Source organism: Hyla sarda, chromosome 2, assembly GCF_029499605.1.
Source record: "Hyla sarda isolate aHylSar1 chromosome 2, aHylSar1.hap1, whole genome shotgun sequence".
Taxonomy (NCBI): domain Eukaryota; kingdom Metazoa; phylum Chordata; class Amphibia; order Anura; family Hylidae; genus Hyla; species Hyla sarda.
In genome coordinates this window covers 198,858,979-199,003,157 of record NC_079190.1, presented here as the reverse complement: position 1 = coordinate 199,003,157, position 144,179 = coordinate 198,858,979, and the positions used below count along the sequence as shown (strand labels likewise).

At 43.6% G+C, this 144,179-nt stretch overlaps 1 long non-coding RNA gene across 1 annotated transcript; it reads right to left on the bottom strand.

Moving 5' to 3' along the window:
• Positions 1–46,145: 46,145 nt before the first annotated feature.
• Positions 46,146–106,792, bottom strand: LOC130355677 (uncharacterized). The gene is made up of 3 exons (XR_008888625.1): positions 106,664–106,792; positions 97,044–97,152; positions 46,146–46,365 (listed from the first exon to the last, which is right to left on the bottom strand). It is a non-coding gene; the product is annotated as an uncharacterized LOC130355677 (long non-coding RNA).
• Positions 106,793–144,179: the final 37,387 nt, after the last annotated feature.

Here is a 144,179-nt window from a genome sequence, read left to right as displayed (position 1 = left end):
AACAAGCATTTTAGGTAAAAAAAAATTTTTTTTTTTTACATATGCAAAAGTCAGGAAACACCTGTAGGGTATAAAGGTTCACTTAACCCCTTGTTACGTTCCCCGAGGGGTCTAGTTTCCAAAATGATATGGCATGTGGTTTTTTTTTTGCGGTCCTGGCACCATAGGTGCTTCCTAAATGCGGCATGCCCCCAGAGAAAAATTTGCTTTCAAAAAGCCAAATGTGACTCCTTCTCTTCCGAGACCTTTAGTGCGCCAGCAGAGCACTTTTCACCCCCATATGGGGTGTTTTCTGAATCAGGAGAAATTGGGCTTCAAATTTTTAGAGGTATTTTCTGCTATTACCCTTTTTGAAAATTAAACATTTTTGGGAAAACAAGCATTTTAGGTACATTTTTTTTTTTGACATTTGCAAAAGTCGTGAAACACCTGTGGGGTATTAAGGTTCACTTTATCCCATGTTACATTCCCCGAGGGGTCTAGTTTCCAAAATGGTATGCCATGTGTTTTTTTTTTGCTTTTCTGGCACCATAAGGGCTTCCTAAATGCAACATGCCCCCCAAAAACCATTTCAGAAAAACGTACTCTCCAAAATCCCCTTGTCGCTCCTTCGCTTCTGAGCCCTCTACTGCGCCCGCCGAACACTTTACATAGACATATGAGGTATGTCCTTACTCGAGAGAAATTGGGCTACAAAAACAAGTAAAAATTTTGTCCTTTTACCACTTGTAAAAATTCAAAAATTGGGTCTACAAGAACATGTGAGTGTAAAAAATGAAGATTGTGAATTTTCTCCTTCACTTTGCTGCTATTCGTGTGAAACACCTAAAGGGTTAAAACACTTACTGAATGTCATTTTGAATACTTTGGGGGGTGTAGTTTTTATAATGGGGTCATTTATGGGGTATTTCTAATATGAAGACCCTTCAAATCCACTTCAAACCTGAACTGGTCCCTGAAAAATACTGAGTTTGAAAATTTTGTGAAAAATCGGAAAATTGTTGCTGACCGTTGAAGCCCTCTGGTGTCTTCCAAAAGTAAAAACTCATACATTTTATGATGCAAACATAAAGTAGACATATTGTATATGTGAACCAAAAAAAAATGTATTCGTAATATCCATTTTCCTTACAAGCAGAGAGCTTCAAAGTTAGAAAAATGCAAAATTTTCAAATTTTTCATCAAATTTACGGATTTTTCACCAAGAAAGGATGCAAGTATCGACAAAAATTTACCACTATGTTAAAGTAGAATATGTCACGAAAAAACAATCTCGGAATCAGAATGATAACTAAAAGCATCCCAGAGTTATTAATGCTTAAAGTGACAGTGGTCAGATGTGCAAAAAACGCTCCGGTCCTTAAGGCCAAAATGGGCTCCGTCCTGAAGGGGTTAAGGTCAAAATGGGCTTTGTCCCCAAGGGGGGAACCTGACAGCAAGTGTTTGTTTCCACTGTAACCCCTACATAGCTGAAATGAAGTATTATCCAGTCCTCGGTTACATCATTGGGCTTCTCGTGCAAGTCATGGATGTGGCAAGCCCTGAGGGATAGTTTTTGTAGCTAATAAATTAGAATTCTAACAGCTGATCAAAAATCCCTAAAATTCTAAAATTCTTATTTGTAAATAGGTTTTTAAAGCCAGACAACCTCTGTGAGCATTACGATTATTATTTTCATACACGTGTGGATTTACTATTATTCGATATAAAGAAAGTATGCAAAAGTGGCACAGATTTATCAATCTGCCTGAAACCCGAACTTTTGCACGTAACAACCAATCACAGCTCAGCTTTTGTTTTACCAGAGCTCATAAGATATAAAAGCTGAGCTTTGGGCAAAACAACTAGTAGGAGGATCCTGAAACTTAATCTTTGGTGACCTACCCATATGCAACATATACAACAATTAGAATTTTATTGCGGACTGTGGCTTGTTGTCACAAATGTGATATATGTTTAATATATAATGACAAACACATTTCTTCTAAAAGTGCCCATATACATTAGACATACAGTACAGACCAAAAGTTTGGACACACCTTCTCATTCAAAGAGTTTTCTTTATTTTCATCACTATGAAAATTGTAGATTCACACTGAAGGCATCAAAACTATGAATTAACACATGTGGAATTATATGCATAACAAAAAAGTGTGAAACATGTCATATTCGAGGTTCTAGCCACCTTTTGCTTTGATTACTACACTCTTGGCATTCTCTTGATGAGCTTCAAGAGGTAGTCACCTGAAATGGTCTTCCAACAGTCTTGAAGGAGTTCCCAGAAATGCTTAGCACTTGTTGGCCCTTTTTGCCTTCACTCTGCGGTCCAGCTCACCCCAAACCATCTCGATTGGGTTCAGGTCTGGTGACTGTGGAGGCCAGATCATCTGGCGCAGCACCCCATCACTCTCCTTTTTGGTCAAATAGCCCTTACACAGCCTGGAGGTGTGTTTGGGGTCATTGTCCTGTTGAAAAATAAATGATGGTCCAACGAAACGCAAACCGGATGGAATAGTATGCCGCTGCACGATGCTGTGATAGACATGCTGGTTCAGTATGCCTTCAATTTTGAATAAATCCCCAACAGTGTCACCAGCAAAGCACCCCCACACAATCACACCTCCTCCTCCATGCTTCACGGTGGGAACCAGGCATGTCGAGTCCATCCGTTCACCTTTTCTGCGTCGCACAAAGACATGGTGGTGTGGTGTCCCAGTACCGCATTTCATACGGTACTTATTTATCTATGGGTCCCCGTAGCCAGAGTCCCTAGGATTTAGTAATCTCTGTTAGTCAGTCCGCCCCCTAGTCGCCTCTATTATAGTATATAGATTTCTAATTTGTCCATAGAATAATGTATATATTATTATTTCTGTATATAAATGGTTAATTACCTGTTTCTATTAGCGTTGCAGGACCTGCGGGTCATGTGACAAGGTAAACTCTATGGTTTTAGCTTAAGGACCTTTGGAGGCCCTCTTACGTCAGTAATCCCATCACACCATGTACTGGTGAATGGCAGACATTCGGACCAATCAGAATCGCCACGCCCCCTGCCCATATAAGGGAGCGGCGGCCATCTTCTCGCTCTCTTTTTCCTGGCTTTTGATGAGAGAAGACCTATATCGCAGTAATCGCAGTGAGTTAGGAGTGAGCCTTGCGGCAACGGCTGAATGATCTGAATTATAGAGTGTGTCATCCCCTAAGCACTCTGCAGTATCACCGGACCCAATATTTCCCCTAAATCTGGACGGATCTGCAAATCTCTCCCTAAATTCAGAGACTATAAGTTTAATGCAAGGTCCGCAACTTCTGCCAGTCGCTAAGCAACCTAAGAACTGTTATATGAGACTGTTACTACGCATTGGATATTGCAAGCACTGCAGTAAAGTTATTCAAGTTCAGGTTAAATCTGCTTGTGGACCTTCAGTCATTTCATTGCACCTATCGCTTCTGGGAAGGGCGGCGATAGGCTGTAACATAGATTCAGCATACCAGCCCTCACCCTGGCGTCACGAGTGACAGGGTTGATATTAACCCCTCTTATACCAACACCATACCATCCCTACCATACACCCCCCAAGGGCTACCACAGTGGTTGGAACCAAAGATCTCAAATTTGGACTCATCAGACCAAAGCACAGATTTCCACTGGTCTAATGTCCATTCCTTGTGTTCTTTAGCCCAAACAAGTCTCTTCTTGTTGCCTGTCCTTAGCAGTGGTTTCCTAGCAGATATTGCACCATGAAGGCCTGATTCACACAGTCTACTCTTAACAGTTGTTCTAGAGATGTGTCTGCTGTTAGAACTCTGTGTGGCATTGACCTGGTCTCTAATCTGAGCTGCTGTTAACCTGCGATTTCTGAGGCTGGTGACTCGGATGAACTTATCCTACGCAGCAGAGGTGACTCTTGGTCTTCCTTTCCTGGGGCGGTCCACATGTGAGCCAGTTTCTTTGTAGCTCGTGATGGTTTTTGTGACTGCACTTTGGGACACTTTCCACCTAGAATATGACATATTTTCAGTTGTTTCACACTTTTTTGTTATGTCTATAAATCCACATGTGTTAATTCAGTGTGAATCTACAATTTTCATAGTCATGAAAATAAAGAAAACTCTTTGAATGAGAAGGTGTGTCCAAACTTTTGGTCTGCACTGTGTGTCAGCTGTACTCAACAATTTTGACTAGACTGGCCAACTATCTACACAACACTTTATTTCAGGAGATTGAAGGATCAGGCAATTTCAACTGTCTGATCCTTTTGTTCTTAGGGAGATAAGCTGCACCCTTTCTAAGCATTTTTGTGTATGGGGGATCAGAAGAAATAGTTGTTGGCCACATATTTATTTTATGTGTATACCTATGGGGGCACGTTTATAGCAGCTCAGACTGTATGCCAGGTTCTTGCTTGTTTTAGAACAATTGATAACTCTACCCTAACCCGCACTCTTGTAAAAATAGACTGTCACATATTTTATTCTGTCCTCTCTAAGGGCAGTATAAGAAGTTTACAACGGTGTATCATTTACATTGTGTAATGCAGTTATTCCTCTGACATCTCAGCTGCTATTAAAGGTTTACTCCTGAGGAAAACTTTAGTTTTTTTTAACCCCTTAAGTACACATGACGTACTGGAACGTCATGTGTCTGCTCCAGATCTATAACGCGGGGCCACGGCGTCATAGCGGGTCGGGCCTGGCCTCTAACAACGGTCGGGACCCGTGGCTATTATCGCGCGGCATTGATCGCGGTGCCGCGCGCTATTAACCCTTTAGACGCGGTGTTCAAAGTTGAACGCTGCATCTAAAGTGAAAGTATGCCGGTTAGCTCAGTGGGCTTTTCGGGATAGCTGCGGCGAAATCACAGCATCCCGAACAGCTTACAGGAAAGCAGGAGGGTCCCTACCTGCCTCCTCGCTGTCCGATCGCCGAATGACTGCTCAGTGACTGAGATCCAGGCATGAGCAGTCAAGCAGCATAATCATCGATCACTGGTTTCCTATGAGAAACCAGTGATCAATGATAAAGATCAGTGTGTGCAGTGTTATAGGTCCCTATGGGAGCTATAACACTGCAAAAAAAAAAAAAGTGAAAAAAAGTGAATAAAGATCATTTAACCCCTTCCCTATTAAAAGTTTGAATCACCCCCGTTTTCCCATAAAAAAAAAAAACACAGTGTAAATAAAAATAAACATATATGGTATCGGTGCGTGCGGAAATGTCCGAATTATAAAAATATATCGTTAATTAAACCGCACGGTCAATGGCGTATGCGCAAAAAAATTCCATCAATAATTCCGATCAATAAGTCCTATCAATGCAAAAATGGTACCACTAAAAACTTCAGATCACGGCACAAAAAATGAGCCCTCATACCGCCCCATACGCTCAAAAATAAAAAAAGTTATAGGGGTCAGAAGATGACAATTTTAAACGTATTAATTTTCCTTCATGCAGTTATGATTTTTTCCAGAAGTACGACAAAATCAAACCTATATAAGTAGGGTATCATTTTAATCGTATGGACCTACAGAATAAAGATAAGGTGTCATTTTTGCCGAAAAATGTACTACATAGAAATGGAAGCCCCCAAAATTTACAAAACAGGGTTTTTTTTTTTTCAATTTTGTCTCACAATTATTTTTTTTCCCGTTTCGCCGTAGATTTTTGGGCAAAATGACTGACGTCATTACAAAGTAGAATTGGTGGCGCAAAAAATCAGCCATCATATGGATTTTTAGGTGCAAAATGTAAAGAGTTATGATTTTTTAAAGGCAAGGAGGAAAAAACAAAAATGCAAAAACGGAAAAACCCTCGGTCCTTAAGGGGTTAATCAACTGTTGCCAGAAAGTTAAACAGATTTGTAAATTACTTCTATTAAAAAAATCTAAATCCTTCCAGCACTTATTAGCTGCTGAATACTACAGAGGAAATTCCTTTATTTTTGGAACACAGAGCTCTCTGCTGACATCATGACCACAGTGCTCTCTGCTGACACCTCTGTCCATTTTAAGAACTGTCCAGAGTAAGGGAAAATCCCCATAGAAAACATATGCTGCTCTGGACAGTTCCTAAAATGGACAGAGATGTCAGCAGAGAGCAGAGAGCACTGTGGTCATGATGTCAGCAGAGAGCACTGTGTTCCAAAAAGAAAATAATTTCCTCTGTAGTATTCAGCAGCTAATAAGTATTGGAAGGATTAAGATTTTTTTTTAATAGAAGTAATTTACAAATCTGTTTAACTTTCTGGCACCAGTTGATTTAAAAAAAAAAAAAAAGTTTTCCACTGGAGTACTCCTTTAACCCCTTAAGGACCAAGGGCATACAGGTACGCCCTTGGTCCTGCTCTCCTGATATAACGCGGGGTTACACAGTAACCCCGCGTCATATCACGGCGGGCCCGGCGTCATAGTGAAGCCGGGACCCGCCTCTAATAGCGCCCAGCGCCGATCGCGGCGCCGCGCGCTATTAACCCTTTAGCCGTGCGCTCAGAGCTGAGCCGCGCCGCTAAAAGCGAAACCGAAAGTGGCCGGCTAGCTCAGTCGGGCTGTTCGGGATAGCCGCGGCTAATCGTGGCATCCCGAACAGCTGACAGGACAGCGGGAGGGCCCCTACCTGCCTCCTCGCTGTCCGATCGCCGAATGACTGCTCAGTGCCTGAGATCCAGGCATGAGCAGTCATCCGGCAGAATCGTTGATCACTGGTTTCCTATGAGAAACCAGTGATCAATGATGAAGATCAGTGTGTGCAGTGTTATAGGTCCCTATGAGAGCTGTAACACTGCAAAAAAAAGTGAAAAAAAAAGTGAATAAAGATCATTTAACCCCTCCCCTATTAAAAGTTTGAATCACCCCCCTTTTCCAATAAAAAAAAAACACAGTGTAAATAAAAATAAACATATATGGTAGCACCGCATGCGGAAATGTCCGAATTATAAAAATATATCATTAATTAAACCGCTCAGTCAATGGCGTGCGCGCAAAAAAATTCCAAAGTCCAAAATAGTGCTTTTTTGGTCACGATCAATAAGTCCTATCAATGCAAAAATGGTACCGTTATAAACTTAAGATCACGGCGCAAAAAATGAGCCCTCATACCGCCCCATACACGGAAAAATAAAAAAGTTATAGGGGTCAGAAGATGACAATTTTAAACGTATTAATTTTCCTGCATGTAGTTATGATTTTATCCAGAAGTCCAACAAAATCAAACCTATATAAGTAGGGTATCATTTTAATCGTATGGACCTACAGAATAAAGATAAGGTGTCATTTTTACCGAAAAATGTACTACGTAGAAATGAAAGCCCCCAAAAGTTACAAAACAGCATTTTTTTCAATTTTGTCGCACAATGATTTTTTTTTCCGTTTCACCGTATATTTTTGGGCAAAATGACTGATGTCATTACAAAGTAGAATTGGTGGCACAAAAAATAAGCCATCATATGGATTTTTAGGTGCAAAATTGAAAGAGTTATGATTTTTTAAAGGCAAGGAGCAAAAAACGAAAATGCTAAAACGGAAAAACCCCCGGTCCTTAAGGGGTTAAGGACACTTAGCCTAGGTAAGTAGTCCTTCCCATTATGTGTGCACACTTGATATTTAGGAGGAGAAGCTTCCTTTACCCACCGGCTGCTAATAAATAGCTTTCTGCCTATAACATGTATGAGCAAATAGCTGTCAATCAGAAGGGGTGGGGTCGGGGGCGGGGGGGTGACACAGCAGCTGTGCCCATGGTCTACTGGATATCTAAGAAAGTGCTGCATTAAATAATAAGTAATGTTATACGTAATACGTTGTTCAGCTGTAATCAGCTTCCCTGTCACTAGTGTATACTATTATAAGGAAAGCGTAAACCTAATGACAGATTCCTTCTAAACAACTGACTTCATGAATCAACCAGTGCTTTTACAGACCTAGAAGAAATACTAAAAATTGTCCTTTATAAAGGAGGGCTCCTCTCTCTCTCTGGAGACAAGCCCTTTAATTCTACATAAGAAAGGTTAAATGATTTTTAATATCTTGAGAAATGAATGCTTAAAGTTACAGACCCCAAGTCTGCACTACTGAGAAATATCTATAGGAATGATGTCCCCTTATGTCTCACAAAGACAACTGGCTAAAAAAAAAGATCACATACGTATGTATACATGTATACCTTGATGTGGGAGATGAATGAGTTTTACACTCTCTGTGAAAACACTGCACCTTACAAAGCAACTGTTTGGGACCTTAAGAAGAAGTTTTTGGTCATGGTCAGAGCATTTTGTGTCCAATGGGGCATTTTCAAATCAAAATATGTACTTCACTCTTGTTGCCCCCATTTCTCATCAATCCATTTTTAAAGCGGTGGAAAAATGTTTTCAAATCAACTGGTGCCAGAAAGATAAACAGATTTGTAAATGACTTCTATTAAAAAAAAATCTTAACCCTTCCAGTACTTATCAGCTGCTGTATGCTCCAGAGAAAGTTTTATAGTTATTTTCTGTCTGACCATAGGGCTCTCTGCTGACACCTCTGTCCGTTTCAGGAACTGTCCAGAGTAGAAGCAAATCCCCATAGCAAACCTCCACTGCTCTGGACAGTTCCTGACAAGGACAGAGGTGTCAGCAGAGAGCAGTGTGGACCGACAGAAAAGAACAACTCCACATCCTCTGCATAATACAGCAGATGGTAAGTACTGGAAGGATTAAGATTTAAAAAAAAAGTAATTTACAAATCTCTATAACTTTCTGGCACCAGTTGATTTGAAATTTTTTTTTTCCACCGGAGTACCCCTTTATTACCTACTCTTATTTCCCTACACTCACTGCATCCCCCTCCCCCATGTGTGTAGCTGGTCATCCTACCACACATCTATAATGAAGTACATTGGCTCTGATGGAATTTAAATATTTTACACAGAAGCAATTATTGATTACTGTTCTAGCCGCAAAATAAAGGTAAATTCTCACACGAATGCCCAAGGAAGGGCCCGTGTATCATAGTATATAACAACATATAGAATTTACTTTACAGTATTCCTTTTATGAACCGTAGGTTGTCAGTTTGGGCCATCAGAAACACTGTCATGTTGGGACTTTATGCCATAACACAGCCACAAAAATATGCATTTGACCCGTTCATGTATAACTTGGCATAAGCATACCCCATATAAGCACTTGGATGGGGAAGTATGGAGTGGGATCAGGAGCTGATCATGGGGTGTTGAATGGCTAGGGCCACTGTAGACAGACAGTAATAATTGATCACAGAGATCACACAAAGGAAGCATATCACTTTAATTGTGATGTCACAGCTGTACAAATATGAATGGTGGATGTCAACTAAGGTTTAAGAATACAGTCAATATTGGCCTTTAAGACAAAGGCCCATTTTTTTAATCTGACCTGTCTCATGTGGTAATAACTGTGTCATTGTTTTCTTGTGATGGATTGGTCCAGATCTATTAATCTATCTGAGACAAAACTGTTTCTGATAGAAACCAATCATAGCTCATCTTTCACTTTACCAGAGCAATTTAGGAAATCAAAGTGATTGGTTGCTATCCATTTGAGAAAAAAGTCAATTTGTCTCAGACAAGTTCATCAGGGCCATTGTATTTTATGTTAGGCTGCTTTCACACTATAAAATTCATCCATTAAAAGATCCGTTATAAAAGCTTTAAAAACAGATGTTAAACGTCCGTTACAAAATCAACAGATTAACAGACGTTAATTGTGATGGAAGAAAAAACGGCACATGCACAAATTTTTCTTCTGTCATAAGAAACGGGTAAATTAATGGTCGTTATTTTTAACATTGAAGTCTAGGGCAAACGGATGAGCCTTTATGTAATCCGTTTGCACCTGGTTTATAATATCCGTTATTACTTCTGAGCATGCTCAGAAGAGGTGACATCAGCAGACTCCTGCAGTGCTGAGGGACTATTACTACTCCCATCATGGAACAGACTTCTTTCCATGATGGAAGTAGTAGTTCCCTGTTTGCTGGAGTCTGCGGGTGGCTGGGGAGGCTACATTAATGTTTGTACTACTACCCCGATCATGAAACAGACTCTGTTCCATTATGGGGGTTGTAGTACAGGGGCTGAGGGATAGATCACACCGGGTATCACTTCTGAGACCCGAAGCGATTAGAAGTTATTAAGCAGGGGAGCAGGCGGCATGCTCCACTCCCCTGCGATGTACGATGTATTTACTTTCATTTTTAAATTCCCCGCCGGGAGCCCTGAATGGCCGCTACTGAAGAGCCATTCAGGGCTCCCGGCGGGGTTTTCAAATAGAAGTGCTGTGGTGGGGAAAGATATATAGAATCGCTGGGGGTATATATCTGCCCCCTGCCGCACATTTATATATGTTCCCCTGCAGAGCATTTATATATGTTCCCCCCGCAGCGCATATATATGTTCCCCCCACAGTGCATTTATATATGTTCCCCCGCAGCGCATTTATATGTGTTCCCCTGCAACGCATTTATATATGTTCTCCCCACAGCGCATTTATATATATGTACCCCCAGCAGCCAATTTATAAATGTTCGCCCTGCAGCGCATATATATGTTCCCCCCGCAGCGTATATATATATGTTCCCCCCGCAGCGCTATCATATAGCCCCTGGCAGCGCTAAGAATGAAAAGCATTCTACAGCAGGCATTGGGCTTGCGCGATGTGCTGCTGAAAGAATACTTTTCATTCATATTAGCGCTGCGGCGGCATTTGATTATAGAAGTGCGCCGGCCAGATGCGCTGCTGTAGAATACTTTTCATTCATAGCGCTGTCGGGGGCTTATGATAGCGCTGCAGGGGAAACATATATATGCACTGTGGGGGGGAACATATATAAATGCACTTTGGGGGAACATATATAAATGCGCTGCGGGGGGCAAGATATATAGAAGCGCTGTGGGGGCCCCCCAGCGATTCTATATTTCTTTCCCCACCGCAGCGCTTCTATTTGAAAACCACGCCGGGAGCTCTGCATGGCTCCTCAGTACCGGCCATTCAGAGCTCCTGGCGGGGAATTTAAAAATGAAAGTAAATACATCATACATCGCAGGGTTGCGGACCATGCCACCCGCTCCCTTGCTTAATAACTTCTAATTGCATTGGGTCTCAGAAGTGATACCCGGTGTGATCAATCCCTCAGCCCCTGTACTACAATCCCCATCATGGAACAGACCCTGTTCCATGATGGGGGTAGTAGTACAAACACTAATGTAGCCTCCCCAGCCACCCGCAGACTTCCGCAGCCAGGGAACTACTACTCCCATGAGGGAAAGAAGTCTGTTCCATGATGGGAGTAGTAGTAGTCCCGACTGTGGGAGTCTGTAGGCAGAAGTGTTTGGCCATACATGACGGATGTTATAACGGGTCTTAACAGATGAATATTTATTCAGCCATTAGCACCCGTTATTTCATCTGTTATTATACATCCTTTTTTACTCAGAAAACAGATGTCTAACAACGGATGAATACTCATAGTGTGAAAGGAGCCTTAGTGGTGAATTATGGTTGATACCTTTAGCAATCATTTGTGAAAAACCATAATTTAAAGAAATGTTTAGATAAAGCATATTATTAGAAATATAGTCATGCTGCATAAATTAGTGAATACTTCACATTTACAATATGACTGCTATATGTTTGCATCATTTGGTTAGGATATCAGAGTGCTTGAAAGTTTAGCAGCAAATTTTAAAATTTTTAAGAATTTTCCAAAAATCTATTTTTTTTTAAGTACCAATTTATTGTTGAAGTAGATTTAAGAGGTCTCTATGCTGGAAACCCCCACCAATCGCCCAATTTATAAAACAAACCTAAGCACTTGGGATTGGGATTCTGCCTTAAAATGCCATGAAACAGTTAATTTTATAAAGATACCTACTTTTTATTGAAGGGAGACTTTTGTTTCTATATGAATCATATAGATAAGAAAGAGATTTTGTAGATATTGGCTTATAATATGTGCCGTATAGATAGATAAGAAACCTCTTTATTTTAATGCTGCATTTTATTGTATAGGTACATTTAATTTCAACTTCATTTTTATATGCCTATATTCAGGGCTTATAATGTGCTACTTGCTTAAGTCTCCAGCACCCTGGCCAACCAGTGCCTCTTCCTGTTAAGGTTATGTTTTTATGAGTCTGTGTTATGTAGCAAGTAGTCGTAGTTCCTAATCTAGGGCTAGCATTAACACAAATGGGCGGTAATAATAAAAAGACTTCTCAACTGCTCCAGCAGAACTGACTTCACATTATATCATTTATCCCTTCCAGGCATTTTAATACTTGTATAATCTCTTGATGGATTCTTTATGAGAGGTTATGAAATAGCTTTCACAGCAATGTGGTTTTGCTACCATTTGCAAACAACTACGTTATGTACAGTAGATATATAAATATGAGTTTATACTTGCTTTCTTATGCTTTGAAATGATGTATAGGGATACCATAAAGATAATACATAACGTGCAGGCTAGACATTTAAAACCTAATACACTGTAATATCTAACATAACACATATATATAGTTCTAATCGTAGACCTTTGTAGCTAATAAATTTACCATATATAAACAGAATACTTATATAGTAAAATAAATTTAGCTATTCATTACTGAGCATGTGCATGCTATAAAATGTAAATGTTTGTAGCAGTGTATTTGAGTGTGTAGATGTAAGGCTTTAATTTACAAGATTAGAGGAAATCTGTCATCAGTATCTCCTGCACTAACCTGTCATACAGGCTTGTAGCATGGGTGATACTGATCAAAATGATACTTACAATGTCCTGAATGGCCCAGCCTCTGCACCGTTATCGCTGTTTTTCTTTTTATGTAAATGAGGCCCCTCTGGCATGGGCGGAGTTAGGACCGGAGCTCCAGGCACCCCATGTGATCTTCTGCTGGGAGGGCGCTCCGCCCGGCTCATCAATATGCGTGGCCTTCCTACCTGCTCTCGAGGCAGGTTTTCGCTACGGCGCATGCGCCGCTTCCAGAGTACACACGGAAACGGCATCAGTTTCAGCCTCATTCCCGTGGACAGCAGTGAAGTGTGAGGATGCACGAAGGCATGAGGGTGAATAAGGCTGAAAGACAGGTTAGTGCAGGTGATACTGGTGACAGATTTCCTTTAAGGAGATTATCTATATATCTGTAAAACAGAGAGCACGTCATTTAGCAATTCCTTAAAACATCGATTCTTTATTCCAAAACATTAAAAGTTGGAAGATGAACACACATATCACACCAACTAGCCGGTGACACACTCCTAATGGACGCGCTTTGAGCGAATGCACGCTCTTGATCACCATCATGGTCATCAAGAGCGCGCATGCGCTCGAATTGCATCCATTGGGAGTGTGTCAATGGCTAGGTGGTGTGATGTGTGTTCATCTTCCAACTTTTAATGTTTTGGAATAAAGAATCGATGTTTTAAGGAATTGCTGGTTGAAGTACTCTCTGTTTTACTATTACGTACCAAGCTGGGCCAGGCTAAGGATCCGTGCAAGACCAACGGGAGGTGAGCTGAAGATTTTCCTTTGCACTTTCATTATCTATATATGTACCTATGTTAATAATGGGTGATGACGGAGCACTCACCTCTTTCGTGTGCAGCCTGGTGGACGAGAGCTCGTCCTGGTTACTCCAAACGCTTCAGAATGGCATCGGCGGGTGGTTGGTTGTTCCGAGCAACCTCCCAACAATTTTGTTTGGGAACTTGATGGTAGCAGTGCCAATGCTGCTTTCTTCTAGATTTATATCTATATATCTACTTATCTCTCTCTCTCTCTCATATCTATCTATCTATATATCTCATATCTATCTATCTCATATCTATCTATCTACAATCCAACAATAGAAGCAGCAGAACCAGATAATATAGATTGGATGAGAGGTGCCGGGTGCAGGCAGATATAGTCAGTCCCAGTCGCAGACTGAACATAGATCCAAATTCACACAAAGAGGTTCCGCAGCACTCCAAAGTAGATAAACAAATGTGTTTATTGACCCATGGTCAGAAGGGAAATGCAATGTTTCAACAGCATCACGCTGTCTTTCTCAAGCATCTATCTATTTTATCTATCTATCTAGTATCTATCTATCTATCTATCTACTGTATCTATCATCTATCTAGCTATCTATGATCTATCCACTTATCTATTTATCTGTCAGCATGATCCCATAGAATCCAATCCTTTATTAATCCCTCAAAGACCCGGCCAATATTTGTTTTTTGCATTTTTGTTTTTACCTCTTTGCCTTTCAGTAATGATAGCTCTTTTATTTTTCATCTACATCAACATGTTTTTTTGCAGGAACAATTGTACTTTTTAATGAATTCCTTCTTTTTTTTTTTATAACATATGGAATTATTTCCTAGGTGAAATTGAAAGAATAAAATGCAATCCTGCAAATTATGGGGCATTCTGTCAAAATAACGGACATGTTCCATCCGTTATCATCCGTTATTTCATCTGTCATGCACCGTTATAGTCTGTGCTCAGTAGCAATAACGGATCATAATGGAACATAAAAATAACAGGCTCTAATGGATGTTCTTTGTGAACATCCGTCAGCCATAGACATCAATGTTAAAATTTTAACGTCCATTATTCCACCGTTATTTTTGACAGGACAAAAATGAGTGCATGCACCAATATTTGCACCATCAAAAATAATGGACGTTAGTCATAACAGGACATAATTGATGCTAAAGGATGGTCAAAAAAATGCCATTGACATGAATGGGATTTTTTGATGGCCGTTTTATGGACGTGAGTTCATGGCGGGAGTTTTTGCAGGAGCATAACTGTAGTGTGAAAGGGGCCTTATCTTGATATTTTTTAGGTCAGCACGATTACAACAATACCTAAATTCTAAAAAAAAAATTAAATCCCATTTTAACCCCTTAAGGACTGAGCCCTTTTTCACCTTAAGGTCTCAGCCCTTTTTTGCAATTCTGACCACTGTCACTTTATGCATTAATAACTCTGAGATGCTTTTACCGATTATTCTGATTCCGAGATTGTTTTTTCGTGACATATTCTACTTTATGATAGTGGTAAATTTTCATCATTACTTGCCTCCTTTCTTGGTGAAAAATCCCCAAATTTCATGAAAATTTTGAAAATGTTGCATTTTTCTAACTTTGAAACTCTCTGTTTGTAAGGAAAATGGATATTGCAAATAAATTATATATTGATTCACAAATACAATATGTCTACTTTATATTTGCATCATAAAGTTGACATGTTTTTACTTTTGGAAAACATTAGAGGGCTTCAAAGTTCAGCAGCAATTTTCCAATTTTCCACAAAATTTTCAAAATCTGAATTTTTCAGGGACCAGTTCAGTTTTGAAGTGGATTTGAGGGGTCTTCTTATTAGAAATACCCCATAAATGACCCCATTATAAAAACTTCACCCCCCAAAGTATTCAAAATGACATTCAGAAAGTGTGTTAACCCTTTAGGTGTTTCACAGGAATAGCAGCAAGGTAAAGGAGAAAATTCAAAATTTTTTTTTTTACACTTGCATGTTCTTGTAGACCCAGTTTTTGAAATTTTAGAAGGGGTAAAAGGAGAAAAAGCCCCCCAAAATTTGTAACCCAATTCCTCTCGAGTAAGAAAATACTTCATATGTGTATGTAAAGTGTTCGGCGGGCGCAGTAGAGGGCTCAGAAGGGAAGGAGCAACAATGGGATTTTGGAGAGTGAGTTTTTTTTAAATGGTTTTTGGGGGGCATGTCACATTTAGGAAGCCACTATGGTAACAGAACAGCAGAAATACCTGCACATGGCATACCATTTTGGAAACTACACCCGTCAAAGCACTTAACAAGGGGTCCAGTGAGCCTTAATACCCCACAGGTATTTGACAACTTTTTGTTAAAGTCGGATGTGTAAAAAATTTTTTTTTTCACATCCAACTTTAACGAAAATTTGTCAAACACCTGTGGGGTGTTAAGGCTCCCTATACCCCTTGTTACATTCCGTGAGGGGTGTAGTTTCCAAAATGGGGTCACATGTGGGTATTTTTTTGCGTTTATGTCAGAACCGCTGTAAAATCAGCCACACCTGTGCAAATCACCAATTTAGACCTCAAATGTACATAGTGCACTCTCACTCCTGAGCCTTGTTGTGCACCATAGAGCGCTTTACGCCCACATATGGGGTATTTCCGTACTCAGGTGAAATAGCATTACAAATTTTGTTTTGTCTTTTCCCTTTTACCGCTTGTGAAAATTAAAAGTTTGGGTCAACATATTTTTTTTTTTACACTAACATACTGGTGTAGACCCCATCTTTACGTTTTCATAAGGGGTAAAAGGAGAAAAAGCCCCCCAAAATTTGTAACGCAATTTCTCCCGAGTACGGAAATACCCCATATGTGGCCCTAAACTGTTTCCTTGAAATACGACAGGGCTCCGAAGTTAGAGAGTGACATGCTCATTTGAGGACTAAATTGGGGATTTGAATCCGACACAAAAATACCCTAAGGCAGTGTTTCCCAAACAGGGTGTCTCCAGCTGTTGCAAAACTCCCAGCATGCCTTGACAGTCAGTGGCTGTCCGGCAATACTGGGAGTTGTTGTTTTTCAACACAGCTGGAGGCTCCGTTTTGGTAACAGTGCCGTACAAGATTTTTTATTTTTTTATTTGGGGGGGGGGGGGGGGGGACTGTGTAGGGGTATGTAGTGTTTTACTTTTTATTTTGTGTAGTGTAGTGTTTTTAGGGTACATTCACACGGGCGGAGGTTTACAGTGAGTTTCTTTGCTGAGAGTTTGAGCTGCGGCAGAAAATTTGCCACATCTCAAACTTGCAGCAGAACCCGCTGTTAACCCGCCCGTGTGAATGTATCCTGTACATTCACATGGGGGGGGGGGGGCAAACCTCAAGCTGTTGCAAAACTACAACTCCAAGCATGCACTGACAGACCATACATGCTGGGAGTTGTAGTTATGCAACAGCTGGGGGCACATTGGTTGGGAAACACTGAGATTTTGTTTCTTAACTCAGTGTTTCGCAACCAGTGTGCCTCCAGCTGTTGCAAAACTAGAACTCCCAGCATGTACAGTCTCTCAGTGCATGCTGGGAGTTGTATTTTTGCAACAGCTGGAGGCGCACTGGTTGGAAAACACTGAGTTGGGTAACAAACTATGTTTCACAACCAATGTGTCTCCAGCTGTTGCAAAACTGCAACAATTAGCATGCATTGACAGCCGAAGGGCATGCTGAGAGTTGTAGTTTTGCAACAGCTGGAGGCACACTGCTACAACTCCCAGCATACCCTTTGGTAGTCTGTGCATGCTGGGAGTTGTAGTTATGCAATAGCTGGCTGCACACTTTTTCATAGAAAAAAAGTGCCTCCAGCTGTTGCATAACTACACCCCCAGCATCCACAGACTAGAAAAGGGCATGCTGGGAGTTGTAGTTGGAACTTCCCTAAAACTACAACTCCCAGCATGACCTTTGGCTTTTGCATGCCGAGAGTTGTTGCTAAGCAACAGCAGGAAGTGAAGAGGCCTTACCTCCTGCTGTGTATCCTGCTGCCGGGATGCCGCCGCTGCTGCAGCCGATCCTGCTGCTCCTGTCGCCGCCACCGCACCAGAGGGGACCCCCGCCTGACCATGGCAAGGTAGGAGACCCCTTCCGGCGCCGATCTCCGCTCTGATCGCCGTCCCCAGCAGGTCCGTGACTGATCGGTCTTTCCGACCGATCAATCACATGATCGTGAGGCGGCACCTGTGCCACCTCACTCCATCGGACAGCCCCATTCACCCTTTTTTTTTCCGGCTCACCGGGTCACCAGAGACCCGATTGACCCGGAATAACCGCAAATTGCACGTCTGAATTGACGCGCGATTTGCGGCAATCGCTGATATGAGGGACCTCAGGACCTCCCTGGTCGATATGCCGGATGCCTGTTGAATGATATCAGCAGGCATCCCGGTCCGGTCCCTGCCCGGTGAGCGGCAGGGGCCGAAAGAACGCAGGGCGTACCCATACACCCTGAGTCCTTAAGGACTCGGAAATGGGGGCGTATGCTTACGCCCTGCGTCCTTAAGGGGTTAAACCCCTATTACTTTTTTTTACTACTTGATCACTTTTTATTCCTATTTTTTTCTAGGATGTGATGTGTTTTTGGGTTTGGCATTTAATATATTTTTTATATTTACACCATTCATCATGCAGGATTAATAATTAAATATTTTAATAGCTCAGACAATTCTGCATGCAGCGATACAAAATATGTTTATTTTTACTATGTTTACATATTTTGATATGGGAAAAGGAGGGGGGTGAATTGAACTTTTAGTATGGAAGGAGTTAATGTATATGTATAAAACCTTTATTAGATTCTTTGTTTACACTTATTTGGTCCCCTTAGGACTCATTAGATTTCGCATACAGATCTGTGCAGTTTTATCAAACGATCGAGCAGACCAGAGCAGAAGATCACCGATAATACTGATCAGTGCTATGTCCTATACATAGCACTGAACAGTATTAGCAATCAAAGGATTGCTATAGATTGTCCTCTATGGGGACATAAAAGTGTAAAAAAAAAGTGTTGAAAAATTTAAAAATAAAAAGTAAAAAAAAGTGCAAAATCCCCCAATAAAAATGAAAATTGTCAGTTTTTCAAATTTTACCCCCAAAAAGCGTATTTTTTAAAAAAAAATAAACACATTTGGTATCGCCGCATGCATAAATGTCTGAACTATCAAAATATAATGTTAATTATCCCGTACAGCGAATGGTGTAAACGTAAAAAAATAAAAAAGTTCAAAAATGCAGCTTTGTCACATTTTATTTAAAAAAAATTAATAAAAAATGATCTAAAAGTTTTATATATGTAAATGTGGTATCGATATAAAATACAGATGACAGCGCAAAAAATTAGCCTTCATACTGCCCTATATACGGAAAAATGAAAAAAGTTGTAAGTGGTCAAAATAGGGTGATTTTAGATTACTGATTACTGATTTTTTTTAAGCGGTACAAAAAAAAAAGTATCTAGCCATGGGTATCATTTTAATCATATTGACCCACCACAGAATAAAACAAAACCCTCCAAAATTTGCAAAATTGTTGTTTTTATTTAAATTTCCTGCCTAAAATTATTTTTTGGGGGTTCACCGTACGTTTTATGGTAAAATTAGAGGTTTCATTACAAAGTGCAATTGTTCACGCAAAAAACAAGCCCTTATATGGGTCTGTAGATGGAAATATAAAGGAATTATGGATTTTAGAAGGCGAGAAGGAAAAACAAAAACGCTAAAATAAAATTGGCCTGGTCCTTAAGGTTAAAATGGACATGGTCCTTAAAGGGGTATTCCGCCCCTGACATCTTATCCCCTATCCAAAGGATAGGGGATAAGATGCTAGATCGCCGCGGTCCCGCTGCTGGGGACCCCGGGGATCGCCACTGCGGCACCCCACCATCATTACTGCACAGAGCGAGTTCGTTCTGTGCGTAATGACGGGCGATACAGGGGCCGGAGCAGCGTGAAGTCATGGCTCCGCCCCCTCATGACATCACGGCCCGTCCCCTTAATGCAAGTCTATGGCAGGGGGCGTGACGACCGCCACGCCCCCTTCCCATAGACTTGTATTGAAGGGGACAGGCCGCAAAGTCACGAGGGGCGGAGCCGTGACGTAACGATGCTCCGGCCCCTGTATTGCCTGTCATTACGGGCAGAGCGATCTCGCTCTGCGCAGTAATGATAGCGGGGTGCTGCAGCAGCGATCCCCGGGGTCCCCAGCAGCCGGCCCGCGGCGATCTGACATCTTATTCCCTATCCTTTGGATAGGGGATAAGATGTCTAGGGGCGGAGTACCCCTTTAAGGGGTTAAACCATTCTGAAATAATCAAATATTGGTTTAAACTCGTGAAAGAAAGAATGTTACCTTTAGTTTTAGCTTAATGTATCATACAGCTGCAACCTCCTTCCAGAATTTAGCACAATTGCTGATCAGTATGAAAAATGTTTCTAATTAATTGGAACTCTCTGCTAAAAGATGTGGAGAACACTGGTGAAGTGCTATGGGATATCCTGGTCTTATTTTTTGTGGTCCCACTTACCTGTCACACTGCTCTCCGTCAGCTTCTTTCGAGGCTATGTTCTTCCACAGGTCCTCTTATCTCTGAGCTTCTAGTGCTGGCAGTGTTCTGCATCAGAAGTTCTGGTTGCCTCATTGGATCATCCTGCTCAACAAGCACACAAATAGCTGAACCATGTGCTTTCATGTATCAATCCAGGACATGCATCTTGGATTCCCAGGAGTGCCTAAATAAAGCACCTGGTGGCAAAATGGGCACTTGGCCAGATTCACCAGGTGCTGCCTGACGCCAGATCTGGTTGCAGGCATATAGCTATCATTTGCTTACCTCAATCTGTTTAATAGATGAGGAGATATAACCCATTGGTAAAGGGAGCATAGTCGAGTGAATTTACAACCGTTCCTTTTAATAAAAATATCTTGTACTGGTTGTTCATTCCCCCCCCCCCCCTATTTTGAGTGATTAACATCCATTGGTATTGACTAGATAAGGAGATTTGCATTTTGATGGCAGTGAAGTTGTGGACTATGAACCAGTCAGCAAATGAAATAATTCTTAAGCTATTTGAATCTTGGATGACATTTTTTGGACTTTTATACATATTTAACCTTTAGATATATAAGGAGGTATGTTTTATGTAGGAGTATGGTTCGTTATGCATATTTTGGAAGCTTGAAGGATTACTAAAGCACATTGAAAGTGGTTTTTGGCTAAGTTTATAAGAGGGGCCATTCATAATAAGCATTTGTAAAACTTGTTAAATTTCACCTAGCTTGAAATAAATATATCTAAGTGCCTTACCGTCTCTGTGAAATAGTTAACAAATCCTGTATCATTCATTTCCACACTCATTTGTAAAATTTTCTATGTGTTAAGGTATGATTACCAGGCACATTTTTCAATATCATTGGAATAGTATACTCTTTAATGATTTTTTAAACTAGTCCTAAAAAAAACAATCACTTTCTCTATAAAAACGAATTCAAAGTGTTACCAACACTAGAGAAAGTGGTAGAGGAGGTTTGTGTGTTTTTCCCTATCCTGGCTTTTCACAGCAACCAGATGATATGTGTTAGTCAATGAGGTTTGTAGTAATCCCATATATACTGCAGCCTAGAGCATATATATATATATATATATATATATATATATTTTTTTTTTTTTTAAGTCACAGCATACCCTATTGATTATGAGAACAGTCAAATAAATTTTTTGCATGTGGTCCCAGAGTGGCACTGCTACATGTTCATCAAGTCTTTGGCAAAGATTTTGCTAATACTGGTTCCCAATGGGTTAAATTTTAATGGGTGTTTATATGATTGTAAGTGATTGTATATTGTTAGGGTATGCCATCACTTACAAATAAGTCGGAGTCCAGGAGTCAAAAGCCTCTACTAATCCTTTTTTTTATTAGCAGTTACATGGAAAAACTTAACACGGTATATATATATTCCAAACAAGAATTTAGCATAGAGAGATTATCCAGCAGTACAAAAACAGATGCAATTTCTTTCAAAAACAGCCCCACACCTGCCCTTAGGTTGTTTGGTATTACAACTTGGCTCTGTTTGTTTAATGGTCCTGAGTTGCAAAACCACACATGTGGTGCAGTTTTTCAAGAAATCAGCTTTGTTTTTCTAATGTTGAATAAACCGATTAAAGGGGTACTCCGCTGGAAAACATCAATTGGTGCCCGCAAGTTAAACAGATTTGTAAATTACTTCTATTTTATAATCTTAAAACTTATCAACTGATGTATGCTCCACAGGAAGTTCTCCTTTTTTTGAATTTCCTTTCTGTCTGACCACAGTGCTCTCTGCTGACACCTCTGTCCATTTTAGGAACTGTCCAGAGTAGGAGCAAATCCCCATAGCAATCCTATCCTGCTCTGGACAGTTCCTGACATGGACAGAGGCGTCAGCAGAGAGCACTGTGGTCAGACAGAAAGGAAATTCAAAAAGATAAGAACTTCCTCTGTAGTATACATCAACTGATAAGTACTGGAAGGATTAAGATTTTTAAATAGAAGTAATTTACAAATCGGTTTAACTTTCTGGCATCAGTTGATTTCAATTTTTTTTTACAGCGGAGTACCCCTTTAAGGCGATATCTGAGAGCAGGAAAAGTAATAGGTTTCATTGCTTCAGGCTTCGCTTCATCCTTCTGTTATCTTCGAGGTATAATTCCAAGAGAAGGGAGTGGGCACCACATTGCGATCATCATATGTAGACAAAACACCACTCACATGCAATGACCAATGGCCAAGTGACAATATTGCCAATATTATGCAGCCGTTGGTCACAGCATACAGCAACATTGCCCTAATCATGCTTTGAGAGTACAAGCATCCTACAACTTCCCATATACCTCATGTAGACCCTTAAACATCTGCAAGCATCCCACAGCTTCTTATGTGCTTCCAGTGTACCCTCACACCTCTACCAAGCATCCCACAGCTTCTTATGTGCTTCCAGTGTACCCTCACACCTCTACCAAGCATCCCACAGCTTCTTATGTGCTTCCAGTGTACCCTCACACCTCTACCAAGCATCCCACAGCTTCTTATGTGCTTCCAGTGTACCCTCACACCTCTACCAAGCATCCCACAGCTTCTTATGTGCTTCCAGTGTACCCTCACACCTCTACCAAGCATCCCACAGCTTCTTATGTGCTTCCAGTGTACCTTCACACCTCTACCAAGCATCCCACAGCTTCTTATGTGCTTCCAGTGTACCCTCACACCTCTACCAAGCACCCCACAGCTTCTTATGTGCTTCCAGTGTACCCTCACACCTCTACCAAGCATCCCACAGCTTCTTATGTGCTTCCAGTGTACCTTCACAGCTCTACCAAGCATCCCACAGCTTCTTATGTGCTTCCAGTGTACCCTCACACCTCTACCAAGCATCCCACAGCTTCTTATGTGCTTCCAGTGTACCCTCACACCTCTACCAAGCACCCCACAGCTTCTTATGTGCTTCCAGTGTACCCTCACACCTCTACCAAGCACCCCACAGCTTCTTATGTGCTTCCAGTGTATCCTCACACCTCTACCAAGCATCCCACAGCTTCTTATGTGCTTCCAGTGTACCCTCACACCTCTACCAAGCATCCCACAGCTTCTTATGTGCTTCCAGTGTACCCTCACACCTCTACCAAGCATCCCACAGCTTCTTATGTGCTTCCAGTGTACCATCACACCTCTACCAAGCATCCCACAGCTTCTTATGTGCTTCCAGTGTACCCTCACACCTCTACCAAGCATCCCACAGCTTCTTATGTGCTTCCAGTGTACCCTCACACCTCTACCAAGCACCCCACAGCTTCTTATGTGCTTCCAGTGTACCCTCACACCTCTACCAAGCACCCCACAGCTTCTTATGTGCTTCCAGTGTATCCTCACACCTCTACCAAGCATCCCACAGCTTCTTATGTGCTTCCAGTGTACCCTCACACCTCTACCAAGCATCCCACAGCTTCTTATGTGCTTCCAGTGTACCCTCACACCTCTACCAAGCATCCCACAGCTTCTTATGTGCTTCCAGTGTACCTTCACACCTCTACCAAGCATCCCACGGCTTCTTATGTGCTTCCAGTGTGCCCTCACACCTCTACCAAGCATCCCACAGCTTCTTATGTGCTTCCAGTGTACCCTCACACCTCTACCAAGCATCCCACCGCTTCTTATGTGCTTCCAGTGTACCCTCACACCTCTACCAAGCACCCCACAGCTTCTTATGTGCTTCCAGTGTACCCTCACACCTCTACCAAGCATCCCACAGCTTCTTATGTGCTTCCAGTGTACCTTCACACCTCTACCAAGCATCCCACAGCTTCTTATGTGCTTCCAGTGTACCCTCACACCTCTACCAAGCATCCCACAGCTTCTTATGTGCTTCCAGTGTACCCTCACACCTCTACCAAGCATCCCACAGCTTCTTATGTGCTTCCAGTGTACCCTCACACCTCTACCAAGCATCCCACCGCTTCTTATGTGCTTCCAGTGTACCCTCACACCTCTACCAAGCATCCCACAGCTTCTTATCTGCTTCCAGTGTACCCTCACACCTCTACCAAGCACCCCACAGCTTCTTATGTGCTTCCAGTGTACCCTCACACCTCTACCAAGCATCCCACAGCTTCTTATGTGCTTCCAGTGTACCTTCACACCTCTACCAAGCATCCCACAGCTTCTTATGTGCTTCCAGTGTACCCTCACACCTCTACCAAGCATCCCACAGCTTCTTATGTGCTTCCAGTGTACCCTCACACCTCTACCAAGCATCCCACAGCTTCTTATGTGCTTCCAGTGTACCCTCACACCTCTACCAAGCATCCCACAGCTTCTTATGTGCTTCCAGTGTACCCTCACACCTCTACCAAGCATCCCACCGCTTCTTATGTGCTTCCAGTGTACCCTCACACCTCTACCAAGCATCCCACAGCTTCTTATCTGCTTCCAGTGTACCCTCACACCTCTACCAAGCACCCCACAGCTTCTTATGTGCTTCCAGTGTGCCCTCACACCTCTACCAAGCATCCCACAGCTTTTTATGTGCTTCCAGTGTACCCTCACACCTTTACCAAGCATCCCAACGCTCCCCATTGTACCTCCAGTACAAAACAACTACAAGCATCCAACAGATCCCCATCCAGGGGACCCACCACCAGTGGGTATGGTGCAGGAGCACTATTTCACCTACAGTAGCAATATTTGACCTATGCGAATTATAACCTTTTTTAACTCTACATCTGGCTTACATAGTTTCATAGGTTATTTATTAGCTGAACACTGAATATAAGCAGAACTTGATTTTTGTTTAAATCAAGAGAATTGTTCAACAAAGATCTTAATAAATTGAATTTAACAAGTTTACATCTAATGTTTCACTTTTTGTGTAAAGGAAGTCTTATACACCATTAATGTATATACTTTACATAAGAAAGAATATACAATGTGACACCATGTAGGCAATCAATCCCTCAATTGACCTTCTCCTGCTCCCATTGACCTTAGTCACTTTTCTAGGATCTACGTATTTCCTTTTTAATTTTCTAACACATTATTTCCCAAGTATTTTCCTGAGACATGGAAATGCATTCATACAAAATAATATACCACTTTCATTTTCATTACCCTGAGGGTATTTTAACAATTGCAAGAGTTCATCTAAGAAGCAATTAAATGTGCCAGAATCTGCCTTTGGGAATATGCCCCTCTCAAAATTACCAATAAGTATATGCATAGAGCACACCAAAAAACCCCATGCTCTTTGATCCCAAGTAACTCAAGAACACGGGTGCCCCACTGCTAAGGGCAAGCTTCCTGGCCAGATCCCTATGAATTAAAATTAAAGTATAAATCCCAAATGAACACCCCCATACTACATGTCAGCTCTCTATGTATTAACTAAAAAATGTATAATTAATTATTTAAATAAATAACCCAATCACGGATTAGTCACTTCTGACTATATTTCCACAATCTACCCAGAGATCACTTTTTTTAAAATAATTACAATGGAACATACATTACAGCAGATGTTTCCATGTGTAATTTTCCATTTTATGTGATTTACAACTAATTAGAAAATGTATTCAGAATTCTATTTAAGAATGACTACTTTATTTGGACTAGACCATGTCAGCTGCTGTCACTATTTTCACAAGATACTCATATACATAGCTCACAGTATCCAGTTCTTGTTCTTCGTAGACAGGGTCAGATTTAGAGAAAATGGGGGGCCTAGCTGAAAAATTAAGTAAGGCTTCACCTAGTTGCCATAAAGACATGTGCACCTATTTATGCGTGCAAATATTTATACCTGAATACTCCTATACAATGTAAAATTATACTCCCATATAATGTCTACACAATGCTTTCATCCCGTGTCCATATAATACATAATACTGCTATATTATGTAGACACGGGATGTACATATATATATATATATATATATATATAGAAAGGAGAAGACTGTAGCACTCCAATAAGATGAAAAGTGAATGTGGCTTTATTCCAATTCAAACATCAAAGCAACGTTTCAGCTGCACGCAGGCAGCCTTTGTCAAGCAGTTACATAGTGCACATGGTGCGGTATATATATGGTGGAAGGACATGACGTCACAATTACATCACATCATTAGCATATCAAAACAAACAATCAATGTGTATTATATTACACCATAAACATTATATATCAGGCAGTAGTGAACTTCAAGTGCATAATAGGTGTACAGTGGTAATAAACATAAGAGAATGTGAAGAGAACTCACAACGTAAATCTACAGAGACGGGATCACTGGGCGGGTCCTGCGTGATGTCACAGAAGAGCATCGGGCGCTCCGTCCTATGGCGGAGTGGCGCGCGATGTTCAATGCAGCGGAGAAATGCTTGGACCGCAACCGGAAGGAGGGGTTGGAACGCAACCGGAAATGGTGCGATCGCACCCAATCGCATGGGTGGAAAGGAGCAGAGGAGACTGCAGTGCGGGCATAGGGGAATGTCGCGCACGCGCAGTGAGTGAGTGTCACATGCGCATGCGCAGAGAGAGCAAGAAAGCATATCTGGCCATTATTGTTAAGGGCAGCTGAAAGGGCAAAAATAAAATGAGGGAAAATAATAGAGAGAGTAATAAAGAAGTGGCGGAGCAGCAGAGGTATGATTAGGGGTGCACCTAAAAGTAGTTGTTGTCCTGTGTAAGGGCGAAAAGTCTTATATATATCTCTCGCCTAGCACAGACAGCAATGGATAAATGGGGCCACACAAGCAGAACCATGCATGCAGGACACTGCACTCTGGACCCTCTCTAGGGAGTTGGGAGACCTACCGAAAGGATCCCCAACATACAGATGGAGGGAAGGGACTACCTCTATGTAGATAGGGGAGTCCTGCCCTCCAAACCCCAGTCACTGAGGGTGGCCTTTATTTGATGCCCATGCCAGAAGTGTCCATCAAGTACTCGCACACGTCGTTGGCCCACCTATAATGAAGGTAAGTAAGGGGTGCACCAATTAGAATATAGAAGATATGCTCCACCACTGCGGTTAAGAAATTGCAACAGGGGAAAACAACAGGCATGAAAAGTAGGCCATATAAGTGTCAGGAAAATATAGAAGAATAAACAGTAAATAAAAATGGTACATAAAAAAGGATAATGAAGGCAAAAAATGAAATAAAATAAAATAGGACTGATGGAGTTTTTCCGGTTGCTGTTCAAGATGAGAGGAGCAGGTGGATATAGGTCACGCAGGATCCGTTCCACCGTCTCTGTAAGAAGGAAATAAAAGGAGGAGATAAATCATCTCAAATGGCAATATGTAAACACACATACTCAGGGGGGCAATCTACAAGACAACAGAGTGTCTGGGGTAACTTAGAGGTTAGAAATAGGAAAATCGATATTCAGGCCGTTAGGTTTCAGACATTTTAGTTCAAAGATCCACCATAGTTCGCGTTTATGTAGTAAGGCCGTTCGGTTACCACCTCTTTTGAGAGGAGGGATATGGTCGAGAAGTACAAAACGTAAATCACGTTCAGAATGGCCGGACTCAATAAAGTGTTTCGGGACTGGGAGATCCAATCTCCCCTTGCGGATTGTATACCGGTGTTGATTGAATCTGGTGCGGAACTCGCCGGTTGTTTCCCCCACATACAAAAGATTGCAGGGACAGAGTAGAGCGTAAATGACAAAACTGGAGGTACATGTGAGGTAATGTCTCAACGTATAAATTTTACCGGAGTTGGGGTGTAGAAAAGTGGGGCCTTTTATCATTTTGGGACAGTTGATGCAGTGGCAGCATGGATAGCTGCCTCTGCTTCTCACTGTCAGGTAGCGTTGTCCTGTGCGGGATGTATCCGCCACATCTGCCTTAACAAGCCTGTCACGTAAGTTGGGTGGTCTTCTATATGACATGAGAGGTGGTGCTTGGAACTCTTGAATATGTGGGAAAGCCTGTTTGAGTAGGGGCCAGTGTTGTCGGATAATGGATGAAATTTGACTGGATTTGTCGCAAAACTGTGTGACAAATGCAATGCGGTTAGAGGGGGACTTAGTTTTTGGTTGATGAATCAGGGACTGACGGTCCATCGCTAGGACTTCCTGTTTGCATTGTGCAGTAAGTTTTTTGGGGTAACCCCGTTTAGAGAAATTGGAGGCCATCTTATCCAGTGTGTCAGAGATCAGGTGTTGGTCACTGACGATCCTGCGGGCCCTAACCATCTGGCTGCGGGGAAGAGACTTAATCATGGGGCGTGGATGATGACTGGAAAAGTGGAGAATCGAGTTACAATCAGTGGGTTTGGTAAAGAGACTGGTGGTTAGTGTGCCTTCACTAACAGAGACCAAGGTGTCTAGAAACTGAATAGAAGAGTGAGAAAAATTGAGAGTAAACTGAATGTGTGGACAGATAGAGTTGAGGAAGGACTGAAAAGAAAGCAGAGACTCGTCGGAACCGCACCAAATGAGGAACACATCGTCGATGTATCGCCACCACCCCAGCACTTGGCTGAAGTGGTGGGATACATAGACGTGTGACTCTTCCAGCGACGCAACAAAAATGTTGGCGTACGTTGGGGCCACATTGGTCCCCATGGCGGTTCCGGCGATTTGTGCATAAAATGTGTCATTGAACAAAAAATAGTTGTTAGAGAGAACAAAATCGAGAAGAGAGATAATAAACTGAGTTTCAGATAAAGAGAAATCAGGAGTGATTGTCTCCGGGAGGGACTCCATCACCAGTCATGCCTCCATTTTTCTTGACCAGCTTCTACGCCCATATGCCACTCGTGCTAAATCATTCCTTAGAGACACCTCTGACTTTCTATTAAAACTTGAATCGGTACCACTACCCAGGGATATCACACTAGCATCCCTCGATATAGTGTCCCTGTACACCTCAATTCCCCATGCGGAAGGCATCGCAGCAGTCACTCACGCTATCACTCCTGATTTCTCTTTATCTGAAACTCAGTTTATTATCTCTCTTCTCGATTTTGTTCTCTCTAACAACTATTTTTTGTTCAATGACACATTTTATGCACAAATCGCCGGAACCGCCATGGGGACCAATGTGGCCCCAACGTACGCCAACATTTTTGTTGCGTCGCTGGAAGAGTCACACGTCTATGTATCCCACCACTTCAGCCAAGTGCTGGGGTGGTGGCGATACATCGACGATGTGTTCCTCATTTGGTGCGGTTCCGACGAGTCTCTGCTTTCTTTTCAGTCCTTCCTCAACTCTATCTGTCCACACATTCAGTTTACTCTCAATTTTTCTCACTCTTCTATTCAGTTTCTAGACACCTTGGTCTCTGTTAGTGAAGGCACACTAACCACCAGTCTCTTTACCAAACCCACTGATTGTAACTCGATTCTCCACTTTTCCAGTCATCATCCACGCCCCATGATTAAGTCTCTTCCCCGCAGCCAGATGGTTAGGGCCCGCAGGATCGTCAGTGACCAACACCTGATCTCTGACACACTGGATAAGATGGCCTCCAATTTCTCTAAACGGGGTTACCCCAAAAAACTTACTGCACAATGCAAACAGGAAGTCCTAGCGATGGACCGTCAGTCCCTGATTCATCAACCAAAAACTAAGTCCCCCTCTAACCGCATTGCATTTGTCACACAGTTTTGCGACAAATCCAGTCAAATTTCATCCATTATCCGACAACACTGGCCCCTACTCAAACAGGCTTTCCCACATATTCAAGAGTTCCAAGCACCACCTCTCATGTCATATAGAAGACCACCCAACTTACGTGACAGGCTTGTTAAGGCAGATGTGGCGGATACATCCCGCACAGGACAACGCTACCTGACAGTGAGAAGCAGAGGCAGCTATCCATGCTGCCACTGCATCAACTGTCCCAAAATGATAAAAGGCCCCACTTTTCTACACCCCAACTCCGGTAAAATTTATACGTTGAGACATTACCTCACATGTACCTCCAGTTTTGTCATTTACGCTCTACTCTGTCCCTGCAATCTTTTGTATGTGGGGGAAACAACCGGCGAGTTCCGCACCAGATTCAATCAACACCGGTATACAATCCGCAAGGGGAGATTGGATCTCCCAGTCCCGAAACACTTTATTGAGTCCGGCCATTCTGAACGTGATTTACGTTTTGTACTTCTCGACCATATCCCTCCTCTCAAAAGAGGTGGTAACCGAACGGCCTTACTACATAAACGCGAACTATGGTGGATCTTTGAACTAAAATGTCTGAAACCTAACGGCCTGAATATCGATTTTCCTATTTCTAACCTCTAAGTTACCCCAGACACTCTGTTGTCTTGTAGATTGCCCCCCTGAGTATGTGTGTTTACATATTGCCATTTGAGATGATTTATCTCCTCCTTTTATTTCCTTCTTACAGAGACGGTGGAACGGATCCTGCGTGACCTATATCCACCTGCTCCTCTCATCTTGAACAGCAACCGGAAAAACTCCATCAGTCCTATTTTATTTTATTTCATTTTTTGCCTTCATTATCCTTTTTTATGTACCATTTTTATTTACTGTTTATTCTTCTATATTTTCCTGACACTTATATGGCCTACTTTTCATGCCTGTTGTTTTCCCCTGTTGCAATTTCTTAACCGCAGTGGTGGAGCATATCTTCTATATTCTAATTGGTGCACCCCTTACTTACCTTCATTATAGGTGGGCCAACGACGTGTGCGAGTACTTGATGGACACTTCTGGCATGGGCATCAAATAAAGGCCACCCTCAGTGACTGGGGTTTGGAGGGCAGGACTCCCCTATCTACATAGAGGTAGTCCCTTCCCTCCATCTGTATGTTGGGGATCCTTTCGGTAGGTCTCCCAACTCCCTAGAGAGGGTCCAGAGTGCAGTGTCCTGCATGCATGGTTCTGCTTGTGTGGCCCCATTTATCCATTGCTGTCTGTGCTAGGCGAGAGATATATATAAGACTTTTCGCCCTTACACAGGACAACAACTACTTTTAGGTGCACCCCTAATCATACCTCTGCTGCTCCGCCACTTCTTTATTACTCTCTCTATTATTTTCCCTCATTTTATTTTTGCCCTTTCAGCTGCCCTTAACAATAATGGCCAGATATGCTTTCTTGCTCTCTCTGCGCATGCGCATGTGACACTCACTCACTGCGCGTGCGCGACATTCCCCTATGCCCGCACTGCAGTCTCCTCTGCTCCTTTCCACCCATGCGATTGGGTGCGATCGCACCATTTCCGGTTGCGTTCCAACCCCTCCTTCCGGTTGCGGTCCAAGCATTTCTCCGCTGCATTGAACATCGCGCGCCACTCCGCCATAGGACGGAGCGCCCGATGCTCTTCTGTGACATCACGCAGGACCCGCCCAGTGATCCCGTCTCTGTAGATTTACGTTGTGAGTTCTCTTCACATTCTCTTATGTTTATTACCACTGTACACCTATTATGCACTTGAAGTTCACTACTGCCTGATATATAATGTTTATGGTGTAATATAATACACATTGATTGTTTGTTTTGATATGCTAATGATGTGATGTAATTGTGACGTCATGTCCTTCCACCATATATATACCGCACCATGTGCACTATGTAACTGCTTGACAAAGGCTGCCTGCGTGCAGCTGAAACGTTGCTTTGATGTTTGAATTGGAATAAAGCCACATTCACTTTTCATCTTATTGGAGTGCTACAGTCTTCTCCTTTCTACATTGTGAAGTGTCTCCCGTGACCTGGGATTCCGACCGTGTGCACCCACCTTCGACCTACAATTTACAGAGTGCTGCTCCTTATCCTTTTTTTTTTTTTTTTTATATATATATATATATATACAATCTTGAAAGATGAAAGAAGCGTAGCAACTCACCAATAGCTGTGATGTCTTTATTGTGGAAACATCAGACGGTACACAAAAGACAGTAGGATCGTGCGGGTGCTGGCGTGGGTGAGGGAGCGGGTGGGTGAGCAAGACCCACCAGCTCCCTCACCCACGCCAGCACCCGCACGATCCTACTGTCTTTTGTGTACCGTCTGATGTTTCCGCAATAAAGACATCACAGCTATTGGTGAGTTGCTACGCTTCTTTCATCATTTAAGATTGTATGTAACTTCTAAGAACTACTTGGCGTCTAGCACCACCTAGCCTAGGATCGCAGGAGTTAACCCCATCATTGCTGAGTATCCACATTTTCTGCAGTAGCCGAGCTAGCCATTTTCTTCTTCACATTATATATATATATATATATATATATATATATATATATATATATATATATATATATTGTGACGATCCGTCTTGGGGATTAGCTCTGGGATCGTCCTGGACTACGCCACAGGATGCATTTCTTCTCAATAAACCAGCAAACAAACGCTTACAATGCAAATCTGGCACCTTGCCAGTTTTATTAGACAGGTTGCAGGGTAATAAATAAACAAAAAGCAGGAACAAAACAAAATCCTAGACCGTCTGGTCACTGACTAAACAGATCAGCTTGTCCTGACTAACAACCGCTGAGCTTCCCTCAGCCGGTTAAACTTATGTCCCCTGCAACCTTCTACTCACAATTCATGGCAGTCTCTTTGAGCCCCTCATAGCTCGGGCTGTGTACTCCTCAGCAGGCTCTGTCTCTTCCCTACAGCCCACATGCTGTCTCCTAGGAAGAGCCCACATTACACTGAGTCTCCATCTCATATACACCTCCCTTCCCTCCTGCCTCATTACTTAAGAAGCAGGTGAGAGCTTCTGCAGGGTGAGCCAAGGAAATACACCCTTTCCTTGCCACACTGCCACAATATATATATATATATATATATATATAATAGTGAAGTGGTGAACGTCTTTGATTGTCTAGAGCACTAATAATTGGTAAAGTAGCTGGTGGTCCAGGGCAGTTATGGCTCACATGTTTCAGTCTCCAGATACCCCTGAATGTCCAATTATTTGGGCTGGGTAGAAAGTGGGCTCACTGGGCTTTTGCCTAATTTAGCCACCCTTAAAACAGGGGACCACACCAGCAGTTATTAACCGTATAGATGTAGTTCCTGCTTCCAGAACAATATAGTAAAAATGTACCTTACTCATGTATGACACATATAAGTCTGTGTAGTAGTGTGAGCTTACCCTTATTTATTCAATGTGTATAACTGATCACTTCCTTGGGGGAACTTAGTGGGAACATCTTCTCACTAGGAGGTACTTGGCTTAAAAAGGTTTATAAACACTGAATTACATAATTTGGCAATTTTAACATTAACAAACAAGGAAATCACAGCAGCACACTGGAGAACCGTATGCAAGGATATGGAAAACCATATACATAGACCTCCTATGCAAAAACATATGCAACAAGAAGTATCCTGTCGTGTACAGTTTTGTGTGTGTTTTTTACCTTACACAAAACTGCAGTCTACTACGGTTTTGTGTCCTCTTTAAAAACCCATATACGAACCGTATATGTTTTTTTTTTAACACTGAAGTCAATAAAAAATGGATATGTCTACAGTGCCACAGTTTTTGGGATACATTTTGTCTTATACATGGCAAACCACACCTTGGAATTTCAGTAAAACAATTGGAACTTTATTGCACTCTGAGTGTTAACCAAAAACAGTACACGTTTTTTATTACAAAAACTCATGCAACTGGACCTCTAAATTCAAATGACATGCAGTTCAAAACCGTATGCAGTTTCATTTCAGAGCACACGTTTTCATGCAATTGTGTCAGTTTTTAGGGCATAAGGTCTGCAAAAAAAAAAAAATGATGGCAAACAGTATGGCAAAATTGTCATATGAATGTAGCCTTAGAAATATGTGTAATATAACACGCTTTAAATTGCAATAGAGAAGAAAAAAGAGGTTCCTAGCTTACCATTTGGCCCAATAGCGTGTACAATCCCACCATCGTAAGGTGACCTCATTTTAGGACACTATAGACATGCCTCTATTGGGCTAGCACTAAGCCTACAGTTTTTATTCAAATTGAATTGGTAAGGTAATCACTGTCCCAAATGGCTTCTTTACTGTTTTCATGGGGAGACTTGTACTACTCCTTACAACGCGGGTAGGTAGCAAAGTACTTGCGAGTGGTACCCTTGATTTTGTTGTGCTCTATTTTTATAAAAGCATTGGGTAATGTACAGAATAAGGTGATGCAAGTGTCAGTATTGTATGCATGTGCTCTGTAGGTGCTCCTGGTGGGCTGAGGGGGCTTAGAAATCTTAACTAGTAAACAGAACCCCAATACTTGCAGTCATCTGCAAAAAGTGTGTTGCCATATTGAGGCTTCTTATCAATTGTTGAAGCCAAAGCCAGAAACAGAATTAAGGATTTAATGGTAATTCATGGCAATTAATGGTAATTCATATGTAGTTACTGCAGGATGGCTGTTAGCCCCATAATTAAGACCTGCATTTACTTGATAAAGCAATGGGCACAGGTGGTAACAAAGCCTGTATATAATGCCAGATTTACGGGGCTGCTGCTGTTTTACTTATTATCAGCAAGCTTAAGGTCCCCATACACATTAGAGAAGTGTTTCCCAACCAGTGTGCCTTCAGATGTTGCCATTGGCTGTCCATGCATGCTGGGAGTTGTAGTTATGCAACTGGATGCACATTGGTTAGGAAACACTGCAGTAGAAAAAAGTCAATTTGGACAGGATCACTTGATTGTCTAATGCAGTGCTCTCAAACTGTGGCCCTCCAGATATTGCAAAACTTAAACTCCCAGCATGCCGAACCGCAACATCTGGAGGGCCGCAGTTTGAGAGCACTGGTCTAATGTGTATGAGACCTCGCAATTCTTTAAAAAGTAATGTTAGAGGAAAGAAAGATCGTCATATTGAATTTCAATTGCACAATTGTTTTGTCCCCAGGGAGATGAGCTTACCACCAGGGGAATCTGGCAAGTGCTTATGTGGTGTCCCAGTACCGGAGTGGGTCCTGTCAGGTAAACATTGCTTCAGGTGCCTGCGCTAGGCCATGCTGCTCAGGTGAGGCTTTAATATTCATTGTAGTCTTTGTTAATTCATATTGTTTTGCACTGTATCTATAAGAATTGTAAAGGATATCTGTAAGGAGGCATGATACAGAGTACCCATGTGACCCTGATTGCCCAATAGGAGGCCTCCTAACTAGGCAATATATAGTGTAGGGGGGAGGAGTTATCCAGTCTAGGTACAGAACAGAGCTCAGTGTGAGCTGCAGGAGTGCGAGGTGATTCAAGGGAAGACTAAAGTAAATCTTCAAGCAAGCAACCACGCCATTCTGCGAGTGTTCCCCGCCCAGGAGGAGTGGGATATTCCTAACTGTGAGCATAAGATCTGGTAAGTTGACGGTTCACACAGCAATAGTTCATACTCTGGTGGTTTAGTGTTAATTGGACACTATCAGAACCCTAGTCAGCATGGGAGGCCTCAGAATTAAGCCTGCAATAAGTAAAGTAAAGTGGGTGTAAAATACTACAAGTCACAACACATCTACAGGGCTCCCATAGGGTTACTCTCCATCTCCTCTGCTGTAATCTGCGCTGTGAGGATTGCAACATCTACTCCTGCTTCAGTAAAGACAGTTATCCGTAACCTGGCATCTGTGTATTTATTATCCCGTGCCTGGCCCAAGATAAGCTGTCCTATCCTCGTATCATGTAGATAAACAGTGCCCTGGCCTTATTATCATATCCAAACACCCTGCAAACAGCACCCCCAAAATTGGGTGCCACACTTATCCCTGCTGTTTCACTCAGAACACAAACACTCTACTGAATAGGGTGTTCATGTATATGGATAATTTCAGCTGACAGCTTTTGAATGTGTATGGCTGTGTTGAGAATGTGTATTTATGCTTCTACGTTGAGAATGTGTATTTATGCTTCTAACTAATACATTACACTCACACACACACCTACACACACATACACACACATATATATATATTTGCCATCTTATGGGTGATCCTTATTGACTGTAAATCTACAAGGTATTTTAGTTAAAATATTCACATCTACGCTTCTCCATTTTACTTGCTATAATGCAGGCTGTGAAGTTTAATTAGGGATAACCTGTCTTTTTTATTCAGTGTCTCAGCCGCTGATTATTATATACTTTAATGACAAAAGTATTACACAGCTTGAGACTTTTCCCAGAAGAACGAAATGTGCTTGAATGAATTGTTCCCTTCATTCTACTCAACATAAAAAAACTGTAATTTTACTGATATATCACTAAAATATTAGGAAAGGATATGGAAAGCAACTCCTTCATATAATCTTTTTAAGGTAGATTTCACTCCATTTAGGAGTCTTAGAACATGACTGGGAATATATGCAAAGCCAAAAATCTCTCCAGAAGCTGTTTTGGGGTTTTTGACCATTGTCAGTACAGAGAAGGGTATTAATTGGCTGGTTAGAGGCCTATTATGGTAGAACAAAAGGGGTAATGTTTTTCCTTGTGGAGGGTGTCATAAAGACACATGGAGATTTATAGGCCATTCGTGCACCACTTGGAATTCTTAAAAGAAAGGATTTCAAGTTAGCTTTCCCTTAAGCTCATTGTTTCACTTTAATTAGGAGTCTTAGGGGGAGATTTATCAAATCCTGTCCAGAGGTAAAGTTGCCCAGTTGCCCATAGCAACCAATCAGATCACTTCTTTAATTTTTTAAAGATCCTTTCAAAAACGAAAGAAGGTATATGATTGGCTGCTATGGGCAACTGGGCAACTTTTCCTCTGCACAGGATTGGATAAATTGCCCCCCTTAGAATGTGACTGGGAAAATATTCAAATAACTGAAAATAAGAGGAATATTATTATTTTTTTTTAACATAGGAAGATATCAGTGCTATTTATATACCGGTATCTTAAATTAGTTTTCTGATCATATACATTCTGTTGATTTTGTTGATAACACATAAGAAAATTCCTCTATATACAAGCATTAATATTTTTATTATTCCTCCTCCCTTTTCCTTTGAGTTTACTTGCGCAACTTGTCATTGGTCGCTTATATTTTAGATTTTCCATGTCATGAACCTCTGCTATTGTTATTATAAAAATAACAAATGTGTTAATTGAAATGTATGGAATGCGGTGTAATTCATAGTAAATTGTATTAATTAGTATTTATTGATGGGGCTTTGCAATATGTAATAAGTGAAACCATTTTTTTTACAGAATAAAATAAAAGATATATTATTAAGGGTTAATCTACACGGCAGATTTAAAGGGGTTATCCAGGAAATTTTTTTTTTTTATATATATCAACTGACTCCATAAAGTCAAACAGATTTGTAAATTACTTCTATTAAAAAATTCTAATCCTTTCAGTACTTATGAGCTGCTGAAGTTGATGTTACGCCGAGCGCTCCGGGTCCCCGCTCCTCCCCGGAGCGCTCGCTTCACTCTCCCCGCGGCAGCGCTCAGGTCACGTCCTCTGACCCGGGGCGCTGCGATTCCGCTGCCAGCCGGGATGCGATTCGCGATACGGGTAGCGCCCGCTCGCGATGCGCACCCCGGCTCCCCTACCTGACTCGCTCTCCGTCTGTTCTGTCCCGGCGCGCGCGGCCCCGCTCCCTAGGGCGCGCGCGCGCCGGGTCTCTGCGATTTAAAGGGCCACTGCGCCGCTGATTGGCGCAGTGGTTCCAATTAGTGTGTTCACCTGTGCACTTCCCTATATCACCTCACTTCCCCTGCACTCCCTTGCCGGATCTTGTTGCCTTAGTGCCAGTGAAAGCGTTCCTTGTGTGTTCCTTGCCTGTGTTTCCAGACCTTCTGCCGTTGCCCCTGACTACGATCCTTGCTGCCTGCCCCGACCTTCTGCTACGTCCGACCTTGCTTTTGCCTACTCCCTTGTACCGCGCCTATCTTCAGCAGCCAGAGAGGTGAGCCGTTGCTAGTGGATACGACCTGGTCACTACCGCCGCAGCAAGACCATCCCGCTTTGCGGCGGGCTCTGGTGAAAACCAGTAGTGGCTTAGAACCGGTCCACTAGCACGGTCCACGCCAATCCCTCTCTGGCACAGAGGATCCACTACCTGCCAGCCGGCATCGTGACAGTAGATCCGGCCATGGATCCCGCTGAAGTTCCTCTGCCAGTTGTCGCTGACCTCACCACGGTGGTCGCCCAGCAGTCACAACAGATAGCGCAACAAGGCCAACAGCTGTCTCAACTGACCGTTATGCTACAACAGTTACTACCACAGCTTCAGCAGTCATCTCCTCCGCCAGCTCCTGCACCTCCTCCGCAGCGAGTGGCCGCTCCTGGGATACGCTTATCCTTGCCGGATAAATTTGATGGGGACTCTAAGTTTTGCCGTGGCTTTCTTTCCCAATGTTCCCTGCATCTGGAGATGATGTCGGACCTGTTTCCCTCTGAAAGGTCTAAGGTGGCTTTCGTAGTCAGCCTTCTGTCCGGAAAAGCCCTGTCATGGGCCACACCGCTCTGGGACCGCAATGACCCCGTCACTGCCTCTGTACACTCCTTCTTCTCGGAAATCCGAAGTGTCTTTGAGGAACCTGCCCGAGCCTCTTCTGCTGAGACTGCCCTGTTGAACCTGGTCCAGGGTAATTCTTCCGTTGGCGAGTATGCCGTACAATTCCGTACTCTTGCTTCAGAATTGTCCTGGAATAATGAGGCCCTCTGCGCGACCTTCAAAAAAGGCCTATCCAGCAACATTAAAGATGTTCTGGCCGCACGAGAAATTCCTGCTAATCTACATGAACTTATTCACCTAGCCACTCGCATTGACATGCGTTTTTCCGAAAGGCGTCAGGAACTCCGCCAAGATATGGACTCTGTTCGCACGAGGCGTTTCTTCTCCTCGGCTCCTCTCTCCTCTGGTCCCCTGCAATCTGTTCCTGTGCCTCCCGCCGTGGAGGCTATGCAGGTCGACCGGTCTCGCCTGACACCTCAAGAGAGGACACGACGCCGTATGGAGAACCTCTGCCTGTACTGTGCTAGTACCGAACACTTCCTGAGAGATTGTCCTATCCGTCCTCCCCGCCTGGAAAGACGTACGCTGACTCCGCACAAACGTGAGACAGTCCTTGATGTCTACTCTGCTTCTCCACGTCTTACTGTGCCTGTGCGGATGTCTGCCTCTGCCTTCTCCTTCTCTACAGTGGCCTTCTTGGACTCTGGATCTGCAGGAAATTTTATTTTGGCCTCTCTCGTCAACAGGTTCAACATCCCGGTGACCAGTCTCGCCAGACCCCTCTACATCAATTGTGTAAATAATGAAAGATTGGACTGTACCATACGTTTCCGCACGGAGCCCCTTCTTATGAGCATCGGATCTCATCATGAGAGGATTGAACTTTTGGTCCTCCCCAATTGCACCTCGGAAATTCTCCTTGGACTTCCCTGGCTTCAACTTCATTCCCCTACCCTGGATTGGTCCACTGGGGAGATCAAGAGTTGGGGGTCCTCTTGTTCCAAGAACTGTCTAAAACCGGTTCCCAGTAACCCTTGCCGTAACTCTGTGGTTCCTCCAGTAACCGGTCTCCCTAAGGCCTATATGGACTTCGCGGATGTTTTCTGCAAAAAACAAGCTGAGACTCTACCTCCTCACAGGCCTTATGATTGCCCTATCGACCTCCTCCCGGGCACTACTCCACCCCGGGGCAGAATTTATCCTCTCTCTGCCCCAGAGACTCTTGCCATGTCCGAATACGTCCAGGAGAATCTAAAAAAGGGCTTTATCCGTAAATCCTCCTCTCCTGCCGGAGCCGGATTTTTCTTTGTGTCCAAAAAAGATGGCTCCCTACGTCCTTGCATTGACTACCGCGGTCTTAATAAAATCACGGTTAAGAACCGCTACCCCTTACCCCTCATCTCTGAACTCTTTGATCGCCTCCAAGGTGCCCACATCTTCACTAAATTGGACTTAAGAGGCGCCTATAACCTCATCCGCATCAGAGAGGGGGACGAGTGGAAAACGGCATTTAACACCAGAGATGGACACTTTGAGTATCTGGTCATGCCCTTTGGACTGTGCAACGCCCCTGCCGTCTTCCAAGACTTTGTCAATGAAATTTTTCGTGATCTGTTATACTCCTGTGTTGTTGTATATCTGGACGATATCCTAATTTTTTCTGCCAATCTAGAAGAACACCGCCAGCATGTCCGTATGGTTCTTCAGAGACTTCGTGACAACCAACTCTATGCCAAAATTGAGAAATGTCTGTTTGAATGCCAATCTCTTCCTTTTTTAGGATATTTGGTCTCTGGCCAGGGACTACAGATGGATCCAGACAAACTCTCTGCCGTCTTAGATTGGCCACGCCCCTCCGGACTCCGTGCTATCCAACGCTTTTTGGGGTTCGCCAATTATTACAGGCAATTTATTCCACATTTTTCTACCATTGTGGCTCCTATCGTGGCTTTAACCAAAAAAAATGCTGATCCCAAGTCCTGGCCTCCTCAAGCAGAAGACGCCTTTAAACGACTCAAGTCTGCCTTTTCTTCGGCTCCCGTCCTCTCCAGACCTGACCCTTCCAAACCCTTCCTATTGGAGGTTGATGCCTCCTCAGTGGGAGCTGGAGCTGTTCTTCTACAAAAAAATTCTTCCGGGCATGCTGTCACTTGTGGTTTTTTCTCTAGGACCTTCTCTCCAGCGGAGAGGAACTACTCCATCGGGGATCGAGAGCTTCTAGCCATTAAATTAGCACTTGAGGAATGGAGGCATCTGCTGGAGGGATCAAGTTCTCCTGTTATTATCTACACCGACCACAAGAACCTCTCCTACCTCCAGTCTGCCCAACGGCTGAATCCTCGCCAGGCCCGGTGGTCTCTGTTCTTTGCCCGATTTAATTTTGAGATTCACTTTCGTCCTGCCGATAAGAACATTAGGGCCGATGCTCTCTCTCGTTCCTCGGATGCCTCAGAAGTTGAACTCTCTCCGCAACACATCATTCCACCTGACTGCCTGATCTCCACTTCTCCTGCCTCCATCAGGCAGACTCCTCCAGGAAAGACCTTTGTTTCTCCTCGCCAACGCCTCGGAATCCTCAAATGGGGTCACTCCTCCCATCTCGCAGGTCATGCGGGTATCAAGAAATCTGTGCAACTCATCTCCCGCTTCTATTGGTGGCCGACTCTGGAGACGGATGTTGTGGACTTTGTGCGAGCCTGCACTATCTGTGCCCGGGATAAGACTCCTCGCCAGAAGCCCGCTGGTTTTCTTCATCCTCTGCCTGTCCCCGAACAGCCTTGGTCTCTGATTGGTATGGATTTTATTACTGATTTACCCCCTTCCCGTGGCAACACTGTTATTTGGGTGGTCGTTGATCGATTCTCCAAAATGGCACATTTCATCCCTCTTCCTGGTCTTCCTTCTGCGCCTCAGTTGGCTAAACAATTTTTTGTACACATTTTTCGTCTTCACGGGTTGCCTACGCAGATTGTCTCGGATAGAGGCGTCCAATTCGTGTCTAAATTCTGGAGGGCTCTCTGTAAACAACTCAAGATTAAATTAAATTTTTCTTCTGCATATCATCCCCAGTCCAATGGACAAGTAGAAAGGATTAACCAGATCTTGGGTGATTATTTGCGACATTTTGTTTCCTCCCGCCAGGATGACTGGGCAGATCTCCTCCCATGGGCCGAATTCTCGTATAACTTCAGGGTCTCTGAGTCTTCCTCCAAATCCCCATTTTTCGTGGTGTACGGCCGTCACCCTCTTCCCCCCCTCCCTACTCCCTTGCCCTCTGGTCTGCCCGCTGTGGATGAAATTTCTCGTGACCTTTCCATCATATGGAGAGAGACCCAAAATTCTCTCTTACAGGCTTCATCTCGCATGAAGAAGTTCGCGGATAAGAAAAGAAGAGCTCCCCCCGTTTTTTCCCCTGGAGACAAGGTATGGCTCTCCGCTAAATATGTCCGCTTCCGTGTCCCTAGCTACAAGTTGGGACCACGCTATCTTGGTCCTTTCAAAATTTTGTGTCAAATTAATCCTGTCTCTTATAAACTTCTTCTTCCTCCCTCTCTTCGTATCCCTAATGCCTTTCACGTCTCTCTTCTCAAACCACTCATCCTCAACCGTTTTTCTCCCAAATCTGTTCCTCCCACTCCTGTTTCCGGCTCCTCGGACATCTTCTCGGTCAAAGAAATTTTAGCTGCCAAAAAGGTCAGAGGGAAAAATTTTTTTTTTAGTGGACTGGGAGGGTTGTGGCCCTGAAGAGAGATCCTGGGAACCTGAGGACAACATCCTAGACAAAAGTCTGCTCCTCAGGTTCTCAGGCTCTAAGAAGAGGGGGAGACCCAAGGGGGGGGGTACTGTTACGCCGAGCGCTCCGGGTCCCCGCTCCTCCCCGGAGCGCTCGCTTCACTCTCCCCGCGGCAGCGCTCAGGTCACGTCCTCTGACCCGGGGCGCTGCGATTCCGCTGCCAGCCGGGATGCGATTCGCGATACGGGTAGCGCCCGCTCGCGATGCGCACCCCGGCTCCCCTACCTGACTCGCTCTCCGTCTGTTCTGTCCCGGCGCGCGCGGCCCCGCTCCCTAGGGCGCGCGCGCGCCGGGTCTCTGCGATTTAAAGGGCCACTGCGCCGCTGATTGGCGCAGTGGTTCCAATTAGTTTGTTCACCTGTGCACTTCCCTATATCACCTCACTTCCCCTGCACTCCCTTGCCGGATCTTGTTGCCTTAGTGCCAGTGAAAGTGTTCCTTGTGTGTTCCTTGCCTGTGTTTCCAGACCTTCTGCCGTTGCCCCTGACTACGATCCTTGCTGCCTGCCCCGACCTTCTGCTACGTCCGACCTTGCTTTTGCCTACTCCCTTGTACCGCGCCTATCTTCAGCAGCCAGAGAGGGGAGCCGTTGCTAGTGGATACGACCTGGTCACTACCGCCGCAGCAAGACCATCCCGCTTTGCGGCGGGCTCTGGTGAAAACCAGTAGTGGCTTAGAACCGGTCCACTAGCACGGTCCACGCCAATCCCTCTCTGGCACAGAGGATCCACTACCTGCCAGCCGGCATCGTGACAGTTGAGTTGTTCTTTTCTAAGTGCTCTCTGATGACACGTGTCTCGGGAACCGCCAAGTTTAGAAGCAAATCCCCATAGCAAACATCTTCTACTCTGTGCAGTTCCCGAGACAAGCAGAGATGTCAGCAGAGAGCACTGTTGCCAGACAGAAAACAACAACTCAACTTCAGCAGCTGATAATTATTTAAAGGATTAAGATTTTTTAATAGAAGTAATTTACAAATCTGTTTACCTTTCTTTATCCAGTTGATATAAAAAAAAAAGTTTTTTCATGGAATACCCCTTTAATGTACACATTTTATCACTATGCTATTCATCTGAAGGGGACATGCAGAAATCCTCCAAAAATAACTCTGATTAATGCAAGCAACTTTCAGTGTAGACATTTCTGCAACAAATCTGCTGCATGTACTGTAATGGTACAAACAGGTAAATGGAGCCATTGTAGAAAATATACAATATATACTTTATTCAATGAAACAAAAAATACATAAAAGATGCAAAACATGCATAAATGTCAATATAAAAAAGTGTAGGACAACACTGCAATCAAACAGTGTCCAACAAAGGGACTACAAGAACCAGCAAGTCAGAATGCAGTAATAAACATACTTATACAAAGTGCTCCGGAGGACCTGAGGGGACACCACCCCAACGCTTGAGAAAGGCTTCGGTCCCGAAACGCAGCGTTGGATAGATCCCTCCAAGACTGTTGGAACACAAAAATTGATGGTATGGTGTGGTATATGGGGTACAAAGATAGTGGGGCCATTCTTCATCAATGGAAACCTCAAGGCCACTGGATATGCAAAATTGCTACATGATGATGTTTTTCTCTTTATGCACTGAAGTTGGCATGTTCCCTGAGTTTTTCCAGCAAGATGGTGCCCCACCACATTATGGGTGTCAAGTCCGAGCATTCCTAGATGAACAGTTTCCTGGAAAGTGGATTGGTTGTCGTGGGCCAGTTGAATGGCCCCCAAGGTCTCCAGATCTGACCCCCTTAGACTTTTATCTTTGGGGTCATCTGAAGGCAATTGTCTATGCTGTGAAGATACGAGATGTGCAGCACCTGAAACTACAGATACTGGAAGCCTGTGCTAGCATTTCTCCTGCGGTGTTGCTATCAGTGTGTGAAGAGTGGGAGAAGAGGGTTGCATTGACAATCCAACACAATGGGCAGCACATTGAACACATTTTATAAGTGGTCAGAAACTTGTAAATAACTCATGAAAGAATAAAGTTAAAACCAAGCACATCATTGTTTTTCTTGTGAAATTCCCAATAAGTTTGATGTGTCACATGATCCTCTTCCTATTGAAAAAACTAAAATTGGATTCAAAATGGCCGGCTTCAAAATGGCCACCATGGTCACCACCCATCTTGAAAAGTTTCCCCCCTCACATATACTAATGTGCCACAAACAGGAAGTTAATATCACCAACCATTCCCATTTTATTAAGGTGTATCCATGTAAATGGCCCACCCTGTACATAGACTTTCATATACATTTATATACTTTGGCCACAGTAATCGTACAGCTATCTGTAAATGTGAAATGGAACATAACTGGGAATAGACCAAAAGAAGGACTTTATTACAAGTTATCTAAGCTGCATCAAACAGCAGATGCTAAAATGTAAAGGTACATGTAAAGAGACATAAATGTGATCCAGATGTCATATTGACTCTATAAATCTATTATACGGCCTCATCTAAGCCTCATATGTGGTTCAGTCATGGGCTTCATGCCGAAAAAGAATTGGAATTGACCTAAAGGGGGATAAAAGATGGACGATAGATGGGGAAAGTTTGGTTTGTTCAGATTATAAAGAATACACTATGAAGATGATATCATCAGAATTCTTGAAAGAGATAAATCATTACCAGTTAATAGTGTATATATTGTACATCTTCAGTTCATAGAACTGGCACTGATTTATCTTTTTCAAGAATTGTATAAAGGGCCAGAGGACATTCCTTACATGTGCAGGAAAGGCAATTCAAATATCAAAATAGGAAAGGGTTCTTTACGGATTGTGCAGTCTCACTATGGAATTTCCTACCACAAGTGGTTGTTAAAGGGGTTATCCAGCCCCAAGACATCTTATCCCCCATCCAAAGGATAGGGGATAAGATATCTGATGGTGGGGGTCCTGCCACTGGGGACCCCCGCAAGATAGCATGCAGCACCCACCTGTAAGCACTGCAGGAAGCGCTGGAGGCTCTCAGTGTTATGCCTCATGACCACGGGGACGGAGTATCGTGACATCACGACTCCGCCCCGCGTGCCCCGCCCACATCATGCCCCGCCCACATCATGTCCCGTCCCCTCAATGCAAGTCTATGGGAGGGGGTGTGACGGCCGTCACACCCCCTCCCATAGACTTGCATTGAGGGGGCGGGGCATGATGTCACATAGGGCGGAGTCGTGACGTCACAATACTCCGTCCCCGTGGTCGGGAGGCATAACACCAGCGCTTCCTGCAGTGCTTACAGGTGGTTGCTGCATGCTAGATTGCGGGGGTCCCAAGCGGCAAGACCCCTGCGATCAGACATCTTATCCCCTATCCTTTGGATAGGGGATAAGATGTCTTGGGGCCGGAGTACCCCTTTAAGGCAGATACATTGGCAGCATTTAAGAAGAGCAGGTCATGACTAATAGCATTAAGAATTTCACTGTATATAGTGACGAATAATGTATTTTTTTGGACTGTGGGGCCAGGGGAGAACTTTATTCCCTACTGAGGCAGAATTGGCTATAGTTGGCCAGGGTATTTTATCTGCCAGTGCATCCCATAGCTGGCCCTGAAAAAGATGATGTTTTTTTACTCTGTGAAACTATAAACTATTCTGAATGTTCTCGTTTTTGGCATAATGTTTTGGAACAACAGTTTCTACTTCTAAACTGACTATAACTATGGACAAAGAACTGCAACCATCATCAACAATACTGAAGCTAATACACAATTGCCTTTGGTTTTTGGGTCACGTGACCTGATATAACTGAAAAAGAAAAAATTTGCATGATTTCATTAAGAAACCTAAAGCATACCTGTCATATCACATAAAAAATGATGCTTACATATGTTACTCACTAGGTTATGCAGATGCTTTACATGTCTTTTGCTATGTGTCTAGCTTCTGTATATGGCTCAAAAATCCTTTTGTTCTGCAGCCACTCATTATGACATCCACTGCTCAGGAAAGGATGTGTCCAAGACAAGCCCTGAGCCCGCCCTCACTCACCATGCATTCACTTCCTCAACGAGTCTGCTGTGCTCATCCAATCAATGTAGGCTGCTCTGTAACCCTTTTCTCCTGTTTTCGGACAGGAATCTGATAGGACAAAGTAGTAAGAGAAAGTACAAAGAGTGTTATTCCTGCCCTCACTTCCTGGACTTTGTCCCAGCCTGGGCTTCAGCTGTAACAAAGATGTTGCTGTAGCCTGACAAGGTTATGTTATGCATGGTATAGGACCCCTAGTCGTCTTTTTTTTATTAATTTTTTTATTACCCATGATTTCTATAATGAAAATGAGTTAACATTTGTATGAAGTAAATTAGAAAGGTTACTATTCTTTTAAGAGTTTACAATTTTTTTGACTATTTAAATATAAAAATATACTCATGTGGCAATTACCATCATAACGTGCCCTCCTTGTCTGCCATGCATTGGACTTCCCAAGTTAATGGGTATCAGTTTACTATTAAAAGGAAATGTCATCTAAAGTATTTATGTATAAATGAAAAAGTTCTTATTTGTTTGTTCTTTGCTATACTCTAGCTCAGTGTTACCCAACCAGTGTGCCTCCAGCTGTTGTAGCCTTCGGCTGTCCGGGCATGCTGGGAGTTATAGTTTTGCAATAGCTGGAGGCACCCTGGTTGGGAAACACTGGTTTAGCTGATAGGGAATAGTGTTGAGCGGCATAGGCCATATTCGTCGTATATTCACTAAATTTGCATATTCGAAATATTTGCGTTTTAATTTTCGCATATGTGACAATTCGCATATGCGAAAATTAGCATATGTGAAAATTTGCATATACAAAAAGTAACATATGTGAAAATTCCCACGCGAGTCTCACACAGTAGTATTAGAGCCTTCTTTATACCACACAAGCTGGAAGCAGAGAGGGATGATCACTGTGATGTGTACTGTGAAGAAAAAACAAAAAAAAAACCGATTATTCGTAATTACAAATATATAGTGCTATATTCGCGAAAATTCGCGAATATGCGATATTCGCAAATAAAATTCGCCTTGCGAATATTCGTGAGCAACACTAATAGGGAATACCCTGAATGGGTAACTCAGGAATGATTGTCTAATAGGTTAATCAAAGTATATGGTGGAGGTCTGATGCAAAATGTAAGGAGCAGAGCGTTGGAGGTACACTTTAAGTAAATACAAACCCCCTGGCCATTCCCACGAAACTAACACAGATACCATAAGAAACCCCATAAACTAAAACACACCCAAAACTAGACTCTACAGGGACCTCTCCTGGTTCCTGCAGCTTGTGGCCCTTTTTAGTCCCAAGTGCTGATTCAGACAACATTTGGTCACCTCCTGTTTCAGGACTTTATCTACTTTACCCAGGAGAAATCAGAACTGTATGAACAAAATAGCGTTCCATGGTGGACACTGACTTTAAGCACTGTAGGAAATAAGAGTTACAACATATTTACTATGTATTAATTATTTCTGAAGCTACATTTAAAGCGTACCCGTCAGATCACTCAAAAAAACTAAACTGTTATATGTTGCTCGGTATCTCATCCTGATCACGTACATGTACTTTGTATGTGTCTGTGACCTACATTTCTCTCATAATTAGCTTTATTTCTGAAATACCTTCATTTTATCCCCCAGAAGCAGGGGGGCGGGTACTCACTGTGATAACCACTCCCCTCTCCTCCCCCTCCCTCTCCTCAGTCCAGTGCTTCCCAACCAGGGTACCTCCAGCTGTTGCAAAACTAAAACTCCCAGCATGCCTGCACAGCCAAATGATGTGTGGGCATGCTGGGAGCTGCACACACACACACACACACACTAGGTTCATATATTCTTACACATACACATTAGATAGACACACCGATATACACATATACATATATATATCCACACACACACTGGGTTCATATATTCTTACACATACACATTAGATAGACACACTGATATACACATATACATATATATCCACACACACACTGGGTTCATATATTCTTACACATACACATTAGATAGACACACTGATATACACATATACATATATATCCACACACACACTGGGTTCCTATATTCTTACACATACACATTAGATAGACACACTAATATACACACATACACATACATGCAGGGACACTTACTTTTTCATCTGCAAGGCATGTTTCTGCCTCTCTCATTGATGTCTGCTGTGTGAGATCCCGGCAGCAGTCTTCCTGCCCCTCCCCCTCCCCTTCTCTTCACATGAGTCTCTGCAGTGTGTACAGCCCCTCCCCCCTCCAAAACGTCCCGGAGTCCAGGACGAAGCAGTGTTCACAGAAGCAGTGAATGCATTCCAGGAGGCAGAGGGGGCAGTTGTTTGACTGGCTTTTTCACTATGAAATACTGAAAATTTTCTAATGAAAGCAATTGCAAAACCTATTGGTTTTGCATGCTTTACAACATATCAAAAGTTTTTATATCTGACAGTGCCTATTTAACTATGATATAATGAGAGCTGTAGCTAGCTCCTTTTGTGCCCTTAGGCAAGCCCAGAAAATTGCCCCCCCCCCCAAAAAAAAGGGGATATAAAGATGTACAGAATGCTGCTGGCAGTGTGAGTGGTGGGCAGGCCTGTGACTGCGCATCCGAGGGAGGGCGTTCAGTGGTCGGGATTGCCACCAATATGAAAAGTGAAGAACCGGCCCTGCACGTGTGATTGGTAAGCAGTGGGTCAGCGGAGGGTCGGACAGGGACATCATGAACAGAGGCTGCGGCGGTGCGGCCTAGCGTCTGACTGCCCCGCCCACAGCAGCCTTATGACCATTGGTGCCAACCAATTGGCCGATTATTTGATAACAGGATTCGTTAACAAAGAATCCCGTTATCGAATTGCTCCCCTAATCGTTGCAGCCCTAATGTACACAGTGACCCCACCAGCAGAATAATGCATACAGCTCTGGAGTGCAGACCAATTAGTGGTGGGTGTGGCCGTGCTCCAGTTCAGCTGTGTCTGCTGTGCCTCCTGAGCTCCAGGGAGTTCCCATCTTTTCCACCTGGAGCCTACTTTCTCCTCCCCAGGGAGTGATTGGGTTACCAGGGATGAGTGAAGGAGGTGAGGCCCAGGCTTCTGCTCCTCAGAATAGGCCGCAGGGGAGCAGGAGAGGCCAGCAAGCGGCCTGTACATTGGAGGATTTTGGGGTGAGGCGCTCCACCTGGAACTGCAGCAATGTGGCTCCAACTCCCCCCACTGAGGCGATAAGCCGCTGGGATGAATCCAACTCAAGAAAGCTGAGTGCTGCTGGTGGAAAGTTGGGTTCTTCAGAAAGAAGGCAGAGTGTTCACGGAGGTGAAGCCGGACTCAGTGAGGAAGGCTAGGGAATGCTGAGGGCCCGGGAGTCTATTTCCACCTATGGCTCCCAGGTAAACAGTCACCTCCGTGAATATGAAGCCGCCTGTAAAGCTGCCAGGGGACTCCAAGAGGAACTGCGGTGTGCCTGTTCCAGGGCTGATGTTGCGCCTAAGTGAAAAAAGGCAGAAATCCAGGCACAGATAAAAAGACTAATGTCTAAAGTTGAAGCTTTGGAGAAGAGAAAAGCGATATTACGGGAGTTAAGTGGCCCATTTAAAGAAAAACTGGAAAATGAAGACTTCAGGGAGATGGCTAAAAACAAAGAGAGAAGGTTGATGGGGCTGCAACCTGAGAGCCATGGACAGAGAACAACAGCCAGATTCACCTGGTAGCCTGCAGCAAGACCAGCAGGCCCCATACAGTGGGCCCCCTGCACAGCAGCCAGCAGTGTCACCTGCCGACTCAGGGGAGGACAGTGACAGCAGAAGCCAGGGAGGGACGCTGATGGCCCAGATGAGGCACCTGGGGGTAAGAAAAAGAAGACCAAGCCAAAACAGCAAGAATTAGTGAGTTACATCTACACCCCCATCCCTGTAAATCCGGAGTCGGCCGCAGGGTCAGCTCATTGTGCGAGCCCCGTTAACGAACCCAGCCCGTGTTTTGTGGTGGACTCGGTGCAAAGGTGCGGGGAGAGTACAGGTACTAAAAGGACGCAGTGCTCCATGCCTATTTGCAGTAGCAGGGATGGAGCAGGATCCTATTGATCAGCGACGCCCTTATAGAACTGGAGAAATTGCTGATGAGGCAGAGGGCACTAATAAGAACAGGGCTGGGGCCTCCTCTAGACTGGGTGAGCATGCTTCCCGATCCCTTAAAGGGCCAGCAGAGATTGTCCCAGCCCTAGTGCCCCGTGATGCCGAGGCAAAACGGACTGAAAATTCATCATCAAAATCATCATCATCTGCTGGTTTATCTGTTTCTGGTCCAGCCAGTCTGAATGAGAAGGTAAATGGGGGTGGGGGGGAGGGGGGGTGTATGACCGGGGAGAGGATGGAAGTTGATGTTACCAGGGAAAGTGTTTTTGGGGGAGGTGGTGTTGTTGCTCTTGTTGGGGATGGTGGTGTTGGGGCTAGAAAAAATGTTCCTACCAAGCTAAGGAGGGGGGGTCGGCACTGCTACAAGTTCCACCCTCCAACACCTGTGGATTGGGAGGTGACTCAGAACGAAGTGGTTGCAATACCTGAGTTCAGCCAGTCGGTGTTCAGTGAAATAGACTGCAGAGGTACATCAATGCAAAACTTCAAAGAGGGAAAGATCACGGCACTCAATATGCTGATGGTGTTTCTTCTTTATTCACATATGGGGATACACAGACATCGGGAGTGGAGATGGGAGGACAGGCCAACGACCGTTTCACCGCACACCGCGGCTTCCACTGAACCTTGCGTCACTTCCCAGTTCTCAAACTTAAGTATGGGACCAACCTTCCAAAACACGCCCAGCTAGGGAGTTAATCCTTACATCCTTGGGGGATGTAAGTCGCATACTAAAACTTACACAGGTACTAACATATATAAGTGTGGACAGAATAAAAAACTGTATAAAAAATTTGTAAAAACTTCACAAAAATATCCAATGTGACCTTAACATACAATGTACATCAGGAATCTATGTTTATCATGGTACCAGGCAGCAAAAATGTTCCAGCAGATAAAGAAAAGAATCTAATAAAGAGAAACACAATGGGAGGCTGCAAAGGCTTATATTAGAGGAATCTTTTTGAAGGCTATTGTGAGGGAAAAACGGAGAATGACCTTGCATACTGACTCATTGCATGAGGCAGTCCGTCAGGCAGAAAAAAGTTTTATTGAAAATCCATCAGCCAGGTTACATCAGGGCCTGATTAGATCGCAAGCTGAATTGAGACAACATTTACTGGAGGCCGCCAGTAATAGGCGGATGATGCAAAACCAAGTGCTATATGCAGAAGGGGAGGCGGCAGGCCATATGTTAGCAAATATTGTTAGAGCGCAAGAACCACCAGCCAATATATTATCTTTGTTAGATGAAAACGGGAGTGAGATCAATAATAATGAAGGCACAGCAAAGGTTATGTTAAAATACTATTCAAAGCTATATGTGTCTAAATTACATAAAGGATCTGAGCATATAAGGGCGTTTCTACAAGGAATAAATCTCCCTAAATTATCGGTAGAGGATTGGAATATGCTGGAAGCAGAGCTTACTCTAGAGGAACTTGAGTTAGCAGTAAAAGCGACCCCCAATAATAAGTCACCTGGAGTGGATGGAATTCCAATAGAGGTATATAAAACATATGGGGATATTGTATTACCTGAATTGCTAGATCTATTTAAACAAGCGTTGGTCGACGGATCTCTCCCTTTATCAATGCGACAGGCAATTATCATTGTCATATTGAAGAAAGGGAAAGATCCTCGACTACCCGCATCATATAGACCAATTTCATTGCTTTGCAATGATGATAAATTATTAGCAAAGATCCTAGCAACCCGCTTGAATAAGGTAATAACAACACTGATACATACGGATCAAACAGGTTTTATCCCGGGAAGATCGTCTTCAGAAAATATTAGACGCCTCTTTTTGAATATACAAATTCCTCCGGATTCTCCCAGAGACAGGGTCATATTCTCATTAGATGCAGAAAAAGCATTTGATTCAGTGGAATGGCCCTGTCTCTGGGCGACTCTGGAGGAAATGGGCTTTGGCCCTAAATTTATATCATGGATCCAACTTTTATACAATAGCCCGATGGCATGTATTAGAGTAAATGGACAGGTGTCGGCAAAATTCCCTCTGTCTTGTGGCACGAGACAGGGATGTCCTCTGTCTCCATTGCTGTTTGCCATTATAATGGAGCCTTTGGCAGAATATATCCGCGCAGCTCCGATGATAGAGGGGTTTCGGTACGGGGCCCATAAAAATAAGATAGCTCTTTACGCAGACGATGCGCTATTGTTTCTGAATGATATGGGCCCCTCACTGAAAAATGCAATAGAGGGAATCTCTTGTTATGGAGAGCTCTCGGGGATTGTAATAAACTGGGAAAAGTCATTTCTAATGCTGTTAGAACGATCAGTCACAAATATTCAAATAAATCAAAATATTAATATTACATGTGTAAAACAAATTAAATATTTGGGAATAGAAATATCAACAAATATTCAGGAGTACCAAAACAGAAATATGCTACCTCTTTTAAATCAGTTTAAACGTAAAAGTGCAGCATGGCGGAAGCTGAAACTATCGCCCGTAGGAAGAATCATTCTTATTAAAAGGATTTTAATGCCTCAATTACTATACTTGCTACATAATGCACCGGTTTGGTTACCAGTTAGTCTTTTTCAGAGGATTAACACACAATTCAGGGAACTAATTTGGAATGCCCGTAAACCCAAACTAAAACTAGAGTATTTGCAAATATGAGGGGGGGGGGGGGGGGGGCTAGCCTTATCCAACCCTTGGTGGTATTTTTTGGCTGCCCAGGGTCAATACTTTAGAAATTGGTACAAAGGGGACGACGGAAGTATTCTGGCTGGAATGATAAAAAGCATATTAGGTGGAGATAAAAACGTAATATTCTCTTTAGAAAAAGGCGAGTTTAAGAAAAAAAGAAAAGTCAACAACTTCCTACGTTTGATCTAATGCATAGGGTATAGAATAGTATAAAAAAGATTAGAGGAGTCGGTCAGGTTAATGAGTACACTCCGATATGGGGGAACGATACACTTAAGGAGTTAAGTAAATTAGAAGGTTTTGAAAAATGGGAGAAAGCGGGAGTTAGGATATTAAAAGATATATATAGGGGAAAATATACGCTCCTTTTTGGAGTTTCAGGAGGAATTTGATATACCTCGAAATGCCTTCTTCCAATACTTACAGCTGAGGCATGCGATGGCTGCCCAACAAAAATATATAAATATTAAATTAAGCAAGGACCTGGCAGGGGATTTTATAATAAAGAACGAAAGGAAGATAGGATTTATTTCAAAACTGTACCAATTTATAGCTATGAAGGGATGGGAAAAGTAAAATATACCAGCCTTTTATAAATGGAGAGAAGAGCATCAGGTGGCAATGGATCAATGGAATATTATTCGGAGTAGTGTATCTAACCAGGCACTGGGAGAGGGTGCAAGACTTTCCCAGCTGTATATACTGTATCGGGTGTACCAGACTCCGGCGTTGTTAGCTAAATAGGGTATGTAGAAGTGGCAAAATGCCCTTGAGTATATGCTCCAGTGCTAACTTACTTCATATGTTGTGGGAATGCCCGGTTATTAAAAGATATTGGGAAGGAATTATAGAATATATTGGCGCAATATATGAGGTAGATATTAATAGGGAGGTCAAAATATGTATACGGGGTTATGTGGAGGAATTGCCGATAGAAGATAATAGTAAGTTAGCGGTGGGAAGACTATTATATAATGCGCGGAAGTTGATAGCCCAGCGCTGGAAAAATCCAAATCCACCATCCAGGGAGCATTTTATCCAAAAGATGGAAAAAATTGTTGCCTGGGAAAAGGCAATGTATTAAAAGAGGGAATGAAGATAAATTTTGGTTGATATGGCGGAGATGGATTGATAGAAACTGAAAACAAATATAGAAGGAAAACTAATGAGTAAGCGTAAATTCATAAAACAGGAAAAATACTCTCCCCCCCCCCCCTTTTTTTTCCCCTTCTCTCTTCATGGATCCCTCCCTCTAAATGTTGGCAGAATACTTGTGTTTAAGGCTGGGTTCATACTACGATTTGAACTACGGTTCCCGTATACGGCTGGGAGGAGGGGTGGGCGGGGCGTTTTTCCTGCGGTCGGGAAAAAAAGCAGCTGACCGGAGGCTGCGGTTCACTCCAGTCGGCTCATAGACATACATTAACTACGGTTCCCGAATATGGCTGAGTGCGGGTGCCGCGATTAAGCCCTGCCCACCCCTCCTCCCAGCCGTATACGGGAACCGTAGTTCAAATCGTAGTGTGAACCCAGCCTAAATCTGTGTGAATTTGTAACATGCTTTTGCTGAGTTAATGTATAAATGAAAATCTTAATAATAAAAATGTAATTATTTAAAAAAAAAAGAGAAACACAATGGCCCTCATTTACTTAAGTCCACCCGACTCTTTTTCTCGGTTATTGCACCTAAATTTTGGTTGCAACGTCTGTGACACTTTAGAAAACACTGAAAGTGTTTTTTTTTTTGGGGCTTGCAGCTTGCCTCCCTCCTCCCATTGCATGTGTGCGTAGTAACACTGGAGGGTATCTGGAAGGAAGTTGTGAGCCAGCCGAATGCTGCCGTAATTGCCCACTGGCCCCTGTTCTGTTTATCAAGCACAGGTAGGACTAGCGTTAGGTCTCGCACCAAATTGAGAAACCTTGGCGTTGGTGTGCGGGCTCTGGTGTGTCCTTCATATAAGGATACACTGGCGAATGTCTCAATTTTAACATCAGTGTTGAGGGATAGCCAATGTATTGTTTACATCTACCACAGTAGTGCACCCATATTCTTGTATTGTATTCTAATTGTTACATATCCACACCGTTTATCTGGTGTAGGATTCTATTGTGGCACTTGTAGTCCGCTGCAGGCATCCTCCATTGTATGCATTTTTATGCTGGGGATCGCCCCTAGCAACGGACTACAAGGGCAGGATCTGCTCCCCCAGTATAAATGCACAACCGCATTTGGGGTTGAGCACTTCCAGCCATTTGAGACCACGTTTTTTGTTGTTTTTTTTTTCACTCTGAAATGGGCGTGTTTTATGCAAAAATGGGCGTTTTACGGACAAAAAAACAAAAAATACTTGGAGTACTTCCAAAATCACTTGAGAAAAAGTGTGAGTTTGCCCCACACAATAACCAACAGCCAAGAGGCCGAGTGAAATTCCAAAAATGGAGTGATTTCTAACAAGGGACTGTTTATCATTGTGTTTTGTGTGAAAGTAATTTGTTTTATAACCTGAAAACATTTTGTACAGTTCAACACTTTTATGAATAAAATATTGAATGCTTTTGTGATAGTTAATGTTTATATAATTTTTTCTTTTTAACACATTTGCAATATTAGGTTTAAATCAAATTAACACCCAAGCTGATAAACAAGGATAATTGTTGTAATGTTTGAAAAATTATAACACACGAATACTTTTGATTCATGGAAACATTTTTAAACAAAGTCTACACCATTTTGACTCACACAACTAATTTCATTAGCTCGGAGTTTGTGTGACTCAATTGACAAAAAAACGTGCGACAGAATAGTAAATAAGCCTGAAAAAAAAGACGAGTTATATTGAAATCACTCCAGAATAAACACTCCACTCTTAGTAAATCAGGGCCATTATGTCTGTATATATATCTCACAGACTATCCTTGTGTTCATTAAGTCCCAGATCTCCTAATGCTTCTGTTTTAAGAATAATGGATGTTTCTTGTTTTAGTAATGCATCATCTTTGTTGCCTCCGCCTATAAGATTTTGAATCTGAACTAATCCCATGAAGGACATAGTTTTATTATCCTCTCCATGACATTCTCGGATGTGATTAATCAGCCTGGAAGAGCCCTTCCATGTAGCTATCGATCGGACATGTTCAGAGAAGGGGACATTGATGGCTCTAATAGTTTTGTCTATATAAATATGGCCACATGTACATCTTATGGCATAGACAACCGACTTGGTTCAGCATGTAATGAGTTGCTTTACTCGCCACGTAACCCCTCCTAGCTTTACAGCTGAGCCTGGGGATATGAAATTACACCAGTTACAGGAGCCACATTTAAAATTTCCCCTGGGGGCCTGTCCAGATAACCAGTCATCCTGGGTCGTGTTCACACGACTTTTTACAAGTTTATCCCTTAAGTTCGAGCTCCTGCGGAACATGACCAAGGGTTTTTTTCCTGACCACGTCCCGCAGGAGCTCGTCCTGAGCGAGAACATGCCAATTTCTGTGTATAGCTTTTTTCAGAATGGTTTCCATAGGGCTATACAAAAGTTTTTCCTGATTTTGACCACTGTTACGTCGCCACTTCTTCCTAAGTAGGGTAGTGCTTTCCAAAGCTCTCGCTTTTCTATATGCTTGTTGTAACAAGGGTTCAGGATATTTTCTCTCACGTAATCGCCCTAATAATTCTTCTGCCTGTTAGTCAAAGGAAGTCAGATTGTCATTAATCCTATGTAGCCATACCAGTTGGCCATAAGGGAGTGATGTTTTAACATAATTGGGATGAAAACTTTCATAACTAAGTAGGGAATTGGTTGCAGTTTCCTTGCGGAAACCCCTGGAAACCCCTGGTTGCTAATTGTCCTGTCGAGCCATCTGTTCTGATTAAGATATGCTACAAACTCATCAAATTTTGTTTCTGAGCCATCCCACACTATTATGATATTGTCCATATAGCAATAAAATAATTTGATATGTCTAATGTAGGGGTTCTTAACAGTGTAAACATTCTCCATCTCAAATTCGGCAAGGTAAAAATTAGCAAACATCGGGGCGACGGGAGTGCTGATGTTGTTGGGGGTGATGGGGATGTTGTCCTTGAGGGTGGTGATATGCTTAGAGATAATGTTATTTGGGGTGGTGGTAATGTGACTGGGTATGAGGGTATTGTTAAAAATAGTGGTGTAGGTTCTGGTCCGGTTGCCCCTTCGGTGGTGACAGACCATAGGAGTTATGCAAATGTCACTGCTGGGGGTAGTAGGATACCTTCCACGTCTCCTGACTCTAGGGTCTGTTTATTGCAACGACATCTGGAAGCTCTGAAAAAGGGGGAAAGGTCGATCAATGTAGAGGGTAGAGCAGTTGATTTGTCATTCTGGATAGAGAGGCATGGTCTTTCTGCCTTCCAAGAGGAAAAAGGGGGGGGGGATACTGTATGGTCTCTCCCAACAGCCGGGCCAGGTAGTAACCGTAGGAATGTGGTTTGTCTTTGGTGGCAGGGCAAAGATATGTGCCCATCAAGGACCAAAGTGGTTGAGCTCTTGCTAAAGATGGGCTTCAAGGCAGCTGATATCTGCGCCTTGATACATCCCTATGGTTCTCCTGAATTCGATATCAGTTTTGTTCGGCAGGAGGGACTTGAGCTTTTCTGGTCAAACTATGAATTGGTAAAGGATGAGCCCGGCTGGCCTCAAAAAGAAATCAAGAGAGTGACCGTTTTCACCCATTAGGAATCACCTGGTTCAATTGGTTGGGACAGTATGGTGAGATCATGGGTGTTCCCCAGAAGAAAAGGGACAAGTTTGGTATCTGGTGAGGAGCCTGGACATTTTTGGTAAAACCTAAGCGTTCAGGAAATACAGTTACCCATATTCCATCCTCTTCCTTTCATGGTAGGGATCGTATCCAGATTTTCTACCGGGGTCAGCCGAAGCTCTGTCACAGGTGTGGTGACCTCACACACTTCAGTGCAAACTGTACGGTACAGAAATGTGCCTTGTGTGGGGGTGTAGGCCATCTTGCCGCATCTTGTGCAGAAATTAGGTGTCACTGTTACGCCGAGCGCTCCGGGTCCCCGCTCCTCCCCGGAGCGCTCGCAACATCTTCGCTACGGCAGCGCCCCGGTCAGATCCACTGACCGGGTGCGCTGCGATACCGCCTCCAGCCGGGATGCGATTCGCGATGCGGGTGGCGCCCGCTCGCGATGCGCACCCCGGCTTCCGTACCTGACTCGCTCTCCCTCGTTCCTGTCCCGGCGCGCGCGGCCCCGCTCCCTAGGGTGCGCGCGCGCCGGGTCTCTGCGATTTAAAGGGCCACTGCGCCACTGATTGGCGCAGTGGTTCCAATTAGTGTTTTCACCTGTGCACTCCCTATGTATACCTCACTTCCCCTGCACTCCCTCGCCGGATCTTGTTGCCCTTGTGCCTAGTGAAAGCGTTCCCTTGTGTGTTCCTAGCCTGTGTTCCAGACCTCCTGCCGTTGCCCCTGACTACGATCCTTGCTGCCTGCCCCGACCTTCTGCTACGTCCGACCTTGCTTCTGTCTACTCCCTTGTACCGCGCCTATCTTCAGCAGTCAGAGAGGTTGAGCCGTTGCTAGTGGATACGACCTGGTCACTACCGCCGCAGCAAGACCATCCCGCTTTGCGGCGGGCTCTGGTGAACACCAGTAGTGACTTAGAACCGGTCCACTAGCACGGTCCACGCCAATCCCTCTCTGGCACAGAGGATCCACCTCCTGCCAGCCGGCATCGTGACAGTAGATCCGGCCATGGATCCCGCTGAAGTACCTCTGCCAGTTGTCACTGACCTCACCACGGTAGTCGCCCAGCAGTCACAACAGATAGCGCAACAAGGCCACCAGCTGTCTCAACTGACTGTGATGCTACAGCAGCTACTACCACAGCTTCAGCAATCATCTCCTCCGCCAGCTCCTACACCTCCTCCGCAGCGAGTGGCCGCTTCAGGCCTACGACTATCCTTGCCGGATAAATTTGATGGGGACTCTAAGTTTTGCCGTGGCTTTCTTTCACAATGTTCCCTGCATTTGGAGATGATGTCGGACCAGTTTCCTACTGAAAGGTCTAAGGTGGCTTTCGTAGTCAGCCTTCTGTCTGGAAAAGCTCTGTCATGGGCCACACCGCTCTGGGACCGCAATGACCCCGTTACTGCCTCTGTACACTCCTTCTTCTCGGAAATTCGTAGTGTCTTTGAGGAACCTGCCCGGGCCTCTTCTGCTGAGACTGCCCTGCTGAACCTGGTCCAGGGTAATTCTTCCGTTGGCGAGTACGCCATACAATTCCGTACTCTTGCTTCTGAACTATCCTGGAATAATGAGGCCCTCTGCGCGACCTTTAAAAAAGGCCTATCCAGCAACATTAAAGATGTTCTGGCCGCACGAGAAATTCCTGCTAATCTACATGAACTCATTCATCTTGCCACTCGCATTGACATGCGTTTTTCCGAAAGGCGTCAGGAGCTCCGCCAGGATATGGACTTTGTTCGCACGAGGCGTTTTTTCTCCCCGGCTCCTCTCTCCTCTGGTCCTCTGCAATCCGTTCCTGTGCCTCCCGCCGTGGAGGCTATGCAAGTTGACCGGTCTCGCCTGACACCTCAAGAGAGGACACGACGCCGCATGGAGAATCTCTGCCTGTACTGTGCCGGTACCGAACACTTCCTGAAGGATTGTCCTATCCGTCCTCCCCGCCTGGAAAAACGCACGCAGACTCCGCACAAAAGTGAGACAGTCCTTGATGTCAACTCTGCTTCTCCACGTCTTACTGTGCCGGTGCGGATATCTGCATCTACCTTCTCCTTCTCTACTATGGCCTTCTTGGATTCCGGATCTGCAGGAAACTTTATTTTGGCCTCCCTCATCAACAGGTTCAACATCCCGGTAACCAGTCTCGCCAGCCCCCTCTACATCAATTGTGTTAACAATGAAAGATTGGACTGTACCATACGTTACCGCACGGAGCCCCTTCTAATGTGCATCGAACCTCATCAAGAAAAAATTGAGTTCTTGGTCCTCCCCAATTGCACTTCCGAAATTCTCCTTGGACTACCGTGGCTCCAACGCCATTCCCCAACCCTGGATTGGTCCACAGGGGAGATCAAGAGCTGGGGTACCTCTTGTTTCAAGGACTGCCTTAAACCGGTTCCCAGTACTCCCTGCCGTGACCCTGTGGTTCCCCCTGTAACCGGTCTCCCTAAGGCCTATATGGACTTTGCTGATGTGTTTTGCAAAAAACAAGCTGAGACTCTACCTCCTCACAGGCCTTATGACTGTCCTATTGACCTCCTCCCGGGCACTACTCCACCCCGGGGCAGAATTTATCCTCTGTCCGCCCCAGAGACTCTTGCTATGTCTGAGTACATCCAGGAAAATTTAAAAAAGGGGTTTATCCGCAAATCCTCCTCTCCTGCCGGAGCTGGATTTTTCTTTGTCTCCAAAAAAGATGGCTCCCTACGTCCTTGCATTGACTACCGCGGTCTTAATAAAATCACGGTAAAGAACCGCTACCCTCTACCTCTTATCTCTGAACTCTTTGATCGCCTCCAAGGTGCCCACATCTTTACCAAACTGGACTTAAGAGGTGCTTATAATCTCATCCGCATCAGGGAGGGGGATGAATGGAAAACGGCATTTAACACTAGAGATGGACACTTTGAGTATCTGGTCATGCCCTTTGGCCTGTGCAACGCCCCTGCCGTCTTCCAAGACTTTGTTAATGAAATTTTTCGTGATCTCTTACATTCCTGTGTTGTTGTGTATCTGGACGATATTCTGATTTTCTCTGCCAACCTTGAAGAACACCGCCAGCATGTCCGCATGGTTCTTCAGAGACTTCGTGACAATCAACTTTATGCCAAAATGGAGAAATGTCTGTTTGAATGTCAATCTCTTCCTTTCCTAGGATACTTGGTCTCTGGCCAGGGACTACAAATGGATCCAGACAAACTCTCTGCCGTCTTAGATTGGCCACGCCCCTCCGGACTCCGTGCTATCCAACGTTTTTTGGGGTTCGCCAATTATTACAGACAATTTATTCCACATTTTTCCACCATTGTGGCTCCTATCGTGGCTTTAACCAAAAAGAATGCCAATCCTAAGTCATGGCCTCCTCAAGCGGAAGACGCCTTTAAACGGCTCAAGTCTGCCTTTTCTTCTGCTCCCGTGCTCTCCAGACCTGACCCATCTAAACCCTTCCTATTGGAGGTTGATGCCTCCTCAGTAGGAGCTGGAGCGGTTCTTCTACAAAAAAATTCTTCCGGGCATGCTGTTACCTGTGGTTTTTTTTCTAGGACCTTCTCTCCGGCGGAGAGGAACTACTCCATCGGGGATCGAGAGCTACTGGCCATTAAATTAGCACTTGAGGAATGGAGGCACCTGCTGGAGGGATCAAAATTTCCAGTTATTATTTACACCGATCACAAGAATCTCTCCTATCTCCAGTCTGCCCAACGGCTGAATCCTCGCCAGGCCAGGTGGTCTCTGTTCTTTGCCCGGTTTAATTTTGAAATTCACTTTCGCCCTGCCGATAAGAACATTAGGGCCGATGCTCTCTCTCGTTCCTCGGATGCCTCGGAAGTAGAGCTCTCTCCGCAACACATCATTCCTCCTGACTGCCTGATCTCCACTTCTCCAGCCTCCATCAGGCAAACTCCTCCAGGGAAGACCTTCGTCTCTCCACGCCAACGCCTCGGAATCCTCAAATGGGGTCACTCCTCCCATCTCGCAGGCCATGCGGGCATCAAGAAATCCGTGCAACTCATCTCTCGTTTCTATTGGTGGCCGACTCTGGAGACGGATGTTGTTGATTTTGTGCGGGCCTGCACTGTCTGTGCCCGGGATAAGACTCCTCACCAGAAGCCCGCTGGTCTTCTTCATCCTCTGCCTGTCCCCGAACAGCCTTGGTCTCTGATTGGTATGGACTTTATTACAGACTTACCCCCATCCCGTGGCAACACTGTTGTTTGGGTGGTCGTTGATCGATTTTCCAAGATGGCACATTTTATTCCTCTTCCTGGTCTTCCTTCAGCGCCTCAGTTGGCAAAACAATTTTTTGTACACATTTTTCGTCTTCACGGGTTGCCCACGCAGATCGTCTCGGATAGAGGCGTCCAATTCGTGTCAAAATTCTGGAGGGCTCTCTGTAAACAACTCAAGATTAAATTTAACTTTTCTTCTGCTTATCATCCTCAATCCAATGGGCAAGTAGAAAGAATTAACCAGGTCCTGGGTGATTATTTACGGCATTTTGTTTCTTCCCGCCAGGATGATTGGGCAGATCTTCTACCATGGGCCGAATTCTCGTATAACTTCAGAGCCTCTGAATCTTCTTCCAAATCCCCATTTTTCGTGGTGTACGGCCGTCACCCTCTTCCCCCCCTCCCTACTCCCTTGCCCTCTGGTTTGCCCGCTGTGGATGAAATAACTCGTGATCTTTCCACCATATGGAAAGAGACCCAAAATTCTCTCTTACAGGCTTCATCTCGCATGAAGAAGTTTGCTGATAAGAAAAGAAGAGCTCCCCCAATTTTTTCTCCCGGAGACAAGGTATGGCTCTCCGCTAAATATGTCCGCTTCCGTGTTCCCAGCTACAAATTGGGACCACGCTATCTTGGTCCTTTCAAAATTTTGTGCCAGATTAATCCTGTCTCTTACAAACTTCTTCTTCCTCCTTCTCTTCGTATTCCTAATGCCTTTCATGTCTCTCTTCTTAAACCACTCATCATCAACCGCTTCTCTCCCAAACTCATTTCTCCTACTCCTGTCTCCGGTTCTTCTGATATCTTCACCATAAAGGAGATACTGGCCTCCAAAAAGGTCAGAGGTAAAACTTTTTTTTTAGTGGACTGGGAGGGCTGTGGTCCTGAAGAGAGATCCTGGGAACCTGAGGACAATATCCTAGATAAAAGTCTGGTCCTCAGGTTCTCAGGCTCTAAGAAGAGGGGGAGACCCAAGGGGGGGTACTGTTACGCCGAGCGCTCCGGGTCCCCGCTCCTCCCCGGAGCGCTCGCAACATCTTCGCTACGGCAGATCCACTGACCGGGTGCGCTGCGATACCGCCTCCAGCCGGGATGCGATTCGCGATGCGGGTGGCGCCCGCTCGCGATGCGCACCCCGGCTTCCGTACCTGACTCGCTCTCCCTCGTTCCTGTCCCGGCGCGCGCGGCCCCGCTCCCTAGGGCGCGCGCGCGCCGGGTCTCTGCGATTTAAAGGGCCACTGCGCCACTGATTGGCGCAGTGGTTCCAATTAGTGTTTTCACCTGTGCACTCCCTATGTATACCTCACTTCCCCTGCACTCCCTCGCCGGATCTTGTTGCCCTTGTGCCTAGTGAAAGCGTTCCCTTGTGTGTTCCTAGCCTGTGTTCCAGACCTCCTGCCGTTGCCCCTGACTACGATCCTTGCTGCCTGCCCCGACCTTCTGCTACGTCCGACCTTGCTTCTGTCTACTCCCTTGTACCGCGCCTATCTTCAGCAGTCAGAGAGGTTGAGCCGTTGCTAGTGGATACGACCTGGTCACTACCGCCGCAGCAAGACCATCCCGCTTTGCGGCGGGCTCTGGTGAACACCAGTAGTGACTTAGAACCGGTCCACTAGCACGGTCCACGCCAATCCCTCTCTGGCACAGAGGATCCACCTCCTGCCAGCCGGCATCGTGACAGTCACCTGTGTGGGGATTTGTGGTCACCCATTCAGTCGTTGTCCTTGTTCTTTCGCTAATGCGGTCTTGGCCCCAGCTGATGAAGATCACGAGCTGGAATCTGCTGGGGACTAGCAGAGGTGAGGGAACTGAGGGGTCAGTGAGGAACAGCAAGAAAAAGACACAAGCCCAACTTAGACGTCTTGATAAACGCCAAAGGGATAGGGTGATGGGGAAAGCCCGGGTTACCAAGACGACCTCTAATCCTGTCCCAGAGGCTAACCTTGCTGCTGAGACCCTGAGGAATGATGAGCTGGATGAGGAGGTCAAGAGGATCCAGAATGAGGAAGGTGCCATCTCCTAAAATAGCGTGGAGGAGGATGATAAGGGATGGCAGAAGGAGACACGAAAGTGGGGTACAAGTAGAAAAAGAGGAGATTTAAGATCTTCTCCCACCCTGTTTCAGGTGCCAAAGGAAGGCAAAACTGACTCCCCTCTGATTGGCCTTTCCAATCGATTCCTAACCCTCAAGGACATCTCTTCCTCTTCTTCAGAAGGGGAGGGTGAGGTTCTGAAGGTGACAGTGGGGCTTTCAGGGGGCGCTGAGTCCTCGGGGAAGTTATGTCCTCGGGAAAGGGACTGGCCTGGAGTCTGGAGACGAGGAAAGTAAAAATGTGTTTGGTGTGATGGATACTTCAGTATATCTAAAGAGAGTGAAGAGTTCTTCTGATGTGGAGGGTGAGAAGGGAAGTGGGAAAAAGAAAGCTGTCTAACTTTATCACCCTCGATGGCGGCACCCTCTCCATTGATGCTGGCGTCCATTAATGTCGCCAGCATTAAGACAAATGCAGCTCGATTTGCGGCCTTTGATTTTTTAGCCATATGAATGCGACATTTTATTTTTGCAGGAGACCAGGCTAACAAATATGTCACCTATATTTAAAGCCAGAAGGGAGTGGAGGTATGGGCCCTCCTACTGGTCTCTTGTGGCAGAGCCATATAGCGGAGTGGCGGTCCTTTTTACCGCAGCGGTAGAATACCGACGGGTTATCGAGTTAGAAATGGGAAGGTGCCTGATTTTAGATGTCCTCATGAAGGGACAAGAACTTCGCCTTATTAACATCCACGGCACACAGTCTAAGTGGGACCGGAAGTGTCTCTTTATGAGGATCAAGCCCTATCTTTTTACAAGTCGGCAGGTGATCTTTGGAGGGGACTTTAATGCTGTCACGAGGCCCCAAGACAGGGGTGGTTCCAGAGACAAGCTGACTTATGATAGCGCCACACTTAATAGCATAGCTAGTGAGGCTCACCTGGTGGATGTCCACATCTGGCACACCCCAGGTCACGCTGGATTCATCTATCATAGGGGTCAGTTGTAGGTCCAGAATAGACAGGTTTTATTTAAAGGAGGGAGCCATCTCTTCAGCAGTGTATGTTGTTGAGGTGCAGTTCTCTGACCACTGTTTAATTTTGTTTTCTCTAAATGTTACAGAGACCCCAATATGGGCAGAGGCTATTCGGCTCTCTTGGATGAAGAGGAGATAAGACAGTCCTTTGAGGATTTTCCTTAGAGCCAGGTACCATTGCTGGGCCTTTGTAGCAGTAAGTCAGAGTGGTGGGAGATCTTAAAAAAAAAGGGGTTGCGAGATTCTTTCGCCAGCTCTCAGGCCTCAGAAGCCTAAACAGGTACCACTTGTACCAGGGCCTGAGGAAGAAACTTGAGCACCTTGTCTCGACTGGAGCTAGCCGAGAGGATATCTCCAGAGTGAAGTCCCTGCTGATGAGTAGTACGACAGACATGCATCTTTGATTTTTGAGAGGGATTACGGGAAGTACCTCTCGCCTGACCCTTACAGAAACTGCAAGATGTCAGTGAATAGTAAAGTAGTCTCAGGATTGATTGATAGTAAGGGTTCCTTGAATCAGGGATCCTGGAGGTCATCAAATCCTTTTACTCGCACCTCTTGGGAACTAACGATCTAGATCTAGATGGGGTATCAGCTTTTTTGGCTGAAGCTGTCCCTGAACCAGGAGTAGACCCCTCTCTTGATGTTTTGACAGAGATGAAAAGGAAGTGAGGATGGAGACTGATGGGCTTGCCCTCAAGGAGTCACCCGATCCAGATGGCTTAACATCTGAGTTCTATAAGACCTTTAAGGACACTGTGGCCCCCCCTCTTGACCGAGGTATTTAATGAGTGTCTCATTGAGAAGTGGTGTCCCATAGCACTTCTCAATGCGGACAGAACAATTCTGGCTAAAGTGCTGTTTAATAGGCTTGTGGAGTTTGCATCCCAACTCCTTTCGGAGGCTCAGCATTGCTCTGTTCCGGGCCGCAGTACATTTAGTGCTGTGCTCAGTGTCCGAGAGGCTGTGGAGCAGGGTAGGGCTAGCCACTGGAAGGGGTACTTGCTGTCCTTGGTTCAGGCAAAAGCATATGATCGGGTTAACCATGAGTACCTCTGGTCTGTTCTTCTGAGATATCGCCTATTGGGGGGGGGGGGGGGGTTGTTGATTGGCTTAAGACCTTGTATGTAGGGGCAGAGAGTTTCCTGCTTGTGAATGGTTGGATTGGTCGCTCTTTTGAAGTTGGGTCTGGCGCCCGTCAGGGTTGCCGTTTGAGCCCGTTGCTGTACGTGTTTGCAATTGATCCTTTCCTTAGGAGGAATGATTGTGGACCGTTGGTGGGGGTGAGAATGGACCTGGCGGTGCCGGATTCGGCTCTGAGGGTGGTAGTGTATGCTGATGATGTCAATGTGTTTGTCTCCTCACAAGAGGAAGGCCAATGGATGATGTCAGAGGTGGACCGCTACTCAGAGGCATCCGGGTGCAAGATAAATCAGGATAAGTGTGAGAGTCTCTGGCTGGGAGGGGGAGATCCTGGTTTTGATCTCCCGAAAGCCCTCCCAGAGCCCCAGGAATCTGCAAAAGTCCTCAGCATCGAATTTGGCCAAGGGGATTACCCCAAACAAAACTGGGACAGCAGGCTTAAGATTGCCTCTCAGAAGGTGGATCAGTGGAAGGGTTGGTCTTTGACCCTCCGGGAAAGGGTTAACCTTATCAAAACATTCCTGCGGCCTTTGCTGATATATCTGGGCAGTGTATGCATGTTACAATACAGAAATTTAGGTGCACTACTGTGGTAGATGTATACAATGACATTGGCTATCCCTCAACACTGATGTTAAAATTGAGACATTCGCCAGTGTATCCTTATATGAAGGACACACCAGAGCCCGGACACCAACGCCAAGGTTTCTCAAATGGCGCGGGACCTAACGCTAACCTACCTGTGCGTAATAAGCAAAAACCAGGGGCCAGTGGGCAATTACAGTAGCACTAGGCCGACATGCAGCCTGCTCCCAGTTCCCTCCGGTGTGACTGAGCCCACATACAATGGGAGGAGGGAGAGACAGGCTACAAGCCCCACCCAAGTTGGCTGATATAGGTGCATGGCCTCACAGGTGCAACCTTAATGCTGCCTGGAAAATGTTCAAGGAGCATTAACATATGGAGTTTACACACCTCCAAGTATAAATTTTTAAACAACAACAAAAAACGTGGTCTCAAATTGCTGGAGGTGCTCAACCCCAAATGCAGTTGTGCATTTCTACTGGGGGAACAGATCCTGCCCATGTAGTCCGTTGCTAGGGGCGATCCCCAGCATAAAAATGCATACAATGGAGGATGCATGCAGCGGACTACAAGTGTCACAATAGAATCCTACACCAGATAAACAGTGTGGATATGTAACAATTAGAATAATACAATACAGAAATTTAGGTACACTACTGTGGTAGATGTATACAATGACATTGGCTATCCCTCAACACTGATGTTTAAATTGAGACATTCGCCAGTGTATCCTTATATGAAGGACACACCAGAGCCCGCACACCAACGCCAAGGTTTCTCAAATGGTGCGGGACCTAACGCTAACCTATCTGTCCGCAATAAGCAAAAACCAGGGGCCAGTGGGCAATTACAGCAGCACTGTCACGATGCCGGCTGGCAGGTAGTGGATCCTCTGTGCCAGAGAGGGATTGGCGTGGACCGTGCTAGTGGACCGGTTCTAAGCCACTACTGGTTTTCACCAGAGCCCGCCGCAAAGCGGGATGGTCTTGCTGCGGCGGTAGTGACCAGGTCGTATCCACTAGCAACGGCTCACCTCTCTGGCTGCTGAAGATAGGCGCGGTACAAGGGAGTAGGCAAAAGCAAGGTCGGACGTAGCAGAAGGTCGGGGCAGGCAGCAAGGATCGTAGTCAGGGGCAACGGCAGAAGGTCTGGAAACACAGGCAAGGAACACACAAGGAACGCTTTCACTGGCACTAAGGCAACAAGATCCGGCAAGGGAGTGCAGGGGAAGTGAGGTGATATAGGGAAGTGCACAGGTGAACACACTAATTGGAACCACTGCGCCAATCAGCGGCGCAGTGGCCCTTTAAATCGCAGAGACCCGGCGCGCGCGCGCCCTAGGGAGCGGGGCCGCGCGCGCCGGGACAGAACAGACGGAGAGCGAGTCAGGTAGGGGAGCCGGGGAGCGCATCGCGAGCGGGCGCTACCCGCATCGCGAATCGCATCCCGGCTGGCAGCGGAATCGCAGCGCCCCGGGTCAGAGGACGTGACCGGAGCGCTGCCGCGGGGAGAGTGAAGCGAGCGCTCCGGGGAGGAGCGGGGACCCGGAGCGCTCGGCGTAACAGTACCCCCCCCCCCTTGGGTCTCCCCCTCTTCTTAGAGCCTGAGAACCTGAGGAGCAGACTTTTGTCTAGGATGTTGTCCTCAGGTTCCCAGGATCTCTCTTCAGGACCACAACCCTCCCAGTCCACTAAAAAAAAAATTTTCCCTCTGACCTTTTTGGCAGCTAAAATTTCTTTGACCGAGAAGATGTCCGAGGAGCCGGAAACAGGAGTGGGAGGAACAGATTTGGGAGAAAAACGGTTGAGGATGAGTGGTTTGAGAAGAGAGACGTGAAAGGCATTAGGGATACGAAGAGAGGGAGGAAGAAGAAGTTTATAAGAGACAGGATTAATTTGACACAAAATTTTGAAAGGACCAAGATAGCGTGGTCCCAACTTGTAGCTAGGGACACGGAAGCGGACATATTTAGCGGAGAGCCATACCTTGTCTCCAGGGGAAAAAACGGGGGGAGCTCTTCTTTTCTTATCCGCGAACTTCTTCATGCGTGATGAAGCCTGTAAGAGAGAATTTTGGGTCTCTCTCCATATGATGGAAAGGTCACGAGAAATTTCATCCACAGCGGGCAGACCAGAGGGCAAGGGAGTAGGGAGGGGGGGAAGAGGGTGACGGCCGTACACCACGAAAAATGGGGATTTGGAGGAAGACTCAGAGACCCTGAAGTTATACGAGAATTCGGCCCATGGGAGGAGATCTGCCCAGTCATCCTGGCGGGAGGAAACAAAATGTCGCAAATAATCACCCAAGATCTGGTTAATCCTTTCTACTTGTCCATTGGACTGGGGATGATATGCAGAAGAAAAATTTAATTTAATCTTGAGTTGTTTACAGAGAGCCCTCCAGAATTTAGACACGAATTGGACGCCTCTATCCGAGACAATCTGCGTAGGCAACCCGTGAAGACGAAAAATGTGTACAAAAAATTGTTTAGCCAACTGAGGCGCAGAAGGAAGACCAGGAAGAGGGATGAAATGTGCCATTTTGGAGAATCGATCAACGACCACCCAAATAACAGTGTTGCCACGGGAAGGGGGTAAATCAGTAATAAAATCCATACCAATCAGAGACCAAGGCTGTTCGGGGACAGGCAGAGGATGAAGAAAACCAGCGGGCTTCTGGCGAGGAGTCTTATCCCGGGCACAGATAGTGCAGGCTCGCACAAAGTCCACAACATCCGTCTCCAGAGTCGGCCACCAATAGAAGCGGGAGATGAGTTGCACAGATTTCTTGATACCCGCATGACCTGCGAGATGGGAGGAGTGACCCCATTTGAGGATTCCGAGGCGTTGGCGAGGAGAAACAAAGGTCTTTCCTGGAGGAGTCTGCCTGATGGAGGCAGGAGAAGTGGAGATCAGGCAGTCAGGTGGAATGATGTGTTGCGGAGAGAGTTCAACTTCTGAGGCATCCGAGGAACGAGAGAGAGCATCGGCCCTAATGTTCTTATCGGCAGGACGAAAGTGAATCTCAAAATTAAATCGGGCAAAGAACAGAGACCACCGGGCCTGGCGAGGATTCAGCCGTTGGGCAGACTGGAGGTAGGAGAGGTTCTTGTGGTCGGTGTAGATAATAACAGGAGAACTTGATCCCTCCAGCAGATGCCTCCATTCCTCAAGTGCTAATTTAATGGCTAGAAGCTCTCGATCCCCGATGGAGTAGTTCCTCTCCGCTGGAGAGAAGGTCCTAGAGAAAAAACCACAAGTGACAGCATGCCCGGAAGAATTTTTTTGTAGAAGAACAGCTCCAGCTCCCACTGAGGAGGCATCAACCTCCAATAGGAAGGGTTTGGAAGGGTCAGGTCTGGAGAGGACGGGAGCCGAAGAAAAGGCAGACTTGAGTCGTTTAAAGGCGTCTTCTGCTTGAGGAGGCCAGGACTTGGGATCAGCATTTTTTTTGGTTAAAGCCACGATAGGAGCCACAATGGTAGAAAAATGTGGAATAAATTGCCTGTAATAATTGGCGAACCCCAAAAAGCGTTGGATAGCACGGAGTCCGGAGGGGCGTGGCCAATCTAAGACGGCAGAGAGTTTGTCTGGATCCATCTGTAGTCCCTGGCCAGAGACCAAATATCCTAGAAAAGGAAGAGATTGGCATTCAAACAGACATTTCTCAATTTTGGCATAGAGTTGGTTGTCACGAAGTCTCTGAAGAACCATACGGACATGCTGGCGGTGTTCTTCTAGATTGGCAGAAAAAATTAGGATATCGTCCAGATATACAACAACACAGGAGTATAACAGATCACGAAAAATTTCATTGACAAAGTCTTGGAAGACGGCAGGGGCGTTGCACAGTCCAAAGGGCATGACCAGATACTCAAAGTGTCCATCTCTGGTGTTAAATGCCGTTTTCCACTCGTCCCCCTCTCTGATGCGGATGAGGTTATAGGCGCCTCTTAAGTCCAATTTAGTGAAGATGTGGGCACCTTGGAGGCGATCAAAGAGTTCAGAGATGAGGGGTAAGGGGTAGCGGTTCTTAACCGTGATTTTATTAAGACCGCGGTAGTCAATGCAAGGACGTAGGGAGCCATCTTTTTTGGACACAAAGAAAAATCCGGCTCCGGCAGGAGAGGAGGATTTACGGATAAAGCCCTTTTTTAGATTCTCCTGGACGTATTCGGACATGGCAAGAGTCTCTGGGGCAGAGAGAGGATAAATTCTGCCCCGGGGTGGAGTAGTGCCCGGGAGGAGGTCGATAGGGCAATCATAAGGCCTGTGAGGAGGTAGAGTCTCAGCTTGTTTTTTGCAGAAAACATCCGCGAAGTCCATATAGGCCTTAGGGAGACCGGTTACTGGAGGAACCACAGAGTTACGGCAAGGGTTACTGGGAACCGGTTTTAGACAGTTCTTGGAACAAGAGGACCCCCAACTCTTGATCTCCCCAGTGGACCAATCCAGGGTAGGGGAATGAAGTTGAAGCCAGGGAAGTCCAAGGAGAATTTCCGAGGTGCAATTGGGGAGGACCAAAAGTTCAATCCTCTCATGATGAGATCCGATGCTCATAAGAAGGGGCTCCGTGCGGAAACGTATGGTACAGTCCAATCTTTCATTATTTACACAATTGATGTAGAGGGGTCTGGCGAGACTGGTCACCGGGATGTTGAACCTGTTGACGAGAGAGGCCAAAATAAAATTTCCTGCAGATCCAGAGTCCAAGAAGGCCACTGTAGAGAAGGAGAAGGCAGAGGCAGACATCCGCACAGGCACAGTAAGACGTGGAGAAGCAGAGTAGACATCAAGGACTGTCTCACCTTTGTGCGGAGTCAGCGTACGTCTTTCCAGGCGGGGAGGACGGATAGGACAATCTCTCAGGAAGTGTTCGGTACTAGCACAGTACAGGCAGAGGTTCTCCATACGGCGTTGTGTCCTCTCTTGAGGTGTCAGGCGAGACCGGTCGACCTGCATAGCCTCCACGGCGGGAGGCACAGGAACAGATTGCAGGGGACCAGAGGAGAGAGGAGCCGAGGAGAAGAAACGCCTCGTGCGAACAGAGTCCATATCTTGGCGGAGTTCCTGACGCCTTTCGGAAAAACGCATGTCAATGCGAGTGGCTAGGTGAATAAGTTCATGTAGATTAGCAGGAATTTCTCGTGCGGCCAGAACATCTTTAATGTTGCTGGATAGGCCTTTTTTGAAGGTCGCGCAGAGGGCCTCATTATTCCAGGACAATTCTGAAGCAAGAGTACGGAATTGTACGGCATACTCGCCAACGGAAGAATTACCCTGGACCAGGTTCAACAGGGCAGTCTCAGCAGAAGAGGCTCGGGCAGGTTCCTCAAAGACACTTCGGATTTCCGAGAAGAAGGAGTGTACAGAGGCAGTGACGGGGTCATTGCGGTCCCAGAGCGGTGTGGCCCATGACAGGGCTTTTCCGGACAGAAGGCTGACTACGAAAGCCACCTTAGACCTTTCAGTGGGAAACAGGTCCGACATCATCTCCAGATGCAGGGAACATTGGGAAAGAAAGCCACGGCAAAACTTAGAGTCCCCATCAAATTTATCCGGCAAGGATAAGCGTATTCCAGGAGCGGCCACTCGCTGCGGAGGAGGTGCAGGAGCTGGCGGAGGAGATGACTGCTGAAGCTGTGGTAGTAACTGTTGTAGCATAACGGTCAGTTGAGACAGCTGTTGGCCTTGTTGCGCTATCTGTTGTGACTGCTGGGCGACCACCGTGGTGAGGTCAGCGACAACTGGCAGAGGAACTTCAGCGGGATCCATGGCCGGATCTACTGTCACGATGCCGGCTGGCAGGTAGTGGATCCTCTGTGCCAGAGAGGGATTGGCGTGGACCGTGCTAGTGGACCGGTTCTAAGCCACTACTGGTTTTCACCAGAGCCCGCCGCAAAGCGGGATGGTCTTGCTGCGGCGGTAGTGACCAGGTCGTATCCACTAGCAACGGCTCACCTCTCTGGCTGCTGAAGATAGGCGCGGTACAAGGGAGTAGGCAAAAGCAAGGTCGGACGTAGCAGAAGGTCGGGGCAGGCAGCAAGGATCGTAGTCAGGGGCAACGGCAGAAGGTCTGGAAACACAGGCAAGGAACACACAAGGAACGCTTTCACTGGCACTAAGGCAACAAGATCCGGCAAGGGAGTGCAGGGGAAGTGAGGTGATATAGGGAAGTGCACAGGTGAACACACTAATTGGAACCACTGCGCCAATCAGCGGCGCAGTGGCCCTTTAAATCGCAGAGACCCGGCGCGCGCGCGCCCTAGGGAGCGGGGCCGCGCGCGCCGGGACAGAACAGACGGAGAGCGAGTCAGGTAGGGGAGCCGGGGAGCGCATCGCGAGCGGGCGCTACCCGCATCGCGAATCGCATCCCGGCTGGCAGCGGAATCGCAGCGCCCCGGGTCAGAGGACGTGACCGGAGCGCTGCCGCGGGGAGAGTGAAGCGAGCGCTCCGGGGAGGAGCGGGGACCCGGAGCGCTCGGCGTAGCAAGCACTAGGCCGACATGCAGCCTTCTCCCAGTTCCCTCCGGTGTGACTGAGCACACATACAATGGGAGGAGGGAGAGAGGCTACAAGCCCCACCCAAGTTGGCTGATATAGGTGCATGGCCTCACAGGTGCAACCTTAATGCTGCCTGGAAAATGTTCAAGGCGCATTAACATATGGAGTTTACACACCTCCAAATATAAATTTTTAAACAACAACAACCTTGGCGTTGGTGTGCGGGCTCTGGTGTGTCCTTCATATAATGATACACTGGCGAATGTCTCAATTTTTAACATCAGTGTTGAGGGATAGCCAATGTCATTGTATACATCTACCACAGTAGTGCACCTAAATTTCTGTATTGTATTATTCTAATTGTTACACATCCACACTGTTTATCTGGTGTAGGATTCTATTGTGGCACTTGTAGTCCGCTGCAGGCATCCTCCATTGTATGCATTTTTATGCTGGGGATCGCCCCTGGCAACGGACTACAAGGCAGGATCTGCTCCCCCAGTATAAATGCACAACTGCATTTGGGGTTGAGCACCTCCAGCCATTTGAGACCACGTTTTTTGTTGTTGTTTAACAGTGTATGCATGTTGCCAGAACCTCTCTGGACCCGGGTCTGCAGTGTGTTCTTTCAAATGTTATGGGGGAATAGACTGAACCTAGTGAAGAGGGAGGTTACTTACCATACGAGGAGACTAGGGGGGTTGTGTATGGTCAACCCCGTAGTATTCTTAGTGAATACCTTTCTTAAGACCAATATTGCAAACCTCTGGAAAGAGAGGGCTCCTCCATGGGTATCCTCCTGTAGGGGATGTTTTCGGCCTTTCTTTCAGGAATGGGACACAGGAGGGCAAGTGAAGGATCTTCGCAAACCACATGGGCATCTCCCGGCTTATGCTACCCCGGTTCTGAAGGTTATTCGTCGGTGGGGTCTGGGGATGTGGGAGATTAGGACTCTTTCTTGGAAATTCCTTGACAAGAGGGTCCTCTCTTCTCATTTCCAGAGGCCATTGGCGCTCAAGGATTGCCCAAGACAGGATCTGGAGGTTGGTTTAGGGCTGTTGAATTATATCAGGATCCCCTTGAAGTTTTGGGACTTCACTTGGCTCTGCTTCCATGGGAAACTGTGTGTGAGGGACAATCTGAAGTACAGGAGCTCTGAGGACCGGGGATGTCCCCACGAGGAGTCCACACTGGAAAGCATGGAGCATTTTCTGATTCATTTTCCCTTGAACACAGAGGTTTACAACAGGGTGAGCGCTTCCATCGGTTGGCCTAGGCTGGCCAGTCTCTCCTATGCTGAATGGGCCTATGGGGCATTCAGAAACCTTGGAGGCTGGGACTGGAGCACTTTATTCCTAGTCAGCTCAGAGGTCAGGTACTACACGTGGAACGCACAGTGTTTAGTATCGACGCAGCATAAAATCCTCCCTGTGGGTGAGGTGGTTAGGAACATACTGGGTGACCTAGTGAAGGTGCATTCTCTGGAGTATTAGAGGCTGGGTGCTGGGAGGGCTTCTCGTCTGTGGAGGGGCTCTGCTTTTAAAGTGCCTTAGCCTGTTGTATCCTTCCCTGGTGGTGGGCTGATGTTGACACATTAGTCTTTTTGTTTTGTGCTGTAGGTATATGGTAATATAGGGCTTGCAGGCGCTGGACTTGGGCTTTGTGTGGCTGGAAAGCCTCATTTTTGTTTGTTGTTTGGTTTGTATAGTTTGTACTATTTTTGGATATATTTCTGTTTGTGTATTTATATATATATATATATATTTTTTTTTTTTTTTTTTCTCTACTGGATCTACATGTTTGGCTATTGGTTATAAACGTGCAGCACCACCTTAATAGACAGCCTATGTCAAGTGCCTGACGAACTGTGTAAGAAAATTATGCACTTAAGTGATTTGTTAAAGTAGCAGTACCAGGAATTTTCCTTCTTTGAGATTGGATGTGTTTTGAGTGCCTGCAGCTTTTTTCTCTACTGGATCTACATATATATATTTAGTGTTTAAATATTTAGTGTTTGTATATATTAGCATATTTTTTTTTCTAGGGGTTGGTTCATCACATTGTGTTGGGGTTTAGTTTAGGTTGGGTGGTGGGAAAAAGAGGGTAGGGGGGTTTCTATGGGACTCTATATATACAAAAAATCTTGGACTGGTTCATGAATGTCTGTTATCATGTACTGGGGCATCCGATGCGGGACCTGCTCAAGGCCCAAAAAATTATAATAATAATAATTTTCCATTTGTGGTGTTTTGTGACACTTATTCATTTATTTTGGGTGAGAAAAATGCCACGGGGCCAGGGGTTTTTAGTTTAATTATTAGTATTACGGTTATAAGAATTATGATTATTATTTATTGTTATTAAGTAGTGTTTAGTAGTTTACATTTGTGGGGTTGTTATTATAGTGGTGTGTTTGGTGAGAATGTGACTGGACCAGGAAATACTTTGATGGACATTTAAGGACTTATATGGACTTATTACTTGTATATATTGTATGTTGTTTGTATAATTGTTATGGTATCGTTTATAAATATTGTAATGCTTTATATTTTTAACCCCTTAAGGACCAAGGCCATTTTCACCTTAAGGACCAGGCCAATTTTATTTTTGCGTTTTCGTTTTTTCCTCCTCGCCTTCTAAAATCCATAACTCTTTTATATTTCCATCTACAGACACATATAAGGGCTTGTTTTTTGCGTGACCAATTGTACTTTGTAATGAATCCTCTCATTTTACCATAAAATGTACAGCGAACCCAAAACCAAAATTTTTTAGGGAGGAAATTTAAATGAAAACCCAAATTTTGCACATTTTGGAGGGGTTCGTTTTCACACTGTACAACTTATGGTAAAAATTATATGTGTTCTTTATTCTGTGGATCAATACGACTAAAATGATACCCATGGCTAGATACTTTTATATTTTTGTACCGCTTAAAAAAATCTAACTTTTTGTGCAAAATCAGTAATCTAAAATCACCCTATTTTGACAACCTATAACTTTTTCATTTTTCCGTATATAAGGCGGTATGAGGGCTCATTTTTTGCACCATAATCTGTACTTTTTTTTTAGATACCACATTTGCATATATAAAACTTTAAGATATTTTTTTATGATTTTTTTTATAAAATGTGACAAAAAAGCAGCATTTTTGGCCTTTTTTTTTTACGTTTACGCCATTCACCGTACGGGATCATTAACATTATATTTTGATAGTTCGGACATTTATGCATGGGGCGATATGTTTATTTAAAAAAATGTTTACGCTTTTTGGGGGTAAAATGGGAAAAACGGACAATTTTCATTTTTATTGGGGGGATTTTTCACTTTTTTTGTACTTTTTATTTTTACATTTTTCAACTTCTTTTTTAACACCTTTTATGTCCCCATAGGGGACTATATATAGCAATCCTTTGATTGCTAATACTGTGCAGTGCTATGTATAGGACACAGCAATGCTCAGTATTATCGGTGATCTTCTGCTCTGGTCTGCTCGATCGCAGACCAGAGCAGAAGACCCTGGGAGATGGCCGGAGCAAGGTGAGGGGACCTCCGGCCGCCATGCTGGATGATCGGATCACCGCGGCAGCTCCGCGGGCGATCCGATCATCCGTTCAAAGTACCGCAATGCTGCAGATGCCGTGATCTGTATTGATCACGGCATCTGAGGGGTTAATGGCGGACATCCGCGCGATCGCAGATGTCGGCCATTACGGGCGGGTCCCCGGCTGCTACTAGCAGCCGGAACCTGCCTTGTATGACGCGAGCACTGTTCCGATGCTCGCGGTCATACACAGGACGTAAATGTACGTCCTGGTGCGGGAAGTCCCGCCAAACCAGGACGTACATTTACGTCCGTGGTCGTTAAGGGGTTAAATAAAAGATCTACAGGATGAGAATGTAAAAGGGAGGCATTAGAAGAATGACCATACTACATTATAAAAAAAATTGAAAAACTCTACTCACCTCCAGCACTCTTGCTGTCCCATTTCCGGGGTGTTATACTCTTCCTGAGCTGCAGCATGTTTTTGGCCCAGAGTAACATCTTGGCCCAGTGTGTCATGTCACTGCTACTGAGCCAACCACTGACCGTAGTGATGTCCCGCCTCAGCTAGTTAACCAGCAGCATGACACATTGGGTCCCAATGTGAACCCGGGCCCAAGCATCACACTGCAGCTCAGGAAGAGGATTGCACCGGGGAACGGGGAAGGGCACAGCGGGAGAGCAGGAGGTGAGCCCTCATACATCCCTGTACTGTATATGGAAAAATATAATAGTTATAGGGGTCAGAAGAAGACAATTTTAGGCATATTGATTTTCTTACAAAAAGTTATAGGCCGACATTTATCATTGTCTTTAGACAGTTATTTTGTGTCTAGAAAAGGCGCAAATAAGGTGCAAGCAGGGTTTACTTGCACGTTTTGGTTTATACATTTCTGCTGATTTTGAGTGGCAATCCACTGATTTTGGCAATGCACATGATATGAAAGGGTTTTCGGAACTGCGCCTTTTTGTGAAAATGCGCAAAGAAGGCGCAAAGCCACTGAAAAGTCTCTAAACTACACCAGCCCAGACTTAGCTTAGCTTTATAGTGTATGTGAAGAGTGAAATTTCAGAAAATGTTTACCTGCACAAAATTTATCAAAAGCTCTGTAACCATTTAATAAATTTGGTGCTCCTACATGTTACCAGCACACAAAAAATGCAGAGCAGGCATATCTAAAGGCAGCATAAAATATGCTGTGGATTCGCTCGTCTGAATGTAGTAGCAGTAATTAGGTAGGAGGGGTGGTTAGGTATGTGGGGCCAGGTGCGTGGGTGGGGGGGGGAATTATTGGGGTAGGCAGATGGTAGGGATTATTGGGGTAGGCAGGAGGGGGGTTATTGGTGTATGCAGGTGGGGAGAAGGGAGGTAGGTAGGTGGGGGTTAACTATATATATGGTGGCACTGGCAGGCAGATGGAGGGGCAGGTCGTGGGGGGGTATTACCTGTAAGGTGGGAGGCAGAAGTGGCAGGTGGTGTTTTCAATCAACATGAGGTCTGGCGCTGCGACATTCAGCAGCAGCAGCTCAAGCATCAGGCAGCAGCTTAGGCAGGCACGCGATGAGGCAGACTGAGGAGGTGCATGCGCATCTGCCGCGCGCTCCTCTCTGTCGAGAACACATCGCACGTCATCACTGACGTGATGTCCCATCTTACCCGGGAGGTAAAACATCAAACAGGGACTTGGGAGCATGTCTTCGGTCCTTAACATAGGCGCAGTCTCACATGAGGCAACTCGCACACTGCAGCAGCTGCCTGGGAAATGAGAAAAAAAAGAAAAGGGGGAGCACGTCTGCGCTCCCTTTACAGAGGCTGTAGATGCGCCAGAGGCGACTGCCTCAGTCGCCTTATGGCAGCTACGGCTCTGGATATAATATGTAGGGTTATTGTGCATCATTAGTTTAATTTGTCTGTAAAAATACAAATAACAACGATTTAATATGATTGTTATTATTATTATTATTATTATTATTAGCTGTAGCAGTAATAGTGGGGGCAATAGAAAGCAATCTCTGTGTCCTTATGACGCTACAATTTCAAGTTGTTGAAGGCTTTCAAGAATTATGCTGCTATAAATTTGCCTTTAGAAATATTAATATTTGCCCAACTGTATTGTGCACTCACTTTCACATCCAGAGAAAACAATTTGGTATATTTATTGCTTGTGCTCTTTTTCAGTATTTTGACCACACAGTCCTGTGTAATAAGAAGGTTTTTCTCCCATGATATTTTGCTATGTCAGTGTTTTTCCAGCTCTCTGTCAGCCGAGACTCTAACTCATCGATTTTTTGGCTTGGGTAACACTCAAGCATTGCTCATCTTGGAATGCATTAAACACTGTGTATTGTGGAAGAGCTATGACATTATGGCAACTAGCAACTACAGATGAATACTTGCTGTATACAACCGAACTGAAAGTACTTGTTGACAAATTGTTGAAGGATACATTTAATGACTTTTCCGAAAATAGCTGTTTGTGTAACCTTTCTAGGTACCAATAAGGAACTGTTTATCTGCCAGTGACATTCAACATTTTTTTTTTTTTTTAAAGCAGGGAATTTTACACATGAGTTATATGGGGCAATGCTTCTATAACTTACCTCTGGTTACACAGTTAGTGATGTCATCCTATTACGCTATCTTTTTTATTAGCAGTACATTACAAATTTTTACATGTCAAATTTAAACTGTGTGCAGAAATGCATTTCCTGACAGTATATAAAATTGCTGATATGATCTACATGATCTACCTTATATTTCAACTATAGCTATAAGACATCAATCACAATATAACAGTTCCCCATGGGTATTAGATAACATTTTTTTTTAGTAAAGAGCAATATACTTAAAGGGGTATTCCAGAAATTTATTTTATTTTATTTGACTATGCTACAGGGGCTGTAAAGTTAGTCTAGTTCATAATATAATAGCCCTCATTTACTAATGTCAACCCAACTTTTTTTGTCGGGTTGTGCGACCAAATTTGTGTCTCATAGCCCATGCCACACAAATTTGGTCGCACAACCCGACAAAAGATGTCATCGCTTGTTTTTTAAACCCGTCAAAATGGGCGTGGTTATCACAAAAAGGGGCGTGTTCCCGACAAAAAAGAAAAAACACTCGGAGTATGATGAAAAACTCACAGGAAAACCTGTGAATTTTTCTTCACTAAAACCCGACAGCTCTGAGCTGTCTGGAAATTACTGAAAACCGAGTGAATCCTACCCCCATCATGGAACAGGGTCTGTTCCATGTTGGGGGTAGTAGTACAGGGGCTAAGGGGTTGATCGCATCAGGTCTCACTTCTGAGACCCGATCAAAAGTTATTAAGCAGGGGAGCGGGCGGCATGCTCCGCTCCCCAGCGATGTATTTCACTTTCATTTTCAAATTCCCCGCTGCGATCCTTGAATGTCCCGTACTGAGGCTTCTATATATCTTGCCCCCTGCTGCGCTATATGTCTTGTCCCCGCAACGCATGTGTACACATATATATATACCCCCGCACAGCGCTATTATATACCCCCCGCAGCGCATGTGTACATATATATATATCCCTTCCGCATAGCGCTATTATATACCCCCCGCAGCGCATGTGTACATATATATATATATATCCCCCCCGCATAGCGCTATTATATACCCCCCGCGGCGCATGTGTACATATATATCCCTTCCGCATATCGCTATTATATACCCCCCGCAGCGCATGTGTACATATATATCCCCCCGCATAGCGCTATTATATACCCCCCGCAGCGCATGTGTACATATATATATCCCTCCGCATAGCGCTATTATATACCCCCCGCAGCGCATGTAGATATATATTATATATGCCCCACACAGCGCATCTATATACATATGGCTCTGAAGTGCTATTAATGACTAATGCAGTAGTCTCCAACTTGCAGACCTCCAGATGTTTCAAAACAACAACTAAAGTTGTTGTTTTGCAACATCTGGAGGTCCGCAAGTTGGAGACCACTGCATTAGTCATTAATAGCGCTTCAGAGGCATATGTATATAGAAGCAAAGTGGGGACCAGACATATAGCGTTATCTGGTCCCCACTTCGCTACAATACATAATCCTCAGCAAACACCACAGCTGCCCCATCACCTCCCCCCATCCCCGGTGTTATAATTACCTGTTCCCAGCCCAGGTCATGCTGGCTTCGGCGCTGTTGCTGTGCACTGTCACTGTGCGCACTGACGGTGACGTCCCCAACGCACGTCGTGACATCACCGTCAGTGCGCACAGTGATAGCGCCGAAGCCAGAATGATCGCGGACCTGGGTCGGGAACAGGTAATTATAACACCAGGGATGGGGGGAGGTGATGGGGCAGCTGTGGTGTTTGCTGAGGATTATGTATTGTAGCGAAGTGGGGACCAGATAACGCTATATGTCTGGTCCCCACTTCGCTTCTATATACATATGCCTCTGAAGCGCATTAGTCATTAATAGCGCTTCAGAGGCATATGTATATAGATGCGCTGTGCGGGGCATGTATAATATATCTCTACATGCGCTGCGGGGGGTATATAATAGCGCTATGCGGGGGGATATATATGTACACATGCGCTGCGGGGGGTATATAATAGCGCTATGCGGGGGGATATATATGTACACATGCGCTGCGGGAGGTATATAATAGCGCTACGTGGGGGGATATATATGTACACATGCGCTGCGGGGGATATATAATAGCGCTATGCGGGGGGATATATATGTACACATGCGCCACGGGGGGTATATAATAGCGCTATGCGGGGGGGATATATATATATATATGTACACATGCGCTGCGGGGGGTATGTAATAGCGCTATGCGGGGGGGGGGGATATATATATATATATATATATATATAAATATATATATATATATATATATATATATATATATGCAGACAAAAGGATAAGTTAGCCAGCACTATTGATTCCAAACTATTATATGGACCTGGCTTACAGGTGCAAGCTGTTACTGTATATATATATATATATATATATATATATATATATATGTACACATGCGCTGCAGGGGGCATATGATAGAGCTGTGCGGGGGGCATATATACAAATTACCCTGCGACACAATTTCCAACCCGTGTGACACAATTTTTTTCCCCGTGCAACACATTAGTAAATCAGGGAGAAAAATACACAGAGTAAAACAAGAAACACTCAGAGATAAACCCAACACTCTTAGTAAATGAGGGCCAATGTGTGTACCTGTGTGTGATGGTTTTCTCACAATTCTTCTGTGATTTTCACTCTAATATTTATTTTTAACAGCATATAAAATTACTCATGTCTCGGGATTTCCCTGGTTGCAGTGCATCGAGACCTGACATCTCTAGTCAGGTGATCAGAGGGAGTCTGTCCTGCTTTAATGGGTGGAGTGACCACTGGGTGGGAGAGAGTTCATTTTGCAACAGCTGTAGGCACCCTGATTAGGAAACACTGGTGTATTGCATTGAAGGGATCACATGTGTGTTTCAATGGGTAGAGGGCTGATGTGTGGGAGGGAGGAAAGTGACCTCATACTTAAAAACTATGGAACTATGGGATGTGTAGTTTAGAGAACGAAATTCAACAGGAAATACCTAGTTCTGGCAGGTATGTACTGCTAAAATGACCTTATGGTGGATAACCCCTTTAAATGTAGATAATAATGTAGATAATACCATAATTTTTATATTTGTAATACATATTGGTAAAAAAAAAGTGTATATTTGTGGGTGAAAAAATTCTGTCCCTGCAACTATTGCCTGTGTGTGGAGACAAATTATAGAAAGTGTGGACAGGATGAATAGCTCTCTGTGCAAGCTCCTGGCTTGTCAATCATCCTGATGTGTGAGCCAGAAGCATGTCACAGAGCCTCACTGCACAGAGCCCTGCCTGTCCTCAGTGCAAAGAGCCCTGCTTGTCCTCAGTGCACAGACCCCTGCTTGTCCTCAGTGTACAGAGCCCTGCTTGTCCTCAGTGTACAGAGCCCTGCTTGTCCTCAGTGCACAGAGCCCTGCTTGTCCTCGGTGTACAGAGCCCTGCTTGTCCATCCTCACTTCCTGTATTTAGCTTCCGCAAAGAGGCACACATGCAATAGCTGCAGGGACAAGACAGAATGTTTTCACCAAGTATACACATTTTAGCCAATGTATATTACAAATATACATGTTATTATCTAAATTATATAAAAAGTTTCTGCAAATGACAGGTACACTTTAATTCCTTAAGGACTCAGCTCATTTTGGCCTTAAGGCCTTAATTTTTACATTTTCATTTTTTCCTCCTCGCCTTCTAAAAATCATAACGCTTTTATATTTTCATCCACAGACTAGTATGAGGGTTTGTTTTTTGCGCGACCAGTTGTCCTTTGTAATGACATAACTCATTATATCATAAAATGTATGGCGCAACCAAAAAACACTATTTTTGTGGGGAAATTAAAAAGAAAAACGCAATTTTGCTAATTTTGGAAGGTTTCGTTTTCACGCCGTACAATGTACGGTAAAAATGACATGTGTTCTTTATTCTGAGGGTCAATACAATTAAAATGATATCCATTATTACCTACTTTTCTATTATTATTGTGCTTAAAAAAAATCACAAACTTTTTAACCAAATTAGTACATGTATAATCCCTTTATTTTGATGACCTCTAACTTTTTTATTTTTCCGTAGAAGCGGCAGTATGAGGGCTCATTTTTTGCGCCATGATCTGTACTTTTTTTATACCACATTTGCATATAAAAAACTTTTAATACATTTTTTATAATTTTTTTTTATAAAATATATTAAAAAAGTAGAAATTTTGGACTTTTTTGTTTACGTTCACGTCGTTCACCGTACGGGATCATTAACATTTTATTTTAATAGTTCGGACATTTACGCATGCGGTGATACCAAATATGTCTATTAAATTTATTTTTTACGCTTTTTGGGGGTAAAATTGGAAAAAATGGACGTTTTACTTTTTTATTGGGGGAGGGGATTTTTCACTTTTTTGTTACTTTTAAATTTTACATTTTTTTTACACTTGAATAGTCCCCATAGGGGACTATTCACAGCAATACCATGATTGCTAATACTGATCTGTTCTATGTATAGGACATAGAACAGATCAGTGTTATCGGCCATCTTCTGCTCTGGTCTGCTCGATCTCAGACCAGAGCAGAAAACGCCGGGAGCCGGACAGAGGCAAGTGAGGGGACCTCCGTGCGGCGTTCTGAATGATCGGATCCCCACAGCAGCGCTGCGGGCGATCCAATCATTCATTGCAATCACGTACTGCCGCAGATGCCGGGATCTGTATTGATCCCGGCACCTGAGGGGTTAATGGCGGACGCCCACGAGATCGCGGGCGTCGGCCATTGCCGGCGGGTCCCTGGCTGCGATCAGCAGCCGGGATCAGCCACGCATGACACGGGCATCGCTCCGATGCCCGCGGTTATGCACAGGACGTAAATGTACGTCTTGGTGCGTTAAGTACCACCGCACCAGGACGTACATTTACGTCCTGCGTCCTTAAGGGGTTAAGGTGCCCCTGTCATAGATAAATATAATGTGTCAGCAAATAAGAACAATTTGGCCCATCTAGTATGCCCAATATTCTGAATACCATGAATAGTCCTTGGCCCTATCTTATATGAAGTATAGCCATATGTCTACCCCATGCATGCTTAAAGGGGTTCTCCGGTGCTTACACATCTTATCCCCTAGCTGTCACGCTCCCTCCCGTGGGCTTGCATTGAGGGGCGGAGCGTGACGTCACACGGGGGCGGAGGCGTGACGTCACATGCCGCCGGCCTTGTGGTATTCCGTAATCAGAACCGGAGCGAACACGCTCCGGGGACTGATTACAAACGGGGTGCCGCGTGCAAGATCCCGGGGGTCCCCAGCGGCGGGACTCCCGGGATCAGGCATCTTATCCCCTATCCTTTGGATAGGGGATAAGATGTCTAAGCACCGGAGAACCCCTTTAAACTCCTTCACTGTATTGGCAGCGACCACTTCTGCATAAAAGATACTCAATGCATCTACTACTTTCTCAATAAAGTAAAACTTCCTGTCATTTGCCAAAACTTTTATTATGTCACAGAGACATGTCAAAAGTTTTGATCGGTCAGAGTTTGGGTTTTCAGATTCCCAACTATCTTGTGAACAAGCATGGAAGAAGCGTTTGCTTAAGCACATCACTTCAATAGTTTCCAGCGATGTTCATCAAGTTAAACTAGATGGCCTTCAAGTCTACAAAGCCTGCTATGATTTATGCGAGCTGTGGAATGAAGTGGTTATGTGTGTGCTTCTCTCTGCTTGTCTCAAGATTGTTGGGGGATCTGACTACCCAGACCTCGACCAATCAAAACTTTTGACATGTGTCTGTGACACGTCAAAACTTTTGGCAATAATTCCCTTAACCCCTTGAGGACCGAGCCCATTTTGACCTCAAAGGAGATATCCAGTGGTGATAAACGTATCCCCTATCCTGAGGATAGGGGATAAGTTTCAGATCGCGGGGGGTCCGACCGCTGGGGCCCCCCGTGATCTCCTGTACAGGGCCCCAACAGCCCATGGGAAGGGGCGTGTTGACCACCGCATGAAGCGGTGGCTGACACGCCCATTCAATACAACTCTATGGCAGAGCCGGAGCACTGCCTTCGGCAATCTCCGTCTCTGCCATAGAGTTGTATTGAGGGGGCATGTCAGCTGCCGCTTCATGCGGTGGTCAACACGCTCTATTTGGCCAGCGAGCCGGGCCCGGTACAGGAGATTGCGGGGGGCCTTAGCGGTCGGACCCCCCACGATCTGAAACTTATCCCCTATTCTTAGGATAGGGGATACGTTTTTTACCACTGGACTATCCCTTTAAGGACTAGAGCATTTTTTGCAATTCTGACCACTGTCACTTTAAGCACTGATAACTCTGGGATGCTTGTACTTATGGATTTGATTCCGAGAATTTTTTTTGTGACATTTTCTACTTTATGTTAGTGGTCGATACTTGCATCATTTCTTGGTGAAAAATGCAAAAATTTCATGAAAAATTTGGAAAATTTGCATTTTTATAACTTTGAATCTCTCTGCTTGTGGAAAATAGAAATACCAAATAAATGTTATCTTGATTCACATATACACTGTGTCTACTTTAAGTAGACATCATAATGTTGACATGTTTTTACTTTTTGAAGACATCAGAAGGCTTCAAAGTATAACAGCAATTTTCCAATTTTTCAAGTAAATTTCAAAATCAGAATTTTTTAGGGACCAGTTCAGTTTTTAAATCAAATTGAGGGTCTTTATGTTAGAAATACCCCATAATAAAAACTGCACCCCTTAACATATTCAATATGACATTCAGAAAGTTTGTTAACCCTTTAGGTGTTTCTTAGGAATAGCAGCAAAGTGGAGGCAAAAATTCTAAATCTTCATTTTTTACACTAACATGTACTTGTAGACCCATATTTTTATTTTACAAGGGGTAAAAGGAGAAAAAGCCCCCCCCCCAAATTAGTAACCCAATTTCTCTGAGTAAGTAAGGATATACTTAATATGTGGATGTAAAGTGCTCTGTGGGTGCACTAGAGGGCTCAGAGGAGAAGGAGCGAAAATTGGATTTTGGATAGCGAATTTGGCTGAAATGGATTTTGGGGGCATGTCACATTTAGGAAGCCCCCATGGTGCCAGAACAGCAAAAAACACCCCACATGGCATACTATTTGGGAAACTACACTCCTCAAGGAATGTAACAAGTGGTACGGTGAGCCTTAACACCCCACAGGTGTTTTTATTTTTTTCACAAAAATGCTGATGTTACCCCAAATTTTTCATGTTCACAAGGGGTAATAGGTGAAAATGTAACCTCATTTCTCTCGAGTAAGGAAATATCTCATATGTGGATGTATAGTGTCTCTGTGGGCACACTAAAGGGCTCAGAAGGGAAGGAGTGACAATGTAATTTTGGAGAGAGTATTTGGTTGGAATAGAAGTCTGGGGCCATGTGCGTTTACAAAGTTGACATTGTAAGGGTGTAGTGTATATGTAGTGCACTAAAAGGGTTAGTGTAGTGTAGTGTTTTTAGGGTACATTCACACGGGCGGGGGTTTACAGTGAGTTTCCCGCTAAAGTAGAAAATTTGCCACATGTCAAACTTGAAGCGGGAAACTTGCTGTAAACCCCTGCCCATGTGAATGTACCTGTACATTCACATGGGGGGGGGGGGGGGGGGAACTGCAACTCCCAGCGTGCACTGACAGACTGTGCATGCTGGGGGTTGGGGTTGTAGTTACGCAACAGCTAGAGGCACACTGGTTGGGATAGGGAAACACTGAGTTAGGTAACAGACGACTGCAGTTTTTCCGCACGACTGTCTGTTTCCTAACTCAGTGTTTCCCAACCCATGTGCCTCCAGCTGTTGCAAAACTACAACTCCCAGCATGCATGGTCTGTCAGTGCATACTGGGAGTTATAGTTTTGCAACAGCAGGAGGCACACGGGTTGGGAAACACTGAGTTAGGAAACAGACAATGTTTCCCAACCAATGTGCCTCCAGTTGTTGCAAAACTACAACTCCTTGCATGCCCAACATGCCCAAGGGCATGTTGGGAGTTGTAGTTATGCAACAACTGGAGGAGAACAGTTTGGAGACCACTGTGTAGTGGTCTCCAAACTGTAGCCCTTTAGATGTTGCAAAACTTCAACTTCAAGCATGGCCAGGCATGCTGGGAGTTGTAGTTTGGCAACATCTGAAGGGCCAAATGTTACCGAACTACAACTCCCAGCATGCCTGGGCAGTTTCGGCATGCTTTGAATTGACATCTGGCATGCCACAGTTTGGACACCACTGTATAGTGGTCTTCAAACAGTACCCTTTCAGATGTTGCAAAACTACAACTCCCATCATACTGAGACTGTCCAGGCATGCTGGGAGTTGTAGTTCGGCAACATCTGAAGGGCCAGATGTTACAGAACTACAACTCCCAGCCTGCCTGGTCTGTCTGGGCATGCTGAGAGTTGTAGTTTTGCAACGTTTGGAAGGACACAGTATGGAGGCCACTGCACAGTGGTCTCCAAACTGTGGCCCTACAGATGTTACAAAACTAAAACTCCCAGCATGCCTAGACAGCCAAAGGCTGTCTGGGCATGCTGGGAGTTGTAGTTTTGAAACTCTTAGATACAGCAGTGAAGATCACTTTACAGCGATCTTCACTGCTGCCTCTGAGGCTGCGGCTGCCTCCACTTGCCTGCCGGTCCTCCCCTGCTCCACTTGCTGGTCCTCAGTCCCCGCGTGCCCAAGGTACCTGCTGCCGGTCCCCGCATGCCCAAGGTACCTTCCGCCATCTTCCCCTTACCTTCCTCCTGGTGTCTGATCGTGGAATGACTGCTCTGTGCTTAAGATCCAGGCATGAGCAGTCAAGCAGCAGAATCATCGATCAATGGTTTCCTATGTAAAAGATCAGTGTGTGCAGTGTTATAGGTCCCTATGGGAGCTATAACACTGCAAAAAAAAAGTGAAAAGAAAAAGTGAATAAAGATCATTTAACCCCTTCCCTAATAAAAGTTTGAATCACCCCCCTTTTCCCATAAAAAAAACAACTGTGTAAATAAAAATAAACATATGTGGTATCGCCGCATGTGTGAACGTCCGAAATATTAAAATATATATCGTTAATAAAAGTGCACGGTCAATGGCGTACACGCAAAAAAAAAGTCAAATATAGCTTATTTTTGGTCACTTTTTATATCATGAAAAAAATGAATAAAAAGCGGTCAAAAAGTCTGATCAATACAAAAATGGTACCGCTGAAAACTTCAGATCACGGTGCAAAAAATGAACCCTCATACCAAAGTTAAAGGGGTCAGAAGATGACAATTTTAAACGTATACATTTTCCTGAATGTAGTTATGATTTTTTCCAGTACGACAAAATCAAACCTATATAAGTAGGGTATCATTTTAACTGTATGGACCTACAGAATAAAGGGAAGGTGTCATTTTTACCAAAGAATGCACTGCGTAGAAAAGGAAGCCCTCAAAATTTACAAAATTGCGTTTTTTCTTCAATTTTGTCGCACTATGATTTTTTTTCCTTTTTGCTGTAGATTTTTGGGTAAAATGACTGTTGTCATTACAAAGTAGAATTGGTGGCGCAAAAAATAAGCCATCATATCGATTTTTAGGTGCAAAATTGAAAGGAGAGGAAAAAACGAAAGTGCAAAAACAGAAAAACGCTCAGTCTTTAAGGAGTCAAGTACCAGGGAGCAAGGGCGTACCAGGACGCCCTTTGTCCCCAACAGGTTAAAGTGCTACTTAAGGAGAACTCCAGAACATAAAAATTGTCCCCCATAGTGCCGGCAGTAAAAAAATAAAGATGTACATACCTTCCTCCGCTCCCCCGGGGCCTCCGGTAATCGGCTCCGGTCTCCGCCGTGATCCACTTCCTGGTAGCCGGTGGTCGGATGAGTCATATTGCGCTCAGCCAATCACTGGCCGCAGTGAAGTCCCGACTCGGCCGACGATAGGCTGAGCGGCAGTGTGACGTTTTCGGCCGCGGCCGCAGGTGCCGGTGTAGTGAAGAATTTTGTGTCCTGAAGCGTTTTCACACTGCCGCTCAGCCTATCGCCGGCCGAGTCTGACTTCGCTGCAGCTGGTGATTAGCTGAGCGCAGTATGACTCATCCGACCACCGGCAACCAGGAAATGGATTGCGGCGGAGACCGGAGCCGGTTACCGGAGGCCCCGGGGGAGCGGAGGAAGGTATGTACATCTTTATTTTTTTTACTGCCGGCAGTATGGGCCACAATTTTTATATTCCGGAGTTCTCCTTTAATCACCCTTTAAAAACTGCTTTTAACATGCCTGGACATGTCTGGTGTTTAGACCCCAACCAAATGCTATAAATGGCAAGTAGCAATGCTTAGCTAAGCACTTCTCTCCCCATCCCTCTCCTTGTTGCTCGTGGAAATGGGCTACTATATATGCACCTATCAATTTATGTTTTCCCCCACTGAGCACTGGTTTAGTTTTTTATTTTATTTTCCCCCGGCCTAATACTTGGATCCGGGAAGTAAACTAGCGACCTACACGCCTACAAGTGGATGATATGGAAGTTTGCCTACTGTTATAAATGCTAAGATGTCTGGGCTCTAAGGTGTTGTGGTGGGACAGTGGTGAGCTGCTACTGCCTTTAACATATACCGGGGGAGTTTAATCGACTTTAGTCTTTATTACTGAGGTGTTTAGTGTTTGGGGTGAAGCGCTGCCTATTTTGTACAGTTATAGCTGTTGCTTTCTCTGTTTTTTTCTTGCTTTATGTCTTTATCACACAGACACAATGATTATTGAATTTAGGTCTTCCTATGTCATTCATGTGTGTCATCCTTTGGCAGTCAAAAAAAGAAGGTTGCAGCAGCACTCTTGGTCAAAAAATGGATGCTCTTAGCGCACTTTTTGATCAAAACGTGTCCCCCATCCACCACGCGGAGGTGGCCTCTTGTCGGATGGGACCCTAATATGCTTAAAGGGGTACTCCCATGGAAAACTTTTTCTTTTTTTTAAATCAACTGGTGCCAGAAAGTTAAACAGATTTGTAAATTACTTCTATTAAAAAATCTTAATCCTTCCAGTACTTTTTAGGGGCTGTATGCTACAGAGGAAATGCTTTTCTTTTTGGATTTCTCTTCGGTCACTACCACAGTGCTCTCTGTTGACATCTCTGTCCATTTTAGGAACTGTCCAGAGTATGAGAAAATCCACATAGCCAGTCAGAGACCATATGCTCAGCAGAGGTGATTGGATAAAGCATGTTAGGGTCCCATCTAACAAGAGGCCACATCCTTGTGGTGGATGGGGGGGGGACACATTTTGATCAAAAAGTGCGCTACGAGCCTCCATTTTTTGGCCAAGAGTGCTTCTGCATACTTGTATACTTTGTATTTGACAACGCAGCGTGCACCCGTGTTTTAGGTAGTTGTGCTGGCTATTTTTCTTTTTTTTGTGTTTATCCTTTGCTAGTCTTGTAATGCTGAGACTTCTACTTTTGGAATAGTTGGAGGTACAGTGTTTGGATTACTCTTTTTTAACAGTAGTGTTGCCTTTAATTGTATGCCTACAGTTTTTGCAAAACTACAACTCCTAGCATGCCCAGATATCCTTTGACTGTCCAGGCATGCTTGGAGTTGTAGTTTTGAAACAGCTGGAGGCACATATTTGTTAAAACTCTGTGTTACGGCAGTGTTGCTGTGTTCCTTCTGCAGTCTTTTCAATCAGCCATCTCGTGTCCATGACCTTTGGACACACTCATGCTGCTGTAAGACACATCAGTGTCCCAGGAGGTATGGGGACCCCTAGTGGTGGGATTTTCAAAGGCAGTTTTCTGTAATATAATGTGAAATTTTGTAAAAGAAGTAGATTAGAAAAACAATGTACAACATATAAAAAGTTTTTATATCTGACAGTGCCCATTTAAGTAGCATCTTAAGCTGCCAACTCCTCCTACACTGTACTGACAAACAATAATTTCTATATCTAAATACTCTGGGAGAAGCCCCCTAAACCACATCCTTTTTTACAGTGGCTGATATTTAAAAAAAAAAAAATGTTTTGCAAACATTTCGATGCAATTATTGCTATACAAGGGCTTCATTGCAGATACTGAAAGCAAAGGTTCACATACCTTTGCCATAGCAATGTGATATTGGATTTTGATATGTGATATTGCATTTTCCTTATTATATAAATGACCAATCTAATATTTTGACTCATTTGTTCAATTTCACTCTCTTTATCTCCTTTTTGGTATTGTGTGTGAATCTCATGCAGCTTTAAATCAAATTTATACAGGAATATAAAAAATTCTGTAGGGTTCACAAACTTTTATGCACCATTGTAGACTATACAGATGTTAAAAATCCATCACGATCGATCATGGACCCTGAACAGGGTGGAGCGCAACTAACACCGCATTGTCTCATCAGATTCTATTGACTTGAATGGGGTCGGTCAGATGTCTGGTATATTACAGGTGATACAATTAATGTTTTTGTTCACTGAAAGCAAGCAGCAATCTTAAGAAAATGAGAAACTAATGTATGGTAAAAAGTTTCAGAATTTTCCACTGTACAGTGATTAAGGTTTATTTGCATACAACTGGCCAATAAAACGATAGACAAGAATGCCTAGTTAGTAGTTATTTTAGACCAAAGTAGCACTAAAGGATAAAAAGCTGCAAATTATTTGGCTATACAAAAAATGACTTTGTTCAAGGTGCTAATGGCCATTTACGTATAAATAAGACCACTATACAGTATCTGAGAGGTTTCTCTACAATTTACTGTCCGTATGTTTGAGTCTTGTTATGAATGAAGCAATTACGGTTGAATAGTATGAACAATACCTATTGAACACACACAAGGATCTTAAGCTTTGCATATTCTTTTTTTTTTATGAATGTAAGTGATCTTCTGGAAATTGAAGTTATGCTCCGTTTATTGTATTCATTCCTAGAGAATGAAAGTACAGAGGTGATTACAGTTAAATGGTCTAGTCTGCCTTAGCAATCAAGACAATGTTCGGAGATTAACATTCTACACTCCATCCTTGTGCCGAAATGGTTTTATATCTCTATCATGAGGGCAATTTGCAGAGCCTCAGTGTAAATATAAAATAGCAAAACCATTTGGAAGTGTCACAGAAACAGTGTTGCATAAGTGCGAGATTCATCATGGTGTGTGATTATTATTCACGCTATGTACAGGAGTGTACCAAAACACTGTGTCTCACCCTGAAGAGCATACAGAACTGCAAAATGTAAGGACATGAAGGACAACTTACACAATATACTGAGAATGTGAGATGATGTAATCAAGTAATTGCAGGTCCAATATAATAATAAGGTACCAGTGAAATTAAAGGGGTATTCCAGGAATTTTTATTTTATTTGACTATGCTACAGGGGCTGTAAATTTAGTATAGTTTATAATATAGTGTCTGTACCTGTGTGTGATGGTTTTCTCACAATTCTTCTGTGATTTTTCACTCCAATATTTTTAACAGCATACAAAATGACTGTTGTCTCAGATTTTTCCCAGGTTGCAATGTGGCCGAGACCTGACTCACTAGTCAGCTGATGAAAGGGAGTCTGTCTGCTTCAATGGGTGGAGGGATCAATCTGCAACTAATGCAACAGCTGGAGGCACCCTGATTGAAAACCACACTTTATTATTAGATGAAATATGGTTTAATATCTGTATTTTGTATTCCAGAATGTTCAGATTATTATTTCAAAATATACAGTACACATGGGAATATATCATGTTATGGCATGTGGATGTCATAAAAGAAGGGCCATCCTAAAGGGCCCAACCCATCCAGGCAGAGGCTTAACTTGTAGCTTCTGGGCCCTGAAGCAAAATCTGCAATAGGGCCCCATGTGCCAATCACAGTACTGGCATCTTATGGCACGGATGTGCCTTGGGGCCCCCTTTGGCATCAGGGCCCCAATGTGACTGCCACCACCTCGTTCTGTTGATTTTACAGATAAACAGAACGAGGACAGCAGATCACATCCCCTTTGAACCCCTTCAACTACTTTATATTCACAGTACTAACGCTGAATGGCGATTCATGTATGCTTCTGATTGCCCGGATTCTCTGTCATCTATTGTTTTATATAGGTGTCCGCGCAGGAAGATAGGTAAGTCAGCTGGAGCAACATGAGTCGCCATAACAAACAGTACCTCAGTTGCCCGAATAGTGTCCTATCTGGATGTAATATACACCCAGTGGTCACTGCCACTTGTTTAGGTACGAGCGATCGGACAACTTTGTTATTCATGCACAATATGTATATTCATTTATGGGCATTCAGGTTTCAGTATGGCAGACTTCAATGGTGTCTATCGTGCAGGCGCGAGCAATCACCTGGTATGTTACCCTGATGACTATGATGCTTAAGTATGATTGGCCATGACTCAGCAGTGATGTCATACAGACATGTACACTGTCCGGCAGTTTGGCGCGGGCGCTGATAATAGCAATGGCGTTTTAACGCTTATTATGCTATGAATAGTATCCAGCGGGTCGGGTGAGTGTCATTTTGCTCCGTCTCCTCTCATATGTTTTTATCTTATTACACTGCACAATTTTGTATTGTCATTTAATTGATTGCTGGTTGGACACAGCCCTATATATACCCTGTTGATTGTCACTTGAACTATGCTCAAGAAAGACCACAGTGGGTGGTCGAAATGTCGCAATTTAAACATGGGTGAATAAACATCACAGTGTTATCACTTACTCTGGAGTACTGTTGGAATCTTGCTTTTTGGATATCTATCTATATAATTATCTATCTGTCTGTCTGTCTATCTATCTATCTACCCACATCCCCATTGACTTTACTGCATTTGAACCCCTCAACATTTTATAGTTGCCCCTTTAAAGTCCACTTATTGGCCCTGATTTACTAAGAGTATTAGTATTTTCAGAGTGTTATTTTTTTCTCCAACTATTTTTTCTTACACGTATTTTTCAATGTTTCGCACATGTCGGGAAAATTCTGTCACATGATATAAAATTCTGTTGCACAGAGAAAAAAAAGTGTCGCCAGGACAAATAAAGCATAAAGCAAATAAATGGAGCAAAGTAGCTCTGCACCAGGATGTATCTTTACATTCATGGTCGTTAGTGGGTTAACAAACAAAAACAAATTCCATAAAAACTAATAAAAGAAAGAAAAATATAATATAAAATACAATATTCCATTATAAAGAGATACTTGAACAAATATGGTCTTCATGGAAGAGTAATCAGAAGAAAACCTCTTCTACGTCCTCACCACAAAAATCAGCGTCTGAACTTTGCAAATGAACATATAGACAAGCCTGATGCATTTTGGAAACAAGTCCTGTGGGCCAATGAGGTTAAAATTTAACTTTTTGGCCGGAATGAGCAAAGGTACGTTTGGAGAAGAAGGGGAACAGAATTTAATGAAAAGAACCTCTGTCCAACTGTTAAGCATGGGGGTGGATTAATCATGCTTTGGGGTTGTATTGCAGCCAGTGGCACAGGGAACATCTCACGAGTAGAAGGAAAAATGGATTCAATAAAATTTCAGCAAATTTTGGATGCTAACTTGATGCCATCTGTGAAAAAGCTGAAGTTAAAGAGAGGATGGCTTCTACAAATCGATAATGATCCTAAACACACCTCAATATCCACGGGGGATTACATCACAAGGCGTAAACTGAAGGTTTTGCCATGGCCTTCACAATCTCCTGACCTCAACATAATTGAAAATCTATGGATAGACCTTAAAAGAGCAGTGCGTGACAGACAGCCCAGAAATCTCAAAGAACTGGAAGACTTTTGTAAGGAAGAATGGGCAAAGATACCTCAAGCAAGAATTGAAAGACTCTTGGCTGGCTAAAAAAAGCGTTTACAAGCTGTGATACGTGCCAAAGGGGGCAGTACAAGATATTAACTCTGCAGGGTGCCCAAACTTTTGCAGACGCCATTTTTTTGTTTTCTGTTATTTTGAAAGTGTAAATGATGGAAATAAAATCTAACTTTCGTTGACATATTATAAGAATGTCTAATCTGTAATTTGATGCCTTTTGGAGATTTTTCCATCTTTCCTTGGCTTCTTTATGCACATTAATACAATTTTTTACCTGGGGTGCCCAAACTTTTGATCCCCACTATATAGTCACTCTGGTTTACCTCTATGTATCCTCCTATTTTCCAATGTGAAAGTTTTTTGTATATTTCCTTGGTAGAGAAATTTTCTCCTCACTTAGTAGATACATTTTTACCAAGTTATATACTACCTCCTCAATGTTTTCTTGATGCCTTTTTTTTGCATAGCCATTACCATTTTTTAGCCATTTATAATTTATTGTTGATTTGCTCTCTTTTTATCACGTGCTTGTGATCTGTACATTTTTGATTCGGTAAGTACCTTTAGACTACAGATCAGTAGAACTTTTCTATCACTGTACATATAATAATCCTAATAAGCTTAAGAAAATATAAATCCAGGGAGATATTAATAGCTTTATCACTGTTACGCTCCTCTCCGCTCCTGTCACCAACCGCTGCACTCTCAAACGTGGCAGAGACACGACTCATCAGCTCTCCTTCCTATAGTCGGTGCACTCGGTGACAGGCAGTATAAATGCAGTAGCAGCAGGAGAGGAAGTAAATTTCCTCAGATCTCATAATGTATCTATCATGCTTTGGCCACTATAAACATAAATCAAGCTCCAATGAACAGTATTTGAGTAAAACAAATGTGTTGAGATACAGTGCCTGTAGCCTACCTAAGCCTAACACATCTACTAGAATAAAAAAGTATTCTTAGTAAGCAGCAATTTACATTGGTCACCCTTTCTTCTATCTTTTAAAGGCATTAGAATAATAGGGGAATTATTTCTTGTATGTCCATTCAATTTCAACTATAGTGTGTAAAAACCAATGGTGCACAGTATTCACATACTGCTTAGTGTACTTACCAAACTGATCAGGCACTTGATGTAATGCAAGGAAATCCTTGTCTTTCTCATGACACTCCAGACAGCATCTATAATCTTTGGAAATGCATCTATATCAGGAATACACTTATGGTGGCCCAGCTCAGAAGTACCAGCTGCTACACTGGACATAGTCCGGGTGGCTGTAGCTTTACAAGGTTCTGTGACTTTTTTAAGTCTTTCTCCCAAATGTTGAGGGCTATATTTCTGTGTTTATTACATAAAAAATGTTTTTTCTGCTTCTGTGTATTACATGGATGAACTTAGTTTTATTTAGAGTGTTAGGGGGTAATTGTTCCTACTCATAATTGTATCCACTTTGTAAGAGTAATGGTACTCTGTCAAATTGTGGTGGATAACCCCTTTAAGGCAGTGCAGTTACTAAGACAATCCCAAGTGGAAAATTAGTAAGCAAGTAACCATCCCAAGTATAGTGCAGGAACAAGCCAGGCTACGCCTAGAGGGACCATATTATGTCGAGGGTAGACCTAGCCTCTTAGTCCTAAAGCATACAAATAGGAAAACAAAATTGCAGCATTCTCTGGAGATAGCACATAGATTTTTTTTTTTTTAAAGAGGAAAACATTATGGAAGAAAACAGATTGTGTTACTCACCCGTTAGTGGAATCTTCATATTTTATTTAAATTATGTGCAGCGGGATAGGATACATCTGAACAGTGGAGCAGTTTCCTATAGCAAGTCCAGCTTTTGTATTTCAGAAGTCTATTTAACAAAAGAAAGAATCAATCAGATTTTTGATGATTTTTGATCCATGGATAATTTTGGATTGCCATATTTGAGTTAGGAAGGAATTTTTTCCTGTGGTATGGGGCAATTGGCATCAGCCTTACAGGAGTTTTTTGCCTTCCTCTGGATCAACACAGTAGGTTTTTAGGTTGAACTTGATGGATTCTGTCTTTTTTAACCTTATGCATTATGTAGCTATGTAAGTACTGTAATTTTCCTTCACTTAAGGTTTAATAGATCTCTCTGATATGTGTGAATAAGAATGTCCTGATATCATAGGGGTTGTCCATTGAGCAGAAAAGGACTTACCTGTTCTTCTCCTCGGTGCACACTTCCTCCCTTAGCATCTCTTGGTAGTATCCCTTCTGGCACGAGAGGGAGCGAGTGCCAGCCGCCACACGCCATGACCAATATTGTCAACATCTTGCAGCTATTGGTCACTGTGTGCAGTGTTTTGTCTGCATGCAATGATCACGACTGGAACCTGTCCCCTCTCATCTTGGATACTATACTTCTGAGACATACATAGGGAGAATGTAAGTGACATGGAGCAGAACAGATAATAATTTTAATGTTTACTTTTATTCAACACATTAGGCTGATCACTTGTGGTGGTGGGGTGTGTGGTGCAAGGCAGATGTTGTTACCCTAGGGGCAGATGGCAGTAACCCCTTATATTTGTGACGCCAGGGCATGGTTTAGCCTATAACCACCCAAAGGTATATTGCTGGATCCTGGGCTAGGCATGGGGTCAATAAAGACTCAGATGCCAAGTTACGGACAACGGTAGCTTTACTGAGGGTAGACAGTTGGTAAAGTCTATACAGTTCAGCCAGGGCCCAAGGAGGTGACCAGTGACGCAGAGACCTTAAGGGCTTGCTGGGACTTGTAGTAGGACTGGACAATTGAATGCAGACCACGCAGACTTGACAGATGACAGGGACTGACTTGACTCATAAAGCTGTGACTTTGGCTTACTTGACTTGATGGTGGCTGCAGGACTTGACTTTGAGGTCTCCAACATTCTGGACACACACACTAGGCACGACTGCACTGCACCTCAGCAAGAAGCAAGAGCAGAGCTAAAAATAAAAAGAGAAGCTAGCTCCACACAGGGCTTATATGGGGAAGACTAGCAGGGAGCCCATAGGTCATTTTTGAAATCACCTGGTCACTGGTAGCTCTTGGTGAACAATCACATGACATATCATATGGTATAACTCTTAAAGCAACATTACATTTTATAACACTTTACATGGTAAAACATATTTACAATGGGGAAACAAGTGCAGGGGTCCTTGGGGACATTGAAGGAGGCTGCCTGACAGGACAGCAGGAGCACGAGGTAACACCTCCCGTACTGGGCCAGCGCAGACTGGTTTTGCTTCGGGTCCAGGCCAGGACAAAATGTTGGAAGATACAAGTGTTTCAAAAATCTGTAACCGAGGCAGTAACCTCAAATAAGATAATGTAAGTCAGGGAGCTGAAATCTAACCGCATATGGAAGCCTGAAAGGAATGTATCATTCTAACACTGTGGTTTGGATTAAAGTGTTTAGTGGGCGGCTATTGCAGCAAAGTCCATTTGGTAAGATCCATATTTTTTTGATGATCAGGCTAATTTGAGAAATATTTATATCATAACCTGACAGGCCTTTAATTTTGGAAACAAGAATGTGTTATAGTAATAGGTATATATCCATAATGCACATCTCTACATGAAAAATCTAAGCAATAGGAACTTGAATACATATAAGTTGCATTTCAAAAATGCAACACTTTGGCTTTATTTTTCACTTAACATCTAATAGATCACCACCAGAATAATTATTTTAAAAAGAGTGTTTTACGCTCCCAGTGGATAATGGCTTTGCATTTACCGTACTGTTACTGAGCAGGTTCCTTAATGTCTGAGTCTTGTTATAAACAAATCTAATTATATTCCACATGGTTGCACAACTCTGTGGGAATAGTGTTCTTTAGAGAATCATCAAGCTTTAATGTTATGAAAGGTTTTACATTCTGCTTTAAAATAAACATCTAACAATAGTCTTAAAGGCAGTGTTGTTCAACAGCAATGATAATGATCCTGTACTGTATCAGTTTTCAAGACTTCTTTATATCAGGGCATCCCTGCAGCCAAGGAACACTCATGATAGGGTGGAGGTGCATCAGGGACCATGCATTGGATACATAAAACAGAGCACTACTCTGAAGGAATCATTTCAGTTACTAACAACACTGTACATGTGTGCAGTTATTGGGTGGTAACTTCAACCAATCAAAAAAGGACTTATCCAGTAATGTGGCTTCATAGATGTAATATATGCTTAGGATAGGTTATCAATACGAAAACAGTGGGGTCCTGGTGTGAGTTGGAGTACCAAGCATGGCCACAACAAACTATATGGCACTGTGTCCAGGTAAACAATTAAAGTGTACCTGTCATTAACAAAAACTTTTTATATAACGTAGATAATACCATTATATGTATATTTGTAATATACATTGGTTAAAAAAATTTATATTTTTGTCCTTACAGCTATTATCTGTGAGTCTTTGTGAGGAGTACAAATACAGGAAGTGTGAATGGACAAGCAGGGCTCTGTACACTGTGGACAAGCAGGACTCTGTACACTGAGGACAAGCAGGGCTCTGTGCAGTGAGGACAAGCAGGGCTCTGTACACTGAGGACAAGCAGGGCTCTGTACACTGAGGACAAGCAGGGCTCTGTGCACTGAGGACAAGCAGGGCTCTGTGCACTGAGGACAAGCAGGGCTCTGTGCACTGAGGACAAGCAGGGCTCTGTGCACTGAGGACAAGCAGGGCTCTGTGCAGTGAGGACAAGCAGGGCTATGTACACTGAAGACAAGCAGGGCTCTGTACACTGAGGACAAGCAGGGCTCTGTACACTGAGGACAAGCAGGGCTTTGTGCACTGAGGACAAGCAGGGCTATGTGCACTGAGGACAAGCAGGGCTCTGTGCAGTGAGAACAAACAGTGTTCTGTGCAGTGAGGACAAGCAGGGCTCTGTACACTGAGGACAAGCAGGGTTCTGTGCAGTGAGGACAAGCAGGGCTCTGTACACTGAGGACAAGCAGGGTTCTGTGCAGAGAGGATAAGCAGGGCTCTGTACACTGAGGACAAGCAGGGTTCTGTGCAGTGAGGACAAGCAGGGCTCTGTGCACTGAGGACAAGCAGGGCTCTGTGTAGTGAGGACAACCAGAGCTCTGGCTCTGTGTAGTGAGGACAAGCAGGGCTCTGTACACTGAGGACAAGCAGGGCTATGTGCACTGAGGACAAGCAGGGCTATGTGCACTGAGGACAAGCAGGGCTCTGTGCAGTGAGAACAAACAGTGTTCTGTGCAGTGAGGACAAGCAGGGCTCTGTACACTGAGGACAAGCAGGGTTCTGTGCAGTGAGGACAAGCAGGGCTCTGTACACTGAGGACAAGCAGGGTTCTGTGCAGTGAGGATAAGCAGGGCTCTGTACACTGAGGACAAGTAGGGTTCTGTGCAGTGAGGACAAGCAGGGCTCTGTGCACTGAGGACAAGCAGGGCTCTGTGTAGTGAGGACAACCAGAGCTCTGGCTCTGTGTAGTGAGGACAAGCAGGACTAAAGGTGTCCATATATCTTATACCAAAATCTGCAGCCGCAGATGGGTTTGGCTGGCTTTATAAGTTGTATGGTGGTTGCCTCCCCATTTTTCACTGTTAGATGATGTCTGTGCAGAGCAGGGTTGGGCATACTAGATTTTGACTCCCAACTTGTTGTTCAGTGAGGAATAAACTGGCGCCAGAACAGTCTTACCCCTCCCGTGATGAACGTTCATTTGTAAGGGGGGAAGGTGTGCGGGGGGGGGGGGGGACTGGTTTCAGGACAGCCCAACTTAGTAGTGCACCACTCTTAACAATTGGCTGTGTCTGGTATTGCAGATCAAAACATAGGTAGCATCAATAATGCAAATTTGTGTGAAAAATTAGGCTTGCACACAAGTTTGTGACTTTTGCCTTTTTTTGCACTTTGTTTCCCATTTTTAGTGGGTGGGGTTTATAAGGAGGGGTGTGGTCTTCCATGGTCCAGCAGATGTAACATAATTTATGCAAGTCTAGTGCCAAACAACACAAACATCTTTGCACCAAATGTATTAACACGTACGTATTAAATGGCACATCTTAAGCAAGCGCTCTTTTACATCAGGCAGGTATGTAAGGTATGTTTTTTTGGAAAGTAAAACAGACCCTTTCACTGACACTCATAATTCAGATATGCCCCCAGTAGTTAGGTAGGGAATCCCCCATCCTAATTATGGAGAAGCCTTCGGTAGGTAGGTAAGGAATCCTTTTAGGTAAAATCCCCCAGAAAGTAGGGTAAGTAGGGGATCCTCCTATTAAGATAAAGCCCCCAGTAGCTAGGTAGGTAGAGTACCCTCTCCTTTTAGGTAGAAGCTCCCAGTAGTTAGGTAGTCAGGTAGGTACGGAAACACTTACATTGATGTGATCTAAGGTGATACAAGGTGCTCAACTCCAAATGCAGTTGTGCACCTACGTTGGAGTGGAGGACCTGCACCTATGGATCACAATGGGGTAGATTTATCAAAACCTGTGCAGAGGAAAATTTGCCCAGTTGCACATAGCAACCAATCAGATTGCTTCTTTCATTTTTCACAGGCCTACATAAAAATGAAAGAAGCAAGCTGATTGGTTGCTATGGGCAACTGGGCAAGTTTTCCTCTGCATAGGTTTTGATAAATCTCCCCCAATGTGGTTTCACAACTGTGGTTACTGTAAACAATGACATTAGCTAACCCTCAAAACTGATGTAAAATTGAGACATTAGCCAGTATATCCTTATATGAAGGACACACTTGAGGTAGGTAGGGAACCTCCTATTAGGTAGATACCCCCATTAGGTAGTGCCCCCCCCCCCCCAAAAAAAAAAAAGAATAAACACTCTTCTTTCCTCTGCTTCTGCACTGAGGCCTTTACATCCTTCCCTCTGTTTGTGGTGCAGGACCTCCTTCTGCACCTGGCCAAATGACATTGTTTCATCTCGTGGCGGGTCCGGTACCACTCCAGATAATGGAGCCATGAAGAGGCCTAGTGCAGGAGTGGAGGAAATGTCAGAAGGATTTCTATTTATCATTTACATTTTTTTTTATGGTCTGCAGGTATCGGGATGCATATTGAGGACATGTGCATAAGAACAAGGACTCATGCAAATGTATGCGCTCCATGCACAGACTTTTACCATGTGCATAATTCCTTATTTTGTTATAGATTTCAAGGGTAGGGCATCAAACAGTGGGTGCTACCTTTTAATTAGGTGGAATTCGGAAAAATTGGCTTTGGATACAAAAACTAAAGGCATATATTCCCAGGTTTCAAATGAAAATGATAGTCATTGTATGTCTCCTTAAGAGAAAACCTCAATGGAAATTGTTACTTATTACGGACCCCACATAAAGTGCTCTCTACATAGTATGTAAAGAAAACTTTAGGCAAACAGCCTTTACATGTGTAATTATTTGCTGTATAATTAGCCCAGCGAGTAGTAATTATGTGGCGATGTGGAGGTCTTTGGGTATATAACTCATCTATATTTCTTAATAATTTGTATTTACATCATGTTGTGAGAGCGCCATAGGCAAGTATTTAACATAAAAAAGCCAGCAGAAATAGTACGAAAAATAACATATTTATCTTGTTATACCATAATTTTAGTATTTTATAGCAATGTTTTTAACACCCCTTAAGAATATAATAAGATTCATTTTTATTGCACAATTTCAATTAACATTAGTTTTGTTTGATTCTGGAGAATGACAGTCTCCGTAATTGAACCAGTAAACATCCCTTTTGTTTTGATGCTTCAGATATATGGGTCACCGTTCATCCGAATGAGATTGGATTGTGCCAGGGATTACAAACAAATTTCAAAAATTTTGTTACCATATTACAGACATTTTCCACGTTAAATTAAACTTAATCCATTTTGATTTTTTGCAGTCCCACATCGGTGAGCATTGGTCCCAGAGGCCCCTACATAATAACAAGTTTTGGTACACAATGAAGCCTAAGTCCCTGGCACTGTGTAGGTTTTGTGCTGCAGGAACAATCTGAGAGTGTGCCACTTATGAAAACCAAATGTTCACTGGAGAAGAGCCAGTTGGCAATTGATATTTATAATTGGCTATTATGGAAAAACGTGATGACTCTAGAGATTTGATGAATACTGAGATCAGATCATTACAAAATGTCCGTACCAAAAAGGAATAGTAAAATATGAACATTAAAATGCTGAATTTTTAAGGGAACTGTACCATGATCACTCATTTAATATTATGTATTGCTTTACTTCTTATGTACTACATGCTTTGGAGACCCCAAAGAAGTCCCAAACTGTGACCTTATGGACCTGCTGCTAATGTCTTGGTGCTAAATACCAAAGGGAAATAAGCTGCATTTTCTTCTATGATCAGACACACAGGGCTTTCCAGTGGCAGCTCAGTGTGTGCAGTGAGGTTTGGAGGTCAGCTACAAATACACAGCTCACTGTCCTCACCTCCAAACCTCAGTCCACACACAGGACTGCTGCCAGGTAGCCCTGTACATCTGCTTATAGGAGAATACGAAGCATATTTCCCTCTGCGCAATATTATATATGCTCCGTGGGACCCTACCCTTAAGTGTTAATAAATGTAGAAAAGCCCCTCCCCTAATAAAAGTTTCAATGACCCCCACTCTTCCCATTTTTGGAGCAAACAAAAATAAACATAAACATATTTGGAATCGCCGCATGCGGAAATGTTCGATCTATTAAAATATATTATTAGTGAAACCGCATGGTGATCTGTGTAAGTGTAAAAAATACCAAAGTCCAGAATTGCAGATTTTTGGTCACTTCATATACCACAAGTTTGTTTTACAAAAAATTGATCAAAAAGTCCCATCAAAAGAAAAATAGTACTGGTAAAAACTGAAGATCACTGCACAAAAAAAAATGAGTCCTCATACAGCCCCATATACAGAAAAATAAAAGTATTATAGAGGTCAGAAGAGGACAATTATAAGCATACTAACTTACAAAATGTTAACCCCTTAAGGACTCAGCCCAAATATACCTTAATGACCCAGCCATTTTTTTAACATCTGACCACTGTCACTTCAAACATTAATAACTCTGGGATGCTTTACCTTTCATTCTGATTCCGAGATTGTTTTTTCGTGACATATTCTACTTTATGTTAGTGGTAAAATTTTGTCGATACTTGTATCATTTCTTTGTGAAAAATTCCAAAATTTTATGAAAAAATTGAAAATGTAGCATTTTTTTTTTACTTTAAAGCTCTCTGCTTATAAGGAAAATGGATATTCCAAATAAATTATACATTGATTCACATACACAATATGTCTACTTTATGTTTGCTTCATAAAGTTGACATGTTTTTATTATCATTATCAGGTTATTATCATTTTTATACTGTCTAGCCACTAGTTGAAGAATATTTGGGCTCGCCTTGCCTGGGTTCTCCAACAATAGAAAAATACGGGGGGCTCACTATAATATATCGTGTAAGGATGGGTGCAATTCAGTGTAATAAACAATACTATCAAAGAGAAAAAAAGCTCACACTGAAAATAGAATGCACACCATAATATCTAATGCAATAGCTTTATTACAAAAAATAGTCAAGTTACAAGTTTAAAACCATTAATGGCTCTCTGAAGAGCCACAACACAGCTTTAGAGCAGGGCCATGACCTCCTGCTCTGAGTAAATGACCCCGTCCTACTGGTGATCAAATGACAATCAGTCATGTAGGTACATGCAGGTACATACATAGACAGAGCAAGCACTCCTGTGATAACAATGTAGTCCTATATCACAACAATAATGCAACAATACTATACTGGAACAATGCTGTCTTATACAATACCACAATAGTACAGCTACAATCCACAGAGATAAACGACACAGGTGCTACAACAGAGGACGGGGCCAAAGAACCCCACGCGTTCCGTCACAAGCGACTTCCTCAGAACACCCCTGAGGAAGTCGCTTGTGACGGAACGCGTGGGGTTCTTTGACCCCGTCCTCTGTTGTAGCACCTGTGTCGCTGGTCTCTGTGGATTGTAGCTGTGCTATTGTGGTATTGTATAAGACAGCATTGTTCCAGTATAGTATTGTTGCATTATTGTTGTGATATAGGGCTACATTGTTATCATAGGAGTGCTTGCTCTGTCTATGTATGTACCTGCATGTATATAGCCACATGGAGTCGACACTGATTGTCATTTGATCACCAGTAGGACGGGGTCATTTACTCAGAGCAGGAGGTCATGGCCCTGCTCTAAAGCTGTGTTGTGGCTCTTCAGAGAGCCATTAATGGTTTTAAACTTGTAACTTGACTGTTTTTTTGTAATAAAGCTATTGCATGAGATATTATTATATATAGATATCTATTTTCAGTGTGAGCTTTTTTTCTCTTTGATTGCCTGGGTTCTCGTCATCTTGAGGAATGCCCCCTTGGCACTTGAGCCTCATTTGCATAATAACAAATAAAAGGCTTAATTTGCATAGTAACAGAGACTAAAGTGGTATGTCCAGAATCTTAATAACTATCTCTATGTAGCCATGGACTTACTTACACCCTTGTTTTCCTACTGACTGGTACACTTTAGGGAGATACTCCAGGCCAGGGGTGTAGGAACCCCTACAAATCTGGGGGGGATAGCATTATAACTGGGTGTGGCTATGCAAGGGTGGATCCATAAAGGGGTGTATCAAAGGGGAGGGGCCAAAAGGGGCAGAACCACTCAATATTGCATGACGGTACCAAATTGAGCTTCATTTTTGCTTAATTAATATGCGCCTCTGTACAGTCATAATACCCCCTCTGTAGCCAGTGATATGCCCCATGTACAGTCATAATGCCCACTCTGTACATGCCCTCTATGCCCTCTGTACATAGTAATAATGCCCCCCTCTGTTGCTGCTATGCCCCTTGTGCAGTCGATATGCCCCCTCTGTATCCAATATGCCCCCTGTACACAGTCATAATGCTCCCTCTGTAGCCAGTAATATGCCCTCTGTACTGCACAGTGGGCACTTTACCTGCTACAGAGAGGGCATTATGACTACAGAGGGGCATAGAGGCTACAGAGGGGGCCTTATGACAGTACAGGGGGCAAATTACTGGCTACAGAGGGCTCATTCTGTGTATAGGTAGATATTAATGGCTACAGAGGGGGCATAATGACTGCATAGGAGCCATAGTGGCTACATAGGAGGCATTATGTCCCCCTCTGTATCCACTATACCCCCTGTACAGTCATAATGCCTCCCGTAGCCCCTATAGCTCCCCCTTTGTAGTCACTAGCCAGATATTATATGCCCTCTCTATATTTATAATGACCTCTCAGAGACCCCAATCATAATGTAGATGTGGTGTACAATATTCACACAAGTACCTGCCTGTACACATACCACTCAATTCCTCCAGGGCACCTGTACAAGGACTTGTCACATTCTGCTCCTGCTGCTGCCCAGTCCCGCCTTTTCTCGCATCTCTTTACAGGTCACATGATAAGAGGTCATGTGATCTGTTCTTCTCCTTCCCTGGCGTCGACACTGCAGGAATCAATTGTACAGTCAGATGGTACAGTTCCCTCATAAGTAGGTGTAGGCCCCCATATTGCCCCCATGTTTAGGTATAGGTGCCCATATTGCCCCCATAGCTAGGTGTATGCCCCCATAGTTAGGTGTAGGCCCCCATATTGCCCCCCATAGGTAGGTGTAGGCCCCCATACTGCCCCCATAGTTGGTTGTAGGCCCCACATTGCCCCCATAGGTAAGTGTAGGCTCCCATACTGCCCCCATAAGTGGTTGTAGGCCCCAGCATTGCCCCATAGGTAGGTGTAAGACCCCATAGGTAGGTGTAAGCCCCCATATTGCCCAATAGGTAGTTGTAGGCTCCACCATTAGATGTAGGCCCCCATATTAACCCCCTTGGTAGGTGTAGGCCCCCATATTGCCCCATAGGTAGGTGTAGGACCCCATAGGTAGGTGTAGGCCCCCATATTGCTCCCATAGGTAGGTGTGAGCCTGCATAGATAGTTGTAGGCCCCATAGGTAGATGTAGGCCCTATATTCCCCCCCTAGGTAGGTGTAGGCCCCCATATTGCCCCTATAGGAAGATGTGGGCCCCCATAATTAGATTTAGGCCCCCATATTGCCTCCATAGGTATATGTAGGCCCCATAAGTAGATGTAGGCCCCAATATTGCCCCCCATAAGTAAATGTAGGCACCCATATTTCCCTCATAAGTAGATGTAGGCCCCCATAATAGATGTAGGCCCCCATATTGCCCCCATAAGTAGATGTCGGCCCCCATATTGCCCCCATATGTAGATGTAGGCCCCCATATTGCCCCCATAGGTAGATGTGGGACCCCATAATTAGATTTAGGCCCCCATATTGCCCCCATAGGTATATGTAGGCCCCATAAGTAGATGTGGGTCCCCATATTGCCCCCCATGAGTAGATGTAGGCACCCATATTGCCCTCATAAGTAGATGTAGGCCCCCATAATAGATGTAGGCCCCCATATTGCCCCCATAAGTAGATTTCGGCCCCCATATTGCCCCCATATGTAGATGTAGGCCCCCATATTGCCCCAGATATTATATGCCCTCTCTATATTTATAATGACCTCTCAGAGACCCCAATCATAATGTAGATGTGGTGTACAATATTCACACAAGTACCTGCCTGTACACATACCACTCAATTCCTCCAGGGCACCTGTACAAGGACTTGTCACATTCTGCTCCTGCTGCTGCCCAGTCCCGCCTTTTCTCGCATCTCTTTACAGGTCACATGATAAGAGGTCATGTGATCTGTTCTTCTCCTTCCCTGGCGTCGACACTGCAGGAATCAATTGTACAGTCAGATGGTACAGTTCCCTCATAAGTAGGTGTAGGCCCCCATATTGCCCCCATGTTTAGGTATAGGTGCCCATATTGCCCCCATAGCTAGGTGTATGCCCCCATAGTTAGGTGTAGGCCCCCATATTGCCCCCCATAGGTAGGTGTAGGCCCCCATACTGCCCCCATAGTTGGTTGTAGGCCCCACATTGCCCCCATAGGTAAGTGTAGGCTCCCATACTGCCCCCATAAGTGGTTGTAGGCCCCAGCATTGCCCCATAGGTAGGTGTAAGACCCCATAGGTAGGTGTAAGCCCCCATATTGCCCAATAGGTAGTTGTAGGCTCCACCATTAGATGTAGGCCCCCATATTAACCCCCTTGGTAGGTGTAGGCCCCCATATTGCCCCATAGGTAGGTGTAGGACCCCATAGGTAGGTGTAGGCCCCCATATTGCTCCCATAGGTAGGTGTGAGCCTGCATAGATAGTTGTAGGCCCCATAGGTAGATGTAGGCCCTATATTCCCCCCCTAGGTAGGTGTAGGCCCCCATATTGCCCCTATAGGAAGATGTGGGCCCCCATAATTAGATTTAGGCCCCCATATTGCCTCCATAGGTATATGTAGGCCCCATAAGTAGATGTAGGCCCCAATATTGCCCCCCATAAGTAAATGTAGGCACCCATATTTCCCTCATAAGTAGATGTAGGCCCCCATAATAGATGTAGGCCCCCATATTGCCCCCATAAGTAGATGTCGGCCCCCATATTGCCCCCATATGTAGATGTAGGCCCCCATATTGCCCCCATAGGTAGATGTGGGACCCCATAATTAGATTTAGGCCCCCATATTGCCCCCATAGGTATATGTAGGCCCCATAAGTAGATGTGGGTCCCCATATTGCCCCCCATGAGTAGATGTAGGCACCCATATTGCCCTCATAAGTAGATGTAGGCCCCCATAATAGATATAGGCCCCCTTATTGCCCCCATAAGTAGATTTCGGCCCCCATATTGCCCCCATATGTAGATGTAGGCCCCCATATTGCCCCCATAGGTAAGTGTAGGCTCCCATACTGCCCCCATAGGTGGTTGTAGGCCCCCACATTGCCCCATAGGTAGGTGTAGGACCCCATAGGTAGGTGTAGGCCCCATATTGCTCCCATAGGTAGGTGTGAGCCTGCATAGGTAGTTGTAGACCCCATAGGTCGATGTAGGCCCCCATATTACCCCCCTAGGTATGTGTAGGCCCCCATATTGCCCCCACAGGTAGGTGTAAGACCCCATAGGTAGGTGTAGGCCCCCATATTGCCCCATAGGTAGTTGTAGGCTCCACAGGTAGACGTAGGCCCCCATATTAACCCCCATAGGTAGGTGTAGGTCCCCAATGACCCCACTGGTAGATGTTGGCCCCCATATTGCCCCTATAGGTAGATGTGGGCCCCCATAGGTAGATGTAGGGCCCCAGTGCCCCCATTGGTAGATATAGGCCCCCAATGCCTCTATAGTTAGGTGTAGGCCCCCAGTGCCCCCCAAGACATACTGCCTCCAGCCATGCACAGTATATGGCTGCAGTTAGTATGTTTGTGTACTGACCCACCTCTGTGTTCCAATTTCACTGCTCCTTCGGTCCGGGACCTATGGGCTATAGCAGCAGGTCCCTGGACTGGAGGAGCAGTGATCAGAGCAGTAAAGACCGTGACATCACTGCATCCTGCACCCCCTGACGCTGACTCCTTCTCCTCTCCCTTCCACCCGTAATTCCAACTTTGCCTGCAGTCTCACTTTTTAAGTTGGGACTGCGGGCATAACTGAGGGGGATTCAGTCATCCTCGGTCCCCCCTCATGATTTCCTGGGGGGGGATGTGTCCCCCCGGTTCCTACGCCCATGCTTCAGGCAGGGATTCTGTCTGGAGCAGGCACTGGTAAAATAGGCTAGTGCTAAAACACCCTGAAATGTGCTGTCTCAAAAGATGGCAATGCAATTCAGACTAGATTCCGATGGAGTCTGGGGTCCGGAATTTCCATGGCAGAACATCCACTGCGGAAATTCCGTAGTGTGAATGGTGCAGCAAAATCTTATTGAGAACAATGAAAGGCTGCTGCATCGTATTTTCCTAGTGGAATTCTGGAGCTGAATTCCATTGGGAAAATTCATACTGTGGGTGGGCCCTTAAAATGTGGCTAAATCAAATATTAAATGCATGTACACTGCTATTTATTTATTTTTGTCTGCAATTTTAGTCAAAGGCCCGAAAACAAAGAACCGAATGGATGTGGATATAACTCCCTTTATAATCAACACCATCTGTCAGTGACAGAGTACACAAATCCACTTTTTTACCCCCACTGAAAATTAAATAAAATTTAACTTTTAATCATTTGTATACAATCTGAGCGCACAACAGAAAAGGGAGAGGGGTTTAAAAGCCCTTACCACTAACTGATATGACTGTATGCATGATCACTGCATTTGCGTACACTGTATTAAACTATGACCCAATACACACCTGAAGTGTGTGCAGGGGTGAGGTGGTATGTTGTGCTGATATTAAAACCACACTACAATGCCCCCCCCCCCCCTACATGTTTTGTCACATATGTGATATCCTCAGTGGTTAGGAAGCACTGATGACAATTTTAGTCAAAATCTCTGTCAAATTTTTGTGGTGTCGGGGTGTGAGGTGCAGGGTAGATGCAGGGCAGATGTTATTAACCCCTTCTTGACGTGATGCCAGGTCGTCGTTTAGCCTTAACCCCCTGAAGGTAATACCGCTGATCCTGGGTTAGGCAGGGGCAATGAAGACAACCAACGCCAGATTAAGGATAACGGCAGCTTTACTGAGGCATGCTGGGACTTGCAGTAGTTAGACTGACTTTAGTGCAGGCCACGGTGACTACAGATGGACTTGACTTGACAGAGATGGGGACTGACAATAAGATGACTTGACTTACTGATGACTGACTTGTGGCTGCAGGACTTTAGGCCTCCAATGCTCTGGACACAGACACTGGGATGACTGCACTAGACCTTAGCATACAGAAGAAGATTGCAGCCCCTCCCCTTGTTATATAGGGGGCTGTGCAAAGAGCCCATAGGTCACTTGGGGGGGGGGGGGGGTCACCTGGTCACTGGAGCCCTCCGGGTAACAATCATACAATCATGTGGTACAAACATTAAAGGCATATTACACACATAATACACAACCTATATACATGGGGGGATACCTCTGCATGAGGACCCTGAGGGCATGCAGGGACTCTGCCTGACAGGGCAGAAGGACAGTACAGGGCCACATCCTGTACTGGGACATCACATTTTGCTTAGTATATGTCTCCTCCCTTTCAATACGCTTTATTTGCAATAAACTGTACATACAAAAAATGTCCTCGGATTGTCCCATCCTTGCTTTCTACAACAGTATGTGAAGATCCTGGATTCTTCCTGACACGTGAAGAAACCTGCTTCTGCGGTGCAATCCTCCTGAAACGAGCCCAGAGGCTTTAATGAGAAACTGAGCTCTATTTATAAGTAACACATTTCGCTGGCAGATAAATTATTTCTTTTTTTCTTTATTTTTATTTTAGGAGCTAAGGTTGTTTCCCCTTTTCGCAACTGTTTGGTTAATACAACACCAAAGAAACAATTTCTCCTTTCTTTTCCCAGGGCTGGAAAACAAGCTCCTTGTTACTGCCTACTCATGCTTTGTGTGTGACCACTGCTTAGTCCTCTCCTGTATGCAGCCGCACACATCCTTCAAAACAATTAAATCACCCCAATGTGCTCTGGGACGGCACACCGGCGAGCATTATGTGAGCAGTTTGCCTCTCCCGCTAAATGTTATTGACAAATCCATCAAAGGCAGTGATGCATTGGCTTCCACCTTCCCGAGAAGGACACTAGGGCAACAATGACATGCTGTCACCGTGGTAACTGCTGCTAAAGTGAGCAGCCTGCTGGGATAGGTGACCTCTCTTGGCAGAATGCCTAGACAAGGTAGCACTGGTGTGGCTGCCATATAACAGAGACCCAGAGGAGCAGGCTTGTGCCCTTCCATTGATTCATTAGGCGTTAAAGCTATTGATCGCTCCAATTTGCAGGAATTTATATATCGATCGCAGGCTGATTAACATTTTGCTCCGGACCAGCTCAATACGCGCTTGTTACAGCCTTTTAATGATTAATTGACTTTTATTATTTCATCTCTCCGTTGTCAGAAATCTTCTGAACTGTGGACAGGCTCGTTCCCAAGACGCCTCTCAAGTGGCTCAGGGCAGTGATTGAACACCTAGGAAATTAGTGTCCTTGCTGTCCCATTTTATGAGAGATAAATGCTATGACATTTAATTTAGGCCGGTTTTCGAGAAGATCATTTTGCAATTTAATCATAAACAGGTAAATATTCCGGCCCCGCATGCTTACAGGAGTCGAGACAGGCAGCCATCCAAAAATAAATGAAAAGAAAAAAAAAGCAAGCAACATTGATTAAAATCTGCTGCCCGCTCTTATGTATATTCTCTCGTTTGAGGAATGGAATTTCTTGTTAGGATTGAATATTGTTTTATTTACAAAATACCTATTTATTAATTATACTACATATTAGGGTGCATTCACACCACGTTTTTGCAATACAGTTCCCGTATCAGGTTTTTGAGGAAAAACGGATTCCTCAAAACCTGACTAAACTGTATCAAAACATGTGTACAAATTTTAACCCGTATACGGTTAAAAAACGTATACGGTTTGAAAAATGACATCCGGTTGCATCCGTTTTTTAAGAAAAAAACATATACGTTTTTAACTTTTCACTCCATTTTGAATAAAGTTTTACTTGTTTGATTGAAATTCCAAGAAAAAAAAACTGTGCAAAGTCAAAAACCGTATCAAAACCTGATGGAACTGTATGCACATACAGATCTGTACGGTTCCCATTGACTCCCATGTTTAAAGAAAACGTATACGGTTTAATACAGTTTTTCAACCGGACCTAAAACTGTGGTAGACTACGGTTTTGGGTACAGGAAAAAAACCTGACAAAACCGTACAGGATGCAAAACGGACACAACCTGATGCATCTTTTGGCATACGGTATTCAATGGAGAGTCAATGCATACGTTTTCCAATACGGTTCCGTACGGTTTTCACGTATACGGGAACTGTATTGCAAAAACGTGGTGTGAATGCACCCTTAAAGAAAGCTTATCTAGAAATAAAGCTTATCTGGTTATCGAAATAAAGCCAAATTGAGAATAAGGTCCTGATGTACCTAGAGTTAGGGTGGGTTCACACACTAGGGGAGATTTATCCAAAGCTGTCCAAGGAAAAGTTGCCCAGTTTCCCATAGCAACCAATCAGATCGCTTCTTTCATTTTTAACAAGGCCTCTGCAAAATGAAAGAAGCGATCTGATTGGTTGCTATGGGCAACTGGACAACTTTTCCTTTGCACAGGTTTTGATAAATCTCCCCCACTGTCTTATTGTAAAGTTTTTTAAAGTGTTTTTTTTTTGCATAGAAGTTAGCTGAGATTCTATGGTCAGCTATAGTCAAAATATTAAATGTGGAAAAACAATGTTTTTTGGAAGTGGCTTATGCTACATCTAGACAGTGCTTTAAATAAGCATTATATACTCACTCATATGCACTTTACATGTAAGTACTGTATGTAATGGTTAGGTGACTAGCTCATGAAGCTTTATGTGCACTATACTATTTTTTATAAAAGATGCCTGGTCTATTGTCTAAATCAGTGTTTCCCAACCAGTGTGCCTCCAGCTGTTGCAAAACTACAACCCCCAGCATACCCGGACAGCCTTTGGCTGTCCGGGTATGCTGGGAGTTGTAGTTTTGCAACAGCTGGAGGCATACTGGTTGGGAAAAAATGGTCTAAATTGTTTTTGTCTCTCGTGTGACTGCAACCTCTTATGTGCACTCACTTCTCTTGGTTTTTTACTTTGTTCCTATGTAATGTCTGAACATACGCCTATGGTGTCCATTTTTAGGACATTGTCAGTCATCAGTAACAACTCCGTCCCACGTCAAGCAAAACACTGTCCCGCCTCCTCCCTCACACCAATCACTGTCAGTCATCTGCCACAACTCCCTCCTCCATCATCCAAAACACTCTCAGACCAAACTTCCTCCCGTATAGCAGTGCCGAAACTGTGCAACTGCACAACCTTTGCTACAGAGCCTGTATAGCAGAGCCAACACTGAACCGCATGTATAGCTGAGCCTGTATATTAGAGCTGACACTGTACAGCATGTACTACAAAGCTCTGCTATATGGGGTCTGTTATACATGCTGTGCAGTGTTAGCTCTGCTATACAAGCTCTGTAGTACATGTTGTGCAGTTCACTCTGCTATATGGACTCTGCTATACATGCTATTTAGTGTCAGCTCTGCTATACGGGTTGTGCTATACATGTTATTCAGTGTTGGCTCTGCTATACCGGTTCCGCTATATATGCTGTGCAGTGTCAGCTCTTACAGCTCTATACAGCAAGAAATTTTATCTGAGGGAGAATTGCCTGAGTTCTGAGGGAGTTTTGGATTATGAAGGAGGGAGTTTAGGCTCAAGGAGGATGAAGATTGGTGTGAGGGAGGAGGCGGGACAGTGTTTTGCATGATGGGGGATGGAGTTGTGGCTGATGACTGACGATGTCCTAAAATGGACACCGTATACGCCCTATTCATTGTACTATGTTGGTGCTGTATATAAGAAGATTACTATTATTAAAGGGGTATTAGAGGATTTTTTTTTATTTGACTATGCTACAGGGGCTGTAAAGTTAGTGTAGTTCATAATATAGTGTCTGTACCTGTGTGTGATGGTTTTCTCACAATTCTTCTGTGATTTTAACCCCAATATTTATTTTTAACAGCATACAAAATGACTGTTGTCTCAGATTTTTCGCAGCTTGCAATGCGGCCGAGACCTGACTCACTAGTCAGCTGATGACAGGGAACCTATCTGCTTCAATGGGTGGAGGGATCAATTTGCAACTAATGCAACAGCTGTAGGCACCCTAATTGAAAACCACAGGCCTTTTGTTTCAATGGGTGGGGTGGCTGATGTGTGGGAGGGAGGAAAATGGAATTGCGGGATTTGTAGTCAAAAAAGGAAAAGTCAAACAGGAAATACAAGTTCACAAAAAGTTGACACTGATCTGAGGAAGGGGGTTGCTCCCCCAAAACGCGTCATCTGTGTACTTCATTGTCTTCTTATGCTCTAATAAACCACTCCGGTGTTTTACCAATACCTCTGGTTGGCTTCTACATTACTCTGGAACTAGCAGCGCCTCTGTAAGGGTCATATTTTCCTTCTCCGCCTCCACTTCCATCAGGATCGGATCTTTTCCTTTCCTGGGACCCAGGCTCAGCAGCAGTTCCGATCCTTCTGTCACCCACGGTGTGGGTTATATGCGAATACCTTATTCGCTCAAGGTGAGCGGCCATTACCTAAGGGGCAATTCCTGCCCGTTCACTGTGTTTGTTTTTATCTGTTATTCCTGTCTAGTGGTAACGCACAAGGCGCCTATGTCGGTCTCTCCGTTTTTTTCTCCCACACTCAGGTAAGTTCACAAAAAGATAGCCACAGTATTATGGTAATCTCACAACATAGCCATTTAGCCCAAAGACAAGCACAGATCCTTCCTAAGCATGTCCATTACTGTCTGCTAGGTACGTACTAACATCACCTTATGGTGGATGACCCCTTTAATATATAAAAAATTGCAGCTTGGACTAAAAGGGCTGCTACTACCTAGCTAAGATAGAATGGAGTGATGATGTTTTAGGCATATCCCTGGACCTACAAAGCAGTCAAGGTGCAGATGCAAAGCAGGTGAAATGGTGAATGATGATCAGGTTTTATTTGCAGTTGCGTTGCGTTGCATTGCAGTTAGCCGCATACAGTGGCATACCTACCATTTGGCGAACCGGGCCCCCCACTGAGGGGCGCAGGCTGCAAAACAGATCAGGCCGTGCCACTACTAAGTAAATAATAAAGCCGCAGCAATCAGCAGTGAGTATGGGGTTAATCTGATTGCTGCGTACGGCTGTCCCTAGTTCTCGGAGCGCAGGGGGAGCCGCGCTGACGTCACTTCACTTACAAGTGGTGTCGCTCGTGTGACTCCATCTGCGTCAGTACGTAGAGGAGGAGTCCTACTTCAGGTACACCGCTGCTGAGCGCGAGCAGGCCTTGTATTATCAGGACCCATGACAAAAAAATAAATAAATTCTGAAATAAATTTAAGTTTGTCAATGCTAGCAGGCTACAGCTTGGGAGGTATCATCAATATCTAATCCATAAAGGGGGGCACTAGCAGTATCTAATCCATACATGGGGGGCACAATATCATAATGTGACCCCCCCTATATGGATTAGATACTGACGATACCCCAACATGCTGAAATCATCAGTATCTAATCCATATAGGGGGGCACTGTCAGTATCAAATCCATTGAGGGTGGGCACAATATCATAATGTGACCCCCCCCCCATATGGATTAGATACTGACAGTGTCCCCTTGTATGGATTAGATACTGGTGATACCCCAACATGCTGAAATCACCAGTATCCAATCCATATAGGGGGGTACTGTCAGTATCAAATCCATTGGGGGGGGTGGTCACAATATCATAATGTGCCCCCCCCCCCCCTATATGGATTAGATACTGACAGTGCCCCCTTGTATGGATTAGATGCTGATTATACTCCAACATGCTGAAATCATCAGTGTCTAATCCATACAGGGGGCACTGTCAGTATCTAATCCATACATGGGGGGAGGGGTACAATATCATAATGTGACTCCCCCCCCCCTCCCTATATGGATTAGATACTCAAAGTGCCCCTCTGTATGGATTAGATACTGATGATACCCCAACATGCTGAAATCATCAGTATCTAATCCATACAGGGGGACACTGTCAGTATCTAATCCATATGGGGGGGTGACATTGTGATATTGTGCCCTCCCCCCATGTATGGATTATATACTGACAGTGTCCCCCATGTTTGGATTAGATACTGACACCGTGCCTCTTTAGATTAGATATCCTGCTCTCTCCATATGAATTAGATACTGTGCCCCCCCATATGTATTAGAATTAGATACTATGCTATATGGATTAGATACTGCCCGCCCCCCCCCCCCCCTCCTTTAAACCATATAACGGTCACAGTATTTAATCCATATCAGCAGGTCACCATATCTAATCCATATATGGGGTTACAGTATCTAATCCATACACGGGGGCAGAGTATCTAACCCGTTGCATACGCAGGTAGTAAAAGGTACGCACTTTCTGCCTGGGACTTAACACACCTGTAAGCCTTGGTGTGTTAAGTGAGTTTGAAGCGAGCACAGGAGCTGCGCCCGCTTCAGACCAGAAAGTCGGCAGACGCTCACTGCTAATGATGGGCAGTGGTGATCCCACCGCTGCTTGTAATTAACCCTTTAGATGTTGTGATCAACGCCAATCGCAGCGTTTAAAGTTAAATTAAAACATACCGTTAGCTCAGTGGGGCTTATTGTACCCCCACAACGTGATCGCTGGGGTACGTTAAGCTGAGATGGCAGAGGAGGATCCCTTTACCTGTCGCTGATCGCTGATTCACTGTTGTAACCTGTATCAGTGGATCGCTGATCACACTGTATAATGCTATGCCATAAGCATAGTTGTTAAAAACAGCTTCTTTTCTTTGTTAACGTGAGTTTTTTAAATACTTGCCAGTTGTTGGTATTAAGGCATTATGGTGAATAATAGGGGTATGCTGTCCTTTGACATCTTGTCACTGGGACCCCCGTGACCTTCGGGCCGACACCACGGCATGCTGAACATTTATGTTCAGAACACCAGCTTCAGGTGGCTGCGGTCGTGACGTACAATGTGTGAACTCAATACAAGGATCTTTTCAAATTGCTCCCAATGCATACACAAAACATGTCTATAGACATTGCTTAAAACATGCCAAAAGTGTCTAGAGATCGCATCTTTCATGCAGGCATTAAAATCATCATAATCAGCCAAATATTGCCCTGTGTCTATGGGTGATGGGTGGCAGATAATGTTGAAAATAAAGGTCTACACGAACAAACGATTGTTCATGTGGCCCAGCGTACAACTGTGTAAAGCCATGTGAAGGCTTTTTAAACAAATAAACACAGAAAAAATAGCCAGCACAGCTACCTAATACACGGGTGCTGTGGCAAATACAAAATGTATAGTGGATCCTGCCTGTCCCATTCAGAGGCTGTATACCCAGCAGAGGTGAATAGAGTGAACATGTTAGGGTCCCATCCAAAGTGAGGCCACCTCCGTGTGATGGATGGGGACACATTTGATCAAAAAGTCTGATAAGAGCCTCCATTTTTTGACCAGGAGTACTGCTGCAACCTTCAATTTTGTATCATTAAACCAATGTCTATCTCATTGAGTGACACTTGATATTGTACAGTCATTAGACAAAGTGGTTTAGATATTAATTCTTGCCAATTTTTTTCTGCTTCCTGCTCATTAAAGGGGTATTCCAGTGTTTTTTTTTTTTTTTTTTTTTTTAAATCATATATTGCTGGAGCTTAGGAAAAATAAATAAATAAAAATAAATACTTACCCCCCTCTGCTCCCCCTTCTGCCTTCTTCTGTGTGCTATCTTAGCAGGTAATTGGCTGCAGTGTAGGAAACATAACTTGCAAGGGACCAAGAATAGGTAATTATAGATTTTTTTTCTTTTTTTTTTTTTTAAGACTCTAGCTTATGATATTTTTTAATTGCTGGATTGCCACTTTAACTTCAAGAAACGACTGTTCACTTGCTGCCTAGTAAATTCTACTCCATGACAGGTGCAGTTGTAGCAACATTATTAATGTTATTAATTTCAACAGGTTTTAATGTTATGGCTGTTCACTGCTTACATACAGCATCCTGGCTTCCCAGCTAACAAGTCTAGACCTTCAGTGACTGTCATTTTCCAGGCAGTAGTGACTGATTCTGAATTCATCTACTGTAGCAAGGAAATGTAAGATGTAAAGCTGCACCTGAACAGATGGAGAGATCACATGAAATTGGAAATGTATGACTGAATAGTGATAAATTTCACATGTCTGGATTTAAAAGCATAGGACCTGACGGACCTCTGATAGCACGTGCATATTGTACATAATACTGGTACAAATATAAAGATGTCATGCAATCTTCTATAGGGCTAGAAGCTGATCAGCATGAAGGGACTTGTGAAATCTAGAAATGGGGATACAAGTGTTGTCTGGCTTAGGATATTACGAACCAGTTATAACAGAGGCTAAATGTGAGGCACATGACATCTAAAGGCTGCTCCCTAATCCCATCAGGTAGTTGCGCATGATGGTCAGGCTTTTTGTATGATTCACCTGTGGCCCCCTCTGTCTTATAGAACTAATTCATCAGTACTGAAGCTCTTTCCAGGAATAAAACATTCAGCTGTTGTTCTTGAGCACACCTTGTACTCTGAAGGCAACACGTACCAATGGTTATAGTGTAGGTTAGTAATAGTGATCAATAACAGGTGATAGTCAGGATAGCCAGAAGAGGCTTCAGTCAAGTAATGATGTTCTGTGATATAAAGCTTGACTAATTGCCTGCAACTAGTCACAGAGGGGTAGACGCATCGACTAGTACAACTTTTTTCGGGTCGGGGCACACCTCGGAAAAAAAATTTTCTGCGGGGCACCGCTACAGAGGTTGACGAGCAAAAAGAAAAAAAAAAGGGAAAAAACGCACTGCACTATATCTATTTATCTGTCTCACTGTCACTCAGTACTTACTGCACTTGTCTCCTTGGAGGGCCGGACTATAGTTTAAAAAAAAAAAACTATGAAAAAATTCCTATGCACACTGCATATATCTTATCTTGCATATATCTTATTTTCCCCCACATTAGGTTGGCAGTATAGTTACCCCCACATTAGGTTGTAGTTCCCCAACATTACGTTGTAGTTCCCCCACATTAGGTCCAGTATAGTCCCCCACATTAGGTCCAGTATAGTTCCCCCACATTAGGCCCAGTATAGTTCCCCCACATTAGACCCAGTATATATACTCCCCCCACATTAGGTCCAGTATAGTTCCCCCACATTAGGTGCTGTATAGTCCCCCACATTAGGTCCAGTATAGTTCCCCCACATTAGGTGCAGTATAGTCCCCCCCACATTAGGTGCAGTATAGTTCCCCACATTAGGTCCAGTATAGTTCCCCACATTAGGTGCAGTATAGTCCCCCCCACATTAGGTGCAGTATAGTTCCCCACATTAGGTGCAGTATAGTTCCCCCACATTAGGCCCAGTACAGTTCCCCCACATTAGGCCCAGTATAGTCCCCCCACATTAGGTCCAGTATAGTCCCCCCACATTAGGTGCCGTATAGTTCCCCACATTAGGTCCAGTATAGTCCCCCCACATTAGGTGCAGTATAGTTCCCCACATTAGGTCCAGTATAGTCCCCCCACATTAGGTCCAGTATAGTCCCCCACATTAGGTCCAGTATAGTTCCCCCACATTAGGCCCAGTATAGTCCCCCCTCATTAGGTCCAGTATCGTCCCCCCACATTAGGTGCAGTATAGTTCCCCCACAGACATACAGCCTTCAGCCATACAGTGTATTAATGAAGGCTGTATGCCTGTGTACTGCCCCACTTCGGTGTTCCGAGCACCTCTCCTCCGGTATGGCTATAGCAGTAGGTCCCGGGACCAGAGGAGTGGTGCTCGGAGCACCGAAGGAGACGCGCCGCTGGTAACACTTACCAAGTTGACAGCGTGCATCCTCCTCGCTGCTCCGGTCCTCCGTGATTGTTGCTATGGGCGCCCGCATGGAACGTCAGTGACGTCCCTGCTTGCGCTACCTACCGGCGGTCCCCGCATTTTTAAAGTAAACGTGGGGCCGCAGGGACTTAGAGGCATCCCTGGGTCCCTAAAGCAACTTTTGGGACACAGAGATGTCCCGCGGCAAAAACACCCGGCGGGTGATTTTCCCACGGCACACCTCACACTATGTCACGGCCCACTAGTGTGCCGCGGCACAGTGGTTGAAAAACACTGGACTAGTAGTCACTCTGACCTTGCCTTCCTCCCTCCTAGACCAGCTGCTCCCTACACTCAGGGTACCTATCAAAGCTGTTGGAAAAGGATGAAGCCACAGCTAGCATGGCTAGATACCACCATGTCTACTCCTCTGTGACTAGTAACAGGCAAGGAACATACCGTATGACATTATTGACTAGAAGGTATAGATATACATCAACCATGCACTATGTATAAAGTACTGGGGGCATTAGCTTTTGTTTCATTTGTTCTTCATGACTCCAGTTTAACACATGATATGGGGCCATATTGAGTGTTTGCTTATAATATGACCCGACTGTTCTATAAGTGTGTAAGTACTTATGACCCTGCAAGCCTAAACAATCTGAAATCAACACTCATTAATATTATAGAAAGCCTGTATAGTATTGCTGAAGAAATGCCGCACACAAAAATATCTATGAGAAAGACAAACATGGAGATTTATGTGGTTTTCAAAATGAAAATGCAATAAACCAAACTCTGTCATTATTTTAGTAGGAAGTAAAGTCATATTAATATATTGGGTTAAAAGATTATAGGAAAACGGTCATCCTGTTCACCTGCACTAAAACCCGGCATATTGGTTTTAGTGTGGATAAACAGGATGGCCGTTTTCCATTAACGTGTACTTGTCAGATCCCACAAAAAAATTACCTAATCCTGACAATGCACATCTAATGTTAATGCCTTTTTCACCTATATTTATTATAAAAATACCTCTTTTCATTAGCTCACAGTGTTAGAAATCCTCTTAGATGAGGGGGTTTGTCTCTCCCTTGTGGTGGTGGGAGGTGATTGGTGTGTCTTCTCATGCACATGCCTGATGCTGCTTCAGGGATGGTTAGTGTCTTTCTTTATTAAATATATATATTTTTTAAACAACCATAATACAAAAGGTCTTAAATTTTAATCAGTAACCCCATATAAAAAGTTTTTGGATCTGACAGTGTCCATTTAAGGCAAATAAGGATAATACTGCAGGAAATAAGAGACAAAGGGTAAGACCACACATAGCGTATCTGTTGCAAATTTCATTACAGAATTTTAATAAATTCATCCACACTGCAAAAATTCACACATCTGTGCAGAAACTGACCCGAATTGTATATTTACAATCTGTAACATGTCATTTTTTTTGTATCATTTGAATTCTGTACAGATTTTACCTATTGACAGTAGCAAAACAAAAATCTGCATTCAATCCACAGTATTAGCTATATGTGACCCTACCATAATGCTCTCTGCACATAATGTAAATATGTGCAGAACTATGCGAACTTCCTACAGCTCTTCAAGCTATAAGAACTCTTTGTGGCGCCCTATGGTGTGCTGTACCATATTTTGCACATATTCTTCTCATCAAGTAAGGCTACACCACTATTTTTTGAGTTGATCAGTCTGTATTGAAGATATACAGAGGTACCCTATGGTCCCCACTGTATGAGTGCCTTATTACTGTATGAGTGCCTTATTACTGCTTTGTAGTGTTGCTCACGAATATTCGCAATTCGAATATTATTCGCGAATATCGCATATTCGCGAATTCGCGAATTTCGCGAATATAGCGCTATATATTCGTAATTACGAATATTCGTTTTTTTTTAGTTTTTTTTTTTTAGTTTTTTTTTTTTTTCACAGTACACATCACAGTGATCATCCCTCTCTGCTTCCAGCTTGTGTGGTGTAAAGAAGGCTCTAATTCCACTGTGTGAGACTGGCGTGCGAAAATTCGCATATGCGAAAATTAGCATATGCGCATTTTCGCATATGCGAATTTTTGCATGTGCTAATTTTGTATATGCTAATATTCACATATGTTAATTTTCGCATACGCGAAGCTTCGCATATGCGAAAATAAAACGAGAATATAACGAATATGCGAATATTCGCGAATATATGACGAATATTCGTCCATATATTCGCGAATATTCGCGAATTCGAATATGGCCTATGCCGCTCAACACTACTGCTTTGTACAACTTGGAGGATATGATGATGTGCATAAGGCCTAATATGGAGGTTTAACATACTGGGAAGAGGTCATCATCATATATTCTTATTTTACCCTCTATAGATTAATACTGTTTTCATGGTCTAGCAAACAGACTACTGTACACCTAAACGAAAGAAAAGCAATAGCTGAAAAATGATGTGCAAACTTATAAAAAAATCTTTGATTACCATTAAAACAAACCACTTATAATCATGGTTCCAATTACCTTGCATGTTTATTGGCTTTGAAATTGTTATTTTCACCTTGATGTTCCTAAGGTTTGGGATTTTATGATTATTATTCTTTCATCATATGGAAGTAACATTGCATTTCATCTTCTTACGGGTTCTTCAATTGTTTATATTTCACCTGCATGGTTATGATTCCCTTTAACTCTTCAGTTTTCCCAAATTATGTGCTTGCTTTGGAAATGGTTTGCCGTTGGCTATATTTACTTTTATGATACCTTCTGTTCAGTTAACTGAATGCAGATAGGACACAAGCACTGGAAACCTCAAAGCTCTTTGCTAATGCTTTCAAATTGAGAACGCAGAAACATAATTGCTTTTGTTGGATCACAATCTAGACTAGCAAAAAGCATTTTAAACATCTGCCTAGCTTTTGATTGGCTTTCTGTCATCTTCCCTTTTGGCCATAGTTTGATGTTCTGGAAAAAAAAAAAAAAAAAAACTATTTCACCAAATCAGCAAAAGTCATAGTAAATAGACTTTATGTTGAGAAGCACAACAAGAAAATTATGTTCAGACCAATTCATCATCTAACAGTAAATTGTGCAAGTGGATGGCAATAAAAAAAGAAGTTCTTCGTATAAGGCTTGTGCGGATGCCATTTCTAATGCAGCCAACAATTCAGTTAAATAAACAATATTAGGTCTAAAGCTGGTACAAGGAAAATATTTAATAAAATACGCTCAATACAACTAAGTGGTCTTATTATAGATTATTGCAATGCCTCGGGAGCCACTAAGGGAGTTAAATAGGAGAATGTTGCACCTTTTTGTCTCTGTTGATTTCTCTGTTGCATTATTGGTGTATGTTTATATGTAGATATGTAGGTATGTATACATGTTGTTACGCCGAGCGCTCCGGGTCCCTGCTCCTCCCCGGATCGCTCGCGGCGTTCTTCTCTCTGCAGCGCCCCGGTCAGACTCGCTGACCGGGAGTGTTGCACTGTCACTTCCGGCGGGGATGCGATCCACATAGCGGGATGTGCCCACTCGCGGGTCGCATCCCAATCTACTCACCTGTCCCGTTCCCCGGCTGTCACGTCCTGGCGCACGCGGCTCCGCTCTCTAGGGCGCTCACGGGCCGACTCTCTAAGATTTAAAGGGCCAGTGCACCCCTAATTGGTGCCTGGCCCAATCAGTGTAATTAGCTCCCATCTGCTCAGGCTTATTTAAACCCACTTCCCCTTCCTGTCTTTGCCGGATCTTGTTGCCTCAGTGCCTAGTGAAAGCGTTTCTGTGTTTGCCCTTACCAGTGTTACCAGACCTTCTGCCGTTGCCCTTGACTACGAACCTTGCCCCTGCCCTGACCTTCTGCTACGTCTGGCCTCGCCTCTGTCTAGTCCTCCTGTCCCACGCCACTCTCAGCAGTCAGTGAGGTTGAGCCATTACCCGTGGACACGACCTGGTTGCTACCGCCACAGCAAGACCATCCCGCTTTGCGGCGGGCTCTGGTGAATACCAGTAGCAACTTAGAACCGGTCCACCGGTACGGTCCACGCCAATCCCTCTCTGACACAGAGGATCCACCTCCAGCCTGCTGAATCCTGACACATGTATCTCAAGTGAGTACACCCCTCACATTTTTATAAGTTATTATATCTTTTTGAGACACTCTGCTACAATGTAAAGTAGTGAGTAGTAATGTTGTGTTCCCTCAAAATAACTCAACACACAGCCATCAATGTCTAACTCTTGGCAACAACAGTGAGTACACCAATAAATGATAATTGGGCACAAAGTGTCACTATTTTCTGTGGCCACCATTATTTGTCAGCACTGCCTAAAGCCTCTCGGGCATGGAGTTCACCGGATCCTTACAGGTCCACCTTCTTGTCATGTATGGGCAGTGTAGGAGTGCACACTATTCTCGCCCAATACCCCTATCCCTGCCAAATACGTACCTGCCATAGGTAGCTGGTCCGTAACCACAGTGATGGTCTCTACTTACATTAAAGGGGTACTCCGATGAAAAACTATTTTTTTTTTAATCAACTGGTGCCAGAAAGTTAAACAGATTTGTAAATTACTTCAATTAAAAAATCTTAATCCTGCCTGTACGTATTAGCTGCTGAATACTACAGTGGAAATTCTTTTCCGTTTGAAACACAGAGCTGTCTGCTGACATCAAGAGCACAGTGCTCTCTTCTGTCTTCTCTGTCCAATTTAGGAACTGTCCAGAGTAAAAGGAAATCCCCATAGCAAACATATGCTGTTCTGGACAGTTCTAAAATGGACAGAGATGTCAGCAGAGAGCACTGTGATCATGATGTCAGCAGACAGCTCTGTGTTTCAAAAAGAAAAGAATTTCCGCTGTAGTATTCAGCAGCTAATAAGTACAGGAAGGATTACCATTTTTTAATAGAAGTAATTTATAAATCTGTTTAGCTTTCTGGCACCAGTTGATTAACCCCTTAAGGACCAGGCCATTTTACACCTTAGGACCGGAGCGTTTTTTGAACATCTGACCACTGTCACTTTAAACATTAATAACTCTGGAATGCTTTTACCTATCATTCTGATTCCGAGATTGTTTTTTCGTGACATATTCTACTTTATGTTATTGGTAAAATTTTGTCGATACTTGCATCGTTTCATAGTGAAAAATTTCAAAATTTGCTGAAAAAATTTAAAATTTAGCATTTTTCGAACTTTGAAGCTCTCTGCTTGTAAGGAAAATGGATATTCCAAATAAAAAAATTTTTTATTCACAAATACAATATGTCTACTTTATGTTTGCATCATAAAATTAATGAGTTTTTACTTTTGGAAGACACCAGAGGGCTTCAAAGTTCAGCAGCAATTTTCCAATTTTTCACAAAATTTTCAAACTCACTATTTTTCAGGGACCAGTTCAGGTTTGAAGTGGATTTGAAGGGTCTTCATATTAGAAATACCCCACAAATGACCCCATTATAAAAACTGCACCCCCCAAAGTATTCAAAATGACATTCAGACAGCATTTTAACCCTTTAGGTGTTTCACAGGAATAGCAGCAAAGTGAAGGAGAAAATTCACCATCTTCATTTTTTACACTCGCATGTTCTTGTAGACCCAATTTTTGAATTTTTACAAGGGGTAAAAAGAGAAAATTTATACTTATATTTGTAGCCCAATTTCTCTCGAGTAAGCACATACCTCATATGTCTATGTAAAGTGTTCGGCGGGCGCAGTAGAGGGCTCAGAAGCGAAGGAGCGACAAGGGAATTTGGAGAGTACGTTTTTCTGAAATGGTTTTTGGGGGGCATGTTGCATTTAGGAAGCCCCTATGGTACCAGAACAGCAAAAAATCCCCACATGGCATACCATTTTGGAAACTAGACCCCTTGGGAAACGTAACAAGGGGTAAAGTGAACCTTAATACCGCACAGGTGTTTCACGACTTTTGCATATGTAAAAAAAAAAAAATAATTTTTTTCACTAATATGTGTGTTTCCCCCAAAATTTCACATTTTTGCAAGGGTTAAAAGCAGAAAATACCCCCCAAAATTTGTAACCCCATCTCTTCTGAGTATGGAGGTACCCCATACGTGGACCTGAAGTGCACTACGGGCAAACTACAATGCTCACAAGAGAAGGAGTCATATTTGGCTTTTGGAGAGCAAATTTTGGTCGGGGGGCATGTCGCATTTAGGAAGCCCCTATGGTGCCACAACAGCAAAAAACCCTCACATGGCATACCATTTTGGAAACTAGACCCCTTGAGGAACGTAACAAGGAATAAAGTGAGCCTTAATACCCCACAGGGGTTTCACGACTTTTGCATATGTAAAAAAATATATATTTTTTTTCACTAAAATGTGTGTTTCCCCCCAAATTTCACATTTTTGCAAGGGTTAACAGCAGAAAATACCCCCCAAAATTTGTAACCCCATCTCTTCTGAGTATGAAGGTACCCCATAAGTGGACCTGAAGTGCACTACGGGCGAACTACAATGCTCAGAAGAGAAGGAGTCATATTTGGCTTTTGGAGAGCAAATTTTGCTCGGGGGGCATGTCGCATTTAGGAAGCCCCTATGGTGCCAGGACAGCAAAATAACCCCCACATGGCATACCATTTTGGAAACTAGACCCCTTGAGGAACGTAACAAGGTGTACAATGAGCATTTACCCCCCCACTGGTGTCTGTCAGAACTTTGGAACAGTGGGCTGTACAAAATTTTTAATTTGCGCAGCCCACTGTTCCAAAGATCTGTCAGACACCAGTGGGGTGTAAATTCTCACTGCACCCCTCATTATATTCCGTGAGGGGTGTAGTTTCCGAAATGGGGTCACATGTGGGGTTTTTTTTTTTTTGCGTTTGTCAAAACCGCTGTAACAATCAGCCACCCCTGTGCAAATCACCTCAAATGTACATGGTGCACTCTCCCTTCTGGGCCTTGTTGTGCGCCCCCAGAGCACTTTGCGCCCACATATGGGGTATCTCCGTAGTCGGGAGAAATTGCATTACAAATTTTGGGGAGCGTTTTTCCCTTTTACCTCTTGTCAAAATGAAAAGTAAAGGGCAACACCAGCGTGTTAGTGTAAAAAATTTATTTTTTTACAATAACACGCTGTTGTAGACCCCAACTTCACCTTTTCATAAGGGGTTAAAGGAGAAAAATCCCCCCAAATTTTGTTAGGCAATTTCTCCCGAGTACGGCGATACCCCATATGTGACCCTAAACTGTTGCCTTGAAATACGACAGGGCTCCAAAGTGAGAGAGCGCCATGCGCATTTGAGGCCTGAATTAGGGATTTGCATAGGGGTGGACATAGGGGTATTCTACGCCAGTGATTCCCAAACAGGGTGCCTCCAGCTGTTGCAAAACTCCCAGCATGCCTGGACAGTCAATGGCAGTCCAGCAATACTGGGAGTTGTTGTTTTGCAACAGCTGGAGGCTCCATTTTGGAAACAGTGGCGTACCGGACGTTTTTCATTTTTATTGGGAGGGGGGGGGGCTGTGTAGGGGTATGTGTATATGTAGTGTTTTTTACTTTTATTTTATTTTGTGTTAGTGTAGTGTAGTGATTTTAGGGTACAGTCACACGGGCGGGGGATTACAGCGAGTTTTAGCTGCCGCGCAAAATTAGCTGCATCGCAAACTTGCAGCCTGATACTCACTGTAAGCCCCCTGCCCATGTGAATGTACCCTGTACATTCACAAGGGGGGGACCTCCAGCTGTTACAAAACTACAACTCCCAGCATGCACAGTTTATCAGTGCATGCTGATAGTTATAGTTTTGCAACAGCTGGAGGCACACGGTTGGGAAACACTGAGTTAGGAAACAGACAATGTTTCCCAACCAGTGTGCCTCCAGTTGTTGCAAAACCACAACTCCCAAACATTCTCAGGAATGCTGGGAGTAGTAGTTCGGCAACATCTTTAGAGCCAGATGTTGCCGAACTACAACTCCCAGCATGCTGGGAGTTGTAGTTTTGCAACATCTGGAGGACTACAGTTTGCAGACCACTAATACAGTGGTTCCCAATCTGTGCCCTTCCAGATGTTGCAAAACTAGAACTCCCAGTATGCCAAAACTGTCCAGGCATGCTGGGAGTTGTAGTTCTGCAACATCTGAAGGGTCAGATGTTACAGAACTACAACTCCCAGCATGCCTGGACAGTAAGGGCATGCTGAGGATGTGTAGTTTTGCAACATCTGGAAGGGCACAGTGGTCTCCAAACTGTGGACCTCCAGATGTTGCAAAACTGCAACTCCCAGCATGCCCAGACGCCAAGGGCTGTCTGGGCATGCTGGGAGTTGTAGTATACACGGTCCCATTACAGCAATGCATGTCGCTTTACGGCGACGTGCATTGCTGTAAAGGGCCCGACCGTGGCTGAAGATCTACTCACCTGTCGCCGCCGCCGCCATCTTCCTCGCCGGGATCCGGGTCTTCAGGGACGAGGTAAGTACCGGGGCCGGTCCCCAGCACTCCCCCGTCCCCCGCCTCGTCCTCCGGTCTTCCTCCCGTCCTCTCCGGACTTTCAGGGGCCGGGCAGGACGGGAGGAAGTAACCGCCCCCCCTCCTGCGATTGGTCGGTTAACTAACCGACGGATCGCAGGGGATCGGAGGAGGTGGCAGGTTTGCCACCTCGCTCCGATACTTCAGCATGGTCCTGGCTGTCTGCGACAGCCGGGATCATGCGAAATTACCGGGCGGTCGGGTCCCAGAGACCCGATCAGCCCGGTATCGCCGCAGATCGCAAGGGCGATTTCCCTTGCGATTTGCGGCAATCGCCGACATGGGGGGCCTACATGGCCCCCCTCGGCGTTTGCCCTGGATGCCTGCTGAAGGATTTCAGCAGGCATCCAGTTCCGATCTCTGCCCGGCGCGCGGCAGAGATCGGAAATACAACAGGACGTTCTCTAACGTCCTTGGGCATTAAAGCCCAGGTAGTGAGGACGTTAGAGAACGTCCTATGTCCTTAACAGGTTAAAAAAAAAAAAAAAAGTTTTTCACCGGAGTACCCCTTTAAGTGATGGCAGTCCAGTGAAAATAATAAACTATAATGCAGACGGAGGTTGGGACACAGAATGGAATAACTCAGATTAACAGAAATAAAACTAAACATGCACACAATAAGTCGCTGTCCACAGTCTGAGTCGATATCAAGAGGTTACAGATGAGCCAATTCGCAGAGCCAGGAGAAGAGTCAGAGAGCGGAGCCAAAGGGTCAAAATGCCAGATATAACTGATACAATATAAATGCTAGCTAGGAGTACACAGAGCTCTTTAGCAGGCAAGGTGTGAGAGCAGACTGCCAGCTTATATAGGAGCCAGAACAGGTGCTCTGATCAAGGTAAGATGACCAGTATTAGCAGACAGGCATAACCATAGAAACAAGACCAAATAAAAGCTCTCAGAGGAGATTAACCCTTCGGGTCCTTACACTTCTATTTGAGGGTGTCCCACAGATGCTCAATAGGGTTTAGGTCTGGAGACATGCTTGGCCAGTCCATCACCTTTACTCTCAGCTTCTTTGGCAAGGCAGTGGTCAGCTTGGCGGTGTGTTTGGGGTCATTATCATGTTGGCATACTGCTCTGCAGTGTGTGACGTATGGTCACTGATGACCTCTTCAAACTCTGCCACAATATTGGTTAACCATGGCAAAGACTTTTCTACTGTGCTGAAGCTCAATTTCAGAGTCTTGGCGATCTTCTTATAGCCTAAGTCATCTTTATGTACAGTAACAATTCTTTTTTTTTAGATCCTCAGAGAATTCTTTGCTATGAGGTGCCACGTTAAACTAACAAGTGACCAGTATTAGAGAGTGTGAGAGTGATAACACCAAATTTAAGGCATCTGCTCCCTATTCACACGTGAGATCTTGACACCAGGGAGGGAAAATGGCTACTTGGGCCCAATTTGGTTGTTACCACTTGGGGCTGTACTCACTTTTGTTTCAAGGTTTAATATTATTGGCTGTGGGTTGAGTTATTGAGGGGATGCAGCATTAAACACAGTTATACAGGCTGTGCACTTACTACTTTACAATGTAGCAGAGTGTCATTTCTTCACTGTTGTCAAAAGAAGAGATAAAGAAAATATTTACGAAAATTGGAGGGGTGTAGTCACTGTACAGTATGTGAGATACTGTGCATATCTTTCTTGTAATATGCTGTAACAATAAATACATTATTTGTGTTATCTGCATATTGTTACAATAAATCAAGTCAGTTAAGTATTTTATATGAAGCAATTGCACCTGAGTTGGAATCTTCAACAGCTTAAACACAAGCCTGATAAATACTTAACCGTGGGCACAAAATAGAATAGATTGGGTTAATAGTGTACCAAGAACAACAAGACAGTTCAATTGCAGGATGCATGACTGTGAAACACTACAGGACATTAGACCTAGTTTATTTCCTAAAAGATCTTACTGTATAGCAATCAATTTACAGCCTGCAGAAAACTGGCCGTATTGAACATAGCTATGCTCTACTTGGCCAGTTTAACACTGTCATTTTTTTTATATAAGAAAAATAGCAAAAAGCTCACCACATCAGGCACAGCAATTTCTGGGTCAAGTCTTTACAAATACAGTGCAAGGTGAACTTGTTGGATTGCAAGGTAACACAATAAATGAAAGAATTCTGATCATCTTGCACTGACAAATGAATCTTTTCATTTCAGTTCATATCTTAAAGGAAGAGTGCAGTGAAAATTAACTTATCCCCTATCCAAAGGATAGGGGATAAGTTATAGATTGCAGGGGTCTGGCTGCTGGGACCACCCCGCAATCTACTGAACGGGGCCCTGGCAGTCTGCCGGAAGCAGCCGTTCCAACCCCCGTAGGATGGGATTCATGGAGGCGGCAAGTCGGCCGGCACTCTGTGCTGGGTTCAGCCCACCCCCTTCCAGCAGGCTGCCGGGGCCCCGTTAAGGAGATTGTGGGGGTCCCAGCCGTCGGACCCCCTGCGATCTATAACTTATCCCCTATCCTTTGGATAGGGGATAAGTTATCTCTCACTACAGAACTCCTTTAATTAGAACAATGAAAGCTGAGCTGTGAGTGGTCGTTATGGGAAAAACCAGACAGTTGAGGTTTTAGGCAGATTGTTAAATATGGGCCCATATGCTTACACATCTTATATAATACAAACACACTAATAAAAACATAGGCATTCAAAACAATTCCAAACCTATCACTTATTGGCTGAGAAAAAAAACAAGCCCTATACAGTGGTCCCTCAACATATGATGGTAATTCGTTCCAAACGAGCCATCGTTTGTCGAATCCATCGTATGTTGAGGGATCCGTGCAATGTAAAGTATAGGAAGCTGTACTCACCTGTCCCCGCCGCTCCCGATGGTGTCCCCGCCGCTCCCGATGGTGATCCCGGGCCTCCGCTGGGCTCTCCGCTGTCTTCTCCGGTCCTCTTCTGTCTTCTCCGGTCCTCTTCTGTCTTCTCCGGTCCTCTTCTGTCTTCCGCAAGGCCTTACTGGGCCTGCGTAGCGACGTCATTACGCCGCTGCGTACTCCATTCCTATTGGATGGCGTGCGCAGCAGCGTATTGACGTCATCGGAGATGGCCGAGAAGACGCCGGAAGACCAGCGCTGGACCCGGAGGGCACCCCGGAGCATTGTGGAGGGGTAAGTAATACTTACCGCACCACACGGGGAACATTAAGCTGCTATCCGGCAGCAGCTTAAGCATTTGGCGCTGCCGGATAGCACTTAATGCGATGGCCCCGACATAAAAAAGCATCCTATGTTGATGCTGACATCGACATGCGATGGCCTCTGAGAGGCTATCGTATGTCGATTTCATCATATTTCGGGGCCATCGTAGGTCGGGGGGTCACTGTATTGTGTATGGTTAAAGACCTATGCATGCAAACAAAATCATATACTGCACTCATCAAAATGTAAAAAAAACTTTAAAAAAAACTGTACAATTGAAGAACTAATAAGAACTTCATTTTTTTTTTTTAAATACATATTGGTACTTTAAGTCAAAGAGCCCAGAAATATTGTAATATTTTTATACAGTTATACAGTTCCAATAAAATAGGAAGAAAGTAGAATAGTACTAACATATGCCCCCTGGTCCTCTATTAATTCTCTTTCTCTATCTCTGCTTCCCCTCTCATGATAGAAGAACTTAATTTCATAGGATTTTGCACAAATGTGAGTTATATGTATCTGAGAAAAGTCAGTGGAGACTATGAGTCAGAGTAGGTAGTTTAATGTAGCAAGCTTGAAAAAATTATGATAAAAAGAACGTGTTCGTAGGTATATAACATTACAAAGAGCATGTGACTATACCGGTAAACTTCTCCAAAAGTCCACTTCTTTGAAAGGACCGCCTTATTATCCAGACCAGATTTTTTGTGATGGATTTGCAGTCCACCGTGCATTTTGCATTGTAGCCATTTTCTTTAAAGGGGGTACTCCAGTGGAAAACTTTTTTTTTTTTTTTTTTAAATCAACTGGTGCCAGAATGTTTTAAGGCGGTAAACAGAATAAACAATGTGCAACTGATAATTCAAGAAGGTATGAGTGACAGGCACTCTTAGCACCAATACAGTCATGACAATGAATATAAAACCATAGAAATTCAAGAGCATGTTCACAGTATACAACAAACAGGCATTGGTCACAAAACGTGTGACACTGAGGGCACTAAGGGTGGGGAAAATCTAGATGTCTATAAATACTCAGAGCCCGCAGAGTGCCGTGGGCAGCATCTACAGGTGTGTAGCCAGGGAAGTGGGAATAAGGGGTAGGTAGCATGACCGTTTCCATGAAAGAGCAGCTTGTTATCTTGCAATATAACACAGTATACTGGGTATAAGTGTGGGGGGGGGGGGGGGTGAGGAAGTGTTATAGCGAGAGAAGGAATTGGTGTCAGAATGTTAAACAGATTTGTAAATTACTTCTATTAAAACATCTTAATACTTCCAGTACTTACTAGCTGCTGAATACTACAGAAGAAATTATTTTCTTTTTGGAACACAGAGCTCTCTGCTGACATCATGACCACAGTGCTCTCAGCTGACATCTCTGTCCATTTTAAGAACTGTCCAGACAAGGACAAAATCCCCATAGCAAACATATGCTGCTCTGGACAGTTCCTAAAATGGACAGAGATGTCAGCAGAGAGCACTGTGGTCATGATGTCAGCAGAGAGCTCTGTGTTCCAAAAAGAAAATCATTTCCTCTGTAGTATTCAGCAGCTTTAATAGAAATAATTTACAAATTTACAAAAAGTTTTCCACCGGAGTACCCCTTTAAGACCACCCCCATAGAAGTCCACTTTTCTAGAGTGGTATTCTCAAAGAGTTCTCACTGTATTTAGACTTGTATGTCAAAATGTGAACACGATTTTGTCCCACTTGTCAGTAGGGTTGTTAGTGTGCCAGTTCCTGCAAAGGTGTATAATGTTCCATTACTGTGTATGACACTGGATTTCTTCTTAACTCTTTCTATGCCTACTATGTGGTACCTTGCTTCCTACCTGTATCAGATCTTGGCTTGACTCTAACTACTTAATCTGTGGTGCCCACCCTGACCTATTGCCTGATCCTCAACCATTAATGCACTCTGCCATCCCAGACCTTGGCCTGTATCTAAACTCATTTCTGCATGACCCTTTGGTGCTTTGCACAGGTGTCTTTTGGCCCATAAAGCCAGCTTCCACCAATACTGGGACCACTACTAGAGGTAGTGATCTTTTGGCCTCCTACAGAGAAGGCCAGATCCTTGTATGTGAGTTAAAATGGGCCAAATTCAAATCTGTTGGGTGGCACAGTGGCACATCCTCTAGCCATTATGTTGTCTGATAGTGTGGCCTTTGCAAACAGCCTGCTGCAAAATGTCCCTCATTCGTAGCAAACTCTTGCTTGCCATATTGTTAAAAGTCACTAGTTCTTTTAAAACACATACATACTAAAATAATTCAATAAAATGTTATATATATATATATATATATATATATATATATATATATATATATATTATACATTATAATAATTATTCTATGAAGTTGTAAGAATACTAGACTGTTGCTAAAACCAATAGATAGCTGACTTTTGATAGGTTATAAGGTATGCATCTCTGCTTCCTTGAAATGACACATGGAAGCAGCATGGGCTCACATTGATGTAATTAGCACCCCTAGGTTCACTGCTTGGGGCTCACCCCTGGTGATGGTAACACTGCTTTCAGCAGCTTCTTTCATGTACCTCCCCATGGTGCTGGATCCCAGCCATCTAATTTAGCAGTTCTTGTGATGTCATGCTGAGTGTAACCTTGTGCAACCTTTGGAAGTACACAGAAATGAAAACCTCGAGTGGTTAGCATAGTCCCGCTGGGTTATTTTGCTGGCATCAGTTTAGGTATCACTCCAACAGAAAACTGTATGCAAACTTGTTAATTGGTGGAAACTCCTGTGTAAGACTGATAAGTAACAGCTTAGGAAAAAATCATTTATAAAGAGGTAACATTGCAAATTAGCTACATTTACCGGAAGTTATTAGATTTATATCATTTATAGACAGAACATTAGCGAGTGCAGTTCTATATCAAAGTGTGTCTGTCTCAGCTGAGAGGCTGCGGCAACACATTCTCTCACTAGAGAGGGTATGTCACAAGTGACTTCCTCTCACTAAAAAGGTTAGACCAGAGCAATTCTCTCCCTTCCCTCTTGAAGAGTTCTAGCTGTGTTTATGTGCATATGTATGTTAATCCTTCTGCTCCTAGGCATACCGGGCATGAACATTGAATATCACAAACATATATACAAAAAAGGCACTGACAGGCCCCTGAGGTATTCCAGTGGGACACTTGATTATAAACAGGTAAGTTCCAGACTAAACCTGGGTAAGGCTCTAGATGTTCTCTCTCTGGAGTTTTTAAAGGCATTCTATACTGTGCTACATAAAAGGGTGGTACATAAAAGGAAAATGCTGAGACTTGGTTAAAATCTGCATTAATGGCTAACAAAAAGGCTAATTAAAAGAAAACCAAGAATATGTATTACTAGACAAGTGTCAGTGTTTCGCCTTGTTCTTATTAATGTATTTATTAATGGACTTGCAGATGGCTTACAGAGTAGAATTTCCAAAGTATTAGAGTAGGATCTCTGTAAGGTAATAAAACTGGCTAATATAATATTACAGGTGGATTTGGGGAAGCAAGGAACTTAGGCAGAGAAATTTAAGTATATAGATGTAAGGTTATGCACTTGGCCAAAGGATCACAAGTAGCATTATGTACTAAATATTGGACAGTAAAATCACCAGTACCAGATAGCTGGTTACTAGTAGCAGATAGATTTTGTCAAGGCAAATAAGAACCAAGGATGCATACAAAGAGGGATGGAGACACCTGATAAGAACAGTTTTGTCTCTACCACTAGTTAGACCATACATGAAATATAGTATACAGTTTTGGGCATTTGTATATAAGAAGGATAAATATCTGAAATAGATCATGTACAGAGGAGGGTTAGTAAAAGACTGGCTGTATTTAATTAGTAAAACAGATTATCAAATTTGAAGTTGTCCAGGTCAAAAGAACACCATCTTAGGGGTGATCAAATCACAATGTACAAATATAATATGGCCACTACAGGGATCTTTCTAATTATCTTTTTATACCTATGCTTGTAAACTATAAAAAGTGGAAACCATCCACACCTAGAGGAAAGAATGTTTCATCATCATCCATGGGGATTCCTTACTGTAAGGCCAGGAGCAGTGAGACTATGGGACACTCTGTAACAAGCTATTGAAATGGTTAATTCATTGAACAACTTCAAAATGACCTGGATGTCTTTCTTGAAAAAGACAATTTTACACTTTTCAGACAAAAACTTTCAGATTGCAGCCTCTAGACTTGCTCCTGGCCTTCCTAGCAAACAGTTGACTTTTCTGAAGGTAGCCATTGGCCATTCTGAAATAAATGGACATCTTCTCAAGGTTCTTACCTATCCTCTGCTCCACTACTTGCTTCTCACCAGACAGCAACACCCCAGCTGATACTAAAGAGCCGCTTCTCATTTTCCTAGCTACTTGTTAATCTGCACAGCCTTTGACCTGCTAAGCCCTAGCCATTTAACTGCAAGTAGTTCCATTTGCCTTTGCCCTTGCTTAGCTCCTTATAATTCTGTGTATGACCCTGGCCTGGTTGGCATCCACTCTGGTTACTGATCCTGGCTCTGACTTCTGACTATGCTGCTTATCAGTATCCTGACTTCAGCTCTACCTGAGTACCTGCTTTGGCTCTAGTCCCTTGGCAATGTGTTTAATCGGAGCCCTAGATTCAGCTATTGTTTGTAATTTTTTTTCCCATAAAGACATGGTTTGTATAGCACATCATCTCCATCTGGTTTTACAGTTCCTGACACCTCTAAAGTTTACCACCAGAACAGCAAACTGGTTGGGTCAAGCAGGGTACTGCCCTATGACATCCATATGCCCTAATATGTCATGTAGCCAGGGGTTTTCCTCTTGACACAAAGTCTTTAAAACTTGGTAGGTGTGTAGCTTAGAGACAATGGGGGCATTTATCATCCCTGTCTATTTTAGTCATCAATATAGACCAATTTCCAGCGCATTAGTCTGGTCTATTGTGCACCTAATTTAAGAACGAAGACCACAAGGATCCCCTTAGGGAGCCAGGGATCACTTTATAATTCAATTTACCAAAACCCAGGGCACTAGGCCCAGGGCACAAGATCCCTTTAGGAACAACTCCCTTAAAATGTAGCTTTTATTGGATAAATCATAAAAATCTAAGTGACAAAAAGGTTAAAAAGTGTCACAGGACCAGAAGTAAATATAATGAGGGGTTAACATCTAGTCATTAGTATATAGGGAACTGCAGTTTACCTTATTGCTGGACCACTGTGGGACTTATTAAAACCACAGAAATTTGCCCCCTCTACTAGTTTTGGTGTCTTAGCACCGTCCTCAGGCAGATATACAGGCAAACACCTCTCCACGTGGGCTTATATAATGTAGGTATGAAGCTGTCATCATCCTGCGTCCATCCACCTACCAATCAACTATCTCGATGTAATGGCACCAATCATGATCTTATTGCTGATTCACCTGTAAGGGAATCAGCCAATAGTGTTACTTATGTCCTTCTGCGCCGCACTTCCGTTCGCTCTCCGCTGATCGTCTGTTGCACTATTCTTCAAAACGCATTTTGGTCCTAAAAGTCAAAAGGATCCATCAGGATCATTTGAGATCTATTACAGAATGACCAATCATGGCTCCTGTAATAAAAATGCCATGTATGCTAAACACAATATAAAATGTTTCTGTTGTCAGTATAGGATTGGCTAACAAATGTCACTGTCAGTCAGTATACAGTCAACTTCTTGTATATTAATTAGTATCTGCATAGGATAATGTATAAAATGTTTGTATATAAAGACATAGATAGATACAGATAGGTAGATACCATTGGTATTGGAAATCGCATAGTTAGGTTATATTCGTCCAGCATTTTTTTCTGATTAAAATTGTTCGGATTATAAAAAGATTTTGGCATTCATAAAATGATGAAATTGTACTTTATTCTATTAAAAAGACTAATACATTTCAAAAAATAAAAGAAACAACAAAGCAACCAGATGATAACATGATCCTGAACTGGCTGGCTGCAGCAACCATCACAGGTAGATGCATTTCATTTCGCTGAGCTGTTCACTTGCCATGAATTCTCTTTTTCAAACGTAGTTCCAGCTGCCAAACCTTATAGTAGGTTTCCAAATGTATATCCTGTCCAGTGCACAATTTATGGTCAATTATTCTTGGAATGAATTGTAAAGTATTTCATGTCTTCTAAGCCTGTGAACTGGGGAGGGACAATAGCCGGCTGGTTTGGCAACTCATATCGCTCGCTTTCTCCAGCACTTTGCAGTAAGTGCCAAAACAAATGGCATTTGGAAGTATATAGTTTGTAGTATTTGTTATAAAGCAACACTGAAGTCTTTTAGGGGTCATGAAGCATTATGCTGCATTGACATTTCATTGCTGATACAGATACCATGAACATGGAGTTTTAATATGTCTGTGTTAAGTAGATATACATGCAGAATTATCATTCAACAAAATATCTATTATGTCCAAAAAAAAAAAAAAAAGGCTAAACTGAAAGACCAGCCTATTTGTAACACTTTGTGGAGCTATGTGTAATTTCCTTACTTTTGCTTAAAACTATTTTCTTTAATTTAGTTTTAAATTATTTATGTTTTTATTGATATTCCTTTTGTTATTTATTTATGTATGTATGGATGTTTTTATTTATGAATTAATTCATTGATTTATTGATTGATTGATTTGTGCCCTGGAAATGATTAGAAGCATTTTTATTTACTCAAGACATTATTTTATACTTTAAAATCTATTTTATATGTTTATTCTATATTTGTTATTCCCCTACAGGACTACTGCAAAATACAATCAGTTTACTCCTGTACTGAGTTGTACCTTACCCGGAGATGTTTTACACAACCTTTTATGATAACACTGCTAATTTAGCAGCCTATTAGAAATGCAACTTTTAACCCCCAAATCAAAGTGGATGGTAAAAATAAAACATGTATGGGGTAAAATTCTTAACTAACCATAAACAGGATAGCTGACTAAGGGGCTGTATGCCTAGTCAGTATTTTAGTGTGCCTGTGTTTTATGGATACACACACAGATTATTCAGGGATACATGTGCCATTTATGAGTAAAGAACTTGTATCACACTTTTTCATATAGTACTTTTGCATGGATGCACCATATGACAACACACAGATTGCCTATCTGTGTATAGTTTGTGGGAAATGGTACAGAGTAAAAAAAAAAAAGATACGTATACTCGCCCTAGTGATGGGTCTTTGTAGATAATGTCTCCAGGCTGCTGCTACACTATAAGTATGAGTCCCTGTACCTCATACAAGAATGTCACCATAAGTTAAAAGATGTTAGTGACTTTATATCCAAAGAGAAATGCGTACCTGTATAGACTGTGCAGAAAGGACGTGATGAAATGCCACTTATATGCGGGGCCGTAATAGTCAATGCTAAAAACAATAAGTAATTATGAATAACCAAATAGGAGTGTCAACCATTAAGTATCAATTGTAAAAAATTCATAAAGACCACCAATTTATCTAGGTATATTGATACACAATTACAACCCTGTGTGGAATAAATTCCTACATACCTCAAAGACACAACACACATCGTACAAATACTTGAGTATGTAGTTTGGCAAGAAGGTTTTATTATAGGGACCGTGCACATCCCATTATACGATTATAGAACATCAAAAAGAGATAGAGGCGTCAGAACACATCAGAACAGGCAAATTTCCCTCTGTAAAGAGGGAAATATGCCTCATCAGCAGGTTCATTTAATAGGAGATTGTATTTCTTTTATACTGGAGCATAATTATTTTAAATATGAGGAGAGTTTTTATAACCAGAAGTGGGGAATCGCGATGGGGACCAGGTTCGCGCCCAGCTATTCGAACCTATACCTAGCCCTCTGGGAGGAATCCGCAATCCATCCTGAGGGCAAGCTGGTCGCGGATCTGGTCCTCTGGGGCAGGTTTATTGATGATGTTGTTTTAATATGGCCGAGGGGGATCAAAATTGGCTATGCTTTTAAAGGATATATATAAAAAAAATTATTATTTTTTAAAGTTCACTGCTAACTATAGCCAAACTATAGTTAACATTTTAGATTTAAATATTAGTATTATTGACAATCAGATCGTCACCAACACCTTACAAAAAGCTACAGATATCCTATCCTACACCTTCCTATCTGGCTGCAGAATATACCACGCAGCCAGTTCCTAAGACTGAAGAGAAACTGCTCGGACCAGTAGAATTTAGAGGCCATGCGCAACAGAGGAAATGTATCAATAGAGGTTATGAACAACATACACTAAGAGAAATACATAATCAAATACGGGAAATCGAGAAATACCATTATATCTAAAAAAAACAAGAGAGAACTCTGTCTTTTAAAAGTCCCTATCATAACCCAATATAGTAAGCACAGTTTTCTTTTCCAAAGAACAGTTAAAAAGCTAGTATAAAACGTTAGTATAAGAAATACATCAACAAGCATTTAAAAGGGAACCGGCTTGAGAGGCTATAAAAGACAGGAGGGAGAATCTACCAACTATCCCAGACGAAGGAAACTGTTGCTGTTTTCCGCATTGGAATTTTGGTCCTCCCTGACCACCGTAGTGACGTCACTACACTCTGCCGGAACCATCAGGCCGGCCGGGGCGTTCTCCCGTGACTCCCACTTACTGCTTGCCGACAAGACCTCTCCTATCCACCAGAAATAGGACCGGAACAGATCTTGCAGACATCATCTGATATTAAGGTACCGGGCAATGATCAGAGCATCCGTGCGTGTTTACTCACGCTCTCAGGACATCAGAACTCTCTATTCATACAGACTTGCTGTTTTTATTATACAGAATAGGAGGATAAATCAGCATCATATATAGAAATTATACCCCCACGTGCCTGTTTAACACATCGAGGGTCTGTCACTAATATACTCAGCATAGGGAGGACTATGTATAGCTTTTAGATCACACCTCTGGTCCATATTTATTAGAAGGTACGCATTGAAAAGGATCTTCGAATGGGGGGACTAGGAGTGTACATAGTACCAACACATAAGACTGTATACACACCCACACATTGAGTTCTTAATATTTATTTAAACTTTATTCATGTGTCTTTTAGCATTGAAGATTTTAGTTACCTGCACACCCTGCTATATCCTTGCTATCATCCCAATCCAGTTGCATTTTATTCAGGTATGCACCTTTTAGATAGAAGTATTATTACTTATTGGTTGACACTCCTATTTGGTTACTCATAATTACTTATTGTTTTTAGCATTGACTATTAAGGCCCTGCATATAAGTGGCATTTCATCACGTCCCCTACTACACACTCTATACAGGTACGCATTTCTCTTTGGATATAAAGTCCCATCCAGCGCTCACTAACATCTATTTAACTAATGGTACAGAGTTCTTGTATGGGTGATTACCATGTTTATAGACCCAAATACTACAGAACTACAGCTACCATTGACACAGATTGTACAGAGAGAACTCCCTTGACATGCCCTGCCAGTTATCTTTTAATAAATGCCATTGTAGATTTTTCGGTCGTGAGTTATCAGGAGCTGCTGACACTGGCTTCGTAAAAATACTGAAGCAAAAGGTTATGCTTATTGCTCTATCTTAAGAAAGCAGTACAACTCCTAATTTAGAGCCATGGTAAAAATGACAGTAATTCTTTTAATCATTTACGCTCAGTTTGATAAAAAAAAAGTAAGCCTCTGAACTTGGCAATGTTTGTAAAGCCATAGACAGTGAGTGGAAAACTGGCAACGTATGTGCGCTCTTGCTGCATTTATTCAGGGGACGTTAGGCTTTAGTTCTTAGGATGGATGGGGGTCCCAGAAGTCAGACCCCCACCCTCCCTAAACAGGTAGTTATTCCCTACCTTGTGGATTTTTGGGATAAACCTTTAAAGTGTACCTGTCATTAACAAAAATGTTTTATATAATGTAGATAATACTATTATATGTATATTTTAAATATACATTGATTAAATAGTTTGTATATTTTTGTGTAAGCAAATGCTGTCCCTGCAGCTATTGCCTGTGTGTCTCTATGAGGAGACCAAACACAGGAAGTGAAGGCGGGACTAGCAGGGCTCTGTGCAGGCTCCTGGTTGTTCAATCAGCCAGGAGTGCATCATAGAGCCTCACTGTGTGTCACAGAGCCTAACTGAACAAAGGCCCGGTTTGTCCTCACTGCACAGAGCCCTGCATTTTTCACAGGCCTTGTTAAGAATGAAAGAAGCGATCTGATTTGTTGCTATGGGCAACTGGGCAACTTTGCCTCTCAACAGGTTTTGATAAATCTCCCCCATAATGGTGTTATCTACATTATATAAAAAGTTTTTGTTAACAACATGTACACTTTAATAAAAACATTTTAACCATTTCTTACTATTTTTAAGAGAATCTTTTTCAATGGAAATTCTGGTTAAAGTGTGATTATTTAAAACACATACACATAATGGGGGTGGGGGGATTTATCATTATTTTACTCACACCATCCTTGATAAATATGCCCGTTGCCCCTTAATCACAGGTTGAAAAAACTGGTCTTGAAAAAGTTATCCCAATAGTTTCTATGGGAAATGACACTGCAGTTGGGGCTTTGTATGCTGCGTTTTCTCCCCTCTGGAGTCAGCATTGCCTGCACTGGCTGGTCAGACCTTCCTACTGTGAGTTAATTGCACAAATTGTTTTTTGGACTATTTTGCAATCATCACTGTCATATATAATAATGACCTCTATTTCCTCTACACATACATGTTACATAATTGTCGGTAACTACTGGTTCAGACTCCATTTATTTCTCTAGGACATCAATGAAGCTGCAACTTTGATTGAGAGAACAAAGCTACTGTTACAGTCAACTATCACAAAGCAGCAGAGGTTATTGCATTTCTAATATCCCTTTCAACTAGGCCTTCACATCTGTTCCACAGTCTAATTACAAATACAAAAAGGCCATAATTCACAATTGCATCATAACAAAGAAAGATTGAAGTGATTTAAATTCATGTGCATAGTCTTCTTTCATTGAGGCATACATCTGTTATGTTATTGCTATGTTGAAAATAGAGATTGTGAAGAAAATTAGGGGATCTTGAACAAATACATTCCCTTAGAGGTGCAGTTTTTTAAAGATAAGGATAAGCTTATTACAAGAAGGTTACACTACTGGCACACAATATCTGTGTACAAAACTAATATTTAGATTTTTTGTATACCACTGAGCCTGCTGTTCTCCTTTCATTTTCTCTTTTTCTTGAAACAGAAGTTTGGCTAAAAAAAATATATAAATGTTCGATCATTTTAAAAATGTTGGCAGTATTTAAAGGGTGTTTTCCTTGAAAGGGGTCGATTTACCATAAACTGATAACTCTCAGGGTGCAAGAAAAGAGACTTGTCGCTTTAACATCTGTCAGATCTGCATGATATGTATGAGAAACCATTGACTATAAAAAGACAAGCAAAGCAACCACGAGTCAAAGTGGAAGGAATTCATACAAATTGTGAGACTACTATAATTTTTTTCAGTCATATTTCTTTATGTGCTAATATGAAATTTTTCTATTTTTTTCTTATCTATTTACTAGGAAGAATTTCACATCTCAGTAACTGATGCTGTATCC